The sequence below is a fragment of the Homo sapiens genome, chromosome 7 (assembly GCF_000001405.40).
Source record: "Homo sapiens chromosome 7, GRCh38.p14 Primary Assembly".
Taxonomy (NCBI): Eukaryota; Metazoa; Chordata; class Mammalia; order Primates; family Hominidae; genus Homo; species Homo sapiens.
In genome coordinates, this window is record NC_000007.14 from 96930564 (window position 1) to 97074260 (window position 143697).

At 42.0% G+C, this 143697-nt stretch overlaps 2 protein-coding genes, 2 long non-coding RNA genes and 1 pseudogene across 6 annotated transcripts, besides 11 other annotated features; 2 read left to right on the forward strand and 3 right to left on the reverse strand.

Moving 5' to 3' along the window:
- Positions 4091-10174: an enhancer, noted in NCBI's record as "enhancer fragment used in the reporter construct, including a 5,115 bp sequence and conserved flanking regions". NCBI's record gives its function as "activates a minimal beta-globin promoter in the inner ear and developing bones of E12.5 transgenic mouse embryos {active_cell/tissue: bone(E12.5) | inner ear(E12.25)}" and the evidence as "EXISTENCE:transgenic organism evidence [ECO:0001131][PMID:19707792]".
- Positions 9505-9801, reverse strand: RN7SL252P (RNA, 7SL, cytoplasmic 252, pseudogene; annotated as a pseudogene).
- LOC124901703 (uncharacterized) lies at positions 14990-28299 on the forward strand. The gene is made up of 3 exons (XR_007060444.1): positions 14990-15019; positions 26474-26715; positions 28174-28299. It is a non-coding gene; the product is annotated as an uncharacterized LOC124901703 (long non-coding RNA).
- A 9652-nt stretch (positions 28300-37951) lies between these two features.
- On the reverse strand, positions 37952-83502 carry DLX6-AS1 (DLX6 antisense RNA 1). Its single transcript, NR_015448.1, has 3 exons — positions 83362-83502; positions 47784-49028; positions 37952-38555 (listed from the first exon to the last, which is right to left on the reverse strand). It is a non-coding gene; the product is annotated as a DLX6 antisense RNA 1 (long non-coding RNA).
- Positions 61904-62429: an enhancer, noted in NCBI's record as "H3K4me1 hESC enhancer chr7:96621779-96622304 (GRCh37/hg19 assembly coordinates)". NCBI's record gives its function as "activates a minimal SCP1, AML or CMV promoter by ChIP-STARR-seq in naive H9 embryonic stem cells {active_cell/tissue: H9 hESC(naive)}" and the evidence as "EXISTENCE:reporter gene assay evidence [ECO:0000049][PMID:30033119]".
- Positions 62430-62956: an enhancer, noted in NCBI's record as "H3K4me1 hESC enhancer chr7:96622305-96622831 (GRCh37/hg19 assembly coordinates)". NCBI's record gives its function as "activates a minimal SCP1, AML or CMV promoter by ChIP-STARR-seq in primed H9 embryonic stem cells {active_cell/tissue: H9 hESC(primed)}" and the evidence as "EXISTENCE:reporter gene assay evidence [ECO:0000049][PMID:30033119]".
- Positions 67710-68653: an enhancer, noted in NCBI's record as "H3K4me1 hESC enhancer chr7:96627585-96628528 (GRCh37/hg19 assembly coordinates)". NCBI's record gives its function as "activates a minimal SCP1, AML or CMV promoter by ChIP-STARR-seq in primed H9 embryonic stem cells {active_cell/tissue: H9 hESC(primed)}" and the evidence as "EXISTENCE:reporter gene assay evidence [ECO:0000049][PMID:30033119]".
- Positions 70968-71677: an enhancer, noted in NCBI's record as "NANOG-H3K27ac-H3K4me1 hESC enhancer chr7:96630843-96631552 (GRCh37/hg19 assembly coordinates)". NCBI's record gives its function as "activates a minimal SCP1, AML or CMV promoter by ChIP-STARR-seq in naive H9 embryonic stem cells {active_cell/tissue: H9 hESC(naive)}" and the evidence as "EXISTENCE:reporter gene assay evidence [ECO:0000049][PMID:30033119]".
- Positions 73707-74428: an enhancer, noted in NCBI's record as "VISTA enhancer hs298". NCBI's record gives its function as "enhancer in: midbrain (mesencephalon)[3/6]" and the evidence as "EXISTENCE:transgenic organism evidence [ECO:0001131][PMID:17130149]".
- DLX6 (distal-less homeobox 6) lies at positions 74990-80477 on the forward strand. The gene is made up of 3 exons (NM_005222.4): positions 74990-75850; positions 77075-77268; positions 79233-80477. The coding sequence occupies exons 1-3, from the start codon at positions 75415-75417 to the stop codon at positions 79482-79484; spliced, it is 882 nt and encodes a 293-aa protein (NP_005213.3). The 5' UTR covers positions 74990-75414; the 3' UTR covers positions 79485-80477.
- Positions 75741-75840: a silencer, noted in NCBI's record as "silent region_18385". NCBI's record gives its function as "represses an Ori minimal core promoter by ATAC-STARR-seq in GM12878 lymphoblastoid cells {active_cell/tissue: GM12878}" and the evidence as "EXISTENCE:reporter gene assay evidence [ECO:0000049][PMID:35858748]".
- On the reverse strand, positions 89833-94268 carry DLX5 (distal-less homeobox 5). Of its 3 annotated transcripts, none has more exons than NM_005221.6 (3): positions 93706-94268; positions 91622-91806; positions 89833-90502 (listed from the first exon to the last, which is right to left on the reverse strand). In NM_005221.6, the coding sequence occupies exons 1-3, from the start codon at positions 94058-94060 to the stop codon at positions 90173-90175; spliced, it is 870 nt and encodes a 289-aa protein (NP_005212.1). In that variant the 5' UTR covers positions 94061-94268; the 3' UTR covers positions 89833-90172. The 3 variants fall into 3 exon arrangements, with proteins under 3 accessions (NP_005212.1, XP_005250242.1, XP_016867292.1); XM_005250185.4 differs by lacking the exon at positions 93706-94268 and adding an exon at positions 91970-92073; XM_017011803.2 differs by lacking the exon at positions 93706-94268 and adding an exon at positions 91898-92073.
- Positions 90380-91579: an enhancer, noted in NCBI's record as "CDK7 strongly-dependent group 2 enhancer chr7:96650255-96651454 (GRCh37/hg19 assembly coordinates)". NCBI's record gives its function as "activates an origin of replication core promoter dependent on BRD2, BRD4, P300/CBP, MED14 and CDK7 cofactors, with strong dependence on CDK7, by STARR-seq in HCT116 cells {active_cell/tissue: HCT116}" and the evidence as "EXISTENCE:reporter gene assay evidence [ECO:0000049][PMID:35650434]".
- Positions 93774-94490: an enhancer, noted in NCBI's record as "H3K4me1 hESC enhancer chr7:96653649-96654365 (GRCh37/hg19 assembly coordinates)". NCBI's record gives its function as "activates a minimal SCP1, AML or CMV promoter by ChIP-STARR-seq in naive H9 embryonic stem cells {active_cell/tissue: H9 hESC(naive)}" and the evidence as "EXISTENCE:reporter gene assay evidence [ECO:0000049][PMID:30033119]".
- Positions 95417-95932: an enhancer, noted in NCBI's record as "H3K4me1 hESC enhancer chr7:96655292-96655807 (GRCh37/hg19 assembly coordinates)". NCBI's record gives its function as "activates a minimal SCP1, AML or CMV promoter by ChIP-STARR-seq in primed H9 embryonic stem cells {active_cell/tissue: H9 hESC(primed)}" and the evidence as "EXISTENCE:reporter gene assay evidence [ECO:0000049][PMID:30033119]".
- Positions 97011-97210: an enhancer, noted in NCBI's record as "active region_26299". NCBI's record gives its function as "activates an Ori minimal core promoter by ATAC-STARR-seq in GM12878 lymphoblastoid cells {active_cell/tissue: GM12878}" and the evidence as "EXISTENCE:reporter gene assay evidence [ECO:0000049][PMID:35858748]".

Here is a 143697-nt window from a genome sequence, read left to right on the forward strand (position 1 = left end):
AAGACATTTATGCAGCCAACAAATGTATGAAAAAAAGCTCAACATCATTGATCATTAGAGAAATGCAAATCAAACCCACAATGAGATACCATCTCATGCCAGTCAGAATTGCAACTATTAAGTCTAGAAACAACAGATGCTGACAAGGTTGCGGAGAAAAAGGAATGCTTTTACACTGTTGGTGGAAGTGTAAATTAGTCCAACCATTGTGGAAGACAGTGTGGTGATTCCTCAAAGATCTAGAGGCAGAAATACCATTTGACTCGGCAATCCCATTACTGGGTATATACCCAAAGGAATATAAATCATTCTGTTATAAAGATACATGCACATGTGTGTTCATTGCAGCACTATTCACAATAGCAAAGACATGGAGTCAACCCAAATGCCCATCAATGATAGACTGAATAAAGAAAATGTGGTACATATACACCTTGGAATACTAGGCAGCCAAAAAGGGAATGAGATCGTGTCCTTTGCAGGGACATGGATGGAGCTGGAAGCCATTATCCTCAGCAAACTAACACAGGAACAGAAAACCAGACATTGCATGTTCTCTCTTCAACTGGGAGCTGAACAATGAGAACACATGGACACATGATGGGGAACAACACACACTGGGGTAGGGGGAGGGAAAGCCTCAGGAAGAATAGCTAATGGATGTTGGGCTTAATACCTAGGTGATGGGTTGATCTGCGCAGCAAACCAGCATGGCACACATTTACCTATGTAATAAACCTGCACATCCTGCACATGTACCCCAGAACTAAAAATAAAAGTTGAAGGAAAAATTTTTTTAAAAAGCACCAAATATTCCTGGTACCTAATAATCACTTATTTTTATTGAAGGTTCACTATATCCTAGACTGTATTATGAGTTTTTCTTATCTGAATCCATCAGCAACCCTAAGAAGTAGATATTACTATCCTGATTTTACAAGCAAGGAAACTGAAACTTGAATACATACCCACTGCGAACTCTTAGGAACACTTGAAAGTTCATTGCCTTCTAACGCTGAGATGCCTTCTAATGCTGAGAAGCCCTTGAAAAGGTGGTTTTAGCCTTGAGAAAAAAAAAGTTGCTGATAGGCTTGTTTAAAAGCCAAGAAGTTGTTATAGTTTTAAAGCCTAAATTGGGCCTGGTGTCAGCTGATCCAATGACCTTCCCTTTTTTATCCCTAGTAATCCGGTAATCTCCCATTGATGAGCAAAGCATGTGTACTCTATTAAATACTGGGTGCAGTTTAGGCAACGCTGCCTCCAGCCTCAGGTGCCCAGCAGGAAGTCATAATTGACAATACAGAGCTGAGTAGGGCAGCATGGTGGCAGCCCAGGTCACCTTCCCCATCCATCCCTCCTCATGGAGCTTGCTGCACTCATTTACTGCTCAGCTCCTCTTTGACCAATGGCTAAGGCCCTGGACTGGACATTGCCAAGTCCAATTCTGTTCCTAACACAGATGATTGCTGCAGTGAGTCATAAACACCTCACTGAATCTCACCTGAAAAGTTAAATGGAATGCCCTCTTCATTCTTGACTCCCAGGATGTGCTAATACCCCACAAATATGTGACGTTCCTCATAGGAAGGACATGTATATAATTCAAAGTGCTATTGTGAGTTCCAAACTCAAAATCTAAAAAGGCACTGAGAGAAGTAAATATTTGTAGAGAAGCTATATCCCTAACAATATAATCAAAATATAATAAACTTAATTTTCATCAAAACTATTTTTTGTTTCCAAGCATAGAGACAAGAAAGATGGGCCAGGCCTGGTGGCTCACGCCTGTAATCCCAGCACATTGGGATGCCGAGGTGGGTAGATCACAAGGTCAGGAGTTCAAGACCAGCCTAGCCAACATGGTGAAACCCCGTCTCTACTAAAAATACAAAAAAATTAGCTGGGCGTGGTGGCACGCACCTGTAATCCCAGCTACCCAGGAGGCTGAGGCAGAGAATTGCTTGAACCAGGAAGGCGGAGGTTGCAGTGAGCCGAGACGGCGCCACTGCACTCCAGACTGGGCAACAGAGCAAGACTGTCTCAAAAAAAAAAAAAAAAAAGAAAGAAAGAAAAAAAAAAAAAGAAAGATGGCCTTCCTGAAATATCGACTATACATGGCTATATTTTAGATTTTTCACAGTTGGAATTTGGTGTTCATGTTTATCCTTTTGAATATCAATGAGAAAGTTTATATTTGTGTCTACTGCCATGATAACATTAGCATGTCCCCTTTTTGTGAGTGAGAGAGATCAGATGATTTACCTCTTCTCATCTTTAGGGCTTATTTTCTAAATATTTTATCATGAAGGAGTTATTTTTTATAAAGATTTGACATGTCTTTTATTTTATTTTTGCTTTTCTTTATTTAGGAAAAAGCAAAACAACAATGTGTTCTTTTCTGAGATGCACATTGACTTGTAGGAAGGAAGTCTGAGAAGCAATTTGTCCACAAACAGAGATTATGGTCCGTGCAGAAAAATGTACCAAGATATCTTTCCAGGGTAAGCTGTGGAGGATATGTGGGCCTGATCCTGCACAGTCTAATGGGCACAAGGCTTTCTTTTACGTCAGAGCCTGAGGCTGTTTACAAATAAACACAGACCAACGTGACATTCTGCCCAAGATAGGCACCATGAGGGGAACTACGGAATCTTTCCATTAATGACCTATCTGAAATAATACACCACCCTTGATTCAGGGGCAGAAATTCCGCTGATGCAATGCCGAGTTGGGTGGGCCAGCACTGAGTGCTATGATGAAAGCCCTTCACAATGGTTTCCAAAGAATGGGAGCCAGAAACACTAAAACAAAGTCATACTTTCACAGAGCAGCAAGAGAAAGGACTTCCAGCGATGAGCCCCTATGGAAAAATCTGCCCTGGCTTCAAGGCCCCAAGCACAGCCCTGGGAACCATTAAAGAGAGGCTCTGGCAGATCTCAACTGACACATAGGCTAATGGCAGGAGGCAAGGGAAGGAAGCTGGGGCCCACCCCAAGTCAGACTTCAGAGATGCAAGATCATCACACACATACGTGCGCACACACAGATATTCACTGTCTTAGGAAGGCATATTTTACGTTTTAATGATAAGCAAACCTTGTAACAGTAAATTGTCTCCTCTTCTTCTAGAGATGGGAAAGATGAAAACTCTTTGGAAGGAACAAAGAAGAATAGAGACCTGGATTCCCAGGTCTGAAGGTGCTCTGTGAATGATCAGGTGATGGCCACGGCCAGCTTTCCCAGCTTTTGGTTTCACTATATTTGTTGTGCTTCAAGAAGCTCTGAGCATGTTACTTAGCCTGCCTCTACAGGAAAAGGTATATCAGTACCTTAAAAATCACCCCTTCTCTACCCTACTCCCATCCCCACACACCCCCACCATCCCCTCAGCATCAGTCATCCTGGGTGGTCTCCTGGAACTCTCTGTCTGCTCAGTCACCTGTGGCTTCATTACATTTGCCCTTCACATGGGTGGTTTTCTATGTAACAGTGCTCTTTCCCTGAATGCCTTTACGGCTGGATCTTTCCTGTCATCCAATAGGAGCTAAAATGTCACCTCCTAATAGAGACTCTTCCTGGCCACACTGTCTAAAGTATTGCTTGCCTCTCTTTTGTAGTCTGTACATTTTTTATTTCCCTCATTGCCCTTTTCCTAATCTGTAACTGTTTTTAATTGTTTAATGTCTCTCTCCCTCATGTGAACACAAGCTTTTTTAGATTAGAAACCATATCTTCTTTATTACTATACTCCATTCAGCTCAATGACCAGTATATAGAAGGTAGTTGATAAATATTTGTTGAATGAATGAAAAACTTAGCTGAAGTTCACCTTTTCCATTTCAGTCCACAGTGATCTTTGCCTTTCTGGCTTGATAAAGCACTTGAAGTAAGTTCTGCATTCACACGGCACAGCACTCTATTGTGTGGTCTTGATGCCTTCAGTCAGGTCGTGCCATCTTAATTCATTAATATGCTACTAAAATTAGGGGTCAGATTTTCTACTCATTGTTTTATCCAAACTCTCAGCATAGATCTGGATTCACTTGTCTTAAAGCCAGTGTAACAGAAATATTAGCTTTGGGGAGAAGAGTCATTTTCCCCAGAGTGGTCTTTTCCCCATAAGCCCTCTATAAAAATAGACCTACTGTCACGATTCTGTTCTTAGAACATGACATGAAATCCGGGGTCTTAGTTTCTGAGTGTTGGGAGCAAGCCATCACCTTCGGGAGAGCAGATTTGCTTGTAGAAGTCTTGAACTTCATATAAACATCGTTCATTTCAGGCATACTGTCAAAAATCTAAACAGTCCTAAATTAGGAGCTTATTATAAGTTATTACAGATTTCCTCCTGTTGCTTCCAGATTATTTGTTTAAAAGGATCTGGTAAATACCAGATCTTTAGTATGATGACTAATGTCCTGCCAAAATAAGGGGGGAAAAAACCCCTTTCAAAGTTATTCTGGAAACGCAGGTGGCTCTGTCCAGTAGTACAGATCTGCAGCCCCCCACCACCCCACCCCCGCCCTTACCCCTCTTAGACAGCTTGTTACTTCCAATCCTTGGAAAGAGCTCTTTTAAGATTGGGAGTTACTTTCACAATTGCTTAGACTAAGAAGACAAAGCCTGTTGTCTTGCTAACAATTGCTCTGTGTGGTCAATCTTTGGTGGTCAGCAAAATTATCCCCAAATGCCAGAATTCAAACGAGTAACTCAGGCATTGAACTTTAAAATAGATGTTTAATTCTTCAATAGGAACTCTTAACACCTGTCAGATGCTTGGAATGGGATGAGGCAGAAAGTAGACGGCAGTGTACAAAATGCAAAAAAAAAAAAAAAAAAATTGCATTTCGCTGAACATGGACTCCACATTTCCATTTCAGCCAAAGTGGACACTCACAGTCTTGACTCAATTTTAATTAGTGGAAAAATAGTGAAAGAAAACGAAAGAAGCATTAGTTTTTTTTTAAAGAGCCTTAATTATGCCAGATGTCTTAACGTTTTGATTCTAATGAGCATTTTCCAGACTTAAGCTACTTCTATTTGCAGTGTGCTCTCTGGATAACATTCCCTCTCTCCACATACACACCACTACCACATGTCTCTAGGAATTAAATTACTATCACCCTCCACGAGGAACTCCACTCAATACCTAAGCTACTTTTGCTCTGGAGATTCCCTCAAGGAATCTCAATTGAGCTTAACTTTGAAAACATTTACAAGGTCTTATACCCACATAAGATAAAGCAGTGTACTGAGTGGATATGCAATACAATGAAATAACTTTTAAATTTACTGTTTTTGAGCATCATTATCTTCTAAATTTTGTCCCCCTCCTCCCTCAAATTCATATGTTGAAGCCCTAAACCCAAATGTGACTGTATTTGGAGAGAGGGTCTGTAAGAAGGTAATAAAGGTTAAGAGAGGTCATAAGGGTAGAGCCTTTATCCAATGGGACTGGTGTCCTTATAAGAAGAAGAAGAGATACTGGAGAGCTCGCTCTCTCTCCAGGCACACAGAGAGGAAAGGCCATGTGAGAACACAACAAGAAGACAGCCATCTTCAAGCCAGGAGGAGAAGCCTTGCCAGAAACCCACCCCAACAGCACCTTGATCTTGGACTTCTAGTCTCCAGAATGGTGATAAAATTACATTCTGTTATTTAAGCCACCCAGTCTGTGATATTCTGTTATTATGATAGCCCAAGCAGACTGATAAGTGCTTACTATTGCTTGCTGATCCCCAAGTGCTTCGTTTACATTATCTCATTTAATCTTCACAACAACCCTATGAGGTAGACACTATTATTATTCGCATTTTAAATATGAGTAAACTGAGGCTTAGAAAGGATGACAACTTTCCGAGAGTCACACACAGTGTCAGAGCCCTCTGATTCCAGATGGATACTATATTATGTAAATTAAAATAAGTTAAAATATCTTTAAGGTATGTCAAGGCTTAAAATTGTGGCTGGTGTGTGTCATTTATTCTTCCCATTCATATTCCTGGATTTTTTTTGTCAGTGGTACCAAATTAAACCTAACTTGAGTTAATCCCAATCTAAGTTAACACACGTAATGAAACCATAATGCTCACATTTGATCAATATACACCAGGGAATGGTTACCTTATCATTTTTCTCATACTATTTGCCTTTAAAGGTTGGCATAATCTGTTCTTGAGTATAAAGTTGTAGGTGGATTTGAATCTTTTTATTAAGCAATGCTGTCAAGTACTGCAGTTGAAGCTGCAAATCGTGGTTCATCTGGTGAGAAACATACTCTGGATTCTAAGAAGCCTGCTCCTTCCCCAGTGCATATAATTTAATGGGAGGAACAAGACAATCAAGAAAAATGTCTTGAAATATCTATTTTTATTTAGTGCACCATTTATTTGCCCAGAGCACTAATGGGATATGTAGAAGGTATATATGGACAGCCTATGGAAAATAGAAACTTTGAGGATGTAAATCCATTGCCAGGACACTGAAATGATGGCAAATACACACCTGGAGTTAAACAAATACTGGTTTCATTCACAGCACTGCCACTTATTTCTGCTGCAGTCTAGACAAGTTACTCAACCCTGCTCTACCTCAGGTTCAATATGTATAAAATAGGAATAACATATCAACCTCCAAAGGTTATGGAAATTAAATGAAATTATGTCTATAGAAAGCTCAGCATCTTGTCTGGTGTATTAGTCATGGATCTTCAGAGAAACAGAACCAATAAGATGTATGTAAAGAGAGAGGGAGACAGAAATATTTATTATGCGGAATTGGCTCACATGACTATGGAGGCTAGGAAGTCCTATCTGCCGTCTGCAAGTTGGAGACCCAAGAAAGCAGGTGGTGGTGTTTGTGGTGTAATTCAGTCCGAATCTGAAGGCCTGGGAGCTGGGGGAGCCTGTGGTATAAGTCTCAGTTCAAGCGGAGGAGCAGCTCAAACAGTAAGGCAGGGTGGAAAGGAGCACATTCCTCTTTTTTCCATTTTTTGTTCTATTCCAATCCTCAGTCCATTGGATGATGTCCACCTACATGGGTGAGGGCAATCTACTATACTGAGTCCACTGATTCAAATACTAATCTTATCCAGGAACACCCTCATGGACATATTCAGAAATAATGTTTAATCTGGGCACTTTGTGTCCCATTCAAATTGACACACATTCAATTTATTAGCCATTGTTATTGACATCTTCCACAGCGGTGAGTTTTTCTTCCGTAACATATTTATCTAGCCACTCAACATCCTGGCAAAACTCCTTTTTGGCTCATTGGTATCATCAAAGCAGATGCTTTAGGCACATTCAAGGTAACTTCCAGCCCTCAGAAGATATAATATGAAAGAAGAAGAAACAGAGCTCAAAGTAGAAAAAAAATTATTTTTCAAAATGAAGAACTATTATTTTCCAGCTCCCAGGAGACTTTCCAACAATAAACAGCAAACAGTAGAAGATGATTATGCATTACAGAAGAGACAGCTATTTTATAAAAGATTTTAAACAATGTACAACAAACACCACTGGGCCCACCAGCACAACACAGACAGGGATACAAGCCAGTGTGGAGTTGGTGGCAATGCCCTAGGAATTCCGCAGAATCACTGGAGTGAGTTTGAATCCCAGTTACATAGACCTAGGCATTAAATTAGCATCAGCTAAAGGCCTAAGAAAAGTCAGACTTAAACAACAGAAATTGATCAAGGAGCAAACACATGCATACCGTGACACTCAGTGTGGCTACTGTTGTTCAACAGAGCCCAGGTTTCTCTGACATCAAATCATTGCCTTGATGACCTCAGTACGAGAGGACAGGACAAGTTAAAACCTCTAAAGGATAAGATCAGAGAAGCCTAACTACGACTTAGGCTATCAGGCAGTGACAGTTAACAGTTGCCAAAACTGTTTCCTGTTTATGGCACAAAGTTGGGTAAAGTAAGTTGTTCAGCCAGGACTGTAATTTTCTAAGCCCCCCTGCACCTTAGCAATGCTGTAAGCCTGAGTTCTAGCCAATGGGATAGGAGAAGTGATGGGTGCCACATCCAGACTCAGCTCATAGAGCTTCCCAAACTTTCTCCACTACTCTATCTTCCTCCAGCCACCAAACAGAGATAATCATAGTGACCTTGGAAGCTAAATGCTGAAGACTGCAGAGCCTCCACCAGCCTGCATCCCTGAATGACTGGTACATCCCCTCCTTCCCACGCCCCCTTAAATGACTCAAGACATTTTACAGGTAAGAAATAAACATGGGCCGGGCGTGGTGGCTCACGCCAGTAATCCTAACACTTTGGGAGGCCGAGGCAGGCGGATCACGAGGTCAGGAGATCAAGACCATCCCGGCTAACACGGTGAAACCCCGTCTCTACTAAAAATACAAAAAATTAGCTGGGTGTGGTGGCACGCACCTGTAGTCCCAGCTACTTGGGACGCTGAAGCAGGAGAATCGCTTGAAACCGGGAGGCAGACGTTGCAGTGAGCTGAGATCGCACCACTGCACTCCAGCCTGGTGACAGAGAGAGACTCCATCTCAAAAAAAAAAAAAAAGAAACTTATATTGTGTGTAAGGCCTTATGCATTTTAGTACCTACTTAGAACAGTTAGCATTGCCCTCACTAATACAACTAGCATTATCCTAACTAGTAAAGTTATAAATATTCATCACATGAATATTGCTAGAGAAAGAGGGCCCAGGAACTTGAAGCATGTTTTCTGTTCTGTTTTCTTTTTCTACTTTTTCCTACTCTGATGTGTACTGGGCATATATCAGAAATGGTTTTTGAGTGTTGAATGAATGAATACCTGACCTGACTGACCTATGACAAATAATCTAACTTCTTTTTGCCTTCAGTACCTAAAGCCATAATTAACATCGCAATGTTTGCCACTTTATTGAAATGTAATGAGGATTAATAAAATATCTGACATGCCATTCTGAGTTCCTTTGGGTAAGAAATACAATAAATTAAGTACAGAATAAGTACAATCAGTATAGGAAATTAAGTATAAATTAAGTACAGGATAAGTACAATGTGTACCCATTAAACACAAATCCAGTAGAAGTCAGGTTATATAAAATGTAAAGTTCTCTAGAATCCAATAATCTCAAATCACTACGATAATATAAACAAGTGAGAGTGAGTAGTATTATCTAGTATATTAATCAGGTAAAATAACTTCACTTCTCCTTAAAAGATGCCTTAATAACTAAGAAGAGTCATTAACTAATTACTCACAAATAATTTCTCTTATAGAAATGTGAACCTCTGGTTTTATTGTTAGCTGGACATACATAAATTGATGTGATCTTTCTGTTAAAGGTGGTGGCACCTAACAAGTACTGTTATGGGTGTTAGTCTGAGATGGACAGGAAATTCAGTCACCGATATATTTAAAAGACTCACCGAAAAGGAGGTACCACTGATAGGGTTTCCAGCTTTCAGTGCTGATTGTGAAAATGAGAAATATATTTCTGAACATACTTTTTTTCTTTACTTTTTATTTAAGATATGGGGTCTCACTATGTCACCCAGACTGAGTGCAGTGGCTATTCACAGGCATAATTCCACATTTGATTAGCATGGGAGTTTTGACCTGCTCTGTTTCCATCCTGGGCTGCTTCACCCCTCTTTAGGAAACTTATAGTCCTCTGTTCCAGGGAAGTCATCATACTGATGCCATACTTAGTGTGGATACCCTATTGGCATAGTGCAGTACAGCCCAGAATTCCTGGGCTCAAACAACACTCCCGCCTCAGCCTCCAGAGTGGCTGGGGCTGCAGGCATGTGCCACCACACCCAGATGAAAATAATTTTAACTAATTTGATTTTACATTAATATCTGTTAAGGGTGACCTTACATTATATATGATCCAGGTCCCTTAAAGGAAGACAAACACATGATGGCTGTCTGAAGGCTTAAGTTAGCCAGAATTGGTGGGTGAATTATTTTTCACCTGATGATCTGGACTGAAGGAAATGCCCACCACTGGAACTTTGGTTAAGTTTAACACCATGTTATTCAAGATGCATCCCTCCCATGTCTACAATCTCTTCACAATACTATGATTCATTCATTCATTCATTCACAAAATACCTACTGAGCACCTGGGCTAGAAGCTGGAGATTTGAAAATGCCCAAGATACAGTCCTTGTTTTCACACAGCCACAGCCTAATTTAAAAAAACACACAATATATACAATACAGCTGTATTAGATATCTAAATGCATTCCAAACTCCATCTTTGTGTCATAGACTGTTATGCAATAGGAACTAAAAAGAAATATTCCATGTTTCACCATCTATGCTGCAAATATAATCTAAGTTTCTAAGGTTTATGAGTTCACCTCAACTATTTATTGTTCTGTTTCAACCTAGCCAGCCAGCATAACACCACAGGCTTTTTTTGTGATGCAGAAATTTTAGATGCCCAAATTAAGAGGATTCCATCTTGAGTTGACCAAAATTCTTATCATTCTCATAAATGAAAAACCTTATTTACATGACTTTTAGCCTTTGATTTGCCCACTCTACTACAGTGTTAGAAGCCCAATGTCTCCTTCTAGTTTTCCTTTACGTATTCCTGCTTGGGCCAGAAAACATTAGTAGGGATATAGAGGTGATGTAGTAAGTGGTAGCCATTTGGCCAGGAAAACTTTGGAACAAAAATCTTATAGTACAGCCTTCTTTGAATAACACCTGTGCCCCCAGGGAAAATGGGGTATTATTATGAGCAGAAAAAAAAAAGCCATCCTACCACTTGGGAGGAATTGTTAGCAGGCAAGTGATCATGTAATACACAGCAATTGTGGATTGTAAGGGCAAGATTCCAGACCATGATACAAGCCGGCTTGTCTGCCCAAGGTTAATGGGGTAATATCCTTGCTTACTCCAGCTCAGAGTCAAATTAACTTTATAAACTCTGAGTATAGGTTCTGTCTTTTGTCTATAGAAGTTAAGATTTAATATTCTGAAGGGGACCAGATGATTTAGTGTTTCATGGAGCGTTTGTCCCTCTTTTCAACAGACTGCAAACACATCCCCTTTTCCAAGACGCTCTTCTGAAAAAAGACCCAGACAGGTGAGATTCTTTGCCAACAGCCTTTTTTACTTTGTTTGGGAAATCTGTCAGACATTGTGTGAAGAGAATACCTGGACTCGTTACAGCTGTGCTTCACTGAGGACTACTGTGCATCATCCGATTTAAATTTTCGCTGAAGCTCTCTCTACAAACTGCCAAAATGGTTTCCAATACTGTAAAAGGAAAGCCGTTTAAATGAGTTTGGTTTTATAGGGTAGGGAGGAAGAAGAATCCATCATGTATCAAAGGAGTGAATTGATTGATTGCATTTTTACTTTTCAATTAATCGTTTTGGCAGCCTGAAAGAGAAGGTCAGAAGATCTGTCCCCAGTTGAATGCTATTGTTGTCAGAGCGAAGCGTGCCACTTTCAGTGACTGCTATGCTGTATTTAACATCTGGTTGTTTGGAAGCACAATGATTATTTCCTGGGAGTAGCAATTTTCAACTACTACTTTTGTATGATATTTACAAAATATCCCTTGCTCTGTGGAGATACTGACTGAGACAACAGTGGCGCTCCAGGGTAAGTCTTAGACAGAAGCAGCTCCAGAGAAGCAAGTGCACTGACAGATTGCCACTGCCCTGGGATTCAGAAATGTTCCGTGCTCATCTTCTCAGATCACTGCCTTCGTGTTTACTGGTGAAAGCACCTGCTGCTGAAAAATGCTAAGTCAGCAGCCCAAAGTTGTGGGAATTTTATACCTATTTCACACACTTACCAAACACACTTCTAGGCCAGGCTCTCACACCTGCAATCCTAACACTTTGGAAGGCCTAAGTGGGAAGTTTGCTTGAGCCCAGGAGAACCCCATCTCTACAAAAAAATAAAAAATAAAATATCTGGGCATGGTAGCTTGCGCCTGTAGTCCTAACTACTCAGGAGTCTGAGGTGGAAGGATGGCTTGAGCCCAGGAGGTTGAGGCAGCAGTGAGCCATGATTACGCACTGCACTCCAGCCTGGGTGACAGAGCAAGACCCTCTCTAAAAACTAGAATAGAATAAAATAAAATAAAATAAACACTTCTAATATGAGATATGTTAGCGCTGTAACATGAAATGTAAATCAAAAGATAGCCTGAGGAACCAAGCACTTGAACTGGTATTGGTACCAGATTTGCCATCCACAGATGGTAAATATCAGATTTTGATATTATAGGAAAATCTGCTAAATCATTGGTGTGTGCCATTCTCCCTGCTAGAGAGCTCAGAGGCTAGTCATGAAGGCAGATGTATAGTAAACACATGATTTTGCCACTGTCTGCCAAAAGTTAGTAATGCCACCTGGGCATGATGAACTTGTTTGAGGACGCTTTCATTTTGGCTGCACATCCTTGAGGATCTGTCTAAGCAACCTTAAACTCCGGAGCAATATTTCATCAATCCAGGATGAAATTCAGTTGTGATGATGGCTGCATAACTCTATCAACTTACTTTTAAAATACTGAATCGTACACTTAAAATGGAAGAAGCTTATTGTATGTAAAATATGCCCCATAAACATTAACAATGTTTGTAATAAGCAATAAATATTGTTAAATAAACAAAATATAAATAAATAGCCAATGTAATTTCCTCAGATATTTTGACAACTGCTTTGAATTAACTTCCTGCCCAACACATATATTTATATTATGAATATATATGCCATTAATGTGGCTTCTCAACTTGTCATAAGAAATGATTTGTCAGTATCCAATTTGGGCCAGGCACGGTACCTCACACCTGTAATCCCAGCACTTTGGAAGTCTGAGCCAGGCAGATCACTCGAGGTCAGGAGTTCGAGACCAGCCTGGCCAACATGGTGAAACCCCGTCTCTACTAAAAATAAAAAAATTAGCCGGGCATGGTGGTGGATTCCTGCAATCCCAGCTACTCGGGAGGCTGAGACAGGAGAATCACAGGAGAAACCCAGGAGGCAGAGGTTGCAGTGAGCCAAGATTGCTCCACTGCACTGCAGCCTGGGTGACAGAGCCAGAATCCATCTCAAAAAATATATAGATAGATAGATAGATAGACAGATAGATAGATAGATAGATAGATAGATAGATAGATAGATAGATAGATATAGATATAGATATCCTCAGCTATTTTGACATATGTATATATACACACATATATATATCCTATTTTTTACATATAATTAACTATTTTTAAATCAAGATAAACATTTGTTTGCTCTTATGTCCAACTGAACACAGAATACATTTTAAAACCAAAAATACATTTTAGATCTAGACAGTATATCAATAAGGATGAATATTTCCTGATCAATCATTGGGAAAGAATGAAAATAAGAATAACTTTATAAATGATCACAGAAAGAATGTCATAACCATACCCTTAAGAATAATTGTCTGATATTCTGATAAAATTATATACACAAGTTTCTCTCATAGGAAGATAGTACTTAATGCTTTAAGAATTAAATTCTTCATATATTATATGGCTATTTTCCTATCGTTGGTGCCTTACTTAGAGTGGGGGGAAAAGCCTTGATTCATTTTAGCATAACTACTAAATTTTTCACTGAAAGATAACTATCCTTCTTCCTTTAATGTAACTTCTATTTTCACTGGTTTGAATAATGACCATAAATCTTTAAATAGATACCTTACAAAAGCCAGTTATCATTCTTTCAAGCTCTATGATCCTTGCCAGTGTATCTAAAACTGGTTCAGACTCAAAAGTAACTTCCCACAGAAAATTGCTGCTTTTCTTGAGGTTTAGGGAATGAATCTACTCTTAAATACTATTTAATCTGTAATGTAAGGAAGCCACTCTCTTTCTAGGCAATTAAAGGGAGACAAATGGTGAACATCTAGAACCGTCCATTTGTATCTAATTATTCTTTTTATTATAATAAAGTTCAACAGAAATGCTTTCAAAGGCTTGAGACGACAAAATCATTTATTCCTACTATTTGGTGTTGTTCTTATGCACTTAATTTTATGCACAATGGTCCCATAATTATTCTGAGGGGGGAGGATAACTGCTAATTTCCATAATTTCCAATTATTATTTGATCCTCACAGTAATTCTTTAAGCCAGGTATATTATTATTATTAATTATTAGAGATAGAGTCTCTATCACCCAGGCTGGAGTGCAGTGGTGTGATCATAGCTCCACTGTACCTCCTGGGTACAAACTATCCTCCTGCCTCAGCCTTCCAACTAGCTAGGACTGCAGACATGTGCCACTACGCTCAGCTAAATTTTTTTCTTAAAGACAAGGTCTCACTATGTTGCCCAGGCCTGGTCCTGAACTCCCTGGCCTCAAGCAATCCTCCCTCCTTGGACTGCCAAAGTGCTGGGATTACAGGTATGAGCCACCACACCCGGCCTTAAGCAGGGCATATTATTATATCCTTTCAATAGTTTGAGAAACTGAATCTTAATGAGGTTAAATATCTTGGCCAAGTTTATTAGGCCAGTGAGTAGCAGGGACAGAATTCAAACCCAGGACTGATTCTAAAGTCAGAGTTAACTGCTTGCCAGTCGAGTAAGAAAAGCTGAAAACCAAAGAATCTGACACAAAACTCTGGTCTGGGGGAAGCTTTCCAAAGGACAGAATCAGACCAACCCCAAGTTTGTGTTGACTCTGAAGAATTGAGTTACCCTGAGGCCTAGATGTAAATATTATGCCAGAAGATACTGGCTCGTGGGAAAAGCTGCCCCAAGGACTTACTGGAAGGAGTACTCTCCAGGGAGAAGACGTAGGTTTGCGAATTTCAGCCTAAGACAGAATCTGGTTATGGCTAACAAAAGTTGTGACCTGTCACTTATGGAAAATTATAAATTGATATTTGCTTCTAACCACTTTAGCTGGGTTACTTTAATAAGACCATTATGATGCTCACAGATGGCCAGTTGCCTCACTGATCATCTCAAATGCAAAGAGTGGCTCATACAATTTGGAAAGGACAAAGACCAAGCTGAACAGTAAGTTTTGGCTGGAAACACCCTAAACATTTTCTAGGAGCGCTTTCTTCCTGCTGGCAGAAGAAAACAAATCTACTTGGTTATTATAAGATGTTTCATTTTCTTCTTTTTACCCCCAAAGAAAAATATGCTTTCCTGAGAAATCTGAAATTATAAGGTGCTCTTTTAGATATTGCCACATAATTTACACTTCTGGCAAAGATTCTCCCCGCAGCCACTTGGGATGCATTCTCATTCAGCACACTGGCACTGTTATGTACTTTTGATAAAGGTCTTATTCACTGGAATGACCATGGTAACCCACTGTCCTTCGATTGTCCCCACTGGACTATTTGTTGGGTGGCTTGAATTGTTAAGTGATTGGATGACCCTGTTCCCCACAAAGCCCGTTAGGTGGAGATGAAGCACAGATGAGTCCATTTAAGGGCTCATCAAGGTCTGGCAAGACTGGAGCTGGGTAGCTCTCCTTGCCTTGGCCAGGACCTCCAAAGCTTTCTGTTTCCACATTGAAACTTGGCCAATCTTGTCAGCTCAGTGACAATGAAAAAAAAAATGAAACTTGGTTAATAGGATTATATGATTTGGGGAGTAGAATGTTGTTACAGATGATTTATTTTGAAAGCTGATTTCACTCTAGCGAAAACAAGCTCAACCCATTACACCAGAGACTGTGGTGCCAAACACAATCATTTCCAGTTTGAAAGATGTGATTGCTTTTTAATGTGGAAATTTCACAAGGTTACAAAAAGGAAAAAAATTAAACTCCTTTCATATAACAAAGTCACTTTGGAATATGGGTTGCAATGCACTGACAATGTCCAGACACCCTTACCACCTCTTACCACATCACAAGTCAGAAAGGTGGATCAGTTTGATTTACACCATTTCTTGGTTGTGTTTTTCTCATGCCTTTGAAATAGCCTAATAGTTTTTCACCAAAATAAATAGTAATATATGTTCAATACTGGAAGTATGCATGGTCAGGCAAGGACAGGAGAGATAGAGGAGATAATCCAGGTAAAGAAACCTCCTCTGCAGGCTTGTGCTTGCATGTGTGTGTATGCATATGTGTTTGAATTGTCCTCCACCAAAATGACCTCATTTGCTTTCTCAGGTTTGACCAGACCAGTAGCCTGTTTTTTTAGTTGGTTCCAGTTTGTACAACCTGGGTTCACTAGGTTCTGTACCACCTTCTTCCTCCCCAATCCCATACCTTTGAGAGACTTTGATAGAAGTAAAGACCCATCAAAAAAATTTTTAAAGTGATCATAGAATATGGCTGAGATTATCAAAATGGTGACAGTTAGGTTTTGGTTCTGCCGTATTTCATCAGATCTTAAAACTCTTTGCTAGTCTGTAATCCAGAGTGAAATTCTTAGAAAAGAATCAGTGGCAGAAAGTGTTTCTACTGGCAAAAATCACCAAATTGAGAAAGATCAAAAATTTAAGCTGTTTTGAAGAGAATTGGATATTTTTCATTTCTGCATCCTTAAATTAGGCCTTCATCCATAGCTGTGGATGATGATTCTAGGGGGTTGAGGGGGAAATACGGCAATGACAGTGTAGCAGCATTTTTCAGAACCTGGGATAAAAATGACACATACACCATGAAACCTTTTTGTCCTTCCAGTAATTGTTTTGTTTTGTTTTGTTTTTTTGCCTGTGAATTTTGAATACATGTCATCCTGTTCTTTTGTGACTGACAGGAAGAAAGCAGGTGAAGAAACTCTATGATTGCAGGGCTCCTTGCAGAAGCTTGGCCGACAAAATTATTATTGCATCTGCTGGACCCAGCACAAAAGGACAGAAGTCCAAGTAAAATTAAAGGATCCAGGAAACTGGAAAGGAAAAGTGCTTGCCTTTTTTAAGGTGAAATTTGAGCAAAATGAGTTGGGAATCAGAAAAATAAGCAAAACGAGATTAGAACATCCAGTTTTCAGTTTAAGCCATTCCTAGTTAGCTCCTGGGTGTTCACACTTACTCCACCATGCATTGAGCACTCAGACCAACCCAGAACTCCTAGATCACCCAAGTCTAATGTAGTGAGTATACATTTTCTTTCTCTTTCCTTTTTAGATTATTCCTTTTCTGTTCATTGTCACTTCAGTTATCATATTGGAATATTGACCCTGATTATTATGCTTCTTAGCATCAATTCACAAAAGAAGAAGACAGGCACTATAAAATAGAATTTGGGATCATATAGATCGATGTCACTGGTGCCTAGAGAAAAGGCAACATTTATTGAGTGGCTACATTGTTCCAAACATTGCATCTACTTATCTCATTTAATCCTCACAAAAACTTGAGACAGATATTATTATCATACTTTGTGTTGGGAGGAAATTGAGATGCAGAAATTTTAATAGCCCACAGATTCATCTGATTTATAGCCCCTGCTCATCCCATTAGGCCGTTCTGCCTCCCAACTTCATTTGAAGTAGCAAAAGCCTATTGATTCTACTAGCTGAGGGATGGGCTTATTTAATGATATGAGCCTAGTTATTTTGCCTTTTAAGATCTCAGGGCCCTTGATTATGTGACTTTGAGAGAAGAGTTTGGAGATCTGCAGATGAAAGGAAAGTGAAACATTACATTCAGTAGTCAGTTAGATAATGATAAACTGTTATTGGCAATGTAGGTTGGTCCAGCAAGTAAGGCTTTGAGACCAATAATAATAAAAATATCATCTTACATTTATATTATGTGCACAGGTCTTTGTGCTCTTTCATATATATCTTCACATTTAATCCTCCAACAACCCTGTAACTAATCAAGACAGAGATTATTATCCCATTTGATAGGAGAAGAAACTATGAGTTAGAGCGGTTTAAGCAATTTGTTTGTGATCACATGGATAAGCAAAAAAGAGTCTAAACCCAGCTCCACTTTTCTATCTCTTAAGCCAGTTCTCATTTCTCTATGGTAGAATGTGAGCTTTATATCCAACTTAGCACTGGCGTCCTAAGGAAACTTTGCCACCTCTATCATCCTTCTATTGTGCTGCTTATCATACTGTATTTAAGTTACTGGGTCACTCACCTTCATATCCATCAACTTCAAGCTCCTTGAAATGAGGGACTTTTTTTCTTTCTTATTGAAAAAAAAACATTTTATTTAAGTTTCTAAATTGACCAGAGTGCAAATTCTTAAATCCTACCATTCAAAACTGACAGTTGCCAACAGTTTGATATTTTTTTTCTGTCTTTCATCTCTGTATTCTTAGTACCTAGCATAATGCCTGGCATAGAGTGGATGTCTAATGAATGTTGGTTACATTTAACTGTGGGATCCATAATTATGGGAATGAATTAGAAAATTGGTTACCTAATACAGAAATAATATTTGGTATTTATTTCTTTTATTCCTAAAGTTGTCATATCTGAGATGTTTCTGAAACATTTATCCATATTTTACTATTTTATGGTAAGATGACAATGGTAATCATAAGAAGGTTTTGGAAAATGACATCTCTTGCTATGTGTTTCTTTAAAGGCGAACTATACATGCCCCTATGACAATATCCCCACAATGAATGCCATACTAGGTATGGATTGATGGTTTCTTCAGTTTTGTTTTGTTTTGTTTTTAATGATTCCTTCTTGAATTTCAGTGGTTGCTAAGACTGCACATCTACACAGGAATAGAAAACTACATGAAACCAGACTCTAAGCTCAGAGGGCAAGCATGCACACGCACCAGAAATCATGCTATTCCAATCCAAATGAACTAAATCCTTCCGTAACGTGTGGTCAAGGAGTTAAGTTCTAAAGGAAAATGCAAATAGCCTAAAGTGGAAACCATATACGTCTGCCTCCTTCAGTCTCTAAACCTATGACAGAACTCTGTGGAGAAAGGTGGCAGCAAAGCATCTTAATGTTCTCTTAATACTTCACCAAGTAATGATAGCCTCACCAAGTGCTTCGAAGGAACTAGACAGTAAGGGCCAAAGTTTGGGTTTGGAAAAGAGAGGAAGCAAACTGACTCTGTGGTTTGTTATGAGATCCTGGGAGGAGCTTTGAGTGTTACAAAGAATCTTTCCTTTTCTAACCTATCCAGCCTCCTCCTACTCCCTCATGGGTTTTCTTCTTTTTTCATAGAAGCTTGGCAGGCTGGTTAAGAAAGGATAACGGGAGAAAATGACCCCTCGGCTCAGGTATCCTTTGGCCTATGACTATGGGCCCAATAGTAGATTGTGAGACTAGGTCTTTTTCATTGAGTCTGTCTTACTGAGAGGAAAAACTGCTTTGTGTGATGACTTTATGGCAAATGCTAGCAACAGCTCTGCCCTGCATACTGAAAGAGAGACATTTCTGACCGCAGCTCATGAACCACACTTATTTACTCTGGCACATGCCCACTATTTGTTCATAGGCTTTCTGTCTCTACTAAATGCGTTCCAATTTTGGAGGCTAAATCATTGCCAGTAGTTTCCAGGACATTCCGCTAGGCTAAGCAAAATTGCCCTAAGCGGTAGTCAGAAACCACTGGAGTAGTATTGTAAATACAGACTATTTGCAGAAAATGAAAGATACCGAACATCTTATCTTTTTTTGTGCTGCAGAAATCCATGAGTTGTATTTTGCAGAAAGCCATGCAAGGCACTAGCAAGAAACAAGAGGAGGGTACGAGGACTTTCATCCCCACTAGAGCTCAGAAATTGTGCTCAAAACCACTTTGAAAGTTGGGCACAGCCTAAAACAGTTATAAGGGCATACTATGGCCGTGTTCAGGAGGCATGCTAGAGATTAGGTACAGCCTAACCAATAGTAGCTTTTTGCTCAGTATGGATTTTTAAATGATCTGAAAACAGTGGAGCAATAATAAGAAGAAAATAAATGGTGGTCCTCATGGGCATCTTTATAACCATTTCTGTATTCAGTGACAGCCGTCCCCTCCCAATGTCAGTCATCACCTTGGACTTAAATGATGGCTTAATGGGTCATGTTGAACCACGCTGAGTCTGAGATCTAGGATAATTGAGAAATTCTCCATTTGTAATAAAACCTCCCAGCACTATTGAGCTGTGTATTCCATATCTTGTTTCAGGCAGGGACTAAGAAAAGGAGATATTACATGATATTGCTTTCCTGTGCATAGCTCTTTCACATGTTTCCTATTAAATTTGTTTCCAACCAAGCGGAGATTTTATTTACACATTGGCTTTAATAATAAATAAGTGTGTGCATTATAAATTCAGCAACTTTGGTATCAACTCGCCGATATGATCATGTTTGTGTTTGGAAAAGGGAAGGAAGTTCACTCTGAAAGCAAATGATCTATCAAAAGGAATAATTTTTTTTGGAGGTGGCTAAGCAGATTCTTGCAAGTACTTACATATTGCATAATACCTCTTGAGACTTATTGAAATAAATCTTCTTCATCCTAAGGGCAAAGCAAAATTAAGTTGAAATAAACCACAATTAAAACTCCATGCATTGAGTTAGGAGGGAGAAGGAAGCCTATACATATCTCTATCCATGTGTATTCTGTTAACATTTAAGACATTTTAACTTTGGGTAGTGGACAGCATGAATGGGGACTAGGTAGGAACAAGGCCACCACATCAAACTGATAGTGGGGTAGAAGAAACATTTGACACCTCTCGCCTTCTCTGCCCTCTGTCTGTGTTTAATTTTGCTAAATCATTCCCGTCTGGAGATTGTATATTTTAATCTGCCTCTCCAAGCAACACAGAGGTACGGTGTCAGGAAGCTTGATCTCAGAGGCAGGCAAAGAGATGCAAAAGCTATAAAGACCCCAAGGCCCAAGAAAGACAGAAAAGGAACAGGGCGGGGTTGTGCCTAAAATGGCATTAGCCTAAAATTGGCATATGGAGTAACTGGGAAGATGGCACTGGGAGATGTAACATTCTCTCATGGTAAATTTAGGACTTTATCTGTGTTTGTGTTTTTAAAAGTTAATATCCCTTTGAAAGGTCTAAAGATGACTTCCTGGGAAATATAAACTACCCTGAAATTTTACTGGAGAAGACATTCCATAGCAACCAACTTCAAAGTGAGCTAGATTTGTCCATCAGAGATACAAAGGTAATAGAAAAGGGGGGAAAACTGAAATGTGACAAAAACTAAAATATGTGTTGCTTGTGTGACCATGCATTGAAACATCATGACACGATAGCCCATATCAATAGTCAGTTTAAGAGAAAAAAATATCGCCCTGTCTGCATATCCTAACACAGCTCCCAAATAAGTCACTTAGATCTGTTTGGGGACAACTTTGAATTCACATGTTCTAGGTATTGGTTTTAGGTATCATGTCCATATATAGAAAATGGACATGATAATAGTTTCTACCTATAGATTAAATATGAGGCCCAAATGAGAACCAAGCAAATAACGTGCTAAGCATGGTACTTGGAACAGACTAGCTACTCAAAAATTATAACAATTATTATCTAGAAATCTTGCATGATGTGAGAATTTCTTTAATGTAGTGCGATAATGATAACTAATAGCTTCCTCCCCAGAAAAGAACAGCCTTGACCCTAATTTATAATTATTTTGTTTATTTCTCATATTTATATTTTATTTCTCATATATATTTTCCCCTGCTCAGGTTTATTGAGAACTCTATGAATTTAGCCTCATTGCAGCATTGCTCACCACTGTAATAATCCCCTAACAGTATTAGCATTGTGATTTTCATGAAAACAAACAGCAAATATGGTGTGGGCTCACACACAGATCTGCATTGCAACTCTGAATGGGGAAAAAAACCCTTCTGAATGGCATTTCTTGATGTTTTAATCAATATGACCATTTAAAAAGATGATTAAACTATCTATTTATGCTTTTTGCCAATAAAGCAGATGCTGATTATAACAGTTCTGTAACCTCATCACTTTCCTACAAAAATCCTTGCTTAGTTGCATGTGTCTAGTAGCAATGCCATTCTTCCTTAAAACTTAACAATTATGACTCTAGGTTGTTTTGTTTAAGCATCTTTCCATATTAATTATTATTTAGTAGTTATAGGAGCAGTAGAGTAGTTAGCTCAAATGAGAGAACAATTAGTAAATGAAGACCAGAGATTTGTGCAGTGGGTGTGTGTATGTGCATGTGTGCACATGTGTATGCTTAGATGGCACTGGAAATTTTATGCCCTGTGTGCATTTATGCATGTGAAAGACACACATTTACATACAAAAACCACATAATTATTAAGAATCAACAATGGTGCTCTTGATTCTCACTAGAAATCCTGTAAGTCACATGGGAAGTTTTCCTAAGAGTTTAAGGTTAAATCAGAGTCCTGTCTAGTCAATAACTCAATGAATATGTTCTGGCTAGGCTATGAAGATATTCAAAAAATATTGGATTAGTAGAACAAAAATGAAACATAAACAGTGTCAAATCAAAACTGCTGGGGCATTTTTTAAAAGTTCTTTGGCTTGAGTCATTATGTAATCAGAAATAAAGCATTGTTGCTGTTTTCTAAGAGACAGTTGGAGAGCAGAGTGCAGACTGCATCAGCAACACATCAACACTTAAAACAGGCATGGATTGTGAGATTACATATTACAAGTATGAATCAGCTGCACATACTTCTGAATCATTTGCCTTTCTGATCTTTTAGGAATAAGCTGTAGTCAAACCACGGGCTGAGGCCAGGAGTGCCTGGGTGAAGGTGCATATACACTATATATATATACACTATGCACCCTCACCCAGGCACTCCTGGCCTCAGCCCATGGCGCCAACCCCCAGGGAGGAGAAAGGTGTGTACAGTCCCTAGTCTTCCTGTTGACGGAGCAGTCAGGCACATTCTCAGGCTGTCTTGCTCCTTGACAGCACCTCCTCTGTCAGCTGCGATGACACCTGGCTATGCGAAACAGATACTCCGACTCTCCCAAACTCCACAGTTGGGCCTTCCTTACTCAGAACAGGTAGTTGTCTACGTGCATGATTTTGAGGATGTTTTAAAAATGTTCTTGCCCCCAAAATATTACTCCCACCGATTTGAAACATAAGTCCTGGAATTTCACCACTGAAAAATTCACAACTTTAAGTTAAAACACTGCTGTTGTAGAAGCCACTCTTGAAGTATAAAGCCCCTACCCTCCACCCCTGCATTAGGAGGAACAATGTATTAAATCGTTTTTACCTTTTCTGCTCTTATTCTAATTAGATTATCAGATCACTTCCTTTTCCCTTGGAAGGCAGAAATAAATATCCAATGGGAATAGGGCATGATACAGGTAGAATCTGATAAGAAATTTGGCAAACATGAGAAGTGGACAAGGTCCACAGCGTATCAGCTCAGGTAAGGGCCACAACGAAGGGACTCTGGGTAACCAGATTACAAAATTACACCTCTGGGTTGGGTAAGTAAGTGGGGAAAGGGGAGGAGTGGGAGAAGGAGTAGGAGAGAGGAAGAACACTTCCAAAATAGGTAAATGTTGCCAAAGAGCCACTTCCCAGCATTTCCTAAGGCTGGCCCTGCTAGGGGGTAAACCTTCCAGCAAAATACATCCTAAAAAATGTCACCTTTCCCCAGTGAACACATATCCCACCCCCACTCTCTCCTCTGCCTAGTTCCCATACAGAAGGCTTACAGTTGCTGTGGCAGCCTCTAAATTTTTCCACGAACCACTCATGGAACAAAAGTATTTACGGAACCTAGAGTTCTTCAACCAAATAATCATATGACAGATTTCCCAATTCTGACACCTAAGCCTTGGCCTTGGCACATCAATAAATCCCTTTCATGTTGTTAGCTGGAAGACAGTGAGTAAGTCTCTTGAGAATTACAGAGACGTGCACAGGCTACTCAGAGTACCCCTGCCAAAAGAAGATGTAGTGCATTATGGGTAGTTCTTGTCCCTTAGTTAGGAATAGGTCATTATTTTTAATCAGGGAATACATTTTTCTATCTTATGAAATCTTCACCTTCTTTTGGCAGGCCTTTAGTTTTTTAAGAAAGCTGCATATATTTTTAATATATAATATATATGACCTATTAAGATGATCCCAGTACGATTGGTTTCCTGGAAGACTAGAAGCCTGGTCTATCACTCCACCCTCTCCAACCACCTGATGCCATTACTTCCAAGTCATGGAACTTCCCTATGCACTCAAGAACTGCAGGGTTCTTTGGGCAATTTCTCAGGCTGTGTTTCATAAACAGGCCCAGAAACTCCTGGAAATGGAGCTGTCTCAATTCATATGAAAGAAGCCTCTCCAGAGTTTCTTATACATCTCCTAGGAGAGGCAGGGGAGGTAGGATGAAGGGAGTGGAGTTGATGCCTAAGATAGGAAAAGACATAATTATTAGGAGAAATTTCCTTTAGCTTTTCAACCCAGTTCCCTAAGTTAAGAAGGGATTTAGGAGTCCAGTTTTCCTGATACTTTCTTAGTATTAATAAAAGCATGGAATTTGTTTAAATTAACACTAGAGGAGTATCATTGATATTTCAGCATCTGTCAGTGTCTTATAATGAAGCTATGTATACCAATAATAATTTTTAATGTACTTTCATTTTAACTAGAGGAGGAGGAAAAAGAGGGAGAAGAAGAAAAACACACTGAAGCTACTCTGTTTCATTCAATTTAATTTTTCAAGCAAGCTACAAACAAGGATGAAGTCATTATGCATCTATTATCTCAAACATTCATAATGTTTTACTAAGTATATTATTTATTCTCACAGCAACTGTTTCAGGAATGCAAAAACCAGCAGAATTATCTATAGTTCACAGATGAGTTACAAAATAATTAGATAAAAACAATTTAGTTTCCTCACTAGTTGTTTTGTCTTCATAATTCCACATTATTTAAAAGACTTTCTTTTTTTACATCGAGTTGATTGGGTGCTTCAGTACAATAAGGACACAGCCTTAGATGAAAAAAATAGTGGTCAATTTTCCAAAATTAAATAATGAAAAAATGGTGGTGCTGCTACTACCATCAGCCAAGAATATAGTTGTAGAAATATCTTATCAGAAATATCATTCTACTCATCAACTCAAGAAAACCTTTCTTGTGAACCATACAGATTAAATAGTTTTAACAGAGATTATGTCTAAGAAGGCCACCCAAACTCACCTTTCAATTACTCATTCCCTTGTAGCAACTTTAGAGACATTAAGTATCTTAGGCCACAAATACATATGTTACATTGAAATTGAGTACATTTGAGTTTTCTATCCTCTGGGCTAAAATTAGTAGTCAATCACAGACTCTTTCTTCGAGATAATGTTACCAAGGAAAAAATGTCTCTTCAAGATTCTTGTGGATTAGATAGATGAAATTCTCCCTATACAAGGCTAGTGCCTCTGAACAATTTTGATCCTGACCCAGTAAAAATAATCTCTACATTTGGTCTTTGGAATCTGAGGAGGAAAACTAAAACAACTGGTCATTACTGAAGGGGGCTTCAATAATTACTTTAATGGGAGAGAGTGATTTTATGTGAAGGTCTTCGTGACAACTCAGGAAGAAACAAGCAAAAGAAAAACTGTTTTCACAGCTTGTGACAAACCAATACCAATAAATAAGAATGACACCTTGATTGTTTATCCCAGGGACTCTAATACTTAGGTTGACCATATAATTTATCGTCCAAACCAAGATTCATCAGACAGTGAACAGGGTTGCAATTAACAATTATGCTGGAAAAACAGGTGTAAACCAGGACAGTTCAGGCATGCAGGGCTTACAGTTACCTTAGTAATACTGGAAAGGGGGATTGATTATAGAAGAACACTGAGATAGGGCAGGTTTCTAATTAATGTTGAATATGAAGGGGACATCCATAAGGATTTTAATACATGCTCATTTTAACAGTAGCAGTTAGTGACATCCCAGTTATGCCCTCTTTTTACTGATGATGAAATTGATGAGCTTTATCTTGTCAAATGGTAGATTATCTTATATCTCAGGCATATTGGAAGGGACATGGGTTCTTTTTTTAACCCTGGAGATCAGTTATTAGCATAATCATGCCCTTATGACCTGAACATGAATGCCCTTTCCTTAGAGAATAACCTACTTACCTGGAAGAAAGGAGTTTTCAATCAATCTTTCAGAACTTACAATGTATTAAAGGTGATGTTCATCACAGATTATCTTGGGGGAATAAGAGACCATCGTTAGGATGGAGCTTGGCACACAGTAGGTACACAATAAATGTGTGTTGACAGAGACTCAGCAGAATAAATAATTTTTTTAAAAGAAATCATATATTTGTTTTTATTCAACTTTTCCTAAACAGTTGAATATAAGAGAGAAAATACACATTAGAGTCAACAAATTGCCTGTCTGTAGAAATCACAGCAAACAAACTGCTATACAGAACTTACAGAAGAGATAGTATCTCTCGGTAGAACAAGCTTAAAAGATGAAACAGCCTTTCTTTTCTTTTGATTTATTTGTTATTATGAAAAATAGGATTAAGCATATTTAATTGAAGTATCTATCCCTTCCTTGATAGGACCATCATCTTGGAGAAGAAATTTGATGTTGGTGTTGAATAAAGTTCACCAATGATTTGGCCATGAAATAAGAGATGGAGGAGTTCCTGAAAGCCTGTGTAGAAAGACTTACAGAAGAAATAAGAAACTGAAGTAAAGGAAACAGGAAATAATAAAAAGAAAGGATAGGGAAGATGTTACATTTAGGGGAAGCTGGGTGAAGAGTAGAAGAAACTTCTATATACTCTTTTTGCAAATACTTGTAAGTCTACTATTATTTCAAAATAAAAAGTTAGAACAAATTTTTTTAAAAGACATGAGAAAATTGAGATGGAGAAATAAACTGTCTTAAGAGCAATTCCATATAATTTGAATAGGCTAAAGGAAGCTTTAGTGAACTTCTCACCATTCTTTATTCAATATTCAGGGAACATTTTTTTGAGCACTTTCTTTGTAACCGTCATTCTTCTAAATGTTAAAGATGTAGTAAACAAAAAATTTCTGTTCTTATAGGTCTTATATTCCAGTTCATATTTATAATAGACAACTAATAGGTAGATATATAATGTGTCAGATGATGGTAAAAATAAAGCAGGGTAAAGGGGTACCGTGAAATGGGTGAGTGCTGTTCTAGATAGGATATTCATGGAAGGTTTCTGATAAGGTAACATTTGGGCTGAATGAAGGGAGAGAACTGAGCCACATGAATACTTGAGAAAAGAGTATTCCACACCTATGGCAAGTATAAAGGCCCTGAGGTAGGAGCATGCCTGGTATGTTCAAAAAACAGCAAGGAAATCAAGGTGGCATGAAAACAGCAAGGAGGAGAGAATGGGGGCTGACCAGAGAGACGTAGAGTGAATACAGGAAGCATGTAGGCCTTGAAGGCTATGGTGAAGACTTTGGATGTCACTCTGAGTAAGATGGGAGCCATTGGAGGGTTTTGAGTAAAACAATGGCATAAACTGATTTGTATTTTTTAAAGAACCACTTTGGCTGCCATCAGTGAACAGATTTTAGGGGGAAAAGATGGAAGCAAGGGAGCTGATAAGAGGCTATTGCACTAATCTAGGTGAGTGATAATCAGGCTTAGACCAGGGCTTTAGTGGTGGAGGTAGTGAAAGCAGTTAGAACAAAGTAGAGCTTCAATTAAGTTGTCATTTAGCAAATATGAAAGGTTAGTGCAGGCAGGTGGGTCCACTTGTTTTGGACATGTTAAGTTTAGATGCCTGTTAGAAAGCTAAATAGTGGTGTCAAGAAGACACCAAGTCCACTTTTGGAGGCCGAGGGGGGTAGATCACCTGAGGTTCAAGACCAGCCTGGCTAACATGGTGAAACCCCATCTCTACTAAAATTACAAAAATTAGCCAGGCGTGGAGGCAGATGCCTGTAATCCCAGCTACTCAGGAGGCTGAGACAGGAGAATTGCTTGAACCCGGGAGGCAGAAGTTGCAGTGAGCCAAGATCATGCCACTGCACTCTAGCCTGGGCAACAAAGAGCGAAACTCTGTCTCAGAAAAAAAAAAAAAAAAAAAGAACAGAAGAAGGAGACACCAAGTCCATAGTTTAGGTACAAGCTGGAGTTTGCACATAAAAAAACTTGGAAGACATCAGCATGGAGATGGTATTCAAAGCCAAAGGCTAGATGAGCTCACTGAGAGAATGGGTTTGAATAAAGAAGGCAGGTGGCTCGAGAACTGAGCAGTCCCCACTTTTCAAGGTGAAAGAGGATAAAGAAGAAACTCAGGAGTAGTCTGTGAGGCAGAAGAAGATCCAAGAAAGAGAAGTGTCCAGAAGACCAAAAAAAAGTATTGCAAGGAGAAAGTGATTGGCTGTGACCAACAAGTTGGGAGGTAAAGATGGAGACTGAAAACTGGCCACTGGATTTAGCAAGTAAGTACCATAAATGACCTCAACACAAGAGTTCAGAGACAGCGGTTAGGGCTGAAAGCCTGAGAGGAATAGGTTTAAGGATGAATGGGAGGGGAGAAAGTATCTTTACAAAAGTAAAGTCAACGTTGTCAAGGGGAATTGCTGTAAAGGAAAACAGAGAAATGGTGTGGTATGTGAAGGGGATGTGGAGTTGAGGAAGTTCTCTTGGATTTTGTTCTTTGAGACTGGAAATACAACTTATTTGTAGATAGGAATCATCCAGAAAGCAAATAAATCTTCCTGAAATAGGTCAGGAGTTTTATTTAACCAAGTTGAAGTGTGTAAAGTAGGAATCAGGAAGATTTTAGTTGCATTATTCTTGATTAATTAAAAAGGGAAGTGGCTGAGAGAGGAACTACCAGTAGTATTACCATGATTTCCATGGTCATGACCTTAGCTGGGCCCTATTGATAAAGGTGAATGCATGAGAGTAAAGATAAAGGAATAGAAACTTCACAAAGCTTCAGAGAAAAGGTCAAAGAAGAGATCTGAAATGAATCCATGAGATATAGCAAACAGCAAAATAAAGCTAGACAGAAATGCTGGAGAATTTTCTTGATAGGTGTACAGAAATCAAGTGCAATTATTTGGGTTTGAGATGTATGAGTTATTTATTATAAATTGCTATGTGCCTTGTGTAAAACAAAATCAGACAATATAGAACTACATAGGATAAAAAACGGAAAGTATGTGTGCGCACACGCACGTGCACACACACACACGTGCACACACACACACTTTCTTTTTCCCTAGGGGGAACCACTGTTAACAATTTGGTGCATCTCCTTATAGATGTGTATATGTGTGTGTATATCCATGCATATATGTATGTATGTATAATTACATTACAAAAATATCATATACTATTTACACTATTCCGCACCTTGCTTTTTATACCTAAAATATGTCTTTTGTATTTTTCCATCTCAGTAAAGATAGCTCTACTTTCTTCTTTATTAAAAAAATGAATAGGCAATACATGAACATGATACACTATATAAAAGGGACAACAGAGATAGTCTTCCAATTTCTGAGTCAGTCAGTTTCTCCCCAGAGACAACCACTATTACCAGTTCCTTAAATGTCCTTCCTCAGTTAGGCAATGCATAGAAACATATATGTATGTATTTATACAAATGGTAGCACACCATACACATTGTTCTGTGCTTTGCTTTTTAAATTTTAACTGTGTATCGTGGATACCACTCCATAGATGAAGCTGCCTCATTCTTTTAAATGGCAATATAATACTGCACTCTATTGTCTTTATTTAATTAAATCCTGTATCTGAATGTTTCTAATTTTTCACAATGAGCTCAATGCAACCATACTGAGCAATAATGAAGAACTTATTCAACAAGAAGAAAGAAAAAAAACAAAATTAAAAAAAAAGACCAAAAGAAATCATTTGAGACTGTAAAGAATTGTGAATTAAGACCAAATGAGGCCAGGCACGATGGCTCACACCTGTAATCCCAGCACTTTGGGAGGCCGAGGTAGGCGAATCACTTGAGGTCAGGAGTTTGAGTCTGGCCAACATGGTGAAACTCCATCTCTACTAAAAATACAAAAATTAGCCAGGAGTGGTGGCAGGAAGCTGTAATCCCAGCTATTTGGGAAGCTGAGGCAACAGAATCACTTGAACCAGGGAGGCGAAGTTTGCAGTGAATGGAGATCACACCACTGCACTCCAGCCTGGGTGACAAACTAAGACTATCTCAAAGGAAAAAAAAAAAAAAAAACTAATGTCACTAAAATGATCCATTTACTGGGAAAACTCCAAAACAAAAAACAATAGTGAAATTTTCCTTCTATATAAAATACATTATTAACTGAATTGGCTAGAAAGACAATGTCTTGTGGCGGCTAGTCTTAGGCATGGAAGATGTCAGTTCTGTGACCACTGGGTAGGTGAGTAAAATTGAATCATTCAATTCTCTTTGCTTCACTTCCCCATTTGGAAGAGGAATAATTGTGTTCAATGTCTCTACCTGCTCTGAAGACATGCAGGAAAAAACAGAAACATGAACCTGCACATAGCAGAAAATTCTCAAGTAAGATCCTCTCGGGTAATAATGTTAGAATGACTCTGGCCAAGTTATGTCTTAAAGAGAGCAGCTGAATTTAGAGGCAGAGACATGTGTGTATCAGAATCAACTGGGAAGAGTTTTCAAACTACTCCTTGTCTTGCTCCCTCCCCGCATCCCAGTTGAGAACCATAATGACTGAAGAAAACTTCCGGTGGCTGGTGCCATAAGTGATAGGACATAAGCATTTGGGTTCTAAAAAAGGGGGAGATGCACACAGTGGTGATGAAGGTCATGAGTTTCAGTTTCAGGGATGCCTGGGTTTGAGCATTGGCTTTACTCCTTATTGACTATATGATCTTGAACTATTTATTTAAACTTTGGAAAATCTTCATTTCCTCATCTGTGAAGCACCTGCCACATAGTTAGTACTCAATAGTTACGGCATTGGTTCCTTGGTAACTCTGACCTTAACTGTCCACTTTGAACTACAGATTTAAGGAAATATCTGCTCTCATATGGGTTTATCAATTAATTCTCCCATAACAGTTTAATAGATGTAGGATCTGTAAAAACATATATGCATAAATACATAATTTTAAAGCTGGACATGGCTCTTTAATCATAAAGTTTACCCTCAATAATGCCTCATTTTATGAATGTAGAAACTGAGGCTCTGAAAGGCATGAGACTTGTCCAAGGTGATAGAGCTGATAGGCATGAGTCAGGACTAGAGCTGAATCTTCCATCTTCTAGTCTAGCATCTTCTTGTCACTTCTTGCCTCTCTAAAACCACACATTTAATAAGATAAAATATACTTGCTTTAAAAAGCTAATGATGTGAATATTATTTCCTTTCTATTTCAGGGGTCATTATATAGGACAAGAAAAATCCTGTGAAGTGATCCTCATCCAGCTAATAAAATTAACTATACAAGAAGGTATAGAAAACCCCTCCCTATCATTGCAGAGGTGGCATCCAAAGACCCAAGAAAGGAGTCAGCAATAGCCTAGGATCCAGGACTCAGAGAGAGACCCATATTGGGAAAAGGTGCTGAATAAGGGGTAGAGTTTTTATATTCCTTACCCAGCCCCAAATTAACTTCCCCAGGCTAGTCCTCTGTTTCAAGCTTCTATGCCTCCCTTGAGGAGTCACAAGATTTCCAAAAGCTCCATGTTTTTTTCACATGGCTGTTTCTTCCTCGAATTCTTTATTCCTGCCCACCTGACTAATATGGACATTAGTGTATCTGCAATAAATTTATACTACAATTCTGCCATCCTAGGCAAACATGGAGGTGACCAGACCCGCAATGAATTCAGGAAGCGGAATGTGGTTAGTGACTAATACCAAGGAATCATAAATGCAATTCAACTGATAACAGTTAGGTCTGCGCCTCTAAAAACAGGACCAAAGGATCTTCTGGGCTCCCTCAACAAAGCTGGGCGCCAACACTGACTGAATAGCTATCCTTGGGTCTGACTCACCCGACCCAGTGGAGTGGAGGGGAAGGTCACAGAACTGGAAGCACATCCAGTCCAGTTCTGGACACCTGCCTGTCTGCCCACGAATGACCACTGTGGAATCTAAGGCAAGCAGACAGCTCCCAAAACTCACCCTGGAGTCTGCCTCCGTGCATGGCCCAGCAACCACAGCAGTCTCCACTCCATCCCTGGCCACCATCAGAAAGGCATCTGTTACCTCCTGCCTGGCCTTCAGTTCTGTGGTTGCTAGTATAACCCAACGGCCATAAATTTCAAACTCTGCTAAATGTTGACCTACTTCTAACTCTGACTGCAACACTTCCCCTTTGGGATAACGGTCTTACTCCTGAGTACTCTCTGCTAAATGAGTGCCACCTTGTCTCTTTCCTCTGCATCATTATAATTAATAAGCAACAATATCATCCCTCATGATTATGTTCTTATTAGATGTTAACTGGCCTTAGCATCATTATCTCATTAAACCTTTCCACCTAAATTACTTTATCAGCTTCCCTCCTAAGGAGGTCTGGTACTGTCTGTCTGAAAGGAATCTCCTACACAAACACAAGAAACCAAAAAGGATGATCACTGGTATTTAGTCCTGCTCCAAATACTAATATTTTTAAAAAATTAATGTTATTTCTACTACTAACAATAACCTTACATTGCTATAAATCTTCTTATCCAAAGTATTTAAAGCTATACCCATAAGTTTTTTAGCTTCCTCTCATTTTTATGGGGAAAAAATGTAAAAGAATGCATTCTATAATATTTCTAACTGTTAAAACTTCCTCCCTTATCATTACCCATTTCTATTTGGAAAAACTATTTCCAGTTCTTTCATTAAGATGATGAATTTCAAAATTTTATAGAAAAGGCTGTAAAATAGGTTTGCTGGTTTACTTCAGTTGTTCTAGGTGCAATCTTTTCTTCAACTTTCCTGATAATGCTTAGCTTTTCTTTCCTTTAATAGCATTCATTTTATACATTAACCTTTTATTAAAAAGTAGATGAAAACTATTCTGCTCATAAATGAAGAACATAGACTAGTACGTTTCTCTAGAAATGCTTTCATTCCTGAGGACTAATGACATTTATTGCTTCCTCTGTTGTCCTCACAATTTCATGTTAACCATGAACTCTTTTAATCTTTTCCTTCTTTATTACTAAGTTCTGCACATTCTCCAAAGTTTGGGAAGATATGCCATCGAGAGTCCAAACTTGCCCTTTTACAGCCATTAATCATGTTTTGTTTCCCACCCTAGTCATCTCTTCCCTTCCTTGCCATCCCAAATCCCTTAACTATCTACCATCATTCATCCTCACTTTCCCAAGTAATTTGCTATTTTTTAATATCTTATTATCTCATATTCCTCATTACCCACTTATCCTTCAAACTCTATTGTTCATTTAATTTTCTCAGAAATTATACAGTCTTATTTGGCTTGCAGCATCTTTCTCCCCATTCTTGCACACCTACCTCACCTTCCCACTTTCCAACTTCCTTTTTGTTTCCAAAGGTGCAGATCATGATTTGAAATGATGGAAATAAATCTTAATCTCCTTCCACTTACTTAATTTTAAAAATCCAATGATCATTCCCAGAGGGAAACCTAGGTTTGTAATTCTCAAGCCTTGCCACAGAAGCAATCAAATACACTAGGTCTCTTTTTATTTAATCATGGATAATACAAGGAAACGCTTTCTAAAATGAAATATTGCACAGTTGGTTGGTGTTAATCTGAGATGCGCCGACCATTCTTTTTCTCCTTTGGGAGTGAAGCCTAGTATGGTCAGCCAAGGACACATTTGTGTCTTATGAATCTATGTCACATAAGCCTTTTTTCTTAGGGATCTAAATAAACCGCTAAATACAAATCCTGCTGTCATCAAGCTTTCTGTTAGTGTCCAGCCTCTTTTCTTAGAAGAGCATAATCTTAGCTTTAAAAATTTTTTGTTTATATTTTGTTTTTCAACCTTCACAGGCTTTGAGGCTGTTTTCCCTTTCTCTTGATCTTTCTTTGCTCCTCCTGAAATCTCAGGCGAATTAATTTTAGCAAACACTGCAGGCATGCAGTCTTCCCTTTATTTTCTCTATTTCAGGATCCTTCCTCACCTAATCCTTCTCCAGTTCTTTCCTTCCTATTTCAAGTGCAGGACAGGGATGAACTCCCATCTTTGGACAGCCCCATCTTTATATCATCCTTCACTTTCCTCTCATCATTTCATTTCACTCCATACACACACTACTTTCGTTCCTGACCATGTTTGGCCACTTGTGTGGCTGCTGAAGTTCTGGCAGCCTGCCTTCCTGGCCATGAGTACAGCTACTTGGTTCCTTCAGTGCCCCCCAGGTGCTGCCAAGGCAAAGGCATCATGATCATTGACTTTATCAGTGATAACACCAAGGCAATGGAAGTAAACATACATAGGGACAGCCTCATTTCATGCTTAAAGGAAGAACTGGGGCAATTTCCCCAACTCAACTATCTCCCATTGAACTTCTCTGAAGAATAGTGTTCCTTTTCAAAGCTTATTGATTTTCCCATTCCATTACAGGCATATAAAGGCCTTATATGGGAATGAGATTAGTAAATTGTAACTACTGAAACCTAGCATGCATCTCCATATGATTATGACCTTACTCTCTTTCTACACTGGCCAAAGGTATAGATGCTTGTGCAGTGGGAAATCCTGCTCATTGAATGACTATGAGTACGTTTCTTTGAAAAGAACAGAGTTTTCCTGAGTTAATCCCTTTTTTAATAATCCAAATTATCTACTCTTTTTTTCTAAAATGTGACCCCTTTCCCCCTCTGTATTCTATTACGATTCACCACGATTTCTCCTGAGGGTACAATAGAGTCTAATTTTCTTCATTATTCAATTTGGATCCTGTTAAGAGAGACAGACATTCACTGACAAGAAGAACATTTAAATTTTGGCAAATAAGTTCATTAGTATTCAGAAAGCTTTGCACCCCTCATATTTAATAAACCTTTCCATTACAGAGTAAGAAATCCTGCAAAATAGTCAAACAAATTAGCAATGGGGCCACCAAGAGAGTACATTCAACCTGGATTCAAAGATGTCTCAGTTTATTAGTTTTCTGTCAATCATTAAAACAAGAAAGATGAAACATGCAATTAGATACAAGGAGACAGAACTCCTAATTCTTTCATCCTAGCTGAAGCAGAAGAGTTTTAATTGCTTGGAAAAATAAGATTTTCGTTTTCTCTCAAGAGGGAAGAGGAAGCAAATATAAATTGCCTTAGAGTCTATGGCTGGAGGTACAATGCTCCAAACCATGCAAATGAGAGGTGGAAAGACAAGTCCATCATCTGTATGTTTTGTCTTTACAATGGCCAATATCCAGATATTTAGAAATGTGAGATAATTGGCAGAATATTCCTTTTTTCATTAGAATGTTTAGAGTCACATAGATTTACTGATTCTCTTCTTCTTAATGAGAGTGACACTGCACTAAAATACTTGAATATGTTGTCAGTTATTCCAGAGCCAATTTTCCATTTATGTGAGTTATCAGTGCCCTTTGTTTCTCTTCTAAGTCCTACCAGCTACTCTATCTTAGGAGCCTTACACTGTTTATAACATATTTACCAGAGGGAAAGTAAGGACAAGGAGAGGAGATAAAATACTAATCAATCCATTTAGTAATGATGAACATCTACAAAATTGAAGACGAGAAAATTAAAACTCTTGGCCATGGAGAGGTATAGACGTTAACTGCAGGTGTCTGCCTGTTCCTTGACCTCAACTCAGAAGTAAAATTAAGAGTTAAGAGTAATTAATTCTACCATTTAAGCCAGAAATTGAAATCTCTAATACTATTTCCTAGGATAAAATTGTGAAACCAAATAGTGTGTATCAGCAATTCTGAATTTGAAATTCCATATATTGATTTTTCCATAAAATATTTTCTGCACTCAGAGATATACATCAAATAGATCTGCTAATGTAGGAAAAAACAAAGATACAAATTTGCTTATATAGGATTCACAATAGGGTAAGAATTACTAGCAGCATCTTTTTGTTTGATTAGGCTTTTTCCTTTCCTTTTTAAAGAGGTCACCAGCCATAGGGATGTATGAATCACAGTATATGTGAAAACGTCTATTTGCTGAGAGGTACTCTGTAAGATTGGAAATAGTCCTTCCTACCAGGGAGGGATGGCTTACAGAGTATAAAGTAGTCAGTGGCCTTCACTGTCTGGAGGTCCTTCTACAGATTTATCCTAAGAAATAAAAGATTGTTTCTTCCTTATATCTGAAGATAGATCTTTTCACAATGACTCTAGGGCTGAATAATTATCTTTTTTTTTTTTTTTTCAAGACAGGGTCTCCCTATGTCACCCAGGCTGGAGTAATGGCATGATCTCGGCTCACTGCAGCCTCGACCTCACAGGCTCAAGCAATCCTCCCATCTCAGCCTCCTGTCATAGGCCACCACACGCAGCTAATTTGTGTATTTTTTTGTAGAGCTGGGGTTTTGCCATGTTCCCTAGGCTACACTTGAATTCCTGGGCTCAAGCAATCTGCTGCCTCGGCCTCCCAAAGTGCTGTGATTACAAGTGTGCAGCACCATGCCTGGCCCTGCATAATTATCTGATGTGTATCTCAAGGCACTCTAAAAGTTGCTTGAGTAGAATGGGGCATCTGTCTGTAGTTGGTTACCCTGGGACATGGGCACATTCCCCTGGGATATCGTTGATTCTTTCCAAAGAGAAAGACAGCAGATGAAAGAAATTAGGGTTTTGTCTCCTGGAGACTGGGAAAGTCTCAGGTTTACCTTGTATCTCCAAACCTAGCACACACCTGGTACACGGCAATGGCATATGCTCAATAGAAATGTGATGAAGGGAAGGAGAGGGAGAAAGGTAGCGGGGAAAAAAGGAGGGGATAAAGCTCCCATATGCTCTACAGTGTATATTCCTACAACCTTCCTAACTCCAAAGGGGAGAAGCAGACTCACTGTATCCTAAAACATTGATAAAACACCCACTTCAGAAAAAAGTAATAACAATCAAGTAACTATTGAAGATCTATTTGACCTAACAGCATAGAAACAGAAGAATTACACACTGGCCAGCTGTAGCGTAGGGCCTGATCTTAATGTTTTAGAGCTGGAGAGGCCTGGAGTCACTCAAGAGGCATCCAAATGGAATGTGAAATGACTTACCCACAGTCACATAGCTTGTTAGTATTAGAACACAAACTAAAACCCAGGTCTCAAAATTCCCAGCCCAGCATTTTTCACGCTGCAGTTTCCTATATAGAACAGAAGCAATAGCTGTTCTTGAATCCTATCCCTTCCTGTTTCCTAACCCAAGTCACTTCATATGTCCTTCCGCAGAGGCCCTGCTAACCTTAAGCCCTTTCCCTGGTACCACAGAACTTTGTACAACTTGCTGGGGGGAAACAGCCCATGGTCATACGCCATTTATAGAATGCAGGCTTATAGAACATGGTCAATAGGAATGATTAAGGAAATAGGAATTACCCTAATAATTGGAACACTGGCTCAATTATATCTTTGTGGCCATTTGTTAGTTGTAGCCACTGTTCTTCATACCTAAGGGGAAGCTACAGTGTAAGCTCCAAGGGGGCAGGAACCATGTCTGTCTAGCCCCTAAGTCTCTACAGTGTCCAGTAGGTACTTAACTATTAGTTGTATTTTTAAACATGACCACCAGTTCCATATTTCATGATTCCAAGCAGGTTCCATCATGGCTTTATCTACAAATAACCAGCAATGTCATCCTTTAGCCAAATATTTTTGAAGCATCCAGCTCTACCTTGTGTCTCCAATAATCTAATGAACTCAACACAGAGTCTGACCACCAGGCCCATAGGCAAAGAGTTCAAGTTCCATTTGACTTGAACTACTCTGTGAGCAATGACCCTCACCCCCAAGTGAACGAAGACTCCCTAAGGGCTCACATTATAGAAATGGAAGATAGATAGTCTGCCAGTGTCTTTATTATCAAAGCCCTGGAGTGCAGAGAAGAGACATGTAGGGTAATGAATTGGTGTCTCCCTCAGACCACTACTTGTTCAATCTTTATTAGAGGAAAGGCTGACCTCTGTATGGGCAAGAACCAAGCAGGAAGATCATGGGAGCACTCAGCCTACCCTCTGTGGTCATAAACAATCTAGCTAGAGTCCCTGTTTTATATATCCTAGTAAGAAAAACAGAAACCCTGAAGTCAAACAGCATATTCCTCTATATTCTGATTATGCCCTACTTTCTACCCCTAAGGAATTTAACAAATCATTACTTCCAACCCCACACAGAATCCTCCCTGAGAGAAGAGCTGGTAAATATATTTTCCATGGATGTGTTAGCCTACTATTGACATGTTAGTGCCCTTATAGTTTAGTCCTCCAAGCAATTGTCCAGTTGTTTTGTGTTTAATCTGACCCTGCTGACAGTCATTACTCAAAATGAAGAAGGCAATCTAGAGAGAAACTGTAGCTGATGCTCCTCTTCTCTCAGTGGGTGGACAGCCCATCCATAAAGTCTTCTTGATGATGGTGTCCAGGAGCCAGGATCCAAGGAGCTCAACAACAGCAGTGGGAAGAATTACAGGAAAAGGTCATGCTCCTCCAAGGGAGTGGGTTTTCCTTTGTCTCAGCAACTGTAAAATTATAAACAAAAGATTAAAAAGCTAAATCACTGCTCAAGTAAGGATCTTGGTAAATGCATGGTTTACTCAAAGCCTGATGACGGATTCATTGGCATCTAAATGAAGTCTGTGGTTTTCCAGACAATGGGGCAGAGACTACAGAAACACACAAATTATGCCTAAGGATTCTCTGTTCCTTCGTTAATTTTGTTGTACCAAAGAAAAAGGAAAAACTATAATTGCAACTAAATACAAGTAAATGCAAGTAAATCTGCATGCATAAAGCATGTAGAATACATGGGCTAGGAAGGGATATACTAGGGGAAAAGGAGAGAGAGCACAAAGAATCAAGAGCAAAGAAATTGCTTCTTCCCCCACGATATTGCACAGCACTGACCTGAATGGTACAGCAATTATGCGACCTAAGTGAGAGTTCAATAAATAACAATATCTGGGGGCAAACTGAGAGTTAAGCTCCCATGAAAAGGTAGAAGCATAGTAACCAAAGCCTTAGCCAGTCCCTGGGCAATCAATATGATTGATACCCAGAGTCTTTAACAGAATCAGATAGGATGATAATAATCTCACCCAAAGATGGTTTAAATGAAGCATCACTAGTTTAGGGAATTTCTACCAAAAACATCAAAAGTGATGGTGATAGCGCCATTATCAGAGTACTGGCAAAACCACCAAATCAATGGCTGTCTTCGGCTGCCATCCCTACTTAGGGGGGCCCCTCTGTCCCCTTCCTCAGGAACCAGGAGCCCAGCATCCATATGCCATCATCCACCCACTCTAATTTCTTTAATGCAACAGATAGTAGCTAAACAGAAAGTCTTCCAATGGCTAGAATTGGGTATTTCATACTAGGGTATGAATAACTGGTTAATTTGACTTTATCAGCACCATAAGACAGTGCAAAAAAAAAAAAAAAAAAGAAAGAAAGAAATAACAATTGGTGACTTTCACACTCCTACGAGGTATCTGCAATTTATAAATGGAGCTTGTGTACATAAAACTCTTAGTTACTGTAATATGAAAAAAAAATAGAGAGAAGGAAGGGACAAGTGAATAAGGAAAGAGCAGGGCCTTCCCATGCTTCTTGTTTAATGTCACCACCATCCCACACCAACCATCAAACCTCCGAACATGGGCTTAGGCAACTTGGCCTCCAATGATACTAAACAGCTGCTAACCCCAGTCTTAGAAGACAAATCCGTCCTCAGAGCACACAGAAGAGCTGGGTCCTTTAGAACCGATGACTGGATTTATAGAGAAGCCTCCTACAGATATGAGTGATCATGTCTGCATTGCTGGTGTCTACCCTAGTCCAAATCTTTCACTTTACAAAGAAGCAAAGTGAAAGGTGAGTGGCTTGCACAGTGTCCTGTAGAGACTAACTAAAGGGTAGAACCAGGACTGAGCCCAGGTCTCCCAAGACCCAGTCCACAGCCCTATCCAGGTAAATCCCCATGAGCATAACACACTGTGCTCCAGACACAGGCAGAAGATCATATTCCTCAAACTCTAGAGTAGTATTTGGGTAGTATCTGGGTAGCAATTTCCCCTTCCTGGACAGCAATTTGATTCAGTGGGTCCGGGTTGAGGCACAGTTATCTACATGTTAACAAGCTCCATGGGGTCTTCCAGGTATAGAAACCACCCCTACACTTGGTCACCCCTCTACCTACCAGCACTGCACAGAGGGCTGAGAGGTCCCTATGAAGGGACTGCTATGGGGACATCCTCTGGAACCCATACATCAAAGGGCTCCTGACCACTGGGTCACAAGTCAGAGCCCTGAAAACAAACACCAGCCTTGAAATCTCAAACAAAGAATGCTTAGAATGGGACAGAAAGGTCTCCTCTTAGACCTGTTGACCTTAGTGGCTTTGGTCCTGGCAATATCCAAGTGATGCCTTCAAGCCTCTTGTGTAACCAATCTCCCAATATGTGCTGAGCCCCTACTTTGTACAAGACTGTGCAGGGGGGCTAAGATGGGCAAAGAAAAGTAAGCCCTAGTTGCAAAAACTCTACCAAGAAGATCAGACACGTACACTGAAAAAGAACCCACGTTACAGAGCAGTGTTGTTGAGGATGAAACAAAACACAGATCCATATCTGTGTCATATAAGCTTGCTCGATGTAACTCAACAATTTCCAAATCCACTTCCTGGCAGAACCATCTTTCCTGGTTCCTCAACCCCCACCCTGGGGATTCTGATTCAGTAAGCCTGAGGAAGAGCCCAGAATGTGTCTTTTTTGCCAGCTGTGAGGTAAATCTAAGGTAGGCAGTCCATAGGTGGACATTTGAGATTCTCACAGTGTGTTGAGGGTCAGGCTGCAAAGAATTTAAGGGAATCTATCTTGGTTCCTTCTTTATATTAATGGTTTGCTGCTCCTCAAAATTCTTAACTTACTCACATTGGCCCCTAGAATCTAAGTCTGTTTGGTTTTGTTCCTCTTAGGTCAGTCATGGTCTATGCTGTCTTCCTACTTGAAACTTCCTACTTAGGGCCTCCTTCATGTTCCCAGCAGAAATCTGTTTTCTGGAAAAGGGTGCAGCTTTACTCCTCAGGAAAACACACAGGAAAAAAAAAAGCCCATGTCCAGCCATGTATCATATGATTCAATTTATACCATTTATATTGAATGTCTAGAATAGGCAAATCCATACAGATAGAAAATAGATTAGTGGTTGTAGAGGGCTGAGGGAAGTGGAATGGGGAACAACTGCTAATGGGTATGGAGTTTCCTTTTGGAGGTGATGAAGACATTCTGGAATTAGCGGTAATGACTGCACAACTTTCTGACTATACTGAAAAACCACTGGATTGTATGCTTTAAGAGGGTGAATTTTATGGTATATGAATTATATCTCAATTTTTGAAAAGCCCATGCATAGGTAACACATAAAACATACAGGTGGGTCACCTGGCTCCCTGGGCCCTCACAACTACTGGGTGATGACCCCTGGGCAAGAGGCAGGGCAGCCAATGACAATAACTACCATTCACTTGTACTTATTATGTGGCAGACAGACATTCATTACACACAGTACATGGTTGGCTCAGTACATGGTTATCTCAGATAAGACATCATTACCAAAGATGTGGATATTATTATGATGATATTGTTATCACTAACATTTTAAAATATGACAACACGAAGCCATAGTGAAGTTAAATAACTTGACCAGTCCACAGCTAGTAAGTGGCAAAACTGATAGCTAGGGAGATGTGGCTTAATAGGCACCAAAAGACCCCTGCCCCAAACCTTGCCCCAAACCATGTCCCTCATGGATCTGTCATTCTTATCATTAGATTTGCGGAAAGTAGAATAATAATAATGGTGGCAATAATGTTGCTGAGATGTATTGAGCGCTTTCCAGAAATCATCCTCGATTTATAGATGTGAAAACTAAGGCAGAGAATGTTTAAGTAAATTGCCCCAAACCACACAGCTAATAAGTGATGGAGCCAGAACTTAAACACAGACCCTAGTGCTAAGCTGCTCAGTCAGAGATCCAACTCAGATGTCTGCAGGAGCAGGACAATGATAGTGTCAAGTGGGCCCCATATAGCATACCTTGAAATACAAAGCAGTATTGACTCATCTTTGATTCATCTATAGACATGTGGTACAATTTTCTCCTAATACTAGGGGAAAAAACAAAGCACAAGATCAGTGATAAATGGCAAATGATGCTTTGCCTCAATGTTGAGGATGCAAACACGAGTGCAGAAACTATGGCAAATTGGAGAGAGAGCCACTTCACCCAACAGGGCTTCCCCATTCCACTGTAACCCTCCACCTCTGGGTGGGTGTGCAGTACAGTGTTGCCATATTTTCTGAGATAAAGCCAGAAAGACAGATCTTTACAGAAAATCTTTTTCATTTTTAAAAGATAGTAAAGAATTCTGCAGACTACATTGGTCTGTAGCAGAACACTCTTGACTTCAACACATAGTAAATTGCCTCCTCAAGCAGTTCTATGTGACTGGGATTTAGAATTTGGGGTGAAAAGTGACAGGGTGAGTCAAGAACAGTGAGGAGGAGCCAGGGTCTGAAGACTCTTGACGCACACCTAAGGAAGCAGAACTTTATTTTCTAGGCTAGGGAAAGCCAGAGCTTTGCTGTTCTGTTTTAAGAAGGGAAAGGGACCAGATCACAAAGACACCTCTAACGATGTGAAGGTAGAATAACCAGGAAAGATAGCCAAGGCAGTGAGACCAACTGGGAGGTAACTGTAATTATCAGCCCCAAACTAAGGTAGTAGCAATGGAGGCAAGAGCATGTACTCAAGTCAACAACTAATAGCAAAGATCTTCCCTGATAGACAATAGATGTGATTGTATCAAAAGGGGGCACACATATACTCTATTAGATAGCTATACTGGTAGTCCCTTGATTTTTTTTTTTAAAAAAAACACTATCATAAGGAAGAGGGAGACATTAGCAAATGTGAGGAAGAGCACTATGAGAGAAATAGAGAAGGGTTACAGGATACAACTTGTTAGAGGCTGGGTTTGGCATATGAAAGGGAAAGAAAATGTTCTTGGCTGGAGAAGAGACAGCTCTAAAACTGCCTAGGAAAACAAAAGTGAATGAGGGAAATAAAGAAAACACATAAAGAGTTCAGGTATTAAGAAATTAAGAAGAAATATGGAAAGCCGGCAGGGAAAAAAACAATCAACCAATGAAGAACAGTGAAGGTCCCTAATGTCCAGATTTAATGCAGATGAGAGAAACCAGTGAAGGCATTTTAAAAAGATGTTGTAATGAAGGCACCAAGAAGATTGCTTTAACAGAGACTGAACTCAAGAATAGAGACCACAATGGAGGCATTTATAAGGAGTAGAAGGAAAAGAAGACCAAAATATGGGAAAGGATTTTAGTGATTGGAAACTCACAGGCAAAGATGAGTCTTAGAGATGTCAGAAAGGAAAATATGACAGGATTCTGGAATATTCTCAGAGTGAAAATAAGGTCTAATCTGTAAAATATACAAAGTTCTCTCTCCACAAGTGCTTAAGAAGCAGCCCTGAGGAGTGCCAAAGATAACACCAAAGCTGCATTCCGAGGGCATGAGGAGGAGAAAGCAGTTACCAGCAAGTCCCTGAAGGGAAGGGAGCAAGGATTTTAGCCCTCACCAGGCTTGGTTTCATTGCTTGTAACATCATCCAAATCAGAATAAAGCGTTCAACAGAATGGACTTTTCCAGAAGTAACCTTGTGATGGCTCAGAGCATTCTGGGAGAGCTGCAATAGTCAAGAAGACTGAAGCAAAAAGGAAAAGCCTCTGCCACACACAGTGCAGAGATAGAGGACCAACAATAATGGCAACAAAATATCATATTGAAAAGCATTAAGTTGTACACTAAAAGGGAAGAAATATAAGGAGGTAGGAGGAGGTAACATCATTGACAACAATGTGAAAGGGCTGTCATTTAGAAGTATGTCATGTTATGTCTGGTATCTTACATACAGTATTCCATCTAAGCCTCACATTAGATATGCAAAGTTACTCTGTTTTGCAGAAAAAAAAATGTAGAGGCTATGTAAAGTTGGTTATTTGCTAAAAGTCACTTAGATAATAAGTTTTAGAGGCAAGGCTTGTTGGAGTCTCAAACTTATGCATTTTTCTACTATACCACACTGTTGGACTATGGACCATCTTCCAATCAGATTACTGCAAAAGCCTTCCTAACTGATATTTCACCCTTTACAATTCTCCTTTCACTATGTAACTCAAGTAATCTTTCTAAAATGCGAATTTCATCATGGTGCTTCCCTGCTCAAATCCAGTCAAAAAATTCCTTTTGATCTTAAGATGGAGTCCAAACCACTTAGCATTCCCTACAAGGCCCTTCAGGATCTGTCCCTACTCACCTTCCCAGCCTTATCACAAGCTCCTCTCATTGCAGCTGACAATGCAATGACTCTTAATATATTAAAGTCCCCGGAATGCACCCTGCTCATTCTCACCTCCAGGTCTTTGCACACTTTGTCTCTTTTGCCTGAAGCACTCTTCCTGACCTCCTAAACTCTCCCCTCAGTCAGTCAATGCAACAGCTTCTCTTCTCTCATAAAATTTAACACACTTTATTGAAATCCTCTCCACCAGTTCTGAGGTCCCCACACCTCCTAACTGGGAACTACATGAGGAAAGATCCTGTTTCTATCTTGTTCACATTCACACCCACCTAGTAGTGCCCTGACATATCATAGGTGTTAAACACATATCTTTTGAAATGGATTAATAAATTGGATGCAGTGGGGCTGTCACTGGTTACTAAGTTAAACTATGGGTAGAGGCAAAGGGCATAACTAACACCAAAGCCTCTACTTTTAATGTCTGCAATTTACTGTCTATAGCTGAAGATTCTTTTCTTAGGCATCTCGAAAAATTCAACATTTAGGCTGGGCCTCCTCTGGCTCACACCTGTAATGCCAGCACTTTGGGAGGCCAAGGCGGGCAGATAACTTGAAGCCAGGAGTTCGAGACCAGCCTGGCTAACATAGCAAAACCTTGTATCTACTAAACATACAAAAATTAGCCGGGCATGGTGGTGTACACCTGTAATCCCAGCTACTCGGAAGGCTGAGGCATGAGAATCACTTTAACCTAGGAGGCAGAGGTGGCACTGAGCAGAGATCATGCCACTGCACTCCAGCCAGGTGAAACAGCAAGACTCTGTCTCAAAAATAATAATAATAATAATAATAATAATCTACATTTAACAGAGCATATACTCTATGCACTTCCTGTGCTCAGAGCTATGAGTAATTCTAGGGACAAGACTCAGTTCTTGCCCTAAACAAGCTTGCAGTCTAGTGGAGTAGCCTTCATATTCCAGTGTGTTACAATTCACATTCTCTTTAAACCTTTTTAGAATTTAGTTGACAAGGGATCCTTGACAGTCTGTTAAGCATTGGGTAACTGCCAACTGACTGATCACTAGCTCCAACAAGACTACAAGGGGCTTGAGATTCGAGACTGAATCTTCTTCATCATTATCATCCCAGTGCCCAGCATAGTGGCTGGTATATAAAAACAGGTTTAAAATAATCAACTGAATGAATGAAAGAATAGACAAATGAACAAGCAAACAAGCCAAGTCTTGGAATAAAGCTTTGGGATCTGGGTCAGAGTCTCAGCAGGAATTATTCTCCATCATTCAACAGATAAATGACTCAGCAACAAATACTCTAGGGAAAATCAGCCCATTCGATATAAACACACACAGAGACACACACACACACTGCAGAGCCACAGGAGTACGGGAGCAGGACAAAAGAGGGCCAGGGTAGGATTTTGGATGGTTTTCCAGTGCCAGCTCAGGTTCCTCCTGTGACTTTAGGTTCAGAAGGGAGACACTATGGGGCAGGCACACACACATAGAGCAGTGACATGGCTTCATCTGACCCCTACAAACTCAAATCTGCTTATTGAGACACACCATAGCGATAAATCAATGGAAAAACAGGTAGATACATCAATATAGTGCTCATCACATGTTTTCAAAACTTATTAAGAAAACCTTAATTTCACATGGTATTTAAAATGTATGTTAATAATCACCAACACAAATAAATACCCTACTGAAATATCTGAATAGTTGCTATATCTTTCAAAATTAAAACCAAATATCAGAACAAAAATAGCTACCTAAATAGCAACCTTTTCACACATACACACACTCCTGAAATTTACCTGCTGCCAACTTGTTATTTAAATAAACATTTCTGCTACACTTTACCACCAAATAGTACCTTGTAGTCAGTTTAAAAAACCTTTATCAAAGTAAGAGTATGGTATTATTTTGACACCAGACAGTCCTTTGCTTTTGTGTGGAATCACTGTGTTGCCTGAACAGTGTATGATTTCGTTTTTGTGCAGACAATCAGCAGGTCATTAGTGTACCATACAAATCGCCCTGGACTCAGGATGGAGCCCTGGGGAACTGAAGCTGTAATAGACTGGAGGGAAGATATGGTGTTGCTGACAGTTACCTCTGATGGCAGTTAAAAGGTATGATTGCAACCACATGACAGCTTAATACAACAGATCCCTGAATTGTTCACATGGCAAATTCTGATTAATGGTGTCAATAATCATTATAAATTTTTAAAGTTTTGTAGAGGACTCCATTATATCCTACTATCAGAATACAAGACCAACCAGATCCCTTATGAAATAACCATGTTTTATCATTATTTTACTGCCATTGGTTTTACATGTTGGTGAACGTGAATTTATTCACATATGGAAGGTGGTGGGGGGCAGGGGTCTACTGCATATTTACATGGTTCATGAAGAAATTTTTGCATAAGAAAGTGAATGTAAGATAAATTGAAACTCAGTATATGAACCAGAATTTGCCACTTTCACACACACACACACACACACATATGCATGCATACACACAGAGATACACACACAGGATAAGGTCAATTTCACTGTATCCACATCTGGCAATGATGTGGGCATAGTGAAAAGATTTCAGGTTCCCTCCAGAAAGCCCTTAGGTTACAAGAAAAATCATCCTACATCTAATAAACCCATCTTAGATATATCTCCCATATGGTAAAGCCCTGTTTTGCTTTATTCTAACAAATTTGTCCTTGGATTCCTCTCACAGCTGTTGCTGCTATTGTTTATGATGTATTGAGCCCTGGCAGTGGAGTGATGCACTGTGTACAACAGAGTCAAGATTCCCACATCACTGGGCTGTGTGAGCATTAAATGATCTCACCTGTGAAGAGTCCAGAGCACCCAGTATATTTAGGGGCCTGACATGTAATAACTGCTCAAAAAATGGTGCCAAAAAAATTTTTTTAACTAAAATATTCTAGGCACTTAGTCTCAAGAAGAAAAAACAGAGTAGGTTTCTAAACCAGATTACCACCAAGGTAATAAGGATGCTAAAACAAACAAACAAATAAATAATCCTTCCTCACAATTTCCCCCTCACTATTTTCCACCACAGTTTGGTTTGACTTGAGAAACACTGGAGCCTGTATGTGCCCAGCACTGGGCTAGCACTGGAGGCATGGAGATGACTATGGCCACCCCCCAGCTGTGGGTGGCTGCCCCTCTGCTGGAGACATGAAACACCTGAAATTCTTTGAAAGCTGAGTCTTTTGCCACCACAACAGTATTTAGAAAATTTATTATACAAATTCACATAAATGATATAATCCTATAAAGGAAGATATTTGCTCCTGTAACACTTACTATTTAGGTCAGCTGACTTTTTCATATTCTGGTAGACTCCTCCTTAATGTATAGCTGCCATACATACAGGAATCATCTTTTTATTTTGCAATGAGTTACCTAGCATAAGTGAATGATTCAAATGTGCTAAAAATCAGTAGACTAAATTAATGCTGATTAAAAGAGCCTATGATAGCAAGCCTATAGATATAATTCTTGTCTATAAAATATATCATAGCTATTACCAAAGAAATTAATCTAAAACTTAAAATTACCAATACTAGCTAGATGTCAATAAATATTACTAATATCAACAGATAATTCTAATCCTTTTGGTCTATCTGCATGGGTAATCTTCAGGCATGTAGCCTGCAGATTTCCTCAATACTTTGAGTTGTTCAATATCATTACTAATGTTTGGAGGTTCCCCACCCCAAGGATTTCCCTTTCCATTTCTATCAAGTTTCAGCAGATCCTTTTCTGAAGTTTAAGTAAGACAAGCGGCTTGCCTGTTCCATATCAATTTGACTTGGAATTTAGAAGCTAACCCTTCCTCCTCTTCCTCTTCATTTTCCTTACTTTACTAGCCTCATCTCCCTTGTTTTACTTTCTTCTCAAGTTCTTTTTTTCCATGCTTTAAGTATTAATTTAAAAGCTCCCCTTTCCTATGCTCTAAGAAAAAAGAATAGCAGAAGGAACAGAAGACAGGTTTAGAAGGGTGATCAAACATGAAGAAACAAGAATTTTGAAGCTCCTACGCCTTTGAAGCTCCTACTCCTTTAAAGCTCAGCTTCTCTCTCCGCAATGGCCAAAAACAGATGGACATTCTAGAAAGACTAAAAGAAAGAAGATGCTAGGTAGGAGGAGACAGAATGTTGAAGGGAGGAACTCATCTCAAGTTCTTCCTTCTTCTAATCTCTTCTTTCCACAACTCATATGCAGTGGCCTTTATGCTCCTAGTGGAATTGAACCCATTGAAAGTTCAGTATAAGGCTGGGTGCAGTGGCTCATGCTTATAATCCCAGCACTTTGGGAGGCCAAGGCAGGTGGATCACTTGAGGTCAGGAGTTCAAGACCACCCTGGCCAATGTGGCGAAACCCCGTCTCCACTAAAAATACAAAAATTAGCCAGGCATGGTGGTGCATGCTTGTAATCCCAGCTACTTGGGAGCTTGAGGCAGGAGAATCGCTTGAACCCAGGAGGCAGAGGTTGTAGTGAGCCGAGATCACACCAGTTGCAGCCTGGGCAATAGAGCAAGACTCTGTCTGAAAGAAAAGAAAAAGAAAAAGAAGAGTTCAGAGTAGGTAAAAGGGACAAATGGCATGAAGTAAAATTCCACTCACACACACACAAAAAAATTCCCCAGGGTGCCTCTAGATAAATTGCTCAAGTGTTGTTCTCCACCCCTCTCCCAGGCCAACACACAACACTAGGCCACCTCACACCTGAACTTCTGGTTGAGCCAGAAGAGCACTAGAAGTCTGAGGGCAGGGCCAGAAGCCCAGCAGAGCCCCAGGCAGTGGGCCCAGCCATCACCTCTGCAGGGCTGGGACTACATTTGCCCCCCAAACAACCCTCAGAAAGTTGGGTAGGAGGAGCAGTGGGGAAGGTCAAAGGCAACTTGGGTTGGCACCAACGAGGCCTCACTCACCTTCCACCAGGCTCCAACCCTGGCTATCTCAGATGGTGCAAGAGTCTTCTAACTCTGTCTTCCAACTTCCAGTTAAACCAGAAGCTGGACATTCAAGGGAGGGGCCAGGAATGTGGCCAGCCAGGTACAGGGACATTACTGCCACACTTCCCATCATGGCCCACAAGTGAGATCCAGGCCACACAGGTGTACTTGTTGGACAGAAACATTCTGAGATTCTATTTAAAAAGTCTTCTATTCCAGATATTAAACAATCATGACTGCCATTTGCTGGCCGCTTACTATATATGGCCTGGACTCACCACGAAATAGGTCATTTAATTCTAACAACAACCCTATACAGTAGATACAGTAATTACCTCCCCTTTAGATACTAGAAAACTGGAGCCTAGAAGGACAAAAGAAAGTCAATTCCAACTAATAAAGGACAGATTCAGAATTCCATTCCAGATAAAACTGACTACAAAACCCACATTTTTAACCATCATATGTAGAAAACCAACCTTCTACACTTTTCAAAGTACTCCTCCTGGATGGGCCTTCAGAGCACTTTGACCTTGTTTTGTTACAGGAACAGAATTCAATAGCAAGATGGCAAATAGTTTTCCTCTATTTGTCAATGTGCCTGAGGCCAGAAGTAGATTCTAGAAATCAGATAAACAAGTGGCAGAGATAGCCAGGTGCGGTGGCTCACGCCTGTAATCCCAGCACTTTGGGAGGCTGAGGCGGGTGGATCACCTGAGGTCGTGAGTTCGAGACCAGCCTGACCAATATGGTGAAACCCCATCTCTATGAAATACAAAAAATTAGCTGGGTGTGGTGGTGCATGCCTGTGAACCCAGCTACTCAGGAGGCTGAGGCAGAAGAATCACTTGAACCCAGGAGGCAGAGGTTGCAGTGAGCCAAGATTGCACCATTGCACTCCTGAACAACAAGAGTGAAACTCTATCTCAAAAAAAAAAAAAAAAAAAAAAAAAAAAACAAGTGGCAGAGAGAATCCATTTACAAAACAGAATTTGAGGGAGTTAGTGTGTGGGAGCGTATGTTCTGGGCTCAGTCTAGCTCAGAGCTGATTTGTCTCAAGGTTAAAGTATTTCCCTTGCCTTTTGGGGGGAACCAATACATGAAAATATATCAACCATGAACTTTAGTCACAGCTGTAAATAAACAGATAACATATAAACATGTGTTCAAGAGGTCCCTAAAGCATAAGCACTTTGTCCACTAAGTTCTTTATTTTCCAAGTCTCATTTTCCCAAAAGATACTGACTGCCCCAAAGGAGAGGTATAATAAAGTATTGGAAACGTTCTGGGAACTTACTGAAAAAAACAATAGATGCAACAAATGAAGACAAAGTCAATACTGTCTTTATGTTCAATGGCCCCTAGCTCTTAAAATAAGCATACCCTTATGATTTTACAGCAGTTGCAATGATAAATGGAATTGATAATTTAACATATTTATAAAATAAACATTCTGCACAGTTTTTCCCCTTCCACAGAGGCCTTAAGAATCCTCATGATTATGACTTTGGGGGCATTAGGACTATTTATAAGCGATTCTTGTCAGCCCAATCTGCAATTATGATTTCCCCGCCCCCCGCCCCAGCCCCTGTGGACTCTGAAGAGTCCCCTATTTGTAGTTATCAAGGGAACTCCCACTTCCCATGGAGAGAGAATGACAGTAGGATGTTATCACTTAGCTTCCCCATTCTCTCAAAGTCCCCCAACCGAATTTTCAGGATTGCTCTTCCTTTCGTGTACTATGAGACAATAGCAGGTGTTCCCCGCTTCACCCCTTTCTATTCTACAGACTCCTCCAAGGAAGATGGATGCTCCTCTAGAACAATGACCACAAGAAAACAACAGAAGCAAGAAAAGTCAAAGATTATACCTACCCAAATCTCCATCAAAAACAAGACTCAGAAGCCTGCAATCATATAAATAGGCCTATGAGATGACTCAGCTTCCTAAGTAATATGATTTAGGGAGAATCAAAGGATATATATATATATATATATATTCCATTACTTTTATGTATTCATTTTCAATCAGTATTTATTGAGCACTTTCTGTGTGGGAGTTACTAGAAGATGAAGATAAAATGGTCATGGGGTTGTCAGATTTAACAAATAAAAATCCCATATTTTATCTGGCAATTCTAAATTGTCAGCAAGAGACCATGCCTACCACAAGGAACTCACAATCTAGTGCCCTGTGCATTCCCTAAAATTTTGAAATCTCATTAACACCTTAGCAAAACTGATTTATCTGATTAGCTTCAAAGTCCATAACCTGAGGCTGGGCTCTGTGGCTCACGCCTATAATCCCAGCACTTTGGGAGGCAGAGGAGGGTGGATCACGAGGTCAGGAGATGGAGACCAGCCTGGCTAACATGGTGAAACCCCGTCTCTACAAGAAATACAAAAACCAGCCAGGCGTGGTAGCATGCACCTGCAGTCCCAGCTACTTGGGAGGCTGAGGCAGGAGAATCGCTTGAACCCGGGAGGCAGAGGTTGCAGTGAGCCGAGATCGCACCACTGCACTCCAGCCTGGGTGACAGAGTGAGACTCCGTCTCAGAAAAAAAAAAAAAAAGAAGAGAAAAGAAAAAAAGTCCATAACCTGGGAGAATGATACACAGAAGACATAAGTTTTGAGGGAAAGAAAAGAATTAGAAAGGTCCAAGGCAAGCATCAGCAGAATGTCACAGAAGGAGTAACAATGATTGACCGAGGACAACAAAATGGCCCCATGTCCATAGTTGGGTGGTAGGGCTAGGGTAAAGAAATCAAAATGAGGCAACTATTGCTGAGAAACTCAGCTTGTTTCACCTGCATTCCAAATAGGTGACAAGTTCACAAAAAATGTTGTCAAGGTTGGTAAACATTTCAATTAGACCTGAGCAGAACATCTAGTGAGATCTCATGCCAACTTATGGTTTGGGGTGGAAACCATACAAAATGTGGTGGTTTTATAGGGTTTGAACCTGAAAGCAAGCAAAATGTGGTGGTTTGGGCTGTGTTTTTCTTGGAGTTTTTTACATACTCAGGCATAAAAATTCACAGTCAAGCTTGGGAGGTCCAATCTGAAACAATAAAGTTTTCACACTATCCTTTCAGCAACCACAAGGAATAGGCTTCCAAAAGAAGTTGTAGACTCTTGTTTGAATATCTTTTAACTATGGTTGATAGATGGACTAGTTAGGCCATGTTTATGTGACAAAAACTGATTTTGATGTTTGGAAAGAGGAAAGAGGTCGTCTTTTCCTGGACCAACATTACCTACATAGGAAAAAGACAGCAAGACTTTTTTATGCATGCTCTTTGTGTTAATAATAAAACCAGTTAATGATTAGGTCCATTGGCAGAAATTTCTTGGTTAGCCTGCTGTGAGCAACTCCATAGCTTGAATCTAAAGTGAGAGTGGGCTGAGGAAAATATTTGTTTTGTCTTGTATGTCAGTTATTAAAGCCACTTCAAATCCTTCATGGAAATATATGCGGCATAAATAAATGAGAAGTGCCACAAAAGAAGTGCAGAGATGGAAAAAGACATTCACATGGCAAACTTTACCATAGCCCATGCTAGTAATTTACCATTTCCTAATCTTAGGATTCCAAATCCCAAATTGTATTTTGCCCAGTGCAAGATACAATTTCTGCCCCTCCACTCCTTCCCTTTCTTTGATCTCCTTTGTCTGAGCAGGCAACTAAAATCTTCATGAAAACATTTGAGTGTGAGGTTAGCACTGTCTTGGATGTCAAGCAGTACAGGTTCTATAATGGCTTCAGAGTGCCTTGGATGGGTACAAGAAAACAGACTTGGATGACCCTCCGCAAGTTCTTTTTATAACTTTCTGTGAGGTTCATTCTCTGAATCTGCAACCAAATCAAAATATTTACTATGTTCTTTAGTTTGAAAACCTGAATATCCCTTCATCATTAATAGAAATTCTAATGTTCTCACAATGGTGTAAAATTTCATTTTTTCTTTTGTAATTTTGTAGTGCTAAATTTAATTTTCAAGGGGGCAAGGGAAAAGGTTATAAACATAAATTACGGTTTACATGAGCAGAACAGCAGGAATCATTATTATTATCACTTACCTCATATATTTATTAAGTTATTCCAGGAAAACCTAGTTAATTTACATCTTGTGCCTTTGAAACATTTGATAACTCCAAGTTGGGGAATTGGCTTAACTTTTCCTTTGGTAGAAGAGAGTTTACAGATCTAATTAAATTAGCTTTGCAGGGGGTGATTAATCTCCTTAAGGAAATAGACTGCTTTCAAACACTCCAGTAACAACTGTTTCTAATGATTAATGAAATAAATACAAAGAATTCTGGCCTACTAATTAAAGCAGATCCAATTATGAGTCTTGGCCACAGAATATTAATCCCTGGCTTATGTAAATATGTTATATATAATAGATTACAATATTTTATAATTCTGACATATCATAGTTTATACTGGTCTTCCCTAAAATTAGCCTAAGACAGTGAGGGCTTCATTGTATTTCTGTTCAACAGTTGTAGGCGCCCAAGATGCCAGCAAAATACATCTAAATAGCTTTTTGAAATGTTTATGATCCCTCCAGTCCCTGTTAACTATAATATGTGATGACATAATTGGATTCATTGGAAGCCCACTTGGCTAGGACATTGTGGTAGTTGAAACCTATTAGCACTCAAGTAAATAATCCAAATCACCATCCAACGAATATGCATAAACCATATATTGAATAGTACAATCGAATGTCTAAGGATTGGACAGGTAACCCAACATGTTTATAAGTTCTTCAATTAAGATAGAAACTCACCAAAAATAGTTTGTCCTGAAAATGTCAAGAATTCATTACAGAGCCCACAATCAAACCTCTTCATAAAGTTACTCAGGGAGAATAACAGGTTCCTTTTAGCACTCCTTCCTTTTTTTTTTTTTTTCCTTCTTTTTTTGAGGTGGGGATCTTGCTCTGTCACCCAGGCTGGAGTGCACTACAGTCTCAAACTTCTAGCTCAAGAGATCCTCTCAAGTAGCTAGGACTACAGATGCACACCTCTATGCTTGGATAATTCTTATTTTATTTTATTTTTTTTTTTTGTAGAGACAGGAGTTTTACTTTGTTGTCTGGGCTGGACTCAAACTCCTGGCTTCAAGCAACCCTCCCACCTTAACCTCCTAAAGTTTAGCACTCTTCTTGAGAAATACTAACTAGAGAAAACTAAGGACAGAAGAATCCATCCAATTACAACTTATTTATAAATGTAAACCAAACAGAAAGAAAAAATTGAATACGTATTTTTTCAGTGTACATATACTGAGTATTTACTATCCATCAGGCTCAGTTGTGAGTTGAGAAATATAAATATTATGTTGTGCTTGCTACAACTTATAGTTTAAAAAAGGAGACAGATAAATAAAGCAACAATTACCATAAAACTTGCAAAATGCTGTAAAAGAAATAAGCAGAGGATACTACGGAGGCATAAAAACAGGCACCTAATTCCAAGCATTGGAGATTTCCCCAAGGCTAATGTCACTTGAGCTGAGCTGGAGAGGTGAGAAGTCAGCCAGGTGGGCAATGACCAAAGGAGGGCTTTCCAGAATAAGGGGATAGCATATGCAGAAGTAGAAACTAAAAGGACTTGTTAAACATTACATTAACGCTAATATTAAGCATTAACTAGTATTCTTTGATCATTTACTTTTCACAAAGCAACTTGGTAAGCATTTTACAGGCATTTGTCTCATTTAATTCTACCATTACCATTTAAACCAGTTCTATTATTATTCCAATTGTACTGAAAGAAACAGGTTTAGAGAAGTAAAATAACTTATTGAAGATTTTTCAACAGTCTGACTCTAAAGCCCCCCACCGCCACTAGACTCTAACTGCCTCCCCAGCTATGCCACAGTGGTGCTTGTCTGTCCTCTGTAGGCAATGAAAAGCCACACAAAAAATTTTAGGTGAATCTCCTAAAAGTAAGCACAACATTTTTTTAATGTGAAAATGACTCCCTTTTTTTGGTCATTTAAAAAATCCTTTGGTTCAATACCTTGATTATGTCCTTGTTAAATTTGATTTCTATCTTGTTCAGAAAAGGAATCATGACTTAAGAAGGACCTATTGTGCATGTGAATCACAACCCCCATAATGAAGAGAGAGGTGAAAATGATGCTGTTTCCAATAAGTAGGGATGGGAAGTGTCATGTGTCACTCTGATATGCGATACAGAAATCAACATGAGTTGTCACACCATGCATACAGGGTAGGACTTATCATTTATACCTACTCTTATGGAGGCAGGGTCAGATTTCTAAATCTAAATACTTTAAATTCAGAATACTTCTCCAGCAATCTTTGCTTTTTAATTGATGGTCTTTAAAGGGCAAGATTTGCTTAGAACCATGTTTAAGAGAGAAGAGTGGAACTATAGTGATCTAAAATGATCTAATTTTCTAGAAAATTACTACTTTCTCCAAGCTGTATAAACTTTAATTAAGAAGACAAGGAGGTCTATTCTCTCTTCTTACACACATACCACATACCAGGCTCTTGGGATACTGATAAAAGGAAGACAGTGGACTGAAAAGATTAAAATTTTTAACAAAACTCTAAATATAATTAAGATGGAATGTTTACTGCCATCTTTAAGGACCAAAAAGTAACCAACATTTGTTGCTCCTCTGGAAAGAAAATATCTTTCACTTCAAAATATGGGTAAAGTCAGCTTATAAAGTAATCTGTAGAAAGAAATTAAGTCACAAGTAAGACAAAACAAAAATCAGCTCATATGAGCACAATACATTTTTCAGCTAAATATCACCAAAATAAGCATTCCTGGGACACTTAATGCGATGCTTTGTGCATCTGTATCCAATAACATGTTCTCAACATCTCCTAAAGGGATATTTTGGTAGCTTCCACTACATATTCTCTAGAACCTGACTTTAATGGTAGCAGATTTAGAAGAACAGATAAAAAAAAAAAAAAAAGAAGGCCACTAAGGTGAGAGCACACACTGAATATGAAAATATCCTCCACAATTCACAGTACATAATCTATGGCCACAAAAGGTTTCTCTTCCCCTACTTTCTATTCATGTGGCTCTCTTTCACCTGCTTTCTCTCCTTGCCCTCTTTCTCCCTAAACTTTCTTTTCCCACTTGAGTTCTCCTACCAAACCAGTTCTAAAATCACTTCAAAAGGACATATTTGAAGCAAAGAAGTTTAATGTACTTTGTCCTACATGTAAAAGCATTTGGGTAGCCTTGGTGTCAGTGTGATTTCGGCTGTCATCAAGACTGGCCCACTGAGGTTAAATGAAAATCAACTTCAATAGGAATAATGTGAAAGAGAATAGCATTTTTAACAAATTCAGATATCTTCATGTGTTCCTCCCAATCTACAAATTTTGAAGAAAGCTGGGTGGCAGCTACAACTTCGTAAGTAGCCTCCTGTGATATGTTGATGTTACCACAGCAAATTGGGAAATGAGGGGAAGGATGTGTGTTTAGCACAAATGCTTATGATCATGTGCACATCACTTGTGTTGAGAATGTAGCTCAGCTATATTAACTAGACTAACTGATTAACTATATTTATATATATGGGATATGGGCTGAAAAGCACTATAAAATTTATCTGCATGTGTATATGCAAGCAGAGAGAAATGCTGTATTATCTGTATAAATATCAGGTAGCATAAAATAAAATACCCCTGCAGTTGTTTGTTTAGGGACACATTTGGATTGAGTGAGCATTATAACAATCATCTCTTTCAGAGGCACAAAAACATCACACTTTTTAGTTTTAATAAAGTCTAGTTTTTGGCAGTTCTTTTATCACACCTGTCATCTCCTAAGCTTTGCTTAGCCAAAGCACTCAGACTTGAATTTTTGAAATTGTCAATAAAGGCTTTCTAATCTTTAAGTCTTAAATTATCTAAGCAGATTAACTACCATTATTCTATGCTTACAGGACTCCAGGGTAAAAGACAGCAGAGAAAATACAACTTTTTTTTTTTTTTTTAGGCAATTAAGTCCCTGTGGAGGTTGTGTTTGGGGCATGTATTTGGAATATGGTCCAATGTGTTTATGTAAATAACCAAATAGACATGGTGAGTACATTAATTCCAGTATCTAGATTTATAAGACAGCTCTAAGAAGCTTAATTGTCCCACTTTTAAATTACAAGTTATTCTTAGTTCATATTGGCAATTCTCCAGTTTGCAAGCAATGAATGTCCTGAAGCCAAGGGAGATATCTTGAAGGAAAAAAATAAATAAAAAGAAAAAAAGAAAGCTCATTTTCACAGCAGCGCCTATCTCTGTGGTGACCTGATTTCTGCTATGATCTCCTTTCTGAGATCAAAGCAGGATTAATGTGATTCTTTACTGTTTGCATTGCACATCTCAAAGCTCTGGAGACTTAAGAAATAAGTACAAATGCAGCCCTTGAACAGAGGGGAAACTGAACTTGAGTGGGGTGGGTTAATAGCACGAAATAGCACGAGGGACAGCTAACTATGAAAAGTTATTTGGGATTTGGAAGGCAATACAGAATTTAGAGTATTTTGTAAGCACTGTTGCTTTCTCTTTTCTCATTTTCTGGGGCAGTCTTTCGGTTGGTTGATGAGGCCAGCACTGAATGTCATCTTATTAATAGTCTCCATAATGACCTTTTAGCTCATTTGGAATGTTTTGCAGCTGCTAGTATGCATGAAAAGGGAAGGGAAGCCTGCTGCATGTTTTCACAAGAAAGCACTTTCACATTGCTACAACCAGGCATTTATAAGGAGGATTTAAAAGACGGGAAAATCTTTTAAAATATCAAAATGTTGAGCTTTTGTGTTTCCACTGCATGTTACATTACTGGATACTGGAACTCCTAAAGGGTGAGTGTTTCGGCAGCCTTTCAGAATTGCTTGCTCTTTTGTTGAAGAAAAGGCAAGTCCCATATTCCTGGGATCTCAGAAGGCGAAAAGAAAATCGCTTTTATTCTTAATGCTTAGTGTACACACTACTTGGGAAGGGAGAAGCTCACCTCCTCCAAAAACGTGACTGTGATTTTACCTGCATTACCTAGAAGAGGGCACGCCACAGTGTAGCCCAATTTGCAATTTTATTTGGACTCAGTACTCTATGGGAGAACAGGATCGCGGGGCTGGGGGTGAAGGTTTTCTCAGCCTGGAATGTGACACCACGGTTTCCACTCTCGGCTTATACAATTCCACCCAAAGCTCAACTTTTCCACAACTCTGCAAGCCTAGCCACACAAAGACATCCATACAACAAGAAGTCCCAACACCTGCAGCCCATTCAACCAGCTGAGCCCTGCTTTTTCACAGGGTACAGAATTTCTCGGACAACTTCTTCATGTTCCCTCTTCCAAGTTCTTTTAGGTTAGCACTCGCCCTGTCTTTTCTCTCACCATTTCCTCCCCCTTCCTCTCCTGCCCTGGCTGGAGGCCACACTCTAAACCTGTCCTCGCTACTCGGCCAAAGCCCAGGAGGTGACCTGAGATGAAGGTAGTGCAGGGTAGAACAGGGAGAGAGTTCTCTACACGACCGCACACCAGGGGACCGGGGGTCCTTGCTGCGTAACCCCTGCCTTGGCACCCAAAGAAATTCCACCTACTTTTTCTTAACGTCCCTTATACCAGTCCCGCGTGGAGCCAGAAGATGCGGGGAGCTTGGAGTCAGGCTCTTTCTAGGGAGTTGGGAAGGGGGTCCCACGTGCTGGAGCGCCGGCAGCCGCAACCCAGCACCTACACCTTCGCCTCTGCGGTCCTGGCGGCGCCGGCCTCCCACTGCCCACCCCAAGCTCCTACCTGAAGGGGAAATTCACCCGAAGAACCTTGTGAGTTGCCTCAACTGGAAAAGGAGTTGGGTCCAGAACACAATTCTCAGGGCCAAGAATAGGGGAGACAGAATCTCAGTACCTAAATACTCTATGCTCGCCCCCTAACTGTTTTCACCACAACAAACAAGCAAATTGGACTTTCTTGGGCCGTTTCCTTGCATTATTTAGCTTCATCTGACGGTGTCAACTGTTTTCTCATTATTATGCTGAATTTCTTAACAAGGAAATTTTCAGCTGAACTAAGATTGTTTGGAATCCATAACAAGGATTGTTCGGAATCTGTAACTAGGAATTGTGGCTGTCTGGAAGAAGTCGCCTGAACATTCTATTGGAGAAGTTCGGAACATCAATAACAACTCACCCTCTGCCTTTCTCTTTCTAATTTTATACTATTATTGTCTGTGCAGCCCTGGTTTGCCCAGCGGTGTCCTATCACGGGGAAACAGTCATGTAGCTAAAATCATAGTAGTGAGGGACCCATGATTCGTTTAAAAAATGTGAAGTTTTAAAATGTTGGATTTTTTTGAAGCTTGAACTACTATCTGAAATCTCGAATACAATTAGTCGTTGCGTCTTAAAGGCCTTTATATCATTGAAAATTTCCTAACAGCCTGTATAACTTTGAAACAAAACGTTAGTGTTATAATTCAATAAAAGTTATTTAATTATTAAAACACAGTGAGGGCCTCGTAAGTTTTATAGCTTCTGTCAAGACATTGCTAATGTGTGTATGTGCGTGTGTACATATATATGTACACACATATATATGTACACACACACACACACACACATATATATACATATACATATATATGTCAAGGAAGAAGCAAACCCAGATTTTAGGGTTGGATCTTTATTTAATATGTAATATCTATGAGGTATCCAAGTCCAGAAATCAACTCACCAGTTCTGTACAGGATTCTGTATGGAGATCAAATCTGGGATTTCTAAAGTTAAGAATTCAGGCCTTGGAAATGGATTAGATTAGATCTACCTGAGCTTATTTTAAAAAGAAAGAGAGGGAGGGAGAGAGAGAGAGACAGGGAGAGAAAAGAGAGACAGACAGACAGAATATACATATACATATATATAGAGAGAGAGAGAGAGAGAGAAATAGAGTATGTGTGTTATAGGCTGTTTTTTTTAAGATCTCATTTTTAAATGTCCTGTTTTGGATGTGATCCCTTGAGTTCAATACATGATCTTTTTCAACTTGCAAAGAATCTAAGTTTTGAGGAAGGGAAGCACAGGCTTCAGCCTCTATTTCATATTTTTAAAGTCACAGCACACCAACTCTTATATTTCCTAACTTAGAAACAAAACTTAAAAGGTAAATTTGGAAAATTAACTTAAAAGAGACACATAATAGAGGATAACTTATCTATATCTATCTGTATATCTATATATCTTTACAGAAATAAATGTTTTTAAATTAGTAAAGATCTAAGGGTAATTAAATTATATAGTATCCTGAAATACATAACATGGGAGGAGGGCCTTAAAAATTATTCCATCTAGCAATACTTGTATATACACAACTAGTAAGAAGTCCATAACTATCAATAGCCAGCAGTGCTTGCAAATTATATTGAATTGAAACGCTACTGAAAGAGTTTATCTTTCATTGTAGTTTGGAATTGTGTGAAGGTATGTTATGTACATGATCTATGTATATATAATTCTTATACTTTATATATATTTAGACATGCACTTCTTTTTAAATGTTTATGTGGTTAGTCACTTTAAGAGCATCAAAATAAATTGTGCGTTGGCTTACACTATCTCCCAGATATTCACAAACACTGATGAACAAAAATCTTTATATAGGAAATGAAGAGCTACCCATTTAAAGAAAAGAATGGAAAGGGGAACTCGATTTATTCTCATTTGTTTATCGCCAGATTTCCCCCCACCCCCCTGCAAATTCATTTGAATAGCTTTCAAGCCGGAAAATGGAAATGTGGCTCCTGCCCTCTATTTCAGCGGCAGCAGCAGCGTCCTGGCAACAGCGCAATTTTCTATCATCAAGGATAAATGGCATCGAACAGAACATTCTGATAAAAAAAAAAAAAAAGAAAGAAAAAGAAAGAAAGAAAGAAAAAAAGCTTCAGCCCAAGGAGCCCATGATTGCTGGCCTTCCTGTCTGTCATCCCTTTACAAAATCCTCTCCGCAAACCTGAGCGGCATGCTGTCAGAGCTAATAACGTCTTCTGAAGGGGCTGGGGGGCGGGGGGAGCACAGTCTTCCCTGCACAATGTTCCCATTTATTAAATCGAGTGCTTATTTTAAAATTGCAAATATCTTTGTTTGGTTCACTGAAAATTAAAACCAAGATGTAGGAAGCTACATGATGCGACAATTATTCGTGTCATATCAGAGAATCAAACCCCTATCTCTCCCTTCTCCTGGTTAAGGCTGGATGAGGGGGAAGGGGGAGTTTGGGGGTATTCGGGACAGGAGGTTTCTGGTGGAAAAATACAAATCGGTTCGCCCTGCAGGTAAGCTGAGAGTAACTGAAAGCCGGAGCAGCGATGCCTGTTTCTACCAGGAAGAAAGAGCTAACTGTGATTCCAGGAGCGCGTGTGGGCGCGGTCCTCGCCGCGACGCCGCGCGCGGGTCAGGCTCAACTGCGAACCTTGCCACCGAGCTTTCCCGCGGGAGGCTTCGAATATAACCTTGCCTATTTCTCGCCTACTGAGATTTCTTTCCAGAAAAGGACATTCTCCTGCTCCGAGGAGATGGATCCCTGAGGTCCCCATGCCCGCACAGGGTGTCCTGGAGGAGTTTAGAGGACACTCCTGGGGCCCTTCCCTGTGTAGTACGCTTATTCCCGAGGTGGGGGCTGAGAATCGAAGAGCAGCGCCCCCCACACTGGGATTGGGGGTGGTCGAGGGGCTACAGATGCCCGCATTGGGCTTCTTAGCGGCCTAGGCTGATGCCTGGAGGTAGGGGGGATTGGGTTTGGCTGGCGACTAGCTTTAATGCCCATCGAGTTCCTGGGACACCCAAGTTCAGCACTTCTGCATGAAACCGAAACGGCCAGGGAGGGGCGGAGTGGGCCGAGGCTGAGGGAGCGGCGGTGTTGACGCCCTCTTCCCACCCAGGATCGATCGATCGGTAGGGAATTTTTTATCTTTGGGAAGGAGAGGTGAGGAAGCGGACCTAAAACGAGGGGAAAATTCGAATTTAATATCCTGTATAGGAGGTCAAAAGAAAAAAAATGATGGCGAGGAATGCAGAGGGCCCTAAATGGACCCTAAGATGAAGTACGGGTGGTGGCTGGAGAGCTGGGACTGGAAGGTGGGGCTGGGGGAGACGGGTAAGCAGCTTGCTTTGGTGAGGAGCTCCCACGCTGAGAACGGTGGGAGGAGGGAATGATGGGGAAACCTTTGTTTAATGAGGAAACCTAATTATTGCGCATCTGGAAGTCTTAGTCCCTACTACCAGACGAAGGCGGGTACCTGAGGGATGCAGTGCGCATGCCCGAGCCGTCGGATTTGCATGATAAGGCTCGCACGTGAGCCAACTCCGGCGCAGCCCAGGCTGTGCCGCGGCCGGCCGCCAATGGAATCTTGCTCCTACTGCGCCTCCAGGTCACATTGACATCTCGGTTTCCCCACAATAGGCCTTTAAAACCCACTTTAAAAATAAAAAAGTGTTTTAGTATTGATTCTCGCCTAGACACGGAAGATGTCTGTAGGAAACTGACACGGTTTAGAACTACAACTACATTACTACAAGCAAGGGTTAAAGTATTCAGAATTTAAGAAAAAGTTAGAAGGCCGGAGAGAGGGGGCTGTTTAAAGAGCTCTGGCGGGAAGTCAAGGAATCCTGGGACTGCTGCCTTCGGAGCCCTGAGGCTAGGGCCAAAGCTGAATCTCTCTGAGCCTTACCTGTCACATGAAAATCACACCTACTTCATTAACCAGAGGAGCCTCAAAAGCAGAAACATTACCTGTGCAGGCCTGGCTTGAGAAAGCAACCCAAACTGAGAAAGCAACCCAAACCCACCCTTTCTCCACCTCATCCCCAGCCACACCTGGTGGCCAGGGAGATGGAAACTAGAACACCTGTATTCCATCTCTCTCCCTTTCCCAGACACCAAAGTGGTCTGTGGGGTGAGGGCCATGTGTTAGCTCCCTCCTCTGTGAAATGCTGCTAATTTTAGAAGGGCAGAAAAGAGAAAGGTAGAGAAGTGGCATGAATCACCACCATGGCTAGGCCTCTTGTCTCCACCCATGCTCTGAGGCTGGAAAGATGAGATTCTCTGGGGCTATAGAAAGGGTGGGCCAGCTGGGAACTATTACCCATCCTGCCCCTTCTGCACACCAAGGCTGCTCCCTGCCCTTCCTGAAGCACCATTCTGACTGTTACCAACCAACCACCTTGTATTCTTCTCACTATATATTCCTGCCAGAATTGCTGCCTACACATGGGCCTCCAGCGTCCCTAAGAGTGCTCATACCCTGTGACAAGAAAACCATTTGTTCTTACTGAAATAAAACATGTGGGGATTGTCATTTGCAGTTCCTCTCCCCTTTTGTGTAATTCACAAGTCTCTGATGTAGGATTAGGCTTCAAATGCATTTGGTCAAGTACATACATTTTAGTACTCAGCTTAAACAATGTCATGCTTAAAAGCACCTCAGCAATGCCTCTGTTTGTCTCTAGGTCTTTGTCACCCTCCAGGCCTATGATTATAACATGGCTTTTTGTTTCTTTTTTGAGAATGTGAACCAGAGCCCCACCCCAGCCCTCCAAAATGCAAGACACTAAAAAGTGACCTCAAGGTCTTACCTGCTCATCTAAAATCAATATTATTTGACCAATGAGTATTATGTCACATATCGTGTAAGCATATAGCTTCCAATAGCCACGTCTATTTTCAAATAAGGAGATACCTACCGAACCTTCAGAAATGCCAGCTGGTAGTTTCTGTATAGAACAACAAACTTTCTCACAATAGTGTTTTCGGATTGTCTTTGAAAAAGGTAAGCTTTCTCTAAACTGGCCCAATAAAATCAAAAGAGTGTTGGCTTCAATTATATAAGGCTGCAAAATGAGATAGCCATGTTGTCTAAAATACTTCTTGAACACTTTGGATTTCAGAACACTTTTTCTTATAATAGACTTCTCTTTGTGCTTTAAGGAATAGGATAATGGTGTGTTTGAAAGGAAATATAGACCATAAAAAAGTCCATTAGCCAATCAATAATTGTCACAATCCTCAATTAAAGCAAAATTATCTTTCCTTGTCCTATAAGTGGCTGGAATAAACAAAGAAATTTTTCTTCTTGACCATTTTAGGTAAAATTGAACGAACATAAGTCTCAAATTCATGTCCTGGTCTCTTCCTAAGGCAGGTTTCAGATCATCCATAAGGCTAACTTTGATGACAACTCTCTGTCATCTCTGAAGAAGGAAAGATCAGCAGGCTGGGGGGTCTAGAGAGGGACACTGCAGTGTGGGCTCTGGACAGTGACCAGGAACCCATCATTGGCCACAACTTCAGGCTCTGGAGCTGCTGTTCACAGGCATCTTCAACTCCCACCTAGACTGCCCTGCAAAGTCTCTTTGTCTCACATTTGTGCTGACTTCCCATTGGCTCCTTCTCATTCCCCACTGTCACGGCTGGCCCTCAGCACCCTATGCCAGCAAGGCTAGTTGATTAAAAAACTATATACATATATTCACACACTGAGCTGGGAGCATTTCCTTCCCATGTAGCAAAGCCCCTCTGATTTAAGACTGGTCAAATTAATAGGAAACAGCAAAGGAGGTTAAAGAGGGAAATTATTGAGGACAATGACTGCAGACATGCAGTCTACAGTGCAGAGTCTGCCTTTTCCTGAGGATTCAGAGCTGTGCCCACAAATCAGATGGGCGGAACAATCCCCCATCCCACCCCCCATGTTTGGGGTCATTAGAATTAGAGGTAGCTTCAGGGGATTCCCTTTCCTCTAGCATGGGTCAGCCAGGAGGCAAGAAGGAGGCTAGGAGGCTGGGGACCCTCATCAGTCCCACTAAGCCTCCAGAAGGTATCTTTTCCATCTGCCCCTACTTGCTCCCCCAGTGGGTCCCGCGTGCCTAGCCCCCACACCCCCGCCTTGCGGGAGTTATTTTAATGACACTAAATGTGCTCCAGGAAGCTTTCCCCTCTCTCCCTCTCTCTCCCTCTCCCCCTCCCTCCCTCCCTCTCTCTCTCTCTCTCTCTCTCTCTGTCTCTCTTCCTCTCCTACTCTCTCCCTCTCTCTCCTGGGATCTCTCTCTCTCTCTCTCTCTGTCTCTCTTCCTCTCCTACTCTCTCCCTCTCTCTCCTGGGAGCTAACCCAAGCCTGTGCACCGGAGGGCAGCTGACAGCTGAGCGTGGCGGGGGCGGGGTTGGGGGTGGGGAGGTGGCGGCTGTTCCAAGCGCAGGATTCTGGAGTCCACCGGCGCTTGGGCAGGTAGCAAGCAGAGCTAGCTGCACGTTGCCCCGGCCGGCGTTTTCAAACAACTTGAATTACAGGCTACATCTTGAATATGAATTAGCCTTCCGCACTGGTGTGAATTCGCTTTGAAACTCAACTTGTCAAGTATGGTTTTAATTAAACATCTTCCGGCCTCGAAAGATTACATGTTTTGTAAAATATATTCTAGCATGAAATTTACTTCCACGATCTGAAATTAGTTTTTTGGTAAATGTTTTCATAAAAAAGAAATACGAGGTGTGTGTGTGTGTGTGTGTGTGTGTGTGTGTGTCAGAGAGAGAGAAGAGAAGGGGGGTATGAAGTAGTTTATATTCACTGCCTTCCTTTAAAACGTCCTACCAGCTGGACTTGGAGCCTGACAGGTCCCGGGTCCCAGGTCCCAGGCAGCCCCGGCCGGGGCAGGGCCAAGACCGCGTGCCCAGGACAAGTAAGTAACTCAAACCCGACCCGGCAAGCGTGGCCCAAGCTGCTTTTGCAGTTGGGGACAATTGAGCGGACACACAAGTTAATCCCGCACTGATTTGTTTCGGATCCATCTGCAGGACGCCTGATGCCTCCCCCTTGGCTGCTGCAGCGGACACCTGCCTCCCTCCCCATCCCAGACTGCTCTGCTTGTCCCATGAAAGCAGAGAAAAGAAACCATAGGGTGCGGAACGGACCTCAGTAGTATTCAAGACAACACTTCACCGTGAAATGTAAAGTTCTCCTTTAAGAATTCCTGCCTAATATTGAGAACAACAGCCATGTCAATTGATAGCCGTTCTAACAGACAGTCCGAACTGCTCCAAACCACTCTAAAAGCTTGCCTTGATGGAGAAGGGGCCTCTGGGGCCTCTCTATCACCTGCCTGGGGGCCTCTATTTCCCAAGTAGCCCTCAAAGAAAAAAGACCCTATGCTCCCGCGTAGGGGTAGGAAAAGTGCCTGCTATGATGGGTCTTTCTATTCAATACAGAATTAAGAGTTGGGTCCCTGTGGAATTCTCTTCCTAACTACTCTCTGAGGAACCAGCCAATTCTGACGGGATTTGCTGGATTCGAGCAAAACTTGGCGCACATGGGGTGGGGTGTGATGGGGAGCAGGAGGGAGGGGGGCGCATCTCCTTTCTTCCAGATAATTGGGACCCAGCAAAGAAGGAGGGGTGGAGCGGTAGGGAGAGTTATTTGCGGTCATCAACTGAAATAGGCAAAACCAATAACGCACCTCGCTTTTCGCCCTGTTTACTCCATCCCCATTCAGTGATTGGCAAAGCAGGCCCTGAAGGCAAAGGCAATAATTGCTCCGCGCTCTCCTTACTAGGGAAATGTGTAGGCATTTGAAGTGTACTAAAAATAAACGAAGGAGCGAGAAAATGAAAAGGGGACAGAGTGACAATTTGCGGCAATTAAAGCGTCTGCGCGCTGTTGCCGGAGGAACAGGGACCCACAGCGGTTTTTGTTTTCCCAGGCTTGATGATGTGACTAACTCGTTAGAGAATTTGCGTCCTAGGTTGTGTGTGTGTGTGTACTTGCGTGTGTGTGTGTACACGCGCGTGAGCATTCAGCAACCCAGGAGCCCACAGCAATGGCCGGATCCGTGGGGGAGGAGAGAGCCTAGAACCCTAAAAACTCCTTTGGCCTCCAGAAAGACCCCGGTGCAGCTCTCTACCCTAACCCCTAAGCCCCTCTCAAGTGAGAGCCTCTCAGTTAGTACTCAGTTGCCACGTCTCGCAGGAACTTTGGAGCAAGTTTTCAGCTCCCAGGTGTCCAACCTTTAAAAGGAAAAGCATAATAATACTAACCTTTCTTTCACGACCACGCGAAACGCAAAGGATGTGGAGTGGGGAGGGGAGGAAAAAAAAAGGGGCGGCCAGCCAAATCAAAGCTTGGGAGACATTTTGACAGTGCGCTTGAAATAATGCTCTTAATTTTTGGAAGGTTTTCAAGAAGGGGGTGGGGGGCACGTGGGAGAACCACAACTTTCTCCTGTCTGTCACTCAAGCGGCCAGAGAGGGCTCCAACCTCCAGCTCCCGCGGCAACACACAGTGGGAAATTGCTTCAAGATACAGTGGGGCTCTATTCTTTCTCTACCCCTGCCCCGCCTTTCCCGAGCAGTGAACTTCACAGAGAGGGTGGTAAGGGAGGGTTATCCTGGGTGTCAAAAATCTGTGCATAGCCTGAGATCAGAAGAGTTAACCCCAGGCCCTAGACCCAGCCCAGCGGCCAAACTGGCACCCCGTGCTGATCAGCCCCCGCATCCCCATATCTGCATCCCCATATCTACCTCCCCAGTCGGGGGTGGTGAGGTTTGGGGGAGGGGGGCGACACTACCATATGCATCCACCACCTAAGTCCAGCCCAGGCTGGCTTCAATGAAAGCTGGCAAATCCGGCGAATCTCGCAGAAATTTTCTTCGAACTTAATTCAATTTTAAAGTGGATTTTTACTATTAAAAACGCTGCCGAGCAACACATTGAATTAATCTGACTGTACGGTTTTAATTACAGTGAGGGTTTCTCTACAAATCTGTACAAGACAGTGGCTGGTTCTTGGAGGATCTCTGCCTCCTGAATTCCATTATCGGGCCCCTGGTTCCCTGCAGACGGCAGCTCGTGGGAGCCAGCTGCGGTGCGAGCGTTCAGTCGCCCTCTGCTTCTGCCGGGCCTCCTGGCTCCTGTCCCTCCTCCCTTCCTTCATCCCAGCCCCATGGAGAGCCCAGGATTCCTGCCTGTCATTTGAGACTGCTGAACTGATATCCTGAAACGCTACCCTTGCTTTTTAAACTCTTGGGCCCCAGACTTTTGAGCCCCCTGAGCATCGTTCTTAAAGTGGCTCGTTTTGTCTGGGAGGGTGACCTCTTGTGTAGTGTTTTTTGAAGGGTTCTCCTGCTTCGACTTAGCAGCTGTTAGAGTGGGCAGCGTGATGCCCAGTCTGTCTGAGGGGAAAGCAGGTTAGGAAATGGGGAGGAGAAAGGGGTAGAAGACTAGTGAAGAGCTTGGTTTGGGGGAGTCTAGGCCCCCCACCTCCAGCCCTACCCCCACCCCCATCTCCACCTCCTGGCCCTAGAGGAAATATACATGGCGTAGATCTGCAGGTAACAGGGCTGCTTTTATCAGCTCTCATTTTGTTCATTTGTTGTGCAATTAGCATTGTAGGGCAATGGTACCTAGCAAACAGGACCAGGTAGAAAACTTAAACACAAAAGGAAGCCGACTCATACTCAAACTCTTTTGTCCACTCTCTTATATTCTTTTTCTAACTCTCTTTCTATGTCCCCTGCTTTTGTCCCATTCTCTCCTTCCCTCCGCACAAAGTATGTGCGAGTAAAGACAGTGAATCCAAATATGAACCAGCAAAATGGACGCAACCTCTCAATGTGTATTTAAAGAATTGGAGGCTTTGAGCTCTGTCGGGGAAGGGCCCCACTCAGCAGAGTGCAAGGGATGAGGAGCATTTTGGCTCTCTGCACAAAATTTGTAAAACCTGCCAGGAAAAAAAAAAACCAGTAATTATTCCATTCCCAGGGTAGTGGGAAGGGGGCTCTCTTTCTCCTAGATGCGTGTGTGTGTGTGTGCGCGCGCGCGCGCGCGCTTTAAAGGAGTCTCTTTTCTGAACAAGAAAAAAGAGAGAAAGAAAGAGAGAGAGAATGAATGGGCACAGTTGGGAGAATGGAATGTGAAAAAACAAAAACAACCTTAGCTTCTAAGGGCATTCAAATTTGTTGCCCTCTAAAAAAGTTTTACTAAAAAGCTAATAAATTACATTTCCATTTATTGGGATATTCCCAAATAAAGGAGATAAGGAGTATTTATGAACAGGTATGAGTATAAAAGTCACCAGTTCATATATATCACAAGAGTAGACAGATACAGAACAAACTCACCCTCTCTCTTTCTCATGAAAAACGGTTTTCATTTATTTTTCTGTTATAACAAGAGGACCAACATGATAGCAAGGGGATGTTTTCATCCCAGGTTTTCCTGAAGAGTTGTCCCAAGCAGGGCTGTCCTTTAATGTTAGGCATTTTCTGTGACCTTGCTATTGTTACTGCTGATGAAGCGATGAAGGAATTAAACAGAAGATGCTTGGAGGCATTTAGGAAGACAGCTATATTAACTCCTTATTATGCCTAAAAATAGTCTACTGTTTCCTGTTGATACTTGTTCCCTACCACTATAAGGCTGTATTTATCCTCCAATGGTCAGGGGTCCCTGCTTTCCAAAGACTGGCTTGCTTAAAGCTGACTTCTAACACCCCCTCCCTTCTCCCTTTGCTCTGATATATTTCCCATCAGGGCAAATATGGAGAGCTCAACCTTAGCATAGCCTACAGATTGAAAAGACAGACATCAGCATTTAACTTGTTTTATTCTAAGTGTTTAAACATTGTTGAGTCCTTTTTTTCCTGGGCTTAGAGAAAGAGGAGTGTTTTTGTATTAGGAGTGGGGTCCTATGCTTGTTAAAAGAGAAAAAAGAGAGAGGATTTGAGGGGAGAGGGCAGACAAGCAGACCGACCTCTGTATACAATCCTAAAATTAGGGAAGGTAGAAACATGCGCTGCTTTTCCCCTAAATCAATTCTGGGCACAGCACATCAGCTCCCTCTATTAAGAAAGCCTTGGGTGCTCACACACTTGGGAATGGAGTCATGGAGAAGGCAAATGATGTTTAGTTTGAGAAGCTGGTTAGCTTTGTTTTCATAATTCCACTGGACTCCAAGTTTGAAAATGCCTGGAGCAGGAGCCTGTAGGTTGGGACATGCATAGTTAACATTCTCCAAATTGGACAGTCTTGAAAAACTCTGTGAAGCCCCCTGTGGGAGCCAGTGTCATGTCAGAGTTTTCTAACTGGCTATTCTTGGGACCTATGACTAGAGAGATGAGGAAAATGTTATCCCCAAACTTAAGTGAGACTCTTTCTAAACATGGGGTAAACTGAGGCCACTTTTTAACTGGATTTGGGGGCATCTAAGAGAGAAGGGTGTTAATATGGACAATACAGCTTATCACCACAGACAAGAACACCAATGTTTCCTTGTATAGACTGATACTTTTGCAACTCCTGAAGATGCCATCACTGGCAAGAGGCAGCTCCCATGTGCCCCAGAGCTTTCACTGTTGTCTGTGTGTTGGGGGAGGGGAGAAAGTCGTGCGGGTTACCAGGATATCAGGCACCCTTTCCTTACATACATACACAAACAGAGTTTTACAGTATATTGAATGAGGAAAAGACTAGCAAGTTTTTTTTTTCTTCACCAATGTCTCCCGTTGAGAAGGGGCTATGTAAGTCAATACTGAGTAATTTCTTTGAATTCAAAGGCTATTTATCCAGGTCTAATTTCTTTAGAATTAAAGTGATAACTGAGCTCAACTTAGCAACCAAACCCATCCAGGTCCTGCCTGGTTTGAATGTACTTCTACAGCCCGTGAGGCTGCAAAACCACTTCGGGCACCCCAAAGCATTTCCAGGCCTACATGCGTGAGCAAACACCGGTCCAGACCAGGAACAGCAGGAGATTCTTTGACCCAAGAGCCCATTCCTCCAACAGTGGCCTCCGGCAGACCCGGGAGGTCTTGTGTTGGCAATACACAAGCATTTCTCTCTAAATAACATTGACACTCGCAATACAAATTCCAACATCTCAACACCTTAAAAAGCAAAAAGCAGCTTAGGCCTCAAATCCTGCCTAGTGAATATGACCCTCACTTACTACAAGCCCTAAAAGAGCCTTAGGGCTCCTACTCCAGATTGCAGGGTTTACTTTTATTTTGAATGATAAAGACTTCGAGGGCCTTGCCCGCCCTCCTCCTCCCACCCGCAAGGGTTGGCCCGCGTTCCCCTGCGGGCGAGACAAAGAAGCAGGAGCCAGGACCCGGCTGGCGCCTAACCCGGCGCCGGGGCCTTGAGCCCCTGAGGTGTGCGCCTTCCTGCAAGGCCCCAAAGAACCCGAGTTTTTGCCCCTTGCTGAAGGGTTGGAAGTGCGGGCTGGACTAGTGCAAACAAGAGTGACTCCAACCGCCTTACTTCAGCTCATTACCGTCACCCATGAAAACGGAATGAAGGACTGGGAAGCCAATCTGCCGCGTTCAATTGGAGAGAAATGACTGTCGGAAGAGGCCCTGCGGTAAATAGCCTCTGAGCCGCGAACTCTATGCGCCGTGGCCGGTGGCAGAGGCCACACCTGGCAGCCACTCGTGGCGCGCCACCTTGGCATGTTGTGTGCGGGTCACACTATCTCCAGTTTTCCATTCTCGATACTGGCAGGAAAGTCTGATAGTCAGGCCTGAAGTTTAGATTCCATCCCGCAAGCGCAGAGATATCACACCAAGTGGGACCTCTCGCTCGTTCCACTTCCCAGCCCCTGACTGTCTCTGAGCTCAGACTGGGTCGCCCAGCAGGTTTCAGCAGGACCTTTACCATGCACCACAACTACCACCTCAGTGCAGCTGCTTCACTGGAACAGAGTGCAAGGATTTTAGCCACTAACTATTAGGGGAAGGTTGAGAGCCCTGAAGCTACAACCCGGACAATCCCAGCCTTCCCGGCTTCCTCAGCAATCAAACAAATGAGAAAAAAAAATCCCCTTGCAAGTAGAGGCAGCTGCACTCTGGATACAGTGCTCAATTGCAGGGACCTTCCGAGGCCCTGCCACGACATACTCTAATTGGGGTGCAGCCAGAGTTGCAGGAAGCTGGCGAGGAAAGCGGTGCACCTGTGAGCATAAAGCGAAAAACATAGACAAGCACAGGGTGAGGGTGTAGGGGGTGAAACGCCTTCACGGTGTTAACAACAAGCTGCAGGGTATAAAGCAATAAAACTGCCACGTCTACCTGCTGGTATTGAGGACATTACAAACAGTCTCGGCGCGCAGCCCGCGTGTACCGAGAGCGCACTAGGGTTGGGAGTGGGAAGGTGGGGTGGGAAATCTTCTCTTTTCCTGACATTCCCTTCTGTCCCCCACCCCCCACATCTCCCCCTTACTTAGCCCACCTTTCTTTTTCCATGAAGCTTTTCTGTTGTTGTTTTAATTCATTGCCGATTTGTAAACGTGTAGATCGTGTTACTGGTTCGCGTGTTAAAGTGCACCTCTTGTTAAAAGGTGGGGAACAGGGCACGCCACTTAAAAATGAATTCAGAGTTACTGAACCGGCTCCCCAGACTCAAGAACTTAAGCGCAACGGGCTGGGAAAAGGAGGGGGAGAGGAGCGCAAACGCCGCTGACCTGGGAACTCGGAGGAAACTCGCGGGCAGCGAGCTTCAGGTCTTCTGATACATTGAAGGAAAGAAAGAAAGACAGAAAAAGAAAAAAACAAACTGTCCTGGAGATAGCTAGACATCCAGGGCTGGGAGCTGGGAAAATCAATTGGCATAAGCCGCTGCCGGCGGGCTTCGCGCAACGTAAAAAATAAAGTCCAAGCTGCTCCATCTGCAGCCACCCTTTTCTGGAGTTAAAGGGGCAAGCGGCACCTTTTCTCTATTTCTCAGTTTCCTTCGGTCCTGTAACTTATGGAGTCCAGAAGAAGTAGGATATACAGAAGTCCTCAGTAGTTTTCCCAAAGGGAGACACTGTCTCCTTCCCGCAACCTCCAGACACTGCAGTACAGGGTTGTTAGATATTAGATAGTACGTTTCTCCGTGTGGGCAAAGGCTCGCGGCTTAGGTCTCTAAGCAGATCGAAAGTCGGGGTCCAGACCGAGAGGATCTTCAGGTCTCGTCCACCCAATCTCAAGCCTCTGGAAGGGCGGGCTGCCGGCGACCTCCTCCAGTCCCGGGACCCGGAACCCGGGACCCTGGACGCCGGTGCGGGCGGGCCTGCCCTCCTCTGTGCCTGGCCCCCAGTCTGGCCCTCCTACCTGTTGACCAGGCCTGAACCACGCACCGGGGCTCCGCTGTCTCTGCTTGGCTGCCTTAACCTGCGTGGGTCTGGAGACCGGAGGGAGAAAGGCTAGATCCGCAGCCTTGGGCTGCTCCGAACTTAATGTCTTTCCCCAGTCCATCTTTGAAAGAGAAGTGGTTCTACCACCTGGATGTGCGGATATAAATCCCCTTGCAAATAATAAATGGATTAATAATAACAAGGTATGAAGTTCTTTTTATAGAAAAAAAGGAGAGAATTGAAACTAAATGCGGCAGTTAGACAACCATTTTGATAAGAGGATAATTGAGGCGACACTGGTGTATAATTAGAGGATAATTTATGCTATATCCACTTTTATTCCACCTCCCAAAATAAACCCAGTCCATAATCATTACAGGCAAATTGTTCTGAATTTTATAGCAGCAATTTGAACAAAGTACTGCAGTTAATCATGGGAGATTTTTGTGTATTCCTGATTAGAACTCTAATTGCCTCCTTCCAGAAAGTAAAAATAACTGTAAAACGACTCTATTTTTATCATTAACAATGTTGACAATAAAATAAAATCAATTGGAATTGTAATCGAGAGACAAATTTAGGACGAAGGCACTTTTACTTGGGTAGTTTATATTGTAATCAAGATTTGCCAAACCACTAACCGCATGTATCATTTGCATATATTTGAAAGCATTACAGTAGCTTCTGTTTTCAATAGGAAAAAATGCATTACTGTCAGTCCTCCAACGATTCGTTTTCAGAACACGCTGCTGCGTTCTGAAAAGAAAAAAAAGACGCCCCCCCCCCCCACAACCTTTTGTACAATATATAAGAAATACGGCCTGAAACGGCAGGGACCGAGCCAGAACAGGGTCTGATTTTTCTTTTTCTGTACCACCCCCCAGTGGGGTGGAGCCCAGGTGTGAGGGTTCGTCTTCCTTCTGTGGTTTCAATAAAATACGTCTAGAAAAATCCACGGTGACAAGGAGCTCCCACAAGAGTGTAGTAGGACCAGAGTGGCAGGGACGTCAAGAAAGGGGGGCCTGGATTTAATGCGGGGGTGGGGTCACTGCTTCTAAGCACAGGCAACCTACAAGGGTGCAAAGGGATTGAAAGAGAGCAGCCCCCAGTTGGCTGTTTCAAGGCTGAGATATTGGCAACTGGGGCTCCGGGATTTGGGGCACGAGCTGCGGCGGGAAGCATCGGCGGCCGGCCGGGCAGAGGCGCCTCCCTCCCCAACGGCCCCGGGCGCCACACAGCGCGGCCCCCGGCTGCAGCTCCGGCTGGGATTGGAACTGCGGAAGGTAGGCGAAGAACTCTGCAAGTCGCGCACACGCCAGTAGAAGCCGTGCGCCTGTGACGTCAGGGGGCGACTGACCAATGGGGAGGCACTGCCCTTTGGAGACAAACCATTCGACTCGTGGCGTCTGCATCAAGTCTGAAAGCAGACGCGCAACTTTCGCAGAATCCACCTTAAAATCTCTGCCTTAAACTGCACCAGCCCCCAAAAAATCCAAGGGGGGAAAGCAGGCGGGGGGAGAGCAGATTCCCCCCTCCCCCTCTCCTCTCCCATCCCTCCTCCTTCCTCCTCCCTTTGAGTTAACAAGGCCCCGCTCACTATATCTCTTTATATTAAATATATATATATATTAGAGAAGAGCGAGGGAGAGGGAGAACCACCTCCACCCCCCTCTTTAAATTCTTTTTTTTTTTTTTTTTTTTTTTTGCAAGGATCCAAAGAGCTAAGGTGGCTGCAGAGGGGAGAGCGGCGCGAGCCAAGTGGGGGAGGGTGGAGGAAACCCGGGAGAAGGCTTTCTCCAGCCCCCAAAGTTTTTGATGATGACCATGACTACGATGGCTGACGGCTTGGAAGGCCAGGACTCGTCCAAATCCGCCTTCATGGAGTTCGGGCAGCAGCAGCAGCAGCAGCAGCAACAGCAGCAGCAGCAGCAGCAGCAACAGCAACAGCCGCCGCCGCCGCCGCCGCCGCCGCCGCAGCCGCACTCGCAGCAGAGCTCCCCGGCCATGGCAGGCGCGCACTACCCTCTGCACTGCCTGCACTCGGCGGCGGCGGCGGCAGCGGCCGGCTCGCACCACCACCACCACCACCAGCACCACCACCACGGCTCGCCCTACGCGTCGGGCGGAGGGAACTCCTACAACCACCGCTCGCTCGCCGCCTACCCCTACATGAGCCACTCGCAGCACAGCCCTTACCTCCAGTCCTACCACAACAGCAGCGCAGCCGCCCAGACGCGAGGGGACGACACAGGTGAGAGGCCGCTGGGGCAGCTCGCTTCTCCCGCCTCCCGACTGCCCCCTACCCCGCCCGCCCGCTCACTTCCTCGACGCCCGGGCCTCCGCCGGCCCCCTCCCCCAGGCGGCCCCGCGCGCCCTTGGCCGGGCCCCGTGCGCGCCCGCTCGCCTGGCGCCTGCCTGCCGGCCTCTCCCAGCCGGGCCCCTTCCCGCCGCCGCGGACCCTCAGCTTCCGACGCGCAGTTCGGGCTGAGTCCCGGGCCCGGCGCAGGCTTCGTTCGACGAGTTAGTCCACACTGCGCTCTCCAGCCTCCTGGGTCTGTGCGCCCTTTTCCTTGCTCCTTCCCTCCAGGCTGTAACCCACGTTTGACCCGGCTGGGGACATTTCTGGGCCGGAACTGGGGAGCGTGTTTTGCTTCCCAGCCCACGCTGGGCAGGCAGTGGCCTACTTTGCGTGGGGCGCCCCGTGCTCCTCAGTGACTCGGAGGGAAGCTGGCCTGGCTTTCGCTCTGGTTAAACTAGTAACAGTCAGGCTCTTTCCAGTGGGCTTTAAAGTGTCCCTCACCTTCATCCCTGACCGGGCCCCCTATCTAGCTTTTCGCTACAGTGTTGGCTGCTCCTTTGTTCGTGGAGGGGAAGCAAAGAACCTCGGGCTGATGGTTCTCAGCACCCGAGGGGGACAAAGTTGCCGTGAGAGGCGCAGCCTGCTCGTGGGCTGGTCTGAGCTGTTGGTTGTGTTTTGTTTGAGGATTTGGTCCTCCTCAGGAGAGTCATTTCAAAACATGCCGAGGATGCTTGATGCACTGAGCTTGGAGCTGGTGACATCAAGTCAACTGGCCGCGTAAACACCTGGGTGGCTCAAGCACAGCTTCAGGTACTGTTAAGCCGGGCACAGGGGCCCCGCTCCGCCCGGACAGCTGCCGCCTTGCTGCGCTGCGCACCCCAGAGAGCCTCCGGCACCGCCTCCGCTGCGGCAAAGCGGGCTGTTTGTCTGAGGGCCTCTGGCGCTCCCTTGGCCCAGACGCTGCACATTGTTCGGGCCAGGGACTGGGTCAAGGAGATTACGCAGACGCTGGGAGCACACGGGCAGAGTGGACCAAGAGAGGTCGGGGCATCATAGGGATTTTTCGAGGTAACCCTTATTGGGCTTTGGGGAGACTCGTTGCATGCCACGCCAGGAGCAGGGAGATGGCAGCAGTAGCCTCCCGGGTGACCGCTCCTCTGTATTATTTGCTTACAGATCAACAAAAAACTACAGTGATTGAAAACGGGGAAATCAGGTTCAATGGAAAAGGGAAAAAGATTCGGAAGCCTCGGACCATTTATTCCAGCCTGCAGCTCCAGGCTTTAAACCATCGCTTTCAGCAGACACAGTATCTGGCCCTTCCAGAGAGAGCCGAACTGGCAGCTTCCTTAGGACTGACACAAACACAGGTAATTCCCGAGAAGCCCAAGTATCCCTGAAATGCTGGTACCGCTTGCAGATCGGGCAGGGAGCACATCAGGAGGAATTGTTGGCCTAGTCAACCAAGGATGGAAGGAGCTTAATGACAAATGCCTTTTGCTCCAGTTATGCACTTTCCTGGGACAACACAGTTTGGAATGAATGACCTGGTATTGAATACTGGATTGGATTTGCACATCCTCCCAACCCTCGGCGACCCCACCCCAGCCTAGAATCCTTTTGTGACCAAACTCATAATTCAATTGAGTGTTATTCCAGAGCAGAACAACATGAAAGAGAACAAACATTTAGGAGAAAAAGGTGTACAAGCCAGGAGGCAGAATAAGGTTCAACTTTTTTAAGGATCCTTTTGTAGGCCCTGGGAACTAATAAGGTTTTCAACCCATTGACACAGAAAGAAAACTTGTGAAATGAACTAAGAAAAAACAAAGTAGGCATAGGTTCCAATGAGGTTTAGTAAAGGCTCCAAAGTGCAATCTATTTATCCTAGGAGTGTCAAGGTGGGTTTTTCTGAAGATTTCCCTAAGCACGGTGGTTAAGTCATCTGGGTGACAGACTGATGTGGTCTGAGCTGCCTCCCTGGAGCACAGGACTTGGGTGCAGTGGCAGAGTTGGAGATCAAAGAGAAATGTTACCAAAATTGTAACAGGTGAAGCCACAGTTAAGTACAGTTACTGAAGTTCTCCCATCCTACTAATTTGAAAGCCATAGAAGGCATTTCAGATTTCACAAGAAGGAGCTTAGGTGAGTATATTAGGACCCTGGTCAAAAAGCCAGGCTGCAATCACCTGCAGTTTTTGTTGATTAATTTACCTACATGGAGTAAGTAGGCCTCATCTGATGTAGGTAATCTTCAGCAAGGGGACCTCAGGTTTTATGAGACTGTTGCTGCAGACTGATTGTGTGTTGACTTAAGACAGTTGTTCCTTAAGCTCTTTTTCAATTTAGCCTGTTTTCTCTTTCCATATTGCTATTCATAATATTTGGGGTTTGATATGAAGGGATTCCGGCTATTCAGTGACTTGTATGCGTCTTGAAAAAGTAGATTCTTATGGCTAGGGAATTTTAAAGGTAAAGGAAGCTGCACCATAAAATTTCCTTCTTCAAATAAAGTAGATCTGAAATGTTGGCCTAGATATGCTCCCATCCCAGATTCCCGATTCACGTTTAATTTTCAGAAGCCCTTTGACTTTTAATTACTATACTAACAATCATGTGATGATCCTTGACCACAGTTTGACTAGGCAACATACAAAATAGGGAATGAAGGAGCTGCAGTCCTTAATCCCTGCAAGGTTATGGGGATATATTTATGTCTGGAGAAAGATGCTTCATGTATAATCTATGGCATATGCAATATATGCATAGATATATTCAAGGCATTTAGTTATAAATGTACAGGCTTTAATTCCTTCAGTCATTTGCTCCTTGTACCTTTATAGAGATAACAGCTTTTGGGTATCTCTATGCATGTACACGGAGAAAATGACTGTGTAAAATAGTTATTTTACATAGACTAAATTTACATTACTAAATTTTATGTAAAATGACAAGACTTTCAGAGGAGGTGCATTCAATTGAATGGCTTTGATTTGAAAGGGCTGCTTTTAAAAATCCTTTAGGCTTTGGACCTGGTCATCTCATTCAGCTTTTTCTTATTTATACTGTTGTTTTAAACCTACGCTAGCACGCAATTCTAGAATTACAATAACTTTAGGTATCCAGGCAAGATACCTAGTATGTTGTAGGAAGTGGGACTGTAAGAGGCTAGAAAGAGGTGGAAGGAGGCGGGGACTTGGCTTGTAGGCGTTGGCGGTGGTTGTTTTTTGTTTTTTGTTTTTTTGCTTTTTTAATATTGCTTCTAAATCCCTGAGTGACGTTAGAGGCACTGGTTTGATGTTTATGGGCCTAATGATTGCTGCATTTCTTGCAGGTGAAGATATGGTTTCAGAACAAACGCTCTAAGTTTAAGAAACTGCTGAAGCAGGGCAGTAATCCTCATGAGAGCGACCCCCTCCAGGGCTCGGCGGCCCTGTCGCCACGCTCGCCAGCGCTGCCTCCAGTCTGGGACGTTTCTGCCTCGGCCAAGGGTGTCAGTATGCCCCCCAACAGCTACATGCCTGGCTATTCTCACTGGTACTCCTCTCCACACCAGGACACGATGCAGAGACCACAGATGATGTGAGTTGCCCAAGGGAACACCCTAGGGAAACGTCTGAACAAGGAAAAGAGGATCCGGGACCTGCTTGTATCTGCGAAAAGGAGCCAAAGGAGCAGGCTTAGGAGAGCTCATAAGTGTGGCAAGAAGCCGACTAGGCTCATTCTCTCTCCCTCTCTCTCTCTCTCCCTCTCCTTTCTTTTTACTTCTTCCTTTCCTCCATTCCTTCTTTCTTTCCTTTTCCTTTCTACCTTTCTTTTCTTTTTGCCTTTCACCTTTTTTCTCATTTACCTTCTCTCTTGAGCAACGTCAGTAATTGATCTTGCATCTCAGAGAGAGAGAAAGAGCATGTGTGAGAGAGAAACTGGTTTCTATGCCAGCACTCCTGAAACCCCTTACTGTAAGGATATTTTCTCTTACCCCTTGGGATCCAGGCTCTGAGTCTCTTCTCTTTGGGAGTATCCATCAAAATGACTTTTTTTAAAAACAGATTTTCCCCCAACCAGAAGAATCTGCACAAACTTGGCAGCGTTTTTACTTGTTTAATGAGTTTAAGACATTACATGGTGAAAGAGAAGCATTTTGGACTCCTGCATTTTTATTTACCATTCCCAGACTGACGAGAAAAAGAAAATTCCTCACATAACAGCCCTTCTCTAAAGAAAAAGGAAAAAGTGGCTGTAAGATTAGAACATTGCTACAAAGGGAATGCTGCATGTTTTATCAAAATGCAATGACCAGGAATGATGGTTGATTAAAAAAAAACAAAACAAAAACCACTCTTTCCCCACCCCACCCCCCCAAACCCTGAACTGGAATCAGGAAAGACGGAGGAAACAATCAAAATCACCATTCTATTGCTTTGACACCTTTACTAGGTGAATTGGTGGCATTCACAAAGCTAATAGGGACGTTTATATCAAGAAACATTTCTGTATATATTGTTGAATTTTAGTTGTACATATACTTTGTATGTTTTTGTCTTCTTTCATATATGGAGTAAAAGCCACAAAACGCTGAGTGTCTTGTATATTTCTCTCTCTGTGTGTCTCTGTCCCTCTCTTTCCTCCCTCCTCCCTCACTTCCCTTCCCCCCATTAAATTTTCTATCACCCTTAAAAAAATTCCTATTTCCTAATATGGGAAGTCATATGTATATATATGAACATCAAGTGCCTGCAAAGATGTCAGTTTGCACACTAGCCTTTGTCTTAGGTAGTTTAACATTAACCATGGATGTTCTTTCAACTTTCTTTACATATTACGTTTTTATTGTAATTTCTACACATTTACCTATGTTTTAAACATTAGAATGACCTATCCTCAAGTTAACTTCTAGACATCACAGTAGTTTCTAGTGCTGAAACTGAGTATTCTCCTTTCCCTTTTCCCAGCCAAAATAATACAGCCATATTTGTCTTTGTTTGGATGCAGTTTTTTAAAATATAGGAAAGAAAAAAATAGAGAGTAGAGTGCACAATTATGCCTACTTAATGTTTAAAACCCATTGCCAGCTAGCTAGGTAGGAAAATGCACTATGCTGGATGAAATACATCCTTCCGATCTTGGGGAAAGCACAGAAATAATGAAAATGAAAAGTCCTTTCGTCATACAAGCAGGAAGCCCCATACTGCGAGAATTAATGGCTACAGACCTGGGCATCCTTCAAATTATGAACCTTGAAACCACTGAGCCATTTATCAGAAGTCAATAGAGATACTCAGAGTGCTCCATATAATGACAGCGACATACAGTCGTGCAAAAGGACAGTCACTATAATTAGACACAAAGCAAAGACTACTTACCAATATACCCGTTCCTTTTTTTGTTGAGCAACTTCCACGCTCAGTCAGTCTTCAGAATGGTTTAAAACCGATCAGTCTTGTCATTTTCTAGCATTCGCATTGTTACATTAGGAAAAATGTTTTCTTTTCTTTTTTCCCCCTTCCTACTGTGAAACTTTGGGTTCGTAGCTCCCCAGGATCAATTCTGAACAAAGCCTCCAGCTGCAGTGCCATCCAATTTGAAGCAGACATTGGGGACAATTTAAGGTTTTTATCCACAAGAAGGTTTTTTTCCATTCTCTTAAATGCAGCCATAATTAGAGTAATTTTTCATGTAGCCCGCTGATTACAGCGTTTTTACCGTCAAAGATAATTACCTGTAATTTTCTTCCACTTTTAATACTAAAAAGCCATCTTTATTTAGATTCAGGAACAGGAAAGGCGAAACAAAAGAGGGAAATTATTCTGTTATTCATACACAAATTGCAGAGACGTAGGACCTAAAATTGAAAATTAACCAAAATTATAATGCTGAAAAGAATGGAAGAGGCTGCAGAAGTACAGCTGGTAGTGGGGCTTTGCTGAATTATTCAAATTACGTTAGGGAGAATGCTACCATACATCGAAACCAACACTAATTTTTCGTTAAAAAAAATTCACCAGATGCATGCCAAACCACTGTGAGTGCATAACATTCTGAAACCCGGCAAATGCATGTTGACATATTCGAGGTGTTGTCATGATGCATTTGTATCTATCTCTTTATCTCTTAACAGGAGTTTAATTAAACAAGAAATTCTGCCAAGTAGTCCCCCCCACCCCAGACTGCCCTTGGAACTGGGCTTTCTCTGGATCCTCTGAACCTTAAGGGTTAATATTTTTACTCTTTAGAATGTATTGACCCTATGGTAAGCGGATTCCCGAGGGAGGGATTGGTAGGAGGGGCGTGGGCGAAAGGCATCGCCCAGTGGTGGTGCCTACGACGCCTCCCCACGTTCGGACTTCTCCAGAGGTTGCAGAGTTCGAGCTGTGGAGCCTAGTTCTGACCGTATTTCCTATTTAAAAAGAGATAAAGTGGGGGAGAGAGAGAACAATAGCTGGGGGTGGGGTAGAGGAGGGAGGGGATGAAGAGAACGATTTCTCTTTGGCACCAATAAACATCTCATTATCTTTTGACACAACTTAGTCAAAAGGTTTCTGCCGCCGGAGAAAGGCCTTTTTGCACTGGAATGGAAAACCAAAGATTTCTCAGGCACTTAACATCTCTAGTTGCTTACAATGTCTACACGGTCAGGAAACAGAGTCATCTATAGATAGAACAGCACCGCTTCTTGCTGGAGACTTCCTTGGTGCGTCCCTAAATCTGGGTTTTCTAGCTCCCTAGCTTGGTTCTGCGTCTCAGCCAATCATGCCCCTCCAACCCCAAGGTCGCAGCGTTTGTTCTCGGAGGGCAGTAACTCCAAGATCCGCATAGCCTCCCCCTCCCCCCCGCCCCAACACACCAGCTTGAGGCAAAGACCCTGAAAAGCAGCCTTGAAGGGGTTCAGAGGCCAGTTATTCCGGAAACCTTCCCCCAAGTGGAGGAAAGATGTCGAAGGGGCTTCACCGTCCAGAGATTCATCAGACTACACCTGCCTTTGCAAATGTCCGCATACCTGTGGTTCTAAAGGAGCCCCGTCGCGAGCTCCGTTTGATATCTTGTCGCCTCAAAATCTAAAATCATGGCCACGTGTAAAGACCTCTCTGGATTTACCTAGGATTAGCTGTGAATAATAATTTTCAAATAGATTTTAGCTTGGAATCTCCAGCAGAGTCTCTCCACACCTTATAGAAACATGGTACTTTTCGCAGGCTCCAGTCACAAGCTGCACCAAATACATCAACAACATAGAAAACAAGAAAGACAAATCGAATACTTAAGGATCCCATTCTCACTCGAATCCTTTCACTCAACAGAACAACAACCCTTTTTACTGTTAGAGGGGATAAAAGGTCAGCATAGAGAAATCTATAAAGCAAAGTTGTAGCCCATGATAAATTACAACGGCAACATGTATCTTGGAAAGTGTGAGAAGAGAAATAAGAACTGTTCCTTGAAGTATGCAAGAAATAAAAACTTACCCTCAGTGAATATCTCTTAAGCAATGATCAGGGTTTAGAAATCTATACTGAACCAAAGCACAGGAGAATATTTTTCTGAGTCTCAGGGCAGAAGCTCTTTCTCTATATTCTTGGTTGAGTGAGCACATCCAGGTGTGAAATTGTTTGCACACCCCAGCACCTCTTATATTGCCAGCAAAATTAGCTGTTATTACTGTCACTGTTTAGTGATGGTTAGCGTGGTACAAAAAAAAAAAAAAAAAAAAAAAAAACTGCTGTAATCAAGACCTGGCGCATCTTTGCAAATTACAGATAATTGTAAACGTCCAGATTATGATAATAGCATCCTAATCCAGCCTGCAATATAATTATTACAGAGTGTTACATCTGAAACTGTCCAGTAGGGCTAATTCAGCCATTATTTAGACCCTATTTTTGCACTGCAAATGGGTTGCTGAGCTGAAAATGTACGATTGTAATTTCACAGGGCACTCAATGAGTAATGGTATAGGAAGAGGAAAATACAAAAGTGAAATGTGAACAGTAGCGATCAAATCAAACCCTGAAGGACAAAAGACTGTTTGATTCATATGGAAAAAGAAGAGCGAGAATTAAGAAAATAGCAAATCAGTGGTCTGAAGCATTTCATGTCCAAATCTTCAATAGTGCAGGGCTGATGTGTTTGCAAGGGCTGCTGCATCTGCTGCTTGTCTGGAGTCTAAAATAATTTTTCTTTTTCTTTCTTTTTTCCAACCCCCTGTCTTTTTTTCCCCCTTCTCTCTCCAGAAACATTTTCCTGTTTTAAAAATGTGTCCCTCCCCCAAAGCAAAGAACATTTGTCAGTTTCACCATTGTTTCCACAAAATCGCCTGAGAGTGTGCCTGTCACTTGTTTATGAACATTTTCTTAAATGAATTTGCTGTCTCTCTTGTTATCCAAGCAAAATGCCCTTGGGCACTTGTGTTTCTGCCCTCTGTCTTCATTCTCTTTCAGCAGGAACTAAGTCATAGAATCCTAAAGGATATTAGCAGAAAACGTATTAATTGCTGCTAATTAAATATAGCCGGCTGGGAAGCTGTCTTCTCCAGTTGGCTTGGCTGGCTATTGGTTTTAATCCTATCATTAACTTTTATTAATTAACATTCCCCCCCCCCCATATAAACCAGTCCAGCTGCTGCTTTTGCTACCTGTCACCAATGTGCTAAAATGAGCAAGGTCAATCTTATTAAAATATAGGAGGACCAAAGAAGGAGGGAGTTAGAGCAAGAGAGGGAGAGTTAGAGCAAGAGAGGCTGGAGACAGGCTGGGGGACTATGCTGGTCCCAGAGTCAAAGAGCTCTAGGGGTTCAAGCTGTTTCTTCCAGGAGGATGAACCCTGCCCTGGTGGAGGGTTCTGGAGTCTAGTTCTGGTTCCTGGTGGGGACCTCCTAGTCAAAGATACCTAAAGCCCATTTATCCCCAGGAGCTCAATTTTCCCACCATGAATACAGAGAATTTCCTAGGCATCTTTTCTAGCCTCTGGGCCAATGTGTGTCGACTCTCCCTCCTCCCACCACTTCACAGACCCGGGAGCTGCCCAACCAGGGCCACCCTGCAGGATGGCAAGCAGGTTTCCTAGCTCTTGTGAATTTAAGGGCAATAATGAAATGTCCCCTGTTTAGTGACCCCTGTTTATAGATGAAAGTTGAGTCCATATCCTGCTCTTCCTCCGCCCCTCTTCCCTGACCTTGCAAATGGCAAGTGGCAGAAATAGTCCTGGATAACAATAAGCTTCCATTGGCAGGTTTCTGTCTTCTTGGTTAGCGAGAGAAAAAAAAAGCCTTTAAAATAAATCATAGCTTGGGAACTGTTTACCACCCTTCACCCTCACCCACTTCTTAAAAAAAAAAAAAACACTAGACTGCATGGTGAAGATCCCACAGAGAATCCTTACCGAAGCTAGGAGAGAGGGAGGGTATGTGTGTAGAATGATGTTATAAAGCCATTTTTTTCCCTTCCTGTGGTGAAAGGTCGTAATGTGTGGTATTTCACGGTTTTATATAAATCTTGGTTTAGGATGTGGAACAGACTCAATAATACATGTGCTTTTGGCAAAGAGACTCCTTCGGATCCCATAAATCAGAAGTAAATAAGAAGTCCAAGTGAACAAAAGAGCAGGAACATTTAATTGATGCAAAGCAGGACTCTCATCTGCTTTAAAGAGAGGTTCATGTAAATTCCCTCAGTTCCTATCTTCACGGTTAGAGCCCGACCTATAAAACAGGTTATTACATTACAGCCGGCAGCCTTGGATGATTGAAAGGAAAGGCTCCCCACCCCAAACACACACACACACACACACACACACACACACGCAATAGATACAATGTATACTTTCTGCCCTGAGGAATCTAAAGCCTGTCAGATGCAACAGAAAACGCTGGGGGTTGGCGCGGGGGGGAAGAGACAGGGCTGCGTAGAAAATATTTAACCAATCCCACATGTGCCACCGCTATTTGGGCTATTTTTAAGGCCCAGAGTTCGCTGCGACTGGGCTGAGGTTGAAAAAAACCAAGCACTGTGTGCAAAGACCGCGGGCAACCTGGGAGCGCGAGCCGAGGCCGAGAGCAAGCCGCAGCGCCCCCTCCCCAAGCTCTGGAGCGGCGGGAGCCTCCACCGGCTACTGTGGGAGGGGGTGCTTAAGGGTGGAGGAGCTGGGTGACCGCAGGCGGATCCGCCGGCGTGGCGAGCTTCCCAGAGGTGCCCGAGGGCGTCTGCCCTCTGGGTGTGCCTCCGGGAGGGCTAGAGAGCTCTAGGTTGGCAAGATCCCAGTGACCATTGGGAGGCGCGCGATCCAAGGGGTTGCAGGGATGGGGCGGAGAGGAGGGGCGGTTGGGTAGCCTAAAGGTCCCTCTCCCAGAATACAAGGAAGCGCTAAGAAGGAGGATGTGGGGGCAGTGTTCCAGCAGGCATCCCAGGCTCTTCCGGCTGGAGAGCTCAGGAGACTGAGCGGTGTCAAGGCTGGAGTGAGCTATAGGGTGCGCTGGGAGGAGGTGAGCGCAGCCTGGCTTTGGCGCGCTGTGGGTGACTCCCAGGACGGCGCGGCCAGGACGCCGCGAGCCGTGGGGCGTCCGGTGGGATCAAAGGAACCAGAGGAGGCCAGCCGACGCGTCTGGGATTGTGGGATAAGGGGCGGGAGAGAGGAGATTGACATGGGCGGGGAGATCCTGGCCTGGCCTGTGTCACCGGAGGGGGTTGTGTGCGTTTGTGTCTTTGTGCGGATCAACGCTCTCGGGCCTGAGGCCGTGCCCTGGGTGGATCCGAGTGTGAGTGGACAGGCTCCCGGGTGGGTGCCCAGACGGGAGGGAGAGCGAGCGAGCGAGATCAAGGGCAGCGAGGTCTGCGGGTTCCTCTGTGTGTGTGTCTCAGGCCCTGTGGCTCAGCACTGGAGCCGCCTGGCACCCACAGGAATGCGGCTTCTCTCGGATCCCCAGGCCGCCCCTTGTCCCACAAGGAGGTGGCCGCCAGGAAAAAGGGGGGAAAAGGGGCAGAAATCCGCCTAGCTCAACCCGAGCCTCAAACAAAGGCCAATTTATCTGATCTCTTACAGGATGGCCCAGGAGGTGGTCTGGGCACCGAAGAATCGCGCTGGCCCTGACCGCATGCCCCAGCCTTCCTGGGGTTTGTGAGGAGCTCTGAAGGTGGGGGTGAGGTGTTGTAAGTAAGGGGTGGGGAGTATGAAGACGCCCACTGAAAAGAACATTAATCTTAGAAAGGACTTGATTCGTCTTGGGAGCACTATACTGAGAGCTAGGCAAGTGGAAACCGGAAGGGGCAGGCAGAGGGGTCACCCAGTGCGATGTCAAGAGTGGGGCCGGCTGGTCCGGGAATATGCTGGGGAGTGGAGCACGTTTATATTCGACGTAGGAAAAACAATGGAGAGGAAGAGAAGGTGGAAGGGAGGGCAAGGGAGAGAAACATCACATAGATATTTTTAGACTTTGCTGAAGATCTGTTATTTTTACATCCTTGGGCTCGGGACGGCAGGGAGTTAAATTCCCCTGAGAGAATCCCCATGGGGCCAGGGAAAGCCCGCTGCAGACTGGTTTACCAGAATATTTTTGTCCACGGCTCCCAGACCAAGCTAAAAAATAAAAACCGCACGAGAGAAAAGGCCTTTGCGAGTGGAAGAAGTGAGGTTGGCACAAGGGAAGGAATCCTGAAACCAAGTCTGTGTCCGCGCGGCGTTGGTCTGGGCCACCTCGCAATGAGGCTTTAGTGATCTTAACGACAAGCAGCCTCAAAGCTAGGGTGGAGGAGTGGTCATTTAGAAAGAGCTTCCCTCTTTCTCTAGAAGAATCCGAACCCTCCCTTCCCTCAGCTCGGCCGCGCCCGGTGAATAGGGATGAGGAAGGGATCCCCCTTCTTTTCCACCAGTAATGGGGCTGGGGAGTTGATAGGGACAGCTGGAAAAATATCTGCCCTCTTTGTGTGCACAAAGGAAAACAGTATGTTCCAAGCACATTCTTGCCACTCACAGGCAGCCAGTAGGTGAGAAATATTGGAGGTGTGCAGTGGGTGCGCCCTCACCCCCAACCTTCCCAAACACGCACCCCTTGGCAGGGAGAGGCGTCCGCGCAGGGGAAAGCCAGGCGCTGGCACACCGCGGGCGCGGGTTTCTCCCAGTCGGAGTCGCCAGAAATAAAGCGCTAGCTCTCGGTGTAATGGAAACTCCCGAAATCCTTACAAGCAAAGAAAGAAAAGCAGGAAGTGGATATCTTCATCTCTTCCCCAATCCCCCTATTCTCTGTGAGCGCAGAAAACAAAATGGGGCACCCTTTGGCTTCCCGCCCCCCCCCCCGCCCCCCGCAAACCTTCCTATTGCCCCCTCTTCCCCGCACCCAGTGCTCCTTCCGAGAAAGTACGGCTGGAGCGGACTGGGGAGACGGAAATATTGAGTCGCGGCCGCTGGGGGTGCCGGAGGAGGGGTGCACAGGCCAGGCTGCCGGGCGTAGTTCTGCCTCGGAGCCAGGCTGCGGGATATGTCTAAAGAGCGGTCAAAATACTGATTCCTCCAAGAAGCAAGCTGTTCCACACTGGCGGGCCTGGTAACTCTTCTAGAAAAAAAGTAAAGGAGAAGAGAACGAAAAAAATAAAGGAGGTGGAAGGGAGGTAGGGAGAGAAGAGGAGGAGGAGGCAGGCAGAGAGACAGAGAAAATGAGAGAGAAAGAGAGAGAGAGAGGAGAGAGAGACGAGACAGAGAGAGAAACATGTAGGTAAGGTAAATTCCCCTCAAGGCACATAGCGTGCCTTTTCAGGTCTAGTCTCCCAACCCTGGAAGAGCCTTCTGAGAAATCCTCAGTGACAGGATATAATTTTTTATGCTCTAATCTACCCCCACTTTAAGAAGGCTCTTTTGTCACATTTATTGCTGCTGACTTCCTAGCTGTAAAATATTTCACATGCATCTTGTAATTTCCAACCCAACATTTTCCTTCGTATCCTAAGGAAAGAGAGTCTGGCCCACTGAAGGACGGCCAGACAGAAAGACACCTACAATTCAGGCCTGGGTCTTTAGGTGCAGTGCATAGCTCTGGTCATGCTGTTGGTATCTACATGCAGGAGTGCAAGAAGAAGGAAGGGACACAGGGCACAGCTGCAGCAAGTCCTTCCTCTCTGTCCCAAAGAAGGCTTCCCAAAGGAGAAATCCTAGTAAACAGATTCTATTTTGCATCATTTAGAACCTGTTTGCCACTGTTTTATGTAAAAGCAAAACAGAGGAAGCTCCTTCCTGAAAAAAGGAAGGCGGGAAGGGAAATATTAAGAGTATTATCTCACACAAAATGAAATCAACACGGCGCCACAATGCTTTCATTCCTTCCTTTCCCCAACCCTGAAGTTCCCTCTTCACAATATCTGCAATGTTTTCATCTCTCGAAAAGAGCCGATACATTTATAATCATACTCCAAAGAGTCCAAGGTTCTATCATTTGCCATGCTCCAAACATTTTAGATTTTTAAAAAATGTAATAGGTGTGAGGCTAGATTTCTTTTTCATTTTCTCATCTCTGGAAACTCCCTTTGAAGGGTAATTTGTCTAATTGCTCTGGCACTACACAGAGGCTGATGGGTGGGGGCGCTTCTCCAAGATAATTGCTTTGAGCTTAGAATTCAGAGGGGTTATTGAGGGATTTCTGTTGCCTTCTAACTCACATACAGGGTGAGAGGGATGTATTTTTATTTCAGCATTACTTTCTACCTGAAACAATTATGAGATATGGCAGTACTATAAACATGCCATATATATTATATATATATATGCACACACACACACAAAGTATAGCATTGAACATATATACATATACAGTCTGCATGCATAGAGCCCCGACTTCTGTTTTCTTTTTTGCCTTGTTGGATCTCTGCAGAGCTTGTCCTTCTTTAGTTGCCTTCAATAAAACTTCACTAGCCAGTTATCAGAGGGGCAGAATGAAGTATTTTTCAGAAACATTCCGCTTTTCATGGTCGAAATAATTTTATTTATCCAGAATATACAGTTTAATTCCTCTATCTACACTTATTTACATGGCTAAAATAACATTGAAAAAAGTCTTTTGAAAAGTTGAGGTCATAGATTTCAAGGCACCATTGAAAGTGTCCACAGTTGCGCAAAAAAAGTCCTCTGTAAAAAAAGGGGGGGTCTTTTGAAATGCAATAACTTACATGCAAAAAAAAGCTTTACACATGAATCTTTTTCAGTTTTCCGAACTTCCCCATATGAATTCCTTTCTTTATGATTTTCTAGAACAGCAAAACACAGTAGTCCCAAAAAAGAGAGTAAGAGAGAGCAGCCCATCTAATAGAGTGTCCCGGAGGCCAGCGCCAGCGGGTGCTGTAAGGAGCCCGGCGGCGGCAGGTGGGAATTGATTGAGCTGGCTGCACTTGTGTACCAGGATGCAGAGTTCTCCAGGTAGCTGGACGCTGGGGACTGGTTGGAGGTCGGAGGGTGGGCATGAGGGTGGTGGCTGAGCGAGCGGGACGAGCCCTGGGGCTCCCACACCGCTGGAGACTGCGGCGAGTTACACGCCATTGGGTCGCTGGAGCTGGGACTGTGCTCCGGGGGCATCTCCCCGTTTTTCATGATCTTCTTGATCTTGGATCTTTTGTTCTGAAACCAGATTTTCACCTGAGTTGGGGAACAAAGGCACACGTTACCGGGACACTCAGAGGTCGCCCGCGCCTTCCCCGGGGCGGCGACTGGAGGCATCTTCGGACCTCTGGGCGGCCCAGCCCTGCCTGGCGTCTCCCCGCCGCTTGCGGCCTACCGCCAAGAAGCTATGCCTTAGGCAAACCATGGAGCTCTGGCCCCAGAGGGCGCCCTGGCCGGCTCGGGGCGCCCCGGCCCAGCGAGGCCACGACCCCAAGGCTTGTCTTTTGTTTGGGCTGGGGGTGGGGGACGCCAGCGCGGCGGGTGTGCGCCCGAGTGTCCTCGGCGGCGGCGCGCCTCGTGTAAGCCTGCGCAGGACGCGCGGAACGCGGCGAAGGTCTCCAAAACAATCGCGCGAGCCCGGCGGGGAAGGGGCGTGGGGCGGGCTACGCGCGCCTGTGGTCAGAAAAAGGAGCGAGCTCCCAACCTCCCGTCCTACTCCCTTCACTCCCTCTGCAGCTCAGAGAGGCCAGAATCTGACTGCAGCTCTTGGCGGCGACTCGAACATTCTTTATGCTTCCGTAGGCCCCAGCTGGGTTGGAGGAGTAAAAGGAATGGGACAATCCAGGAAGACTTCTCACGTACAATAGCGCCCCCCACCTCGCGACCCTTCGGTGGCCGTGGCCTGAAGCTCCCGTAGGCTCAGGGCACGACCCTTCAGTTTCTCCGCTCCAGGCGACGTTCTCAGCCTTTTCTTAGCCTGAGACCACCGCGAGAACACCAGGCCTTGCTCACCCCCGAGGAGGCTCTACATTGTTAAGAAAACCAGATAGCTGCTCTGGGCTGCCTAGGCCGCCCTAGAAATAACCCTCCGCTTGCTTTCAACCCGCGAAATTGGCCCCACAGCTCCGGAGGCCCGCTACGGGGTGGGGGCGGGGGGCGCGGTTAGTGGGAGGTATCTCCAGACCGCTGATGAATACCATCCCCACCGTCTCAAGGCCTGACTCACCGAGTTAAAGCATAGGGGCTGATGTCTTTGGGTCTGTTAGTTTCTCACGGGTACTGTCAAAACAGCTCCAGTCCCATCGAGACTGAACCGCGCGACCCAACCAGACGTGCAGCTCAGGCAGGTCTAGTGCATGGCAGCGCCGTATTTACCTGTGTTTGTGTCAATCCCAGCGAGGCGGCCAGCTCGGCGCGTTCCGGCAAGGCGAGGTACTGAGTCTTCTGAAACCTTCTCTGTAATGCGGCCAGCTGAAAGCTGGAATAAATAGTCCTGGGTTTACGAACTTTCTTTGGTTTGCCATTCACCATTCTCACCTCGGGCTCGGTCACTTCTTTCTCTAAATAATCAAAACAGACTCAGTTAAAGCTTGTCACCAGACAATGCCCCTTTTGCGGAAGGGCCTCAAATAGAGTCCTAGAGTTTCTTACCACTCAGTCTTCATTCTTTGCCCATATCACCACCACCTTTGCTTTTCAGGACCGCGATAAATATGCACCTACCCCAAATATGGAAAAGCGGGATAGCCTCTGATTAATTCCTACTCTGTTCATTCAGATAGTTTGTGCAAAGCGCTTCCTACAACACTGCTTTCTCCTTGGCATCTGGGATTCAGCTCTTGCGGTCGTTGCTTCTTCTCCCGGACTTGTTTTTACGCCCACCCTGTGCTCCTCCGCGTTTCCGCCCCTCCCCAGGCTTCAAGAACACCAGCCCCTCCCCAGGCTTCAAGGAGGTGGCCCTGGGCCGTGACCCTACTTCTGTCGGCGTCTGTTCGGGCGCCCGCAGAAGCCAGACTCTTGGGCAGGGAAGACGCTAACCGAGGTCTCCAAAGTTCAAAGACCCACAAGCAAACTGCTCCTTCACTTCAGCAGCAAGCGGTCGGGGCCGCCGCAGACAGAGGGTCGATTATGCAACCCCCATAATCTCGCTGCAGATCTGCGAGGGCACAGATGTGTCTGGTTTCTTTTACAAATAGACTTAATATGTTCTTGGCAAAAAAAAAAAAAAAAAAAAGAAATCTTCCACTTATGCACGGAATACAGAGAGAGTGAAAGAAACGTAGACACCTCAACCCGGGGCTCTCTTTTAAAGTTCAGCAAGAGTCACACACTGAGAAGGAACCGGTGGTGGGGTGTTTTCGTAGGAAAGGGGCGGCAGGTCAGGATGAGATTCTCACTGTCATGAGTATGGGTTTGGGCGGGAGGGGGAGGGATTGCCAAACGCGTGTTGTACAAACCTGCCCTGGGGCTACAACTCCCCTTCCTCAAAACTACCACCCCTCTGGAACTGACGGAGAACCTCTCCAGGGTGTGTGTGTGTGTGTGTGTGTGTGTGTGTGTGTGTGTCAAGTTCCAGGGAGAAGTGTGGAGGATGAGGGCTGTGGTCTCAATTCTGCCAGAGTAGGGGATGCTAATATTAGCAGGATTATTAATGTGCTGGTGGGAAGAGATCAAACCTTACCAATAAAACCTCTCCGCCGAGCCTCATGCCTTTCTCTTACCGCCCAAGCTCACTAACCCTCTTAAACTCTCTAAGTAAGTTTCAAAGCGGACGAAAAAGGAGGACGGAAAGACAAATTGTGGGCGCCTATGGAGACAGAAAAAAAAATCTATCCTACAACGTGACCCCTCAGCAACCCTCCTCCACCTTTAAATGGCTTTTTGTTTTTGGAAATGCCTGGATAAACCGCAAAACTCTCGGCGCGCTCTTCTCTGGCTGGCTACAACTCCTTAACCCCCCCACCCCCACCCAGCGTGCTCAGGGCACCCGCACCGTGCTAGCTTGTGGCGGCTCTCAAACTAATCCTGACTGAGTTTTTGAGGCAGCCTTCTATTCCCACTCGCACCAACCCAGCACGCTTACCAAAATTCCCAAGTAACCTTCTCTTTGTTACGCAAACGCCAGGAGCTGCTTGATTCTTTCTTCTCTCCACCCCTATCCCCTTTCCAGCCTAGCCGGCTTCCTGGCCGGGCAAGCTGGGAATTCAGCGACTGAAGGGCCTTGGAAGGTGCCGGAGGGGAGAGACGCTAGTTCGAACCTCCACAGGGCTCTCCTACTAAAAATCCCTAAAATGCTGGCCCGAGAAACTCTCTTTGTTGGAGGGTCTGAGTCCTACTCCCTTCTGCCGCGTGCGCCCCCACTGCCGTGAACCGCTGTGACCCCCAATCTACCACCCCATCTCGCGCCCCCAGCGTCCTAGTCGCCCTGTATCTGCCCAGCCTTCCCCCTGTCCATGTACCTGGCTGGTTGGTGGCGCTTGGGACGCGGTTGTAGGCGCCGCCGTACTGGTGGTAGGAGCTAGCGTAGCTATAGTCGGCATAAGCTTTGGCTGGGTAGCTCCCGGCGGAGCCGTTCACGCCGTGATACTGATACTGGTAGGGGTTGAGAGCTTTGCCATAGGAAGCCGAGGTAGGAGAGCAGTAGCCGTGCGGGGCTCCCCCCGTAGGGCTGTAGTAGTCAGAATCGGTAGCTGAAGACTCGGGCAAAGTTGGCGATTCCTGAGACGGATGGTGCATAGCTGCGGACGTCTGGAACGGAGCTTGGAAGTCGCCGGATCGGATGCTGGGGACCCTTCTGTCAAACACTCCTGTCATCGCTCACGGGCGGCGGCAGCGGCTGTCCTTGCTGTTGTGGCGGCGGCAGCTGCCCTAGTTGGCTGTGGGGCTGCTCTGGTCTAAGCAGACATGGCTGTGGGAGCGAGGGAGGAGGAGGAAGAGGAGGAGGAGAGAAGGAGGAGGCGGCGGCCGCGGCGAGGAGGAGACTGGGAGTCGTGAAGTCTCTGTCTCCGGCCGGCTGACTGCTGGCTGAGGCGCAGCACAGCCTTGGTTAAATCCTTAATTGCGCGCTTACGCACAGCGGGGTGGATCTGGTTCTATTGGCCAGGGCCTCGGGAGCAACAGTAACACCCTAACTCGTCCAACTAGTTTTAGCACAACAAAGCATTGCTTAAAAAGGGGGTGGGGGGTACTGAGGGGGTGTGTGTGTTTGTGTGTGTGCGCGCCCGCGCGCTTGTGTGTGTTTTTGCTTGTTGTGGAGTGGGGAGGGGTCTTAGTCTATCTGTTTTTAGTAAATTCCAAAGACATCGCAGAAGCCACAGCACAAGGCTCTGTGATGTCTGGGGACAATGTGTTCCAATCAGAAGCCTCAAAAGTGCACATGTTTTGGGAATGAGGTGGGCGACCATCTTTCCTTGCTTCCCACTACCCCGCCCCCGTGGGCTGCACCAAAGGCGAGTGTAGAATTAAACACTGATACTGAAATAGGGAGTCAAGGTGCAGGGAGTGGGGAGCGGGGGGATGTAGGATGGAGGCAAGAAGGAAGGGAAACAGCATTTTTTTTTTTTTTAGTGGAGTGTTGGGAAGCAAGTTGTAACTTACATGTTTTGAAAATTTGCTCTTTGGGGAAAGAGGCAACTTCCTTTGCAGGAGATGAGTATCTCCCGGACGCGGGCTGGACAGGAATGCCCAAGAAGGCACAATGTCCATTAAGCCGGTGAATGGCAGGGAGAGTTCCTGCAGCCCAAAGTCCTTATAATGACTTTTAAAAATTACTGTCTTAAACACATATAACTTAAGGAAGCCCAAATCCTCGTTGCTGGCTTGCAAAAAGAGCCAAACAGCTCCACTTCTGTTTAATATTTTCATCTATTTTCAAGACATTGGAATAAAGGCTCTTTAACTATGTTCAGTGGCCAAAGACTCCCGCAAAGGTGAATGGATCCATGTATAACCTGCCATACCTCCAGGAAAGAATGGGAAAGTCTCGGAAGTGGGGAAGGAGACAAGGATCAAAGCCTTTGCAAAGTCAGATGATGCTCATTGATTTCCCCCTCCTGGCTCCATGAATGTGGCCCAGTCTCTCCATTTCCCAGACCCGGGTTTCTGTACCCTCTCCCCTTTATTTCCTGCTGCAAAGACATCCTACTTAGCTCGTATGCAAGGGAAGAAAGGATTCAAGAATCATTCAGTTGATACACGAGATCTAAACTTTGCTCTTCAGGAGGTGCTATCCTTGTTCTAGTCGTGATTCAGCTGGGAGTTTAGAAATTCAGCATAAAAGTCTCTCCCAATCCCCATTGTTACTCCCCTCAAATAGGCAACTCCGCGGACTAGATCCTGATTTGGGGCCTTCCTACATCTTCCTTTACGGGGTCCAAGACCGGCAATCTGGGAGTTCCACAGGCTATCTAGGGTTATCTGGCCTCCCCTCCGTTTTCCCTCCTACCGAAGAAGAAAGCGTCTGTGTTAGTTGTGTCTAGTATTAGTTTAGCCTTACTTGGAGTGTGGAGCCACTCGGCCTAAAACAGGCCGACGGGTAGAGGTAGGGTGTCTGGAACTCAGAGCAAGATACAGCCCCGCTCAGGAACTCCAAAGCAGAGCTGCCGTGCGTGCACCAACTCCCTGCCTTTGCGGTCTGGACTGCACCAGAAAAACACAGCTATTGTCGCACTTCCTTTCGGGGGAAACTTCAGCACCGGGAGACTGGCGCCCAGCAGCATTCTCCTTCTCCCACTGGCCCGAGTCACGAGCTTTGGGCCTGGGCTGCCGCGGGCTTCTCTGAGATAGACTTCGGGGTAAACAGAGCTGCAGCTGCCAGCCAGCCCTGACTTGACGCTGTCGATTACCGACAGGCTGTTAACCGTCTAGATGTAGGCTGTGAGGAGCTAAAGAACAGGAGGGAAACATGGGTCTGCGGTCCTGGGCTCTGCTCTGGAGAAGTTATCGGCGCCCATCGAGTCACCTGATACACACTGCCATTTAATTACAGAAATCGCTTCCTCAGATCAATGCCAAGGACAGTTCAAAGCACCTCCCGGCAAAGACAAGTGGGCAGGGAGCCAGGCCTCCCTTCCTCTGGTCCCCTATCTTCGACACTTTTGGTTAAATAGAGATTTGAGTTACCACATGGTTATACTGAACAGGGTGTTCCTAGCAATGCCCTTACACCTTGCTGAGATGGCAGATTCTAACCAGGATGGGATTGGAAGCTGCAGAATTGGGGCAAAATTTAGAAGTTCGGGATCCGATTGAAAATAATGTTACAATGTCAAATTAGTTCTAGACCTTGCTAAATTTCACCCCCCCAAAACCCCGCAGTCAAAATGGACATTCTTTCCCACATTTCATAAAAGACAAAAAGGAGTGGGCCGGGAGGGAAGAATTTAACTTCTTTGTTTCGGTTCCTAAAGCGTTAGAACGTTGGCCCTCACGCAGACTTGAGCCATTCTGCTGCTGGGTGAGACCAAATCTGGATGTGTCTCTACAGGTCCAGAGCCTCAACTTTCTTGATTTTGTTCCTCTTTTCAAGGTTGACCCCACTCCCCACTCCACCCCTTCCTTAAAGGCAGCCGGGAGGGAGAGGAAGCACTAAGTTAAAAGCAGCGGAGAGTCTGTTCACAGTACAGTTTTATTTAATTTCACAATATAGGCATTGTAGCTCTGTGCACTGCCGGCTGCTCTGCGGGCCTGTCTGCGGCTTCGGACCCACGCTCAGGACATACACCGGCCAGTATCCCGGCTCTCGGAGCAGCAAACTTTTGCTGGTGTTGTGAGGGAGTTCTCACACTAGGGCCTCCAGCTTTGTCCTAAGGCCAGCGGGCTGGACGCTATTGCCTCTCAAAATCCACCGACAAATCCAGCCGTGGAGAAACAGCCCCACGGCATCAAACTCTTCCAGCAGTGCGCTTCCCGCTGAGACACGTAGGAAGAATGTAAGTAATTTCATCTTTTAGTAGCTGAAATCTGCAAAGGGAGGGAAGGGGAAGTAGCGGGAGGGAAGCCCTAAGATAAGTGCAAGTCTTTACCACGAGCGCCACCCAGTGTCCTCGAGCAACATTGCGCAAATGGCAAACCCCAAGCTCAGTCACTGGCCAGACACCAACTGGTCCTTAGTGTTAGAGTTCACTTCCAGGTGGCTTTCTTTCTCTGTACTTCCAATACATCTTTCTCTCAATTCCCATGCCCTTTCCTTTCCTTCTTGTACATTCATACTTTTCCTTCCTCCTCCCACCGGCTCACCTTTTTCTGGGTCACCTTTTTCTTGGTGCCCCCTGTCCTATCCCTCAATTCTTAGGTGTAAGGCGCTCCTTCAGTGTCCCCACCTGGGGTGACTGGAAGGCATCAAGGATGACTCTCCTTTCCTAGCCTTTTATTATTATTATTATTATTATTATTATCATTATTATTATTATTATTATTTGGACAGAGTCTTGCTTTGTTGCTCAGGCTGGAGTGCAGTGGCATGATCTTGGCTCACTGCAACCTCTGCCTCCTGGGTTCAAGCGATTCTCTTGCCTCAGCCTCCTGAGTAGCTGGGATTACAGGCATCTGCCACCACGCCCGGCTAATTTTTGTACTTTTAGTAGAGGCAGGGTTTCGCCATGTTGGTCAGGCTGGTCTCGAACTCCTGACCTCAAGGAATCCACACAACTTGGCCTCCCAGAGGGCTAGCATTACAGATGTGAGCCACCGCCCCCGGCCGCCTTTCCTAGACATTTGTGAAGAAGCAGGCCCTCCTTTAGTTAGATGAGGTGCTTGGGAAGCTTTCGGTCATTCACTACTATGGGCTGAAAAGAGTGCCACTGAGTGTGCAGGGAGAGAGCCGCAGAAGGGGGTGGGGTAGCAGAAAATCTTAATAACAGCATTTACTCAACTTTCTCCATGTAGCCTATCTGGAGATCTGTTTACTCATAGAAGTGCCAACAGTAGAACACCTTTTCTTTTGGGCTTGAAACTCAGAAAATTCAGTGCAGTTGAAAATATTTAATTTACGAACTTAAGATATTTTTAATATGGAAACTTTCATTTATATAAAACATTGTACACATCAATTGGATGTGCATAATTCAGGTAAATAAAGGACCCCTTAATATGATGCTAGCATTGTATAGGCATACTTGGTATAAAAAGCACTTTGACTTTATCAGTAGAATACTCATTCTTTAAAAGTCCAGTTTTGGGGGTGAGGTTTATTTTTCTTTTTATTTGCACTGCTTTATCCATTATCTTTTTTTATCTGTCCAGTGAAAAATGCTCTGAGCAATTCACTCTTATCATGATCCATTTAGAGTACTTTTCATCCCAGAAATCTCAAACACAACAAAACTGGTTAAGTCAAACATTTTGTGGAGGTAGACCTGAGTAATCATTTTATTACAATGGAGCTGCAGTTATCTTTGAGCTGGGGCACTAAGGCCGTTTAATAACTTAAGGTAACAGCTCTGAAATATTCAATTTGATATTTGTATAGAAAAAGCACATTTCTTGGAACTAGGGTGGGATGAAAAGATAGGAGTTATGATTGCAAAAGTAGCAAAGGCTTTCAAAAATAGCACAAGTTGTTGGTCACTGGTTTTGGCAATGCAACTGAATGGCCTTTGTCTCCCAATAGAGGGCTAGGCACACTGACTTGGATCTAGCATTCAGAGGTGGTTCATCTGAGTTAGGAAAACTATTTAATTCCCCATGTAGGTTCAAACTTCTTCCCATGTGTTTATGAGGCTGAACTAACTAGGCCCAAGCTAAAATGTTTAGGAGCCCATTTAAATCAACAGTGAGCTTATCTAGGGAGAGAGAAGAGGGAAAGTGGGTGTGAAGGGTAACAGGATAAATAGAAAAAAGGTTTCCTCCCATGCTGAAATTAATTATAATATCCCCTTGCCCTCAAGAAAAATGTGTTTGGAGTTAAAGAGCATCCCCAACAAAGTAAATCTCAAAGGATTCACTAGTAGGCAATTATATAAATATTCTGAATAAATTAAAAATCCCCAGAGGGAAAAACTATTTTCCACTTAATTCCAACCTAATAAGATTTTTGGTTTATTTCCAAATGATAGGGCAGATCATAGACTTCTACACGTTTTGTTTTTATAATTAAGACATTAAAATATGTTTATTCATTTAACTTAAACATAACTAGCTAGGAAAACGCCTTAAGTATCCACTCAAATCTATTCTCTATGAGACAAATTTAATATACCACAGCTGAAAACACTTCAAGTTCATCTAACTAGGAAGTAAATGGGATTATATTATTATATGTCTTTGCAAACTGAAATTGAGGCATATTCTTCATCCTAAATTCGGATTTCATCTTCTTGAAAGGAAGGTTTGGCTGTGGTACTATTTACAAAACCTTTATTCTTCTTAAAGATATACAAATATTCCAAATTCTAAAAATACCCCTTGTGGAGTTAAAAGAAAAGTAATTGACAGACAGGAATTCAGAGCAATGATCCACCTCTTGCAAGGAAATAGCAAGAGTGAAGCTTCAGTCATCTTTAATAACATCCTAATTCCAAGATCTATTTAGAATTTTAAAGTTCATTGATCCTAAGCCACTGTATTTTATGATCTGACAATATTGTATGCAGAGATGCAGAAAACCAATTCTGAAGCCAAAGCCAGATTATTCAAACACTGTGAGCTGCGTAAAACTTGGCCCACAACGTACATGCACAAGGGCAGATGGTATAATTTTATAGGCATTTTTACCATCTGCCCTAATTATATCATTTTAATAGATTAAAACAAACAGAAAGAAAATACAAAACCTTTCTCTACAGCTGTGTTTACTACCTTTACCTTTTATAAAGAAAAAAATTCTTAAACAGGCAACCCCAGCCTGAGATAAGAGGTTTCCCTGCTGTGTTACACAGCACAATCAGTCGAAGCTGCAGTGCCCACCTGGACTTGCATCCCTCTGTGCTCCTGCAGAATAAAATTAAGGCAACAGAAAGGAAAAGTCAATAGCTTTCCAAGTGAAGTGTAGCTGACAGCAATGGAGTCACTTTTAAAAATTGTGGGCAGAAAAGATACGTTATTTGCAGCAAGAAGCTTAGTAATACTCAATGTATATAGCCCATGGGCAGTTAAGCAAAATTTTACTTTTTCAACATTAAGTCTTCAGTTTTATTTTATTTTACTGTTTCAACATAGCAGGCTCTTGGATGGTACATGTAGCAAAGTATAATAAACATATACCTTAGTATAATTTATTGCTGCATCCTGATTTATAATTTTGGGCATATAACTGCATGTGTCCAGTAGTTTGTGTGCATTCCCCTGTTGATGCATGCGTTTCAGTTGGTTACTTAGCGAATCAAGGAACACTGTAGTTGTTGCTCCAACTTTTGGACAGACCTCACTTTGCAGACAACCTACTATGCGTCTGCATGCACCACTATTAGTCTAAAATGAGGTTTAGGGATGTCTGGAATTTTTCTTACAAGTTCCAGGAATCCTTGGAGTTAGAGAAGGAAAAGATACTTATGACACTCGGGATGTTAGCAAGGTATATACCAGCATTGCATTAAATAATTTCTTAGAATAAAAAAAGCAAAATTGGAAATCAACAAATCAGATAAACAAAAACTATAGGCAAGAAAAACTGTCTTCATACATGAAAAAATTCAGAATGTACCATTATTCCCTACAGTTCTCTGTTGCCTTCTTTGTTATTTGAGTCTCTAGCTGCTTCATGGGTACACTGTTACAGCCTTTTTACACATGCCATTCAAGAGATTCAGACACATTTAGGGTTATGTTATAGAGTAACTGTGCTAGGTTGCTAGCAGTTAACCTGCATAGCAAACTTGGAGAGGATAGGAAGAATGTTTTAGCATCAGGATAAATAGATGAACCAAAGAGGATATCATATTTGCTAAAGTGATAATACTTTTAATGGAATTATTCCTGAAGCCTGTTAATTTGGCACAAAAATAGGGCGGAAAGTATCTAATAATTAAAATTGCCTGGTAAGTCTTCCTAACTTATAAGAATAATGGAAGAGATTAGAAGAGAAATAGGCCAAAGAACAGAAAGCAAAATGATAGAAATAGATCTACTTTGCACTCTGAATTAAAATAATCACTGGGGAACATTCAGGAAAAAGTACTTGTCCACCCGAGGACTGTCTTTTAGGGAACACTTCTCAGAGAAGTTGGAATGAAAGTCACTTCTTTGTGACTCCCTTTTACTAGGGTCATTAAAATTCAACATGGCCTTAAAAATCACAGTTTAGGAAAAATGTTCTGTAAATGTTTCGAGTACGTTATTGGGCTCCATTCCTCTTCAGAGTCTTATGGCGAGTATTTGGCATGTCTTGCAAATTTTATAGACCTTTAAATGGTTTTTCCCAAAGGGATTTCACATATAATTCACTTATACTTTCACAGTGCCTTGAGAAGCAGCTATGTCTGCCTGTTTTGGGTGGTCCTCAACTTTTATATATTTGCCTTTCATTTAACTTGAACTTGCTCATATTCCATATTGGCATTCCTACCTCACCCTTTATTGGTGGGTTTGAGTGGTGATGTGGTGGCACTGCCTGCCAGCTACTGCTGTTGGGAGTAAAGTGCCTGCCTGGCCTTTGAACAGTGCCAAGTTTGTATTCCCTCTGTCTCACACTATGCCTAGGAATATCTGGGCATGGAATTTCCAGCTCAATGCAGGGCTGCCATCTCCCCCTCTCTTGCCTAATCCCTCCCATCACCATCCTTGCAATTGTCACTTTCTCCATGGGCATGGAGGCTAACCACTGGGCTTGCCTAGCCTCCTGCTCCAGTCCCTGCAGATCAGCGTGCTCCTGAAAATGAGAGATGCCTGGCTCAGTGCTCCCATGTCTATGAAAGACAAATGGCCACCTCATCTGCTCTCCAGGGATTGGGCCAGAGGAGATAACACTGATAAAACTTGCAATTAGGAATTTTATATTTGGTTAGCGCTTTGATAATGGATATCCACTTTCAAATACATTTGTTTTGAATGAAAGGTATTCCTTGAATACCTAATTGACAGATTAATTTACTGAGGCCCAAATAATCCACTTTTATAATAATAATTCCTTGCATTTGCTTAGAGTTTTAAACTTTTTTTTAATTCCAGAAAGTTCTCGTATAATTGATTGTTTACTCTCACAATATTCTTGAGAGGCAAGTAAGGCAGGAAGAAACCTGATTTCCCAACTTTCTATTTGACATACACTATGTAAATTGTGTTGTTACCTAAGAGTAGTTAAAATTTCCCATGGTCAAAATGCTCTCTGTATGCACATACAAAAAGAGTTGGTCATGGACTGAAGTAAACTTATTACTGTTTTAATATTAAACAACAATAACAACAACAACAATTCAGGCCAGGCGAGGTGGGGCATGCCTGTAATCATAGCACTTTGGAAGGCCAAAGTGGGAAGATCACTTGAGCTCAAGAGTTTGAGACCAGCCTGGGCAATGTAGTGACACCTCTACAAAAAATTTAAAAATTACCCAAACATGGTGACATGTACCTGTGGTCCCAGCTACTTGGGAGGCTGAGGTGGGAAGTTCACTTGAGCCCAGGAGGTTGAGGCTGCAGTGAGCCATGATCATGCCACTGCACTCCAGCCTGGGTGACAAAGTGAGACCCTGTCTCAAAAAAAACAAAAAAAAATCTCAAAACCAATGATAGGCATTTACTGTATGCTAAATGCTTTGTGCGTATTATTTCATTTAATCTTTACAGCAGCCTGTAAGGAGGTGCCATTATTATCCATTTTATATAGATGAATGTGAGGCAGACAGATTAAGAAAGAAATTTAAGGCCAGGCACGGTGGCTCATGCCTGTAATCCCAACACTTTGGGAGGCTGAGGCGGGAAAATCACAAAGTCAGGAGATCGAGACCATCCTAGCTAACACGGTGAAACCCCGTCTCTACTAAAAATACAAAAATAAAAATAAAAATAAAAAAATTAGCCGGGCATGGTGGTGGGCGCCTGTAGTCCCAGCTACTTGGGAGGCTGAGTCAGGAGACTGGCGTAAACCCGGGAGGCAGAGGTTGCAGTTAGCCAAGATCGCACCACTGCACTCCAGCCTGGGCGACAGAGCAAGACTCCGTCTCTAAAAAAAAAAAGAAAGAAAGAAAAGAAAAAAAAAAGAAATTTAACTATTATCCTGTGGCTAATAAGTTTATTGCATAGGAGTTCTCTAAAAACCAGAAATCCTATACCCTGTGGAAAACAAAAGCATAGAATTGAGGCTTTAAATACCAGAATAACGTTTCTGTTGCTACTCTCCTTTTTTTGTGTGTTCTTAGACCTAAAGACACATACAATAAGCTGTGGCTGTTTTAGTTGTAGTTGTTTGGTTTTGTTTTGAGAGGTGACAGCGTGCTGGCAGCCCTTGCAGCCATCGCTTGCTCTCGGTGCCTCCTCGGCCTTGGTGCCCATTCTGGCCGCGCTTGAGGAGCCCTTCAGCCCGCTGCTGCACCGTGGGAGCCCTTCTCTGGGCTGGCCGAGGCTGGAGCCGGCTCCCTCGGCTTGTGGGGAGGTGTGGAGGGAGAGGCACGGGTGGGAACCGGGGCTGTGCGCGGGGCTTGCAGGCCAGCTAGAGTTCCAGGTGGGCCTGGGCTCGGCGGTCCCGCACTCGGAGCGGTTGGGGGGTCCTGCTGGCCCACGGCAGTGCGGGGCTTAGCACCCAGGCCAGCAGCTGTGGAGGGTGCGCTTGGTCCTCCAGCAGTGCTGGCCCACCAGCACTGCGCTGGATTTCTCACCGGGCCTTAGCTGCCTCCCCACAGGGCAGGGCTCGGGACCTGCAGCCCGCCATGCCTGATTCTCCCCCCCCGCCCCGGGACCCTGGGGTCCTGCATGGCCTGAGCCTCCCCAATGAGCGCAGCCCCCTGCTCCACGGAGCCAGGTCCCATAGACTGCCCAAGGGCTGAGGAGTGCGGGCACACCACACAGGACTGGTGGGCAGCTCCATCTGCGGCCCCAGTGAGAGATCCACTGGGTGAGGCCAGCTGGGCTCCTGAGTCTAGTGGGGACTTGGAGAACCTTTGTGTCTAGCTAAGGGATTGTGAGTGCACCAATTGGCACTCTGTGTCTGTCTCAAGTTTTGTGAACACACCAATCAGCACCCTGTGTCTAGCTCAGGGTTTGTGGATGCACCAATCAGCACTCTGTATCTAGCTAATCTGGTGGGGACTTGGAGAATCTTTATGTCTAGCTAAGGGATTGTGAATACATCAATCAGCACTCTGTATCTAGCTCATGGTTTGTAAACACACCAATCAGCACCCTGTGTCTAGCTCGGGGTTTGTGGATGCACCAATCAGCACTCTGTATCTAGCTAATCTGGTGGGGACTTGGAGAATCTTTATGTCTAGCTAAGGGATTGTGAATGCACCAATCAGCACTCTGTGTCTAGCTCAAGGTTTGTAAATGCACCAATCAGCGCTCTGTGTCTAGCTAATCTGGTGGGGACCTGGAGAATCTTTATGTCTAGCTAAGGGATTGTGAATGCACCAATCAGCACTCTGTATCTAGCTCAAGGTTTGTAAAGGCACCAGTCAGCACTCTGTGTCTAGCTCAGGCTTTGTAAATACACCAATTGACACACTGTATCTAGCTAATCTAGTGGGGGTGGAGAACTTTTGTGTCTAGCTCAGGGATTGTAAACGCACCAATCAGCACCCTGTCAAAATAGACGAATCAACTCTCTGTAAAACAGACCAATTGGCTCTCTGTAAAGTGGACCAATCAGCAGGATGTGGGTGGGGCCAGATAAGAGAATAAAAGCAGGCTGCCTGAGCCAACAGTGACAGCCGGCTGGGGTCTCTTTCCACATTGGGAAGCTATGTTCTTCACCCTTTGCAATAAATCTTGCTGCTGCTCACTCTTTGGGTCCACACTGCCTTTCTGAGCTTTAACACTGACCACGAAGGTCTGCAGCTTCATTCCTGAGCCGGCGAGACCACGAACCCACCAGAAGGAAAAAACTCCAAACACATGTGAACGTCAGAAGGAACAAACTCCGGACACGCTGCCTTTAAGAACTGTAACACTCACCATGGGGGTCAGCGGCTTCATTCTTGAAGTCAGTGAGACCAATAACCCAATTCTGGACACTGCGTGTGTGTGTGTGTGTGTGTGTGTGTGTGTGTGTGTTTGCGTTTTTTTTTTTGTTTTTTTTTTGTTTTTGAGGTGGAGTCTCACTCTGTCACCCAGGCTGCAGTGCAGTGGCACGATCTCAGTTGACTGCAACCTCTGCCTACCGGGTTCATGTCATTCTCCCACCTCAGCCTCCGGAGTAGCTGGGACTACAGGTGCCAGCCACTACGCCCAGCTAATTTTGTTTTTGTATGTTTAGTAGAGACAGGGTTTCACCGTGTTAGTCAGGATGGTCTGTATCTCCTGACCTCGTGATCCGCTTGCCTTGGCCTCCCAAAGTGCTGGGATTACAGGCTTGAGCCACCATGCCCGGCAATGATAGTTTGTTTATATCAACAGTTTCGTTTCCCTTTAATCAGTTTCACTTTTCTTTAGAATCCAATTGTTGGGTATTAGTATCCACATCTGAGGAAATTGAATGGAAATATACTGTAAATCTGAGGTAGGGCGTTTTTTAGTGTTGGAACAAGGAAAATTCAGGGAAAAGTTTCTCTTAATAGCTGTTTTATAACTGATGTTAAATGTCGATGAGCAATTGGTCCCTGGAAACAACTGATGACAAACACACATAAAACTAAGCAGCAGATCTTGTCCCACCGTTTGCCCCCATTCTTTATTTTCTCTTGTTTTTCACATACGTGTCTCACACATCTATCTACAGACTATTCTGGCAAAATGTTCACACTGTTTCTTTAACAAAGTTACGTATAGAATGACCATATAACTTATCCAAACTGAGACTTTTTTGTTTTTTTGGAGACGGGGTTTTGCTCTTGTTGCCCAGGCTGGAGTACAATGGCAGGATCTCGGCTCCCTGCAACTTCTGCCTCCTCAGTTCAAGTGATTCTTCTGCCTCAGCCTCCCGAGTAGCTGGGATTACACGCATGCGCCACCACACCTGGCTAATTTTGTAGTTTTAGTAGAGACGGGGTTTCTCCATGTTGGTCAGGCTGATCTCAAACTCCCGACCGCAGGTGATCCGACCGCCTCGGCCCCCCAAGTGCTGGGATTACAGGCATGAGCCACCGCACCTGGCCCAAACTGGGACATTTTTGAAAGTGAAAAGGGGTTGATAATTACTGGGACAATAGGAGTAAATTGGAATAGTCCTGGCTAAACCTTGATTTTGTGGCATATTTCTCATACACTCCAAAGTCCTTCGGGAGGCCATCTTGGAAAGTCCTGTCCAGTAGCCTGGCATCATGGAAACTTGCCTGGTTAGCAAAGCTTAGGTTTTTTTTAGTTGCCTTGGGGTTGACTTACATAGCCTATCCTCAGTAGGTTAGGGATGGTCCGGACCACCACCTGTACATATGCAGGTTGTGCAATACATGAGTGTGCAATGGTGAAGGGGAGTGGGAGGTGGAATCCAGCCCACACTATACTTGCCCAGCCAAATACCCAAGTGAGGGACTGCATCTGCACTGAGAAAGGAGCATCTATTTCCCACTCACACAAAAGTTCCCCAGGGAATGGTAGACTCTCTGAGTACAACAAAGTTCACTTCCTTATCTAACATTTTCCTAATTGTTCACTCTATATCCTTTACTTCATTTTGATTATTATCTTTTTAATAGTTTTGGCAGAAATTGTGCCTCTATATTTTTTAAAACACTTAATCTGAATGCCTCACATAATAGAAAACTTTAGAGAATTGAAACCTGAGGCTTCCAAATGCACAAAAGTATAAGTATACTAAAAGATTTTTTTCTTTTCTTTTCTTTTCTTTTTTTTGAGACAGAGTTCTGCCATGTTGCCCAGGCTGGTCTGGAATTCCTGGGGCTCAAAGGGTCCACCTGCCTCGGCCTCCCAAAATGTTGGATTACAGGTGTGAGCCACTGTGCCTGATCTGTTTCCTTTTCATCTCAGAACTTCCTAAGGTTTTTCGAAATCTTGTATATAGAGAAGATAAATGCTTCTGCCTACAGTGACCATGCATTAACGCACTGTATTTCTTTTCTTACATGAGGTGTGCCATGTATAACAAAGATTTCCCTTACTGCCTAGGTTTCCTCAAAGAGTGAAACTTTGAGGACTATTATTTTTCACAAAACTTTTTAAACGTACTCCTGCCCTTGCAAGAGAAATGACTATCTGGTACAATTAACGTTGGACCATAGACCCAAAGAACAGTGAATATTTCAAACACAAATTGCTTTTGAGAATCATAGTCCTATTCTGGGCTTGAAGACATTCATGTAGGAAATTAACAGAAAATTTTAATAAAGACTCTTTGGATAAAGAAAATTAGATGAGGAATGCCAGTTTGTCTTTTAAGTTGCTTGAGCAGATCTGTCATAACAGACATTGCCCCAGATTGTGGAACCCTTTCCTTCTTACATCTTTTAATGGTAGTAGAACTTACAATACCATAATTTCCTTTCATTTTTGACAGTGTTATACTATCTTTTTAGATTTACACTGACAGCATTTCATCTTGACATCATTAGATCATCTCACCTGACTTTTGCATGGTGCACATCATTACATTATGATGGTGCTATACAATTACCAGTGAAATGAATAGGGTATTAACATGATTACTGAAAAAACGTTAGCACATACAGATATAGCATTCTGTAATTGAAAGCATATTATAGCTATTAATTGGTCTGCCCAACACTCCTGGGATCCAGTGAAACTTCCTTTTTTTTTTTTTTTTTTTTTTTTTTTTTTACCAAGTTGGATAATGAAAGGGAGTGACTTAGACAATATTACAGAACTAGGCAGTGGCTGAACTTTTCTTAACTTCCTTGATGTTTTTAAGCCTAAGAAAGTTGGGTGTGAAGATTTATAGTAACTAATCACTGTCTTGAAAGGGCAGACAAGTGAGAAAATTCCACAAGAATACCACTTTTTCTAGTTTCCATTTCAGGACTATCATGGCAATTATTGAGAATCAATTCTTCTAGGTTTTGTGAGAGTTTTGGGAGACAAGTAATCTGGAATTATTTAAAGTGTCCACCTTAAATGGAATTGATTTGGTCTGAGAAAAATCACATAACTTTTAAAAGTTAATCATTAATCAGGAAATGTTGTGATCAAAGGTTGATACAGAAACAACTTTAGAACTATAGAAATCTTGATTATTGAAAAGCCTCTATACTTTCTTCGTATATTTTTCTAAAATATTGATAATGCCTTACCAATGACATCCTAGACTTGAGAGACTCAGTGTTGTCTTTGAGGAGAGGATGAACTGACTCCTTTTTCTAAATCATATAATTCATCCTGAGTTCCAATTTTAAGGTGACTAAATAAATTAATTGTATGAATTAGTTAAAATTTTGCAAACTTTTTGAGCTTCACTTTGTTTTCTCATTTCTTCTCATTTGTATGAAGTGAATATGTATCATAAAGATTATCATGAGGGTAAAATGAGATAACAGATATAAAACTCTCAGCTTAATGCTTGGGCACAGTAGACACTCAATAAAGTGGAGCAGTTCCTATAATTCAGGAGACCTTGACTGGTCTGGGAACTAGAGCAGAAACTTTGGCGGCTTGAAAGTGGTAGTTCTTAGGGGACATTTCTTCACTCTTGGCCCTTCTTCTGCTACGTTTACACTGCCTGGAGAAGTCACAGGGATCATGATTTTCCTTGAATGTTTTCTGCCATGACTCAGCAGTAAAACAGCAGTATCAGTGGATGGAGCTGGTAGATGGATCAGAATCAGCTTATCTGACTTTAACTAATATTGTTTTATCGAATTTTCCCCCACCCACCTGCAAAAGGAAGAAACCAAATGAGAGGAATACAAATTTTCACTGTAATTGAATCAAATCATAACACCTGGAATTACGCATATGTCTATCTTGATTGGCCTATTTACAGCCATATATATTTTGTGGCAAACTAGTGTGTTTAAGAAATGGGCTTTTGAGGTCAGGAATATTGCATCATTTATATTTTAAGCACAATTTTCAGTCTTTCCTTAGACCTTGGAATTTACTCTTTTCTCTTCACTCCCAGCCTGACTACCACTCAGTTCATCTCATCCCCCATATTGCAATAGCCTCCAACTGGTCTTTGCACCTTCAGGCTCTCCAAGCTCCACTCCAGTCACCTATCACAATGATCGCTATTCCCTATAGGTCAAGTCTAAACTTCACATCGTGGCACAAAAGTCTTCCAGAATCTGCTCCAACCCTAACAATCTAGTATATCTCCATCTTTTTTAGCTTCCAAATCCATCTCATTTCTTCAGCCAAGTTGATTTTCTCCCTGTTGCCTGATCATATCGAACACTTTTCCAGGTCTACCTCGTTGACTGTTCATTCTCTTACCTATCTCTGCGTTCAGTGTCGAAAACAGAAGTCATTCTAAATGTTTTAGGCAGCAAGGAATTGAATGCCAGGGACTGGGTGCTTACAAAGTGTCAGAAGGGTTGGAGGAAGGGTCTAAGCTGGGCCTCTAATGACAACTCCTGGAGCACCAGGAAGGGTGCTACCAGAAAGACTGAATTCAGAACCCACTGCTGTAGCAATAACCCCAGGATCAGAAGCTGCTGCCATTACTGCTGCTATAATTGCCTCCCAACGAAAGGAGCTGGGGGAAAACGAAAAACAAAAAAACACTGGAATGTGATTGGGGAGAAAACACAAAAATTTATATTTCCATACCCTGTCACTATCAATAAAAGCAAAAAGGTGTGTGAAAATGGCCTCTCACTTCTGTTTTCTACATGGGATACAAAGCCATTTACTCTGCACTGCAAAATCCTAGTTGCAAAGAAGTCTTGGTGTACATGAAGGCAACTAGAAGTGAGGTGGATGAACATTAAGAGAGACTTCTTCCTTCCCCTCTGTTACCAAAATCTTGTATATCCATTTCAAGGATCAGTTCAAATATTGTATCCTCCAGGAAACAGCAAGCAATGTCAATGGTAGATCTTTATGCTTCCTAATCACCCTTAACCCACATTGCAGAGATGGTCAATATGCAGTTTACTTAGCCATACCCTGCCTTCCTACACCTCTAGTGGTCATCCCACTTGAATTTCAAGATTAAAGCACAAGATTTACTCAGCCTGGAATTGGCCTCAGAATCCTTCTTACCACAATACTCAAGTCAGCCTTAATCAACTGATGGGAGATGATGCTTCAGATAAGCCCTGTTTGCAAGCCCTGAAGTCTATTATTCAGGCATCTAGACAGCTTTTGATTAAATATATTAGATAGCAATTCTGACTTGATCGTTCCCTAACCTCAAAGCATGATGGTCTGAAATAAGGATACTGGTGGATTTGTGTGTTGCAGGGGGCGGGAAGTAAATAGTCCTGAATCATAGATTTTAGATCTGGAAATGGCTTCAAGAAATACCTTGGTACAGCTCTTTGTCTGTAGGCAGGAAAGCTTTTATATCTGAGTTTAAAAATGAATAAACTGAGGGCCAGAGAAATTAAGTAACTTTCTGAGTTTACACAGATATATTTTGTTATCTGATAACAGCATATTACACTTCAAGATGGAATTACTAATGAATCTACTTCTCTCATCTTTTGTGCTTCTTTATTATTGATAATTCATCACAGTCTATAAAATACAAATTTAGTAACTGAGTTTTTCTCCTTTTCATTATCTTCGTTTCTACCAGGAAATAATCACAAATGGCAACAAAACAAAACAAAAAAATACCTAGCATAAGAGTACAGGTTGTAGAATACTGTTTATTACCATGTTCAACCTTGAGAAAAATTGCAAAATAGGTGAAATTTATCTAAATTGACTTCTGTCTTTAAGTATGTCTTTTTTCCTTCCTGTAGGTTCCTAAGACTTTTATGAATATTTAAGGTTTCCCACAGGCTCTTTATCCCTGGAGAACTGTCTTATACCTAGAGCTTTTTCATTTACATATTTTCTATTCATCAGGGCACTCATCACCTTTATGAGCTACTAACCTAAAACTGATGAAGTAACAAGAGTTTTGTGTACCTTTGCCTTGCCATAATCTATATCTTACTGACTTCTCCTGATAAAAAATTGCCACCAACTTAGTGCCATAAAATAACACAATTTATTATCTTACAGTTCTGTAGGTCACAAGTCTGGTGTGGGCCTCACCAGCCCAAAATCAAGGTGCTGGCAGGCTGTGCTCCTTCTGGAGGCTTTAAGGGGGAATTATTTCCTGCTTGTGGGGTTGTTGAAAAATTTGATTCCTTGTAGTTGTAGAGCTGAGGTCCTGGTTTTCTTGCTGTCTGTCAGCTGAATGCTGATCCCAGGTTCTACAAGCTGCTATGTTCCCTAGCTCATGGTTCGCTTCCTCCACCTTTAAAGTCTGCAATGGTGAATGGAGACCTTCTCACATCACAGTTCTCTGAGCTACTCTTCTCCTTTTAAGGGCTCATATGATGAGATTAATCCAACTCAAATAATTCAGGATAATCATCTCACCTCCAGGTTGTAACCTTACTTATTCACATCTGCACAGTCCCTTTTGCCATATTTGCTAACTTTATTTACAGAACTAGGACATTGACACCTTTGGGAGGCCGTATTCTGCCTACCACACCTGGCTTCCATAGCATAATCACATCTTGATCCAGTTTCCCTCTTTATTTATTGCCTTCCTTCCTTCTTTCCTTTTATCCTTCTTAACACACGATTGAGCATCTACTATAATGATAAGTACTTACATAAGTGTGATGAATACAAAGATGACAACAGCATGACCCCTTTGTCATCTTTGTTACTCAAGTTACTGTCTGGTTGCTCTTCTCTTACTCTTCTGATTGCTTCTTTTTTGTGTAATATCTTTCTTCTACCCCAAGGCAGAATTTGGAATCTGTCACATGGAGCCTGTCAGTGTCCTATCCTGAATAACTCATTTAGTGCTAAGATTGCCTGCATATGAATCTATTTATACACATATCTCAGATTCTACTTCTCTTTTTCAGACCTCTCTCCTGAATTCCACTTATACACCTTCAGGTGGACATTTAAATTTACTCCATAATCACCTCCAACTCAGTTAGGATGGAACTTATCATTATGCTTCAGACTTTCTTCTTTCTTTAAGAAGCTCAAAAATTCTCCTAGTCACAAAGGTAGAAAACTTTTCAATGAGTCTTAACTGCCCCTTCGTCTTATTTTTGTAACAGGGATGCTATTTGGGGGAGGGGGGTATTAAACTTATATATTTATCTTTGGTAATACCTAATTACTAGTTGTCCCACAGCTCTCATATCCAGAGCCAAGTAGGGTCAACTTCTGTCATAGAGTTTTCGCCATAGAACAAGAAAGATTTACCTTCTGCCTCTGATGGGGAGGCTGTGGAAATCTGCCCTAGAGTAGAAGAGAGATAAGACGTGGCAGACTTCAAGTTGAGACAAAGGTCAAAGGAAGATGCAATTCATTCTGGGAGTATGAGGAAGAGAAGGAGCAAATCAGTAGCAGGAAGGCAAGTGGTCAGATTCTCCTTTGCACTAACGTTCTGGAGTGAAATTAGGAACAAGGGGGAAACTACAAACAGAGTGTTTTGCCCTTGAGTCAGAGCTGGCTAGAAGCTCACCAAACTTGCTTTTTCCTGAAAGACACCCAGACTACATTTCTTAGATTCTCTTGCAGTCAGTTGGCAGCCACATGACTAAGTTCCAGCCAATAGAATGTGGCAAAACTGATGGACTCATTACTTTCATCTGGGTCATTAAAACCCTCTGTGTGATCCTCCTGAATCTTTCCAAGCCAATGGAAAACCCTCAGGTCCTCCGGCAAGGGCTCTTCACCTTTTTGAATCATTATGGATCCTTGCAGCAGTCCGGTGGAGCCTATGAACTCTTTTTAGAACAGTGTTTTTAAATGTATGAAATAAAAGCCAAAAGATTACAATTAAAACAGATTATTTTGAAACACAGTTAACAAAGTATCTTAAAATGCAAATCTGTGATACGGTAATGTGTGTTCTTCTTTATTAATGCATTAAATTACAAGATCTAGTGGCAAGTATAATAACTACCATGTTTCCAACATGCTGATGATATAAAGAGATAGCCTTGATACCTGAAGTGTGAAAAAAAATCTGTGATTTATTTCAATGACAAAGTTGCAGGCTTAGCAGACATCTTTCAGTTAACAAAGGTCACAGGACTTGCCCAGCCACCTTTGCGGCTTAGACTAGTATGTGAATCTGAGACCCCATCTCCTTTATTGCCTTTGGATCACATAAATCCTCCCCAGCCTTGCCTCGTATTCGCAGATGTTATCCTGGGGTGCAGCAGGATGAAGGGGGAGAATCTCAGAGTTTGAGCCATAAACCTGAAATAGACCGAATTACTTAAAAGGGGGAACTATTTAAAGCTGAAGAGAATGAAATAATGTCACCAGGCAAATTTAACCTTTCTGACTCTTCAGTGGGGTGGGGTGGAACTTAACTGTGAAATTTTGATCAACAGGAGACACTAAAGGAGCCGGATATGATGTAGGGAAAACTTCTGCCACTTAAAAATGAGAGAAAGCCTGGCTTTTGTGCCCCCCACCTTCCACATGGGAAAAGTAGAGAAAAGAAGGAAAGTGATGTAGAGGAAGAAGCAAAGTAGGAGAGGCATAGGTCATAGCTTCCAACTCTGGGCTGAAATTTGCAGATATAGGGATGTGGGCTGGGTTGAGAAGAAAGAGGCTTTTGCTGTGATTCTAATTGGAATGCGGAGGCCATGCAAAGTAGCCTCTTTCGAACCTGGAGGGTCCAGAAAGGTAGAGATGTTGGTAAGAATGGTTAAGGAGAGGGCTATTGTTACTCTTCCTCAGTTCCCATGTGATGTGCAGGCACTCAGAAATTTCTGCATGCTTCATGGGACAATGTGAAGAATAGCTGATTGGGGAGCTGGTAGTCTTGTTTAGGGACTGTTGTAGGGAAGGGTTAGGTGACAATACTCACGTGAAACTACTCACAGAACTCATTTTTTTCAAGGGCAGGAAAAAAATAACAGACACTTAATAGAGGATTACAGCAATGGCTATAGTCATGATGGAACAGAGTCAGCAAGAGAAGACCACTGCGTGTGAATCAGTAAAGAGAATAACCTGCAAGTTCCTCAGGCATCCCTCAGCAGACCTGAGTGCAAAAGGATCAGGGACCTGCCCAGCCACACCTCAGCAGAGAGCAGCTAGGACTTAGATGACTATTCACAGCTCCAACTCCATCATTGCCATGATATCACATGAACCTGAACCTCTCTGACAATGAGAGGCCACCATGGAGAGGAGCAGTGGAAGAGAGAGAGAATCTGAAGGAAGCAGTTTTCAAAAGAGATAGAGTTATTGCTAAGTGATTTTATAACAGAAAGACTAAGACACTTAAATGTTTAAGCTTTCTTGACCCCAGATTCATACTTAGGGTAATGGGGTCTCATGAGGAAGATGATTGGTTATGAAAATAAAGAAACAGGATTTTTTTCCTTATATGCATAATTTGTACATTTGAAGCCCTCTTACATTTCTCCTTTGGTGGTAAGAGAGCTTGCAAAAAATGGCCCAAATTCTCCATTGCTCTCTGTATCGACTTTGTATCATAAAGTTGCAGCTCCTCCCATGAAAAAGTTGAGTCTACTTTTTGAATCCAGACAGGACTTGTGACTTTCTTTGGCCAAAAGAACACAGCAGAAATCATGATGCACTGGTTTGAAGCCCATGCCTCAGGAGGTCTTTCATTGCTTTCCTGGACTTCTACTGTCAGCATGAGAGCCAGCTCTGGCCAGCATGCTGCAGAAGAGAGACCTTATGAGGAGGACTCAGGCCATCTCAAATGAGGTCATCCTAGACCAGCCAGCCTCCAGCTGACCTAACAGATGGCTCATGGGTGAGCCCAGCTTAGATCAGCCAAGCCTGTCCCAGATGAACAGAATCTTCCAGCCAACTCACAGATTCATTAAGCCACTAAATTTTCATTTAAGCCACTACATTTTGGGGTGGTTTGTTATGCACCAAGAGCTAACTGATAAACCTACAGAAGTAATAATATATCCTATTGCCTCTTCTCTTTCTGTCATATGTCACAATAACCACTTTATCTTCTTACCTTTCAGGCTTTTTCCTCTCCAAACCACCTTGCAGCCCTGAGGTAGACCAAGCCTTCTGCATGCTTCTTTCTTTTCCCTTAAGCCCTGAGGGTCAAAATAACAATAGTACTTGACACCAAGTCACTCACTGATTTTATTTCCTGGAATACAGTTCCTTCCTTTTGCTATAACCCCCAGTATTTGATCTTCCTCAGTCACTGCAGTAGCTGCCACCCTGAAGCTCTCCTGGGAACACCTTCCCAACTGAGGCCCAGGATGCAGATTGCTGGTCTGGCATGCTTTCTGTACCACTCTCTACCCATCCTGTCCTGGAGGGGATTTTTATCTACGCTTATTTGGAGGGTCTTTTCAGTGGCTATCTCTCAACCTTGGGTCATCCAGCCTTCTCATGGTTATAGTGCTCTAAGGTCTTCAAAAGGATGCTTGTATTTTTAATCTCTTAGCTCCAATGATCAAGAAAGAACAAGAAGAAAGGACTGGATATACAGTGGAATATATTTAACCTTAACAGGAATGAAATTCCTATAATGCTGCAACATGGATGAACCTCGAAAACATTGTGCTAAGTGAAACAAGCCAGACACAAAAGACCACATATTGTATGATTTCACTTATATGAAGTACTGCTATGGTTTGAATGTTTGTCCCCTCCAAAACTCATGTTGAAATTTAATCCCCAATAGGTGGTATTGAGAGGTGGAGTCTTTTAAGAGGTGATTGGATCATGAGGACTCTGCCCTCATAAAGAGATTAGTCCATTCATGGATTAAGGAATTAATGAGTTATAATGGCAGTGAGACTGGTGGCTTTATAAGAAGAGGAAGAGAGACCTGAGCTGGCACACTCAATCCACTTACCATGTAATGTACTACTCCACCTCAGGACTTAGCAGAGAGTCCCCACCAGTAAGAAGGCCCTTACTAGATGTAGTCCCTCAACCTTGGATTTCTCAGCCTCCATAACTGTAGAAATAAATTCCTTTTTTTTTTTTTTTTTTTTTTTTTTTCTGAGACAGAGTCTCACTCTGTCGCACAGGCTGGAGTGCGGTGGCGCCATCTCCGCTCACTGCAAGCTCCGCCTCCCAGGTTCACGCAATTCTCCTGCCACAGCCTCCTGAGTAGCTGGGACTACAGGTGCCCGCCACCACGCCCGGCTAATTTTTTTTGTATTTTTAGTAGAGACGGGGTTTCACCATGTTAGCCAGGATGGTCTCCATCTCCTGACCTCGTGATCCACCCGCCTCGGCCTCCCAAAGTGCTGGGATTACAGGCGTGGGCCACCACGCCCGGCCCCTTTTCTTTAAAAATTACCCAGCTTCAGGTATTCTGTTATAAGCAACAGAAAATGGACTAAGACAGGTACCTGGAATAGTCAAATACACCAAGACAGAAGGTAGAACAGTGATTCCTAGGAGTTGGGGGAAGGGAGGAGTAGGGAGTTTTTTAATGTGTATAAAGTTCAGTATGGGATGATGGAAAAGTTCGACAGCTGCATAGTAGTGATGGCTGCACAATAATGTGAATGTACTTAAAGCCGCTGAACTTTACACTTAATAGTTAAAATGGCAAATTTTATGTTACATATATTTTACTAAATAAAAATGTAAAATAAAAAGAACCACAATGGGGTTCCACTTTATATGCATTAGAATTGCTATAATAAAAAATTTTAATGAAGGTGGGACAAAGAGGTTTTCAGCACAATCTTCGAACTCTCCAAAACTTGGCATGTGTCTCTAACCTCACTCCTAGAATCCTTGAGACTTTACTTTCCTTCTGAGCTTGAGAGTCTTACTCTGTGTTTTGATGCGAGTCCTCTGTCTTATTTCAGGCTTTTCCATCTCTTAAGTCCTTCTATCTTTTAAGGTCTAGTTCAAATCCCATTTGCTATATGAAAACCTCTCTGATCACCACCCTAATCTTTCTGTCCTTTGAGCTATCCTTGATCTTATTGTTTGTGCCATTATTTATCCCTTTTCATAAATAGTTTAATATTATTTAAAATGTTTTTAATAGTTTTTAAATATATTTTTAAATTTCTTTTAAAATTTTTGTGGTTACATAATAGTGTATATATTTATTGGATATATGAGGTGTTTTGATACAGGCATGCAATGTGAAATAAGCACATCATGGAGAATGGGGCATCCATCCCCTCAAGCATTTATCTCTTGAGTTACAAATAGTCCAGTGACATTCCTTATTTTAAAATATATAATTAAGATATTATTGGCCAGGGATGATGGCTCACGCCTATAATCTCAGCACTTTGGGAGGCCGAGGCAGGTGGATCACTTGAGGTCAGGAATTTGAGACCAGTCTGGCCAATACGGTGAAACCCTGTTTCTACTAAAAATACAAAAATTACCCAGGTGTGGTGGTCCACACCTGTAGTCTAAGCTACTCAGGAGGCTGAGGCAGGAGAATTGCTTGAACCTGGGAAGCAGAGGTTGCAGTGAGCCGAGATCGCACCACTGCACTCCAGCCTGAGTGACAAAGCAAGACTCTGTCTCAAAAAAAAAAAAGAAGTTATTATTGACTATAGTCACCCTGATGTGCTATTAAATAGTAGGTCTTATTCACCGAATAGTTCTTTATGTATTTGCACATTGATACCCATATCAACATCTATTTATTGGGTGCTAGATTCTCTCAATCCAACTAATCAATACATACCTTAAAAAATAAGAGACGGAATTTTTTGTCTCTTGGGTTCTCTTATAGTAGCTAATATAGAACTCTGCACATATTGTTTGCTCAGTAATTGTTGATCCATCATTTAATTCTATGTTGTTCTGGCCAACATAGCCTTGACAGGGCTTTTCTGAGGAAAATGCCTAATCAAGTGTTTCTCAACCTGATTTTCTTCATTGTATCCCCCTGACCCAGGAAACTTTACAGACTTTTTTTTTTTGCTAATCATCTCCCCTATGAAATTTTACTACTACAGATAGGCAGTCTGTCTGTACAGAATTTCTATACAGCCATACACAAAAAGAGCAAGAATTTTTCCCCCAAGAACCAATCCCCCGCACACCTGAAGGGAATATTATCCCCATTGAGAATGCATGTCTTAACCCTTCATGACCTTCAGCAAGGCAGTGGGGAAGATGTTTGGGTGGTTCTCCAGGCATTTCAGGCTCCTCAAAGCACAGCACCATAGAGGTCTTTCTGTTCCACCTCCCTGAGTACCTAAAAACCCTGCTTTTTCTTTGTTTCTTTTCTTTTCTTTTTTTTTTCTCCGTGATTATTGCTTTTGGTGGTAGTTTTCTGCATTCACAGGTGAGGACAGAAACTGAAAATACCCTCTCTAAAATGTACTACTTTCTCTACATCTCACAGTTGTTGGGTTATTAACTTATTTGCTTATTTTGGGGGAGGGGAATAAGCATCTGTAATCGACACAGGAAATATACAACGTTGCCGCTTCTCTTTAGGTGCATAGCACCACTTGAAAAGGACAGAGCACAGTATATAGGATGGAAGACTGCCACTAGGGCATATGGTGCTTTGTTTGAAATAGAAAAAGGTGCCCCTTCCTTCAGGTCCCACAGCCCTAGCAGTGTGCACAGTCAGCCTGCACTTGAGCTCCCTTGTCTGGGTAACTTTATGGAGGGAACCACCTGCACACCTTCAAACAGTAACACCTGACTAAACAAACATACAAATATGGGAATTCATATGTTTAAAACATATTTTAAAATATATTTAAAACATACTTTAAATACTGTGAAACAGTTATGCCCTGTGTAGCCACAAGCTCCTTTTCCCATCTTATTGACTGCAGGGTTTGGATTTGGGAAAGACAAGATACTTCTCTTTGCTTGGACATGGTGTGCAACTGGCATAGGTCCCATGTTGGAGTGTGGGAGCATCCGGAGAGAGAGCATTTCTAAAGTGAATGCCAGACAAGTCGTCATGTAGCACACATATCTCTCGGGACACTTTTCCCGGAATTTTCATTGCGTTTTTCCCTCTCTAATCTGGGCTTCCCATCTGAACGTTTAAATTTTAGGTCAGATTAAAACATTCCATCAAACTTCAATAATTGTTAATTTGAAAATACATTTTCATAAAACTAAACACAAACGTTTTTTTTCTTTTCCCAGTTACTAGTAATCAAAAAGTTCTGTTTTATAAAGCTTAAAGTTGGAATTTCCACCAAATATCTGATTTTCTACTGTTGCCATATTTTCACTTCAAGTAGAAATAACTATCTATATTACCAATATCATTGCATCACATAAATTAGGAAAAATTTGTATGGCTTCTGATAGAATAAAGTAATACTAGCAGTTTATTTTTGATTGCTCTGAAGTATCCTATAAATGACTTAACAAACTCCCTAAAGTATTACTAACATGATTCTTAATGGAAAATATGTAAATGTCTCTGTGGATAAGCATTGTAACTTAAAAATATAGACTTCAAAATACCAGTGGGTAAACATCTTAAATATGTATCAGGTTTTTCAGATTGCTTAAGCTTTTTTAAGGCTTGTTGTTATAGAAGAATTGATGAAGATAACTGAAGATTATGAGCTTAATTTGAGATTCATAAATATCTGATTTATATTTCAGGAAATACAGGAAAATTCTTTTCTTTTCTCATCAGTATCTAAAGTTCTTAAAAAGTTATCCACATTGCAGGGAGGCAAGATGGCCGAATAGGAACAGCAAGGGTCTATAGCTCCCAAAGAGACAAACGCAGAAGGCAGGTGATTTCTGCACTTCCAACTGAGGTACCCGATTCATCTCACTGGGACTGGTTAGACAGTGGGTGCAGCACATGGAAGGCGAGCAGAGGCAGGGTGGGCCATCGCCTCACCTGGGAAGCACAAGGAATCGGGGAACTCCCTCCGCTAGCCAAGGGAAGCCATGAGGGACTGTGCCATGAAGGACGGTGCTATCCGGCCCAGATACTATGCTTTTCCCATGGTCTTCACAACCTGCAGACCAGAAGATTCCCTCGGGTGCCTACACCACCAGAGCCCTGGATTTCAAGCACAAAGCTGGGAGGTCATTTCAGCAGACACCAAGCTAGCAGCAGGAGTTTTTTTCGTTCCCCAGTGGTACCTGGAACTACAGCGAGACAGAACTGCTCACTCCCCTGTAAAGGGGGCTGAATCCAGGGAGCCAAATGGTCTTGCTCAGTGGATCCCACCCCCATGAAGCCCAGCAAGCTAAGATCCACTGGCTTGAAATTCTTGTGGCCAGCACAGCAGTCTGAAGTTGACCTGGGGTGCTCGAGCTTGGTGGGGAGAAGGGTGTCCACCATTACTGAGGCTTAAGTAGGCGGTTTTCCCCTCACAGTGGAAACAAAGCCGCAGGGAGGTTCAAACTGGGTGTGGAACCCACCACAGCACTCCAAAGCCGCTGTAGACAGACTGCCTCTCTAGATTCCTCCTCTCTGGGCAGGGCATCTCTGAAAGAAAGGCAGCAGCCCTACTCAGGGGCTTAGAGATAAAACTCCCATCTCCCTGGAACAGAGCACCTGGGGGAAGGGGCAGCTGTGGGCCCACCTTCAGCAAACTTAAACGTTTCTGCCTGCTAGCACTGAAGAGAGCAGTGGATCTCCTAGCACAGACTGCCTCCTCAAGTGGGTCCCTGACCCCCCATGCCTCCTGACTGGGAGACACCTCCCAGCAGGGGTCGACAGACACCTCATACAGGAAAGCTCCAGCTGGCATCTGGTGCATGCCCTTCTGGGATAAAGCTTCCAGAGGAAGGAGCAGGCAGCAATCATTGCTGTTCTGCAGCCTCTGCTGGTCATACCCCAGGAAACAGGGTCTGGAGTGGAACTCCAGCAAACTCCAGCAGACCTGCAGCAGAGGGGCCTGACTGTTAGAAGGAAAACTAACAAACAGAAAGCAATAGCATCAACATCAACAAAAAGGACGCCCACGCAAAAACCCCATCAGAAGGTCATCAAAAACCAAAGGTAGATAAATCCACGAAGATGAGGAAAAACCAGCACAAAAAGTCTGAAAATTCCAAAAACCAGAACAACTCTTCTCCTCCGAAGGATCACAACTACTCGCCGGCAAGGGAACAAAACTGGATGGAGAATGAGTTTGACAAATTGACAGAAGTAGGTTTCAGAAGGTGGGTGATAACAAACTCCTCCCCGCTAAAGGAGCATGTTCTAGCCCAATGCAAGGAAGCTAAGAACCTTTATAAATGGTTACAGGAACTGCTAACTAGAATAACCAGTTTAGACAAGACCATAAATGACCTGATGGAGCTAAAAAACACAGCACAAGAACTTTGTGAAGCATATACAAGTATCAATAGCTGAATCGATCAAGCAGATGAAAGGATATCAGAGATTGAAGAGCAACTTAATGAAATAAAGCATGAAGACAAGATTAGAGAAAAAAAATGAAAAGGAATGAAAAAAGCCTCCAAGAAATATGAGAGTATGTGAAAAGACTAAACCTATGTTGATTGGTGTACCTGAAAGTGACGGGGAGAATGGAACCAAGTTGGAAAACACACTTCAGGATATTATCCAGGAGAACTTCCCCAACCTAGAAAAACAGGACAACATTCAAATTCAGGAAATACAGAGAACACCACAAAGATACTCCTCAAGAAGAGCATCCCAAGACACATAATTGTCAGATTCACTTAGATTGAAATGAAGGAAAAAATGTTAAGGGCAGCCAGAGAGAAAGGTCAGGTTACCCGCAAAGGGAAGCCCATCAGACTAACAGCAGATCTCTCTGAAGAAGCCCTACAAGCCAGAAGAGAGTGGGGGTCAACATTCAACATTCTTAAAGAAAAGAATTTTCAACCCAGAATTTCATATTCAGCCAAACTAAGCTTCCTAAGTGAAGGAGAAATAACACCCTTTACAGACAAGCAGATGCTGAGGGATTTTTGTCACCACCAGGCCTGTGTTACAAGAGCTCCTGAAGGAAGCACTACATATGGAAAGGAAAAACCGGTAGCAGCCACTACAAAAACATACCAAAATGTAAAGACCTTTGACCCAATGAAGAAACTGCATCAACTAATAGACAAAATAACCAGCTAGCATCATAATGACAGGATCAAATTCACACATAACAATATTAACCTTAAATGTAAATGGGCTAAATGCTTCAATTAAAAGACAGACTGGCAAATTGGATAAAGAGTCAAGACCCATCAGTGTGCGGTATTCAGGAGACCCATCCACGTGCAGACACACATAGGCTCAAAATAAAGAGATAGAGGAATATTTATCAAGCAAATGGAAGGCAAAAAAAAAAAAAAGCAGGGATTGAAATCCTAGTCTCTGATAAAACAGACTTTAAAGCAACAAAGGTCATAAAAGACAAAGAAGGGCATTACATAATGCTAAAGTGATCAATGCAACAAGAAGAGCTAACTATCCTAAATATACATTCACCCAATATACGAGCACTCAGATTCATAAAACGAGTTCTTAGAGACCTACAAAGAGACTTATACTCCCAAACAATAATAGTGGGAGACTTTAACACCCCACTGTCAATATTAGACAGATCAACAAGACAGAAAATTAACAAGGACATTCAGGACTTGAACTCAGCTCTTGACCAAGCAGACCTAATAGACAGAACTCTCCACCCCAAATCAACAGAATATACATTCTTCTCAACCTCACATAGTACTTATTCTAAAATTGGCCGCAAAATTAGAAGTAAAACACTCCTGAGCAAATGCAAAAGAATGGAAATAACGAACAGTCTCTCAGACAACAGTGCAATCAAATTAGAACTCAGGATTAAGAAACTCACTCAAAACCACATAGCTACATGGAAACTGAACAACTTACTGCTGAATGACTACGAGGTAAAGCGTAAGAGGGAAGTTTAGTAGGCTGGGTGCAGTGGCTCATGCCTGTAATCCCAGCACTTTGGGAGGCCAAGGCAGCCAGATCACAAGGTCAGGAGATCGAGACCATCTTGGCCAACATGGTGAAACACCATCTCTACTAAAAATACAATATTTAGCTGGGTATGGTGGCATGCACTTGTAGTCCCAGCTACCCAGGAGGCTGAGGCCGGAGAATTGCTTGAACCCGAGAGGTGGAGGGTGCAGTGAGCCACGATCATGCCACTGCACTCTAGCCTGGGCAACAGAATGAGACTCTGAAAAAGAAAAAAAAAAAAGAGGGAAATTTATAGTACTAAATGTCCACATCAGAAAGCTAGAAAGATCTCAAATCGACACCCTCACATCACAATTAAAGGAACTAGAGAAGCAAGAGCAAACAAATTCAAAAGCTAGCAGAATACAAGAAATAACTAAAATGAGAGCAGAACTGAAAAATATAAAGACACAAAAAACCCATTAACAAAATCAATGAATCCAGGGGCTGGTGTTTTGAAAAGATTAACAAAATGGATAGACCACTAGCAAGACTAATAAAAGAGAAAAGAGAGAAGAATCAAATAGACACAATAAAAAATGATAAAGGGGATATCACCACTGGTCACACAGAAATACAAATTACCATCAGAGAATACTATAAACACTTCTACGTGAATAAACTAGAAAATCTAGAAGAAATTGATAAATTCTGAGACACATACACCCTCCCAAGACTAAACCAGGAAGAAGTCAAATCCCTGAATAGACCAATAACAAATTCTGAAATTGAGGCAGTAATAGCTTACCAACCAAAAAAGCCCCAGGAGCAGATGGATTCACAGCCAAATTCTGCCAGAGGTACAAACAGGAGTTGGTACCATTCCTTCTGAAACTATTCCAAACAATAGAAAAAGAGGGAATCCTCCCTAACTCATTTTATGAGGCTAGCATCATTCTGATACCAAAACCTGGCAGAGACCCAACAAAAAAGAAAATTTCAGACCAATATCCCTGATGAACATTGATGCAAAAATCCTCAATCAAATATTGGCAAACCAAATCCAGCAGCACATTAAAAAGCTAATCCACCACGATCAAGTTGGCTTCATCCCTGGGATGCAAGGCTGGCTCAACATATGTGATAATCAATAAACGTAATCCATCACATAAACAGAACCAATGACAAAAACCACATGATTATCTCAATAGATGCAGAAAAGACCTTTGATAATGTTCAACACCCCTACATGCTAAAAACACTCAATAAACTAGGTGTTGATGGAACATATCTCAAAATAATAAGAGCTATTTATGACAAACTCACAGCCAATATCATACTGAAAGGGCAAAAGCTGAAAGTATTCCCTTTGAAAACCAGCACAAGACAAGGGTGACCTCTCTTACCTCTCCTATTCAACATAGTGTTAACAAATGATACTGATCAGGGCAATCAGGCAAGAGAAAGAAATAAAGCATATTCAATTAGGAAGCGAGAAAGTCAAATTGTCTCTGTTTGCAGATGACATGATTGCATATTTAGAAAACCCCATCCTCTCAGCCCCAAAACTCCTTAAGCTGATAAGCAACTTCAGCAAAGTCTCAGGATACAAAATCAATGTGCAAAAATCACAGGCATTCCCATACACCAATAACAGACAAACAGAGAGCCAAATCATGAGTGAATTCCCATTCAGAATTGCTATAAAGAGAATAAAATACCTAGGAATCCAACATACAAGGGATGTGAAGGACCTCTTCAAGGAGAACTACAAACTACTGCTCAAGGAAATAAGAGAGGACACAAACAAATGGAAAAACATTCTATGCTCATAGATAGGAAGAATCAATATTGTGAAAATGGCTATACTGCCCAAAGTAATTTATAGATTCAGTGCTATTCCCATCAAGCTACCACTGACTTTCTTCACAGAATTGGAAAAAACTACTCTAAGCTTCACATGGAACCAAAAAAGAGCCCACATAGCCAAGACCATCCTAAGCAAAAAGAACAAAGCTGGAAGCATCATGCTACCTGATTTCAAACTATACTACAAGGCTACAGTAACCAAAACAGCATGGTACTGGTACCAAAACAGACATATAGACTAATGGAACAGAACAGAGGCCTCAGAAAAAACACCACAAATCTACCACCATCTGATCTTTGACATATCTAACAAAAACACACAATGGGGAAAGGATTCCCTATTTAATAAATGGCATTGAGAAAACTGGCTAGCCATATGCAGAAAACTGAAACTGGACCCCTTCCTTACACCTTATACAAAAATTAACTCAAGATGAATTAAAGACTTAAATGTCAACTTAAAACCATAAAAATCCTAGAAGAAAACCTAGGCAATATCATTCAGGACATAGGTATGGGCAAAGACTTCATGACTAAAACACCAAAAGCAATGGCAACAAAAGACAAAATTGACAAATGGTACCTAATTAAACTAAAGAGCTTCTGCACAGGAAAAAAAAAAACATCATCAGAGTGAAAAGGCAACCTACAGAATGGAAGAAAATTCTCACAATTTGTCCATCTGACAAAGGGCTAATATCCAGAATCTACCAGGAACTTAAACAAATTTACAAGAAAAAAAAAAAACCGCATCAAAAAGTGGGTGAAGGATATGAACAGACACTTCTCAAAAGAAGACATTTATGTGGCCAACAAACATATTTAAAAAAACCTCATCATTACTGGTCTTTAGAGAAATGCAAATCAAAACCACAATGAGATATCATCTCATGCCAGTTAGAATGGCAATCATTAAAAAAGTTAGGAATCAACAGATGCTGGACAGGATGTGGAGAAATAGGAATGCTTTTACACTGTTGGTGGGAGTGTAAATTACTTCAACCATTGTGGAAGACAATATGGCAATTCCTCAGGGATCTAGAACTAGAAATACCATTTGACCCAGCAATCCAATTACTGGGTATATACCCAAAGGATTATAAATCATTCTACTATAAAGACACATGCACATATATGTTTATTGAAGCACTATTCATAATAGCAAAGACTTGGAACCAACCCAAATGTCCATCAATGATAGACTGGATAAAGAAAATGTGGAACATATACACCATGGAATACTATGCAGCCATAAGAAAGAATGAGTTCATATCCTCTGCAGGCACATGGATGAAGCTGGAAGCCATCATTCTCAGCAAACTAACACAGGAACAAAAAACCAAACACCAAATGTTCCCACTCATAAGTAGGAGTTGAACAATGAGAACATTATGGGCACCGGGAAGGGAACATCACACACTGGGGCCGGACAGGGCATTGGGGGCAACAGGAGGGATAGCATTAGGAGAAATACCTAATGTAAATGACGGGTTGACGGGTGCAGCAAACCACCACGGCACATGTATACCTAAGTAACAAACATGCATGTTCTGCACATGTATCCCAGAACTTAAAAAAAAAGTTATCCATATTGTTTCAATATGTCTCATTTTATTTTGCCAATGTAAATTTTTTTTTTATCTCCACTCTCACTTGCAAAAAGAAATGTATATTTATTCTGGGAAATGAAACCAATGTATACAAATTCAAATACACACAATTAGCACAAGAATTCATCACAGTACATGATATTTTAAAGAAGTAAGTTTTTTTTAAGGTCATTAAAGTAATAGTTGATGAGAATAACCAATTTAGAGAGTGACATAAATGACCTGATTGAGCTGAAAAACACAGCATGAGAACTCCATGAAGCATATACAAATATCAATAGCTGAATTGACTAGGTGGAAGAAAGAATATCAAAGTTTGAAGACCACCTTGATGAAACAAGGCATGCTGACAAGATTAGAGAAAAAAAATAAAAAGGAATGAACAAAGCCTCGTGAAATATGGGACTATGTAAAAAAACTGAACCTACGATTGATTAGAGTACCTGAAGGAGACAGGGAGAATGGAAACAAGCTGGAAAACACACTGCAGGATATTACCCAGGAGAACTTAACCAACCTAGCAAAACAGGCCAACATTCAAATTCAGGAAATACAGAGAACACCACTGAGATACTCCATGAGAAGATCAATCCCAAGACACATAATCATCAGATTCTCCAAGGTCGAAATGAAGGAAAAACTGTTAAGGGCAGCCAGAGAAAAAGGCCAGGTCACCTACAAAGAGAAGCCCATCAGACTAACAGCGGACCTCTCAGCAGAAACCCTACAAGCCAGAAGAGAGTGGGGGCCGATATTCAACATTTCTAAAGAAATGAATTTTCAACCCTGAATTTCATATCCAGCCAAACTAAGCTTCATAAGTGAAGGAGAAATAAAATATTTTCCAGACAAGCAAATGCTGAGGGATTTCATCACCACCAGGCCTGCCTTGCAAGAGTTCCTGAAGTAAGCACTAAATATGGGGAAAAAAAAGGTATCAGCCACTGCAAAAACACACCAAAATATGAAGACCAATGACACTATGAAGACACTGCATCAACTAGTGTGCAAAACAACCAGATAGCATCATAATGACAAGATCAAATTCACACATAACGATATTAACCTTAAATGTAAACGGACTAAATGCCCTAGTTAAAAGATGCAGACTGAATTAAAAAGTCAAGACCCGTTGGTGTGCTGTATTCAGGAGACCCATTTCACATGGAAAGACACACATAGGCTCAAAATAAAGGGATGGAGGAAAACTTACCAAGCAGATGGAAAGCAAAAAAAAAAAAAAAAAAAGCACGGTTTGCAATCCTAGTCTCTGACAAAACAGAGTTTAAATCAACAAAGATAAAAAAAAGACAAAAAAGGCCAGGCCTGGTGGCTCACACCTGTAATCCCAGCACTTTGGGAGGCCGAGGCGGGTGGATCACGAGGTCAGGAGATCGAGACCATCCTGGCTAACATGGCGAAACCCCGTTTGTACTAAAAATGCAAAAAATTAGCCAGGCGTGGTGGCGGGCACCTGTAGTCCCAGCTACTCAGGAGGCTGAGGCAAGAGAATGACATGAACCTGGGAGTCAGAGCTTGCAGTGAGCCGAGATTGCACCACTGCACTCCAGCCTGGGCAACAGAGCAAGACTCTGTCTAAAAAAAAAAGACAAAGAAGGGCATTACGTAATGGTAAAACAGTCCACAAGAAGAGCTAACTATCCTAAATATACATTCACCCAAAACAGGAGCACTCAGATTCATAAAACGAGTTGTTAGAGACCTACAAAGAGATGTAGACTCCCACACAATAATAGAGGGAGACTTTAACACCCCACTGTCAATATTAGACAGATCAACAAGACAGAAAATTAATAAGGATATTCAGGACTCGAACTCAATTCTAAATCAAGTGGACCTAATAGACATCTACAGAACTCTCCACCCCAAATCAACAGAATATACATTCTTCTCAGTGACACATGGCACTTATTCTAAAATCAACCACATAGTTGAAGGTAAAACACTCCTCAGCAAATGGAATAGAACTGAAATCATAACAGTCTATCAGACCACAGTGTAATCAAATTAGAACTCAGGATTAAGAAACACCCTAAAAACCACACAACTACATGGAAATCGAACAACCTTCTCCTGAATGACTCCCAGGTAAATAATAAAATTAAGGCAGACATCAAGAAGTTCTTTCAAACGGATGAGAACAAAGAGACAATGTACCAGAATCTCTGGGACACAGCCAAAGCAGTGTTAAGAGGAAAATTTATAGCACTAAATGCCCACATCAGAAAGCTAGAAAGATCTCCAGCTGACACCCTAACATCACAATTAAAACAGCTAGAGAAGCAAGAGCAAACAAATCCAAAAGCTAGCAGAGGACAAGAAATAACTAAGTTCAGAGCAGAACTGAAGGAGATAGAGACACGAAACACCCTTCCAAAGAAATCAATGAATTCAGGAGCTGTTTTTATTTTTTTTAATTAACAAGACACATAGGCTGTTAGCTAGACTAATAAAAAAGAAAAGAGAGAAGAATCAAATAGACACAATAAAAAAAGATAAAGCGGATATCGCTACTGACCCCACAGGAATACAAACTACCATCAGAGAATACTGTAAACACCTCTATGCCAATAAACTAGAAAATCTGAAGATATGGATAAATTCCTGGACAAATACACACTCCCAAGACTAAATCAGGAAAAAGTTGATTCCTGAATGGACCAATAACAGGCTCTGAAATTGAGGCAATAATTAATAGCCTACCAACCAAAAAAAGCCCAGGACCAGGTGGAGTCACAAGCAAATTCTACCAGAGGTACAAAGAGAAGCTGGTACCATTCCTTCTGAAACTATTCCAAACAATTGAACAGGAGGGATTTCTCCCTAACTCATTTTATGAGGCCCACATTATCTTGATACCAAAACCAAGCAGAGACATGACAAAAAAAGAAAATTTCAGGCCAATATCCCTAATGAACATCAATGTGAAAATCCCCAGTAAAATACTGGCAAACAGAATCCAGCAGCATATCAAAAAACTTATCCACCATGATCGAGTTGGCTTCATCCCTGGTATGCAAGGCTGGTTCAACATATGCAAATCAACAAACATAATCCATCACATAAACAGAACCAATGACAAAAACCACATGATTATCTCAATAGATACAGAAAAGTCCTTCAATAAATTCAACATCCCTTCATATTATAAACACTCAATAAACTAGGTATTGATGGAACATATCTCAAAATAATAAGAACTATTTATGACAAACCCACAGCTAATATCATATTGAAGGGGCAAAAGCTGGAAGCATTCCCTTTGAAAATCGGCACAAGACAAGTATGCCTTCTCTCACCACTCCTATTCAACATAGTATTGGAAGTTCTGGCCAGGGCAATCTGGCAAGAGGAAGAAAGAAAAGGTATTCAAATAGCAAGAGAAGGAGTCAAATTATCTCTGTTTGCCAATCACATGACCCTATATTTAGAAAACTCCATAGTCTCAGCCCCAAAACTCCCTAAGCTGATAAGCAACTTCAGCAAAGTCTCAGGATACAATATCAATGTGCAAAAATCACAAGCTTTCCTATACACCAACAATAGACAAGTGGAGAGCCAAATCATGAGTGAACTCCCATTCAGAATTCCTATAAAGAGAATAAAATACCTAGGAATCCAACTTACAAGGGATGTGAATGACCTCTTCAAGGAGAACTACAAACCACTTCTCAATGAAATAAAAGAGGACACAAACAAATGGAAGAATATTCCATGCTCATGGATATGAAGAATCAATATCGTGAAAATGGCCATACTGCCCAAAGTAATTTACAGATTCAATGCCATCCCCATCAAGCTACCAATGACTTTCTTCACAGAATTGGAAAAAACTACTTTAAAGTTCATATGGAACCAAAAAAGAGCCCGCATTGCCAAGACAAGCCTAAGCAAAAAGAACAAAGCTGGAGGCATCACGCTACCTGACTTCAAACTATAATACAAGGCTACAGTAACCAAAACAGCATGATACTGGTACCAAAACAGAGATATAGACCAATGGAACAGAACAGAGGCCTCAGAAATAACACCACACATCTACAACCATCTGATCTTTGACAAACCTGACAAAAACAAGAAATGGGGAAAGGATTCCCTATTTAATAAATGGTGCTGGGAAAACTGGCTAGCCATATGTAGAAAGCTGAAACTGGATCCCTTCCTTACACCTTACACAAAAATGAATTCAAGATGGATCAAATACTTAAATGTTAGGCCTAAAACCATAAAAACCCTAGGAGAAAACCTAGGCAATATCATTCAGGATAGGCATGGGCAAGGACTTCATGACTAAAACACCAAAAGCAATGGCAACAAAAGCCAAAATAGACAAATGGGATCTAATTAAACTAAAGAGCTTCTGCACGGCAAAATAAACTATCATCAGAGTGAACAGGCAACCTACAGAATGGGAGAAAATGTTTGCAATCTACCCAATCTGACAAAGGGCTAATATCCAGAATCTACAAAGAACTCAAACAAATTTACAAGAAAAAAACAACCCCATCAAAAAGTGGGCAAAGGATATGAAGAGTCACTTCTCAAAAGAAAACTTTTATGCAGCCAACAGACACATGAAAAAATCCTCATCATCACTGGTCATTTGAGAAATGCAAATCAAATCCACAATGAGATACCATCTCACACCAGTTAAAATGGCAATCATTAAAAAGTCAGGAAACAACAGATGCTGGAGAGGATGTGGAGAAATAGGAACACTTTTATACTGTTGGTGGGAGTGTAAATTAGTTCAACCATTGTGGAAGACAGTGTGGCAATTCCTCAAGGATCTAGAACTAGAAATACCATTTGACCCAGCAATCCCATTACTGGATATATACCCAAAGGATTATAAATCATGCTACTATAAAGACACATGCACACATATGTTTATTGCAGCACTATTCACAATAGCAAAGACTTGGAACCAACCCAAATGTCCATCAATGATAGACTGGATTAAGAAAATGTGGTACTTATACAACATGGAATACTATGCAGCCATACTAAAGGATGAGTTCATGTCCTTTGCAGAGGACCTTCATTCTCAGCAAACTATCAGAAGGACAGAAAACCAAACACCGCATGTTCTCACTTATAGGTGGGAATTGAACAATGAGATCACTTGGACACAGGGTGGGGAACATTACACACTGGGGCCTGTCTGGGGGTGGGCGGCTGGCGGGGGGATAGCATTAGGGGAAATACCTAATGTAAATGAGGAGTTGATGGGTGCGGCAAACCAATATGGCACATGTATACCTATATATCAAACCTGCACATTGTGCACATGTACCCTAGAACTTAAAGTATAATAAATTATAATAATAAAGTCAAGAAACAATAGATGCTGGCAAGGCTGTGGAGAAATAAGAATGCTTTTACACTGTTGATGGGAAAGTAAATTGGTTCAACCACTGTGGAAGACAGTGTGGCAATTCCTCAAGGATCCAGAACCAGAAATACGATTTGACCCAATAATTCCATTACTGGGTATATACCCAAAGGAGTATACATCATTCTACTATAAAGACACATGCACATGTATGTTTATTGCAGCGCTATTTACAATAGCAAAGACATGGAACCAACCCAAATGTCATCAATGATAGACTGGAGAAAGAAAATGTGGTACATATACACCATGGAATACTATGCAGCCATAAAAAGGAATGAGATCATGTCCAGGGACATGAATGAAGTTGGAAACCATCATCCTCAGCAAACTAACACAGGAACAGAGAACCAGACACCACATGTTCTCGCTCATAAGTGGGAGTTGAACAATGAGAACACATGGACATAGGGAGGGAAACAGCACACACCTTTGGGGAATGGGGAGTGACAGGAGGGAAATTACATGAGGGTCAATAGATGCAGCAAACCACCATGGCATACGTATACCTATGAAACAAACCTGCACGTTATGCATATGTATCCCGGAACTTAAAGTAAAATAAAAATTCATTAATTAATGATGTACTTTTTCATATCTTCTTGGTATGTATAGAGAGGTAAAGTTTTGTGGTCATTTAATTTCAAGTTGCATGGATGCTGCTCAGAGAATCTGTCAGCCAAGATCTCTCCCTTGTGATGAGTTAGGTAGACAGAACAGAAAGCTTTCTTTAGAGGCTATGAGAGGAGAAAGAAGAGTATTCTCCTTTTGTAGATCCACAGTGTCCTCACAAAGCTGGCTGTTTGCACACTGCTGGACCAGCACATCCTGTCTGGGACTTTGAAGGTCTTTGCCCATTACCCTGAATCTATAATGCCTGATATTCTGAAATCATGGTGTGAGATGAGTCTCACTGATTTTGTGCTCTTAAGATTCTGGTTGAGGAAGTCACTATGCAGTTCTCTAAGGGATGTAGAAGTCTGGGAGAAAAGTATCGCATGGAAACCTGCTCATGTATGTCTCCCAAAGTTCAGGGGCAAAAAATCAGGCTTGGAACCATCACAAAAATTATTTCTAATAAAATAACTGTACTCACTTACACAAGTTTGAAGGACAATAATGCATCTTTTTCTTTAATCACCTTAAATCAATAAAATAGTAGTTTGTGATATCCTTATCTTTAACTCTTTTATGATGTTACCATCAGTGATAGAAATAAGAACTAGAATGCTTCTGTTACCCCAAGAAAGCAGGAGATGGAAAAAAAATCCAGATGCTTAAGATTGCAGGCTTAAAAAATTCTTGCTTACATTTTAGTGTGCAGTTAGCTTCTGACCACCTTAATTTAAATAGTATCTTTGTGGGGTAGAAAGAAACCCCAGGAATTTTGGTTAAATACAGCTCAGTTACTATAGAAGACGGTCATTAAATATTTTATAAGGTATTTTATGTAGCATGTATTTACAAAGGGTACATACAGTGCTACTTAAGAGCCCCTATTATGTACACAAAACATGTTGTTATAGGATGCTATGTTCAGATCATAAGCTACAGCCTAAACATCTAAAATAATTAAAATATCCAAAATCTATTTAATGGCGTGGCATTTAGGACTGTGTAAACACGTAAGAAAGTGTGCTTTGGGCTTCCAAATAATCCACTGTATTAAAAGCTACATTCTAAAACAGTGAACAGAGAACTCTGGAGTTCTGCTGTCACAGTAAACCTGTGCAACTAAATCAAACACTCCTGGTCAGATATTAAATGATTAAAACATTTCCAAAATCACTTGAAAAAGAACAAATCCATCACATCATTATAGCTAAGTTTACTGCTTAAGAAGCAATACGGCCGGGCGCTGTGGCTCACTCCTGTAATCTCAGCACTTTGGAGGCCGAGGCGGGCGGATCACGAGGTCAGGAGATGGAGACCATCCTGGCTAACACAGTGAAACCCCGTCTCTACTAAAAATACAAAAAATTAGCCGGGCGTGGTGATGGGCGCCTGTAGTCCCAGCTACTGGGGAGGCTGAGGCAGAAGAATGGCGTGAACCTGGGAGGCGGAGCTTGCAGTGAGCCGAGATCGCGCCACTGCACTCCAGCCTGGGCGACAGAGCAAGACTCTGTCTCAAAAAGGAAAAAAAAAAAAGAAGCAATAGCACAGCCCTGCCTACAGTACCTCAGAAAACCCAGTGCTAACGAATTGTTACGAACCCAGTGTAACGAATTGTATTAAGAAGCAAAAATGCAAAAACAGCAGCCTGATTATTTTTAAAATTATAACATACCCTCAGGTAAGTAGCTTGAATTTGCCTCCCGGGCAGAGATTGGATGTGGAGGAGAGCTGAGTTGGGAAGCATTTTGGCTGCAAGTATTAGAGATTTTAAATTTTTCTCCTGAACTGAAAAAGTTCCATTGTAAGCCCACTGAATACTGTGCATCTAACCTTGAGGCAACCTAGCAACAGTGACATCTAGTGGTCACACTAATTGCATCTCCTCACCTCTCTTCCTCCCCAAACCCTTCCCAAAAGAGTGATATCAGAGTTAAGCATTTAAAGTTGAATCTCTCTGCTAATATCTACCCTTAAATGGTCTTTCTGGGTCTCTAAGTTGTTTCAAATACAAGTATTGATAGATCAGGGCTAAAATGTTTAACTGAGTCTTTCTTTGATTTGTATGAAAGTCACCTTGCAATATAGCAAAAGGAGAACAATCGGGCCCAAATATTAAAAAAAAAAAAAAAAAAAAAAAAAGACAAAACAAGTCTGACAGCCCGAAGATCTTCGTCATGATTAGAACGCTCAGAGTTGCTTTGTCCTGCTCCTATACTCCATCACACAGAAGGCTGCCACCAGACTAATCTCCCCAAATAGTAACTGTCATCAATGCTTCAGTTGTCCCCAGCTGCCCACCACATTGAATTCATACGTACCTGCCTGGCTTTCAAAGCACTCATAAGAATCACCCACTGTACTTATTTCTAACAATTCCTCATTTCTCTACTCCAGCCAAGTTAGTTTCTTTTCTGTTCTCTGGATCCATCATAGTCCTTTCTCTTTTCTTGCCTTTTTTCCTCCTTTTCTCGCTCCTTTCTTCTCTGATATCTATTTTTCAAAGCTCATTTTAAGTTCATCCCTTCTACAAAGCCATATCTTCATTATTGCTCAAGCCTATGCCGACCTCTCATTTCTCTGAATTTCCATTTCATTTACACTTAGTACCACTCAGTGAAGCATTAAATGGCTTCACTGGTGTTTCAGGCTTCTTGGTCTTGTCTCATCTGCAAGTTTTAAAACTCTGCCAAAGCAAGAGTTGATATCTTATATGTCTTTTTGTATTTTCCATAGTCGTTTATTTTGTTTGTTTGTTTTGTTGCTGTTGTTGTTTAAGACGGAGTTTCGCTATTTTACCCAGGCTGGAGTGCAATGGCACCATTTCTCCTTGCTGCAACCTCCACTCCCCAGACTCAAACGATTCTCCTGCCTCAGCCTCCCGAGTAGCTGGGATTATAGGCATCTCCACTACCACACCTGGCTAATTTTTACATTTTTAGTAGAGATGGGGTTTCGCCATGTTGGCCAGCTGGTCTTGAACTCCTGACCTCAGGTAATCCATCCACCTCGGCCTCCCGAAGTGCTAGGATTACAGGCATGAGCCACCATGCCTGGCCCATAGTTTTTAAATGATGTAACATATCTAAAACAAATCCTCATCTAAACCATTCCTTAATTTCTCCTCAAGTTTCAGTGGAACAACTCTATCTCTTCTTGTCCAACTAGTTGGTGGACTCTAGTTTTTAGTAACTGTTAGTATAATGTTAAGCTGAGATACGAAACAATAAATAAGCCTTATACCAACTTGAGTTGTTGTAAAAATGTATTCCCAGAACATTTTCAAGGGAACACCAACATAGAATGAATTATTTTACAAACATTAGATACTATACAACAGAGCAAAATGACAAAATAGTGTGGAAATCTCTCTTTGTATTTGAAAAGCTCTATTTCCCTTCCTTTAGGAAGATCATCTACTATCTACTCCAAAAATGTTATCCTATATCTGTAACTCAAGTTCTGTTCACTATTGTTTGATGGCTCCCTGCTTTTCAAATCGATGGTACACTATCATGGATTATCTAAGGAACACCGAGTGCCAAAATAAATTCCTAGTTTCTATTATGTTTTAAATAAAGGGAACTTACATATCAGAATTTGGATAAATAATATTTAAGATTCTATTCCATATCCACTAAGCATTGGCCGGGTTAATACCACATTGGTTAAGATTCAACTGAAGGATTGAATTTTCTCCTGGTCACCACGTTTTTAAAGAGACAGACAAATTGGAGAGAGTTCAGAGGGGAAGAACAAAAATGATCAAAGGTTTGGAAAATCAGCTCTGTGAGGAAAGGTTAAGAGAATAAGGCCTGTTCTGCCTAGAGAAGAGAGAACTGAAGGGCCATAATAACTCTCCAAAATACATAAAAGAATGTTTCCAGGAGGAAAGGGACCAATTATCCTCATTAGTCAACAAGGATAGGACTAGGGATAATGGGACTTAAGTTGCAGCAAAAGGAAGAAAAAAAAAGATTAAATATTATGAAAACCTTCATTTCAAGGCTAGGCCTAATGCTTTTTCTGAGTTAGGGATAAAGAAATCGTCCCTCTGTGATGATAGGGAAAATATCAGAAAATTATCAGAGAAAACCTTGGCAACTCAAGAATTATAAAGGAAAAAAAGATGAAATTTTGATGTTATGCTTAAAATGTGCATAACATTCTCCACTCAAACCCAATGAGGTAGTTATTTTCACCAAAAACCATAAAAATACATACAGAACACATAAAAACAAAGATGCACAGACAAACAAATACAAATGAAGAAAGACAATTACCTATTCCCATACTCTCTTGGCTCATCTTTCACAGGATTAATGCATAAAATAGGTTTTATCTTAAAATAATAAAACATTAGTGCCCTTTGTTCCTTGATTTAATATAGTCATCATATTAAAAAGTGGTGGAACTGATAGAGTTTTAAATACAGATAAATCAAGCATGCATAAAATAATGATGGAGTGGAAGAAAATATAATACATCTGAAAAAAATCAGCATTCATTTGCATATGATTTGTTTTTGTTGCATGTCATTTACCTTGGTATATTCTTAAGGCCCTACTTCTCTGAGAAGGTGGGAATTATCCAGTTGAATGCATTATCTTCATTCCTTTATATCTCAGCACAACTCTGATTGTCAGTCTCCATTTCTCCATTGCTTTCTTCTCTCAATGCATATTTATTGATAACCTGCTGTTTGACCAGGAACTAGGCCAGTGTTTTCACTCACCTTTATTCAATCAATCATTCAATCATTTAGCCAATGAATATTTATTGAATGTCTTCCATATCCTGGGCACCTTGATAAACACTCTGGCTAAGGCTGAGGACAAGACATACTTTGTCCCTGCCCTCATGGAGTATACATTTTGACATAAACAAATACATATGATGTATGAGGAGTGTTGAGGAGGGGAAGTAAAGGGTGCTATGAGAGCACATAGCGGGAGAACCTAAGTTAGTCTAGGGAACACTGCCTTACAAATGAAAGTTAGCAGGTAAATAATGGGGTGTGGGTAGAGGAAGGGGCAAGTATTCCAGGTAAACTGGTAGAGGAATAGCATGTGAAAAATTTCAGAAAGAAGAGAGACAGCAATGGTGTTTATGAATTTATATATTTTATGAAATTACCTTAACCAGCCTTTTCTATAAAGTGAGATTGGGCAGTACAGTAACTATGTCTGTACTTGGAAACATTGAAATTATCTATAATATTTTTCATTTTTAAGATGTCAGTGATTATATGATGAACTGCCATTTTAATCATAGTTTTTTGGGTTTGAAAAACACCTCTACGTTAAAATGGGAAAATAATGTGTCTTGAATATATTTGCACTTGGTTTTACAAAATGGGATCTTACCATATACATTGTTCTGAAACTTTATTTTTTGGAAAATGATCATATTTTCATTATTTGGGGATAAATTTGATTTTCAGACACAAAAATAGTCATTTGGCACTTGGTCTTTTGATGGTCAAAAACAAAAAAACAATACTAGCTAATTCTAACAGAGGTTTTACACAATATTTTTTGCACTATTCACATAAATGTATAGCATCTTGAGATGTGTAGTTTAAATGCTATTCTTTTGGATTTATTCATTTTGCTACTGCTTTTCAAGGTCTATATAGTTAAATTTTGATATTACAAATAATCTGGAAAATAAAACATTTACTTGAAAGTCTCTAGTGGGGCTAGAGGAATTTTGTTTCTCAGAAGATCATCATGAAAGGAGGGTTGATTGGGTAACAGCTGAAATGGACATAGCCACTGCTTTATCAACTCCAAGTCTTCCTTGCTCCTCTCCATCAGAGAGTCCTATGGTGAACTGGCCTGAGGGATTCAGCTCTCAGTTACAGGAATAAGAAGAAACCTCAGAACACTGAGACCATGAGGGAATGGCTCCTCAGTAGTAGACATTCTTTTTTATTTAATCAGGTTAATATTTTTATTTTTAGTTTTTACTTTTTTTATGTTTCCATAAGTTATTGGGGTACAGGTGGTATTTGGTTACGTAAGTAAGTTCTTTAGTGGTTATTTGTGAGATTTTGGTGCACCCACCACCCGAGCAGTATACACTGCACCATATTTGTAGTCTTTTATCCCTTGCCCCCCTCTGACTCTTCTCCTCAAGTCCCTAAAGTCCATTGTATCATTCTTATGCCTTTGTGTCCTCATAGCTTAGCTCCCACATATCAGTGAGAAGATACAATGTTTGGTTTTCCATTCTCGAGTTACTTCACTTAGAGTAATAGTCTCCAATCTCCTCCATGTCACTGCAAATGCTGTTAATTCATTCCTTTTTATGGTTGAGTAGTATTCCATCATATATACCACAGTTTTTTTATCCATTTGTTGATTGATGGGCATTTGGGTTGGTTCCATAATTTTGCAATTGTCAATTGTGCACTATAAACATGCATGTGCAAGTTTCTTTTTTGTATAATGACTTCTTTTCCTCTGGGTAGATACCCAGTAGTGGGATTGCTGGATCAAACAGTAGTTCTACTTTTAGTTCCTTAAGGAATCTCCACACTGTTTTCCATAATGGTTGTACTAGTTTACATTCCCACCAGCAGTGTAGAAGTGTCCGCTGTTCACCTCATCCATGCCAACATCTATTATTTTTTTATTTTTTTTATTATGACCACTCTTGCAGGAGTAAGGTGATATCGCATTGTGGTTTTGATTTCCATTTCCCTGATCATAAGTGATGTTGAGCAGTTTTCATACATTTGTTGGCCTTTTCTGTATATTCTTTTGAGAATTGTCTATTCATGTACTTAGCCCACTTTTTGATGGGATTTTTTTTTCTTACTGATTTGTTTGAGTTATTTGTAGATTCTGGATATTAGTCCTTTGTCAGATGTATAGATTGTGAAGATTTTCTCCCACTCTGTGGGTTGTCTCTTTACTATGCTGACTGTTCTTTTCCAGTGCAAAAGCTCTTTAGTTTAATTAGCTCCCAGCTATTTATCTTTGTTTTTATTGCATTTGCTTTTGGGTTCTTGGTTATTAAATCCTTGCCTAAGCCAATGTCTAGAAGGGTTTTTTCCAATGTTATCTTCTAGAAATTTTATAGTTTCAGGTCTTAGGTTTAAGTCCTTAATCCATCTTGAGTTTATTTTTGTATAAGGTGAGAGATGAGGATCCAGTTTCATTTTCCTACATGTGGCTAGCCAATTATCCCAGCATCATTTGTTGAAAAGGATGTCCTTTCCCCACTTTATGTTTTTGTATGTTTTGTCAAAGATCAATTGGCTATAAGTATTTGGGATTATTTCTGGGCTCTCTATTCTGTTCCATTCGTCTATGTGCCTATTTTTATACAAATATCATGCTGATTTGGTGACTATGGCTTTATAGTATAGTTTGAAATCAGGTAGTGTGATGCCTCCAGATTTGTTCTTTTTGCTTTGTCTTGCTTTGGCTATGTGGGCTCTTTTTTGGTACCATATGCATTTTAGAATTGTTTTTTGTAATTCTGTGAAGAATGATGATAGTATTTTGAGGGGGATTACACTGAATTTGTAGATTGCTTTTGGCAGTATGGTCATTTTCACAATATTGATTCTACCTATTCATGAGCATGAGATGTGTTTCCATTTGTTTGTATCATCTATGATTTCTTTCAGCAGTGTTTTGTAGTTTTCCTTGTAGAGCTCTTCCAACTCCTTGGTTAGGTATATTCCTGAGTTTTGTTTTGTTTTTTTCAGCTATTGTAAAAGGGGTTGAGTTCTTGATTTGATTCTCTGCTTGGTCACTGTTGGTGTATAGAAGAGCTACTGATTTGTGTACATTAATCTCGTATCTGGAAACTTGGCTGAATTATTTTATCAGTTCTAGGAGCTTTCTGGAGGAGCCTTTAGGGTTTTCGGGGTAAACAATCATAGCATCAGCAGATAGTGACAATTTGACTTTCTCTTTATCGATTTGGATGCCCTTTATTTCTTTCTGTTGTCTGATTGCTCTGGCTAGGACTTCCAGTACTATGTTGAAGAGAAGTGGTGACAGTGGGCATCTTTGTCTTGTTCCAGTTCTCAGAGGGAATGCTTTCAACTTTTCCCCATTCAGTATAATGTATGCTTTTTCTGCATCTATTGAGATGATCATGTGATTTTTGTTTTTAATTCTGTACCATATTTATTGACTTGTGTATGTTAAACCATCCCTGCATCCCTGGTATGAAACCCACTTGATCACTGTGCATTGTCTTTTTGATATGTTGTTGGATTCAGTTAGCTAGTATTTTGTTAAGGATTTTAGCATCTATGTTCATCAAGGATATTGGTCTGTAGTTTTCTTTTTTGGTTATGCCCTTTTCTGGTTTTGGTATTAGGGTGATGCTGGCTTCATAGAATTAATTCTGGAGGATTCCTTCCTTCTCTATCTTGTGGAATAGTGTCAAAAGGATTGGTACCAATTCTTCTTTGAATATCTGGTGGAATTCTGCTGTGAATCTGTCTGGTCCTGGACTTTTTTTGTTGTTGTTGGTAATTTTTTAATTACCATTTCAATGTTGCTGCTTGTTATTGGTCTGTTCAGGGTATCTAATTCCTGATTTAAGCTAGGAGGTTTGTATTTTTCCAGGAATTTATCCATCTCTTCTAGGTTTTCTATTTATGTGCCTAAAGGTGCTCATAGTAGCCTTGAATGATCTTCTGTATTTCGATGGCATCAGTTGCAATATCTCCTGTTTCTTTTCTTAGTGAGGTTATTTGCATTTTCTCTCTTCTTGGTTAATCTTGCTAATGGTCTACGAATTTTATTTATCTTTTCAAAGAACCAGGTTTTTGTTTCATTTATCTTTTGTATTGCTTTTTGTTTCAATTTCATTTAGTTCTGCTCTGATCTTGGTTATTTCCTTTCTTCTGCTGGGTTTGTGTTTGGTTTGTTCTTGCTTCACTAGTTTCTTGAAGTGTGACCTTATAGTGTCAGTTTGTGCTCTTTCAGTCTTTTTGCTGTAGGCGTTTAGGGCTATGAACTTTCCTCTTAGCACTGCTTTTGCTATATCCCAGAGGTTTTGGTAGGTTTTGTCATTATTGTTGTTCAGTTCAAATAATTTTTTAATTTCCATCTTGAGGCTGGGCATGGTGGCTCATGCCTGTAATCCCAGCACCTTGGGAGGCTGAGGCAGGCAGATCATGAGGTCAGGAGATCAAGACCATCCTGGCTAACATGGTGAAACCCCGTCTCTACTAAAAAATACAAAAAATTAGCTGGGCGTGGTGGCGGGTGCCTGTAGTCCCAGCTACTGGGGAGGCTGAGGCAGGAGAATGGCATGAACCCAGGAGGCAGAGCTTGCAGTGAGCTGAGATAGCGCCACTGCACTCCAGCCTGGACGACAGAGCGAGACTCCATCTCAAAAAGAAAAAAAAAATTCCATCTTGATTTCATTTTTGACACAATGCTCCTTCAGGAGTAGTTTATTTAATTTCCATGTATTTGCATTGTTTTGAAGGTTCCTTTTGGAGTTAATTTTCAGTTTCATTCCACTGTGGTCTGAGAGAATGCTTGATGTAATTTCAGTTTTCTTAAATTTATTGAGACTTGCTTAATGGCCTATCATGTGGTCTATCTTGGAGAAAGTTCTATGCGCTACTGAATAGAATGTGTATTCTGAAGTTGTTGAATGAAATGTTCTGTATATATCTCTTAAGTCCATTTGTTCCAAGGTGTAGTTTAAATCCATTGTTTCTTTGTTGACTTTCTCTCTTGATGACCTCTCTAGTGCTGTCAGTGAATTACTGAAGTCTCCCACTATTATTATGTTGCTGTCTATCTCACTTCTTAGATCTATTAGTAATTGTTTTATAAATTTAGAAGCTTCAGTGTTAGGTGCATATATGTTTAGGATTGTGATGTTTTCCTGTTGGACAGGAATATTACTATTATATAAGGTCCCTCTTTGTCTCTTTTAACTGCTGTTGCTTTAAAGTTTGTCTTGTCGGATATAAGAATAGCTACCCCTGCTCAGTTTTGGTATCTATTTGCATAAAATGCCTTTTTCCACCCCTTTACTTTAAGTTTATGCAAGTCCTTTTGTGTTAGGTGAGTCTCCAGCAGATAGTTGGTTGGTGAGTTCTTATCCATTCTGTGGTTCTTTATCTTTTAAGTGGAGAGTTTAAGCCATTTACATTCAACATTAGTATTGAAATGTGAGGTACCATTGCATTCATCATGCTCTTTGCTGCCGGTGTTTTTTGTTTTTGTGTGTGTGTTTTAACCTGTATTTTCTGTTTTTTTAACCTGTATTTTTGTTTTATAGGTCCTGTGTGATTTATGCTTTAAAGAGGTTCTGTTTTGATGTGTTTCCAGGATTTGTTTAAAGATTTAGAGCTCCTTTTAGCAGTTCTTGTAGTGGTGGCTTGGTAATGGCGAATTCTCTCAGCATTTGCTTGTCTGAGAAAGACTATATCTTTCCTTCATATATGATGCTTAGTTTTGCTGGATACAAAATTCTTGACTGATAATTATTTTGTTTGAGGAGGCTGAAGATAGGGCCCCAATCCCTTCTAGCTTATAGGGTTTCTGCTGAGAAATCTGCTGTTAATCTGATAGGTTTTCCTTTATAGGTTAGCTGGTGCTTCTGTCTCAAAGCTCTTAAGATTCTTTCCTTCACCTTAACTTTGGACAACCTGATGACAATGTGCCCAGGCAATGATCTTTTTGTGATGAATTTCCCAGGTGTTCTTTGTGCATCTTGTATTTGGATGTCTAGGTCTCCAGCAAGGCTGGGGAAATTTTCCTTGATTATTCCCCTAAATGTGTCTTCCAAGCTTTTAGAATTATCTTTTTCCTCAGGAATACCAATTATTCTTAGGTTTGTTTGTTTAATATAATTCCAGACTTCTTGGAGGCTTTGTTCATATTTTCTTATTCTTTTTTCTTTGTCTTTGTTGGATTGGGTTAATTCAAAGACCTTGTCTTCTAGCTCTGAATCT

Bases quoted from the DNA above. Each gene is read 5' to 3' on its own strand.
- DLX6 (NM_005222.4), top strand. From the start codon at position 75,415: ATGATGACCATGACTACGATGGCTGACGGCTTGGAAGGCCAGGACTCG. The intron at 75,851-77,074 runs GTGAGAGGCCGC...ATTTGCTTACAG, and splicing joins GACGCGAGGGGACGACACAG to ATCAACAAAAAACTACAGTG. The intron at 77,269-79,232 runs GTAATTCCCGAG...CATTTCTTGCAG, and splicing joins TAGGACTGACACAAACACAG to GTGAAGATATGGTTTCAGAA.
- DLX5 (NM_005221.6), bottom strand. From the start codon at position 94,060: ATGACAGGAGTGTTTGACAGAAGGGTCCCCAGCATCCGATCCGGCGAC. The intron at 91,807-93,705 runs GTACATGGACAG...TTGATTATTTAG, and splicing joins AAGCGCCACCAACCAGCCAG to AGAAAGAAGTGACCGAGCCC. The intron at 90,503-91,621 runs GTAAATACGGCG...TCCCCAACTCAG, and splicing joins TGGGATTGACACAAACACAG to GTGAAAATCTGGTTTCAGAA.